General features: G+C 44.0%; 1 protein-coding gene across 1 annotated transcript; it reads right to left on the reverse strand.

The window, feature by feature from the left end:
* Window positions 1–8,391: 8,391 nt before the first annotated feature.
* LOC144762799 (uncharacterized) lies at window positions 8,392–79,572 on the reverse strand. The gene is made up of 5 exons (XM_078648074.1): window positions 79,507–79,572; window positions 22,048–22,083; window positions 21,823–21,866; window positions 9,783–10,000; window positions 8,392–9,446 (listed from the first exon to the last, which is right to left on the reverse strand). The coding sequence occupies exons 1-5, from the start codon at window positions 79,570–79,572 to the stop codon at window positions 8,929–8,931; spliced, it is 882 nt and encodes a 293-aa protein (XP_078504200.1). The 3' UTR covers window positions 8,392–8,928.
* Between the last annotated feature and the right edge of the window lie 64,607 nt (window positions 79,573–144,179).

Below are 144,179 nucleotides of genomic sequence, written 5' to 3' on the forward strand. Positions count from 1 at the left end.
CCCCCTATTTTGAAGAGCTTAGTCCTGCCCTACAAGGCTAATAGGTCCCTACGCTCCAATCACGAGTGTCTGGCCAGAGTGCCGAGGGTCAAGAAGGCACGCACAGGAGTCCGCCGATTCTCTGTGAACGCAGCCACTCTGTGAAATGCTCTTCCCCTGAAACTGCGGGCTGAACCCTGCTATTTACGGTTCCGGAAGCTTTTGAAAACTCTTCTCTTCCCCAAGTGATCCTGCCCCCTACTCCCTCTGGTGAGCTTGGCTCTTTGTGTTTTAGCACTGGGATGCCTCCGGGTAACCATGCGCTATATAAATCTGGTTACATTACATGCTGTTGGGTTCTCTTCGGTAGTCTGCGGAATCAGTATCACGTTTGAGAACGTTAAGCACCATTTTACATCTGTTGATCAAAATAAGGTTCTCAAAATATAAACACATTTTCAGCTCTTTAAAATTAATGAATACTGAGTTATGTCCACATAGGGCAGAACTTCCTTTGAAGTGTAGGGCCTTGGAATAAAGTTTCCATACTTTTTAACATTATGAAGGGCATTCTAAGGTTTCAGTGGCTAATGGTTCGTATAACTTTCCACCACATCAAAAAGTGACTATGCCACAGGAGGCACATGCACCATTTTCTGAGGAGTAGGACTCCTATGCAGTTGAGTATTTGGGTGTTTCGCAGCTCAGATCCATGGAAAAGAAATGTCAGGAAGAATTTTCAGGACCATCTTCTACATCTACTGAGTTAGACATGATTTGCACTGGGGAGATGGGGCAAAAATAGAAGATGACAAAGGATTCCCTCATTCAGGAGTTATTCAGTCATCACCCAAATAAATGTAATGTAATGGTGGTCACATGTAAGCCGTGTGACTAAAAGCTAAACAGAAGCCAGAGATGATGTTAGTATTTGGGACTTCGACAATATGATGACACCTCAACCAAAGCATAAAAATGCCCCAGCATGAGAAGAATAAAAGGAACACCAGCCCACTAGGAATTATAGAGCCTTCATGTCCAGCAAAAGGTGCTGCAGGAAGCAAAAGAGAACTACTCCCACTTCAGCCTCTTTGCATTCTACTCCAAGGAGGGCAGTACAACTGTCTGGTGTGAGGAGTACAATCCCAGGATTAGGAATAAACTGAATGAGGAGATTTCAGATTCCATCAATGAGGATCTGTTCCCAACAAAGCTGCAAAAAAGGCAAAACTTAAGAATCCCCCTCCCCCAAAAATGACTCTTTTATGTACCCCAGTCAGATGCTGTGGAAAAAATATGGTCTGGAGGCAAGAGAAAGACCTACTAAAAGGCATTTGATTTACCTCAGTCTACAATGGAGTGATGATAGGAAGAGTGTCTAGAACCCATGTTATCATTGAAAGAGTAGAGTCTTGGCAAAGCAGAACTGCCTTTTGACCAATTACAACAAAAGACGCGGTCATGTAAAAGTGCATTTGCACAACAGTCAATGGTTTAAAAGGGGAATGAGAGTGTACAGCGCACACAGTGTATGAAAGGTAAGCAGGCAGTAAGTAGGAGATGCAGATACAAAGGCCCTGCAGGCTAGTCTAATGGCCTCCACTGAGGTAATTATGAGCCAGCTGTAGGACTTGATTCCAGTATGTATTTCTTGTTAACATATGCTTAAGTAATTCCTTTAGAAGATGTTTGAATACTCTACTGAAAGGGTGTTCACTTGGAACACTGAACTGTTGTGATACTGGGCTTGCTTACTATCAGGTATATAGCAAAGTCTCAATCACTTAATGAATCAGCCAACATACAATTATTCACAAGGAACTCATTTAAACAAAACAAAAGTGAAAATTACGCAAGGAGTGTACGTTTCTTGCATCCAATTGGAGATATAGTTAGAGCGGCATTTCATTGGTTAAGATAATGAATCAATCAAGGTTAAATTGTAGCCCACATACAACAGAATTTCTGTCGTGCCCACTGCAGCCGAACATGGGCATAACTTTTATTTGCAAAAGATAGTCATAAGAAAGAGAAGTAAAACAATTACTGCGTATTCACACTATATACAAGATGAAAAAGTGACTCAAGTGACTTATGTGCCCCAGTGTAGTGACTATAACCAACAGTGACATATTATACAGTGACTGGTAAAGAGAAGCAGTTGGTTATTGGAGTGATCGGCTGAAGTGGGCACGACAGAAATTCTGTTCCTTGTGAACAATTGTATGTTGGGTGATTAACTATACCCAGTTCACAGGGACATATGGGTTGCTCTTGTTTTTGTTAAAATCAATCACTTAATGGGAATTCCAAAAGATTCCATCTCCATCATCCAGGTTCCAGTCCAATTATGTGGGCATTTCATCCATCAAGGGCTTTTGTCATCCTTTGTGACTTGCTTTGAGCATTTCCTGCTAAGACTATGGGAGGCACTGGAGCTGGGATGAATTGCTTCCTTTAAAAAATGGGATTTCCTTCTACCACTTTCCATTGTGTGAATGGTCAGAGAATAAATCTCTACACCCTGAGACGTTTGTCCCCAACACAGCTGATTCTGATATTTTGGATAAGACAGCTATTGCTGGCTGTCAGGCTTATTACAAACTGTCATCTGCATGTTAGGCATTCCAGAAGCTTTCATTTATGTCCTCCATGTTCTAGTCCCTTCAATTGGGTATACTGCTTATCAAGGATTGTTGTGTCTTTCATATTTAGCCTTTTTTAATGATATTACATGGACACAAACAAAAACAACGCTTCTACCACTCTTAGCTAGAATGGTAACACCAGCTGAAACTTTGGATGATTTCCTATTTATCAGCTTAATGCTGAATAATTTACAGCCTTCACCAGAGGTATAGCATGACATCAGACCATAAATTGATTTTTGCTCCTGAGGATTCTTGAGAAACTGGATTACATGCTGCAGAAGTCATTTTCATTTATTGAAGTATCACTAAAGCAAGATTGCCAGAGGTATTCCCTTATTGTGAATTCTATGTAGAGCGTTATACCTCTGATGTGGTGCCGAAGCACTGTCACAGAGGTTGAAGTCATAAGGGAGATTTTTCAAGCATTAGCATAAAGACTGTTAATCAATGACAGGCTGCCTCACAGTTCGTGCTTTTCCTATTACATTTTTGCATTCTTGTTCTGGTCAAATACTTCTTAATGGATTACTTCTTTGGAACTCACCTGTTATTCTGTTGATTATCGCAATGAGATACACCCTCTCCTTCTTAATTTTTGTTTTTACACCCTCTCCTTCTTAATTTTTGTTTTTACAATCACAAGCTTATTTTGATTCGATGTCACCTATATAGTTTATCATATTGTATATTATTAACATGCAGATTAATGTAAGTATTGTAATTCTCTGATGTTATCGAGTGTGTATCTTTTTATATGGGGTTGAAGGCTTTTAAGTATGCATGACCCTTAATGTTGCTTATCATACACTGTTGTTACACTTTACACTTTTTTCACATGACCTGTAGGCTTATTTCTTTGAAGATGGACCACGCTGGTTTGTTTCTCTCTATCCAAGTACCTAAACAAGTCTAGTTTGAATTTCTTCTAAAACGTGTACCTCCTAATTGCTCTACTTTCGATTATGAATTACAAAGATAAGATCTTGATACAGGACCAGGTTCCAGGAATGCTCATCACAGACCAAAAGCATGGTGCTTGAAATGGTTGCCACAAAACTGACTTACACTGACCATTAGCTGGAAATCATTTCCATGTTATTGATTGATTATGGTATAACTAATATACCGCATGGTTGTAAGCTACCTGCTCTGTTTACCTTTTGGTGACAACTCCCTTCCCCCCCTTCGTTTCAATTTTTAACAATGGTAAGATCACGGTTCAATCAACAAATGACTACTTTGAAATTTTTTATCTTTACTTTAACTTTTTCTTTCACTTCTCCGATGTTCCTTCACTTATTCCGCTGTTCCTTCTCTATTTATGAACTTTCCAATTCCTCTCCCCTGCATGTTGGTCCTACTCAGTCAGCTTCCCTCAACCCTCAACTCTTTGGTGGACGCTGGTTGCTGGGAAACTTGAAAGTTCCCCTTGGATGACAGCAACATTGTTTCTCCACCTATTTCACAACACATCCTGTAACTGAGCTCGAATGCAGCACCCACTCCTCGTTCACCCCAGTGTTATATTTTTATTCGCCTCTTCAGCGCTGTCATCCAACTATTCCCATATAGCTCCTTCAGAGAGCAATGCATTCTCCTTTCCTCTTCCCTGAGTTTTCTTCCTCTTCCTTCACCCCAAAACAATACCACATACTCATTTGCTTATTCCTTTCTTAAACTGTCCCAATCCTTACTTGTATTCTCAATCTTTCGATACTATGCTAGAAGAGAGACCTTAGCAACCCGCTTCCTTGCTAACAGTTTGAGCCTAAACAAACTTTGGAAACAGTGCCTTTCCTTCTCATTTCCTACAGCCGCTCATACGCTGGTCAGCAAAAATGCAGTACTATTGCCAATAAAAATGGTTGCAACAGAAGGCAAAAATCATCGAGGGGTGATCCTGCAAAAAGGGCCAGGTCCAACACTCATCCATCACAAAATACTAACATACAACCTCTCAGCTCCATGGCAGCACCATCTAAATACATTCTGAACCAGCTCAACCTCACACTTTCTAAACAACAAAGGCACCAGCTGTTCATTTCACACAACAGCAGCATTCACCCTTTTATCATCCGTTGCAGAATTCGGAGCCATAAAACATGACTCTCATGCCCCCCACCCCCCCACCCATGCAATTTCCACCTTCAAGATAAGCAAAAGAAAGCACTCCACTCTTCCTAACCTTGCATCCCCTTCTATATCACACAACAACACTATCTTTCAAAACCATCTAAAAGCCCATCACCTCAATCTCTCTCTCCACCACCCAGACACACAGACTCAACAAATATCTTCTAAACCTGAGGGACTAGGATAATGACACCCACAAGCAACACGTGTTCTGTCCTGCTACAGATAAAACCATCAGAAATAGCACACCTCATAAAACTTCAAAGGAAAATACTCATTTTCCTGCAGCACAAAATCATACCACATCCATAACACATTCTTTAAAATGACTACTAATCAATGTTTGATCCATTTCCACAAACCAGTACAACATCTCCGCCCCATTGACAGATACCGAACCTGACTTGCTCTTCAAAATTTATTCATGACTGGGGAAGACATGGGACCGATATTGCATGAAGCTGTCCCACCAGGTTATCAAACTGTGACGCAAAATCACATACAGAAGTTGGCTTAGCCATCATATTTAAGGAACCAACAAGTTTCACCAAGTATGAGAATGTCTTCCTTCTTAGAGGGTTGTGAGAATCTCCTTGTCCAATACAACCCTAACACAACCTTTTCCTGTAACTTTCTACTTCTTTACAGACCAACACCTAGCAATGTACTTCCCAAGCACCTTTCTAGACAGAGTTTCATGTCTTCCAAAAATATATTTAGGGCTCCTAGTTTTCCATTTTCACAGATTTTTACAGATTAATACAGACAGAAAATAGAGTGTTTCCGTTCTGCATTTATTTTTAAAAGTGGGAAAATACAGATAATGTGGCTACTTCTCAGTGCCTCTCAATGCTATCACTCATGTACTGCAGGCCAATAGCTATGCAGATTAACAGCATAGAGAGTCTAATAGCAGCATGAGAGTACCTTAAATAACTCCACAGCTCAATATTTGTTTGAGTTATAATGCTAATATTTTAATTTGGGTACATTGTTTTATTATATTTGACTTCGTAATGCACTAAAACCATGAAAGCATCAAAGTATATGTGTATTGTTAGCAGTTAAATAAACATGGACATTTACGAGTTATAACTTCATATGTTCCAAAAACTCTAACTAAATACGGACAAATATCAATGAGTTGGCCCAAAAATAAATATGGATAAACACAGACGAAAATGTTGAAACAATTAATATCATGAAACAAGAAGGCCTAATTATATCCAAACCTATGCATCCTTAGTGCCCTGGACATATGGTTTGGCAAACCAAATATGTCCCACCCCAGAACAATCCTCACTGGCCTAAACACACTAAGCCCATCCCCAAATCCACACACATTGCAAGACAATCTTTGATGTCATTTTCATCAACCCAGACCTAGTCACATGGTCAGACCACCATTTGGTGCCCTTCCAACACAAGACACCACAACTCACCAAGCTATGCCCTCCTTACCTCCAACTACATATCAACCCAATAACAAATTTTGAGGACCTACGAAGCCAGCTTAACTCAGATCTGAACACAATAAATTCAGTTCAAAAGTTGTACTGATGGTTCCATGAATATTTTGATATGTTAATACCCCAAAAAATCAAAATGTGAAAAAAGGAAAGAAGCCTTTGGATGAATGTGTAGTTAGATAAGGTAAGACAACAAGTTGCTAAGCTTCAACGCATCTGACTCAAAACAAACAACCCTCAAGACAAAAAATACATACACAGACATAACAGAATATGCAAGCGAAGAATAAAAAAAGCTAAAAGAAGTTACTGTACAAACAGAATCATAGCGAAAAACGTGCCAATAAAGAATTTTATAAAATAATCATAGAATTTCAAAACCCATCCCATTTCTCATGAGTTTTCAGATAAACGGGCAAATCATTAAACATCCAAAGCAGACATGTTGTATTCTTTTTGTAACATGCAAGAAAGCCAACAGCATCAACACGTTCAGGTGTAGATTAAGACAGCCTCTCCACTACTTCTACCCCTGTTATACGAATGAGAAAACAAAAATGGAAATGATCCAACCCGGGGGGAACTATACATGTGGGTTGAGCACAAACCCCCACATGCATCATTGTGTTTTGTATTCGCTAACGGAGCGAATCGTTTGAATCGTCCGTTTGCGAATGCAAAATGCAATTTTGGGATGCATCATCATTTCTGTGAAATTCGCATTTTTAGAATTCGTATATGATGCGCAAACACTAAGGAATCGCATTTGGCATGTGAAAAATGGCATGCATGAAAAAACGCTATTAGGGATTCCCTGAAAATTCGCAAATAGCATTCCCTAAAATAAGAAGAGCTCAGACTTGGTGTTATTTTTTTCCAAACCAAACGCACATGGGTTTTTGATTGCTCTAGGTATATAATTGACACTCTGACCATTACATTTTCTTTCACCATGGCTGCAGTCATAGTTTTGGCACGTAGGCGGAGATTGAGAGCTGCATTCAGACGCAGAGTAGTGAGTGAAAGGATATTTAGAGTGCGCATAAATTTATTTGGGCAGACTGAAGCATAAATTTATGACAAGTATAGGTTAAATGTTGATTCTATACTGGAATTAATTGCTGATTTGGATCCTATACTACAGAGACCCACCCTTAGAACACAAGCCATTCCTACTCATGTCCAAGTACTTTGTTGCCTGCATCTACTGGCTTCTGGTTCTTTTCAAGGTGTGATTGCCATTGCTGGGGGTGTGTCACAGAGTTCCCTTTCTAGGTTTTTCAGAAATTTTTTAAATGCTATGTTGCTAAGGATCAGGCATTACATAGTGTTTCCAAGTACTCAAGAGGATTTTTTACAGACAAAGTTGGACTTCTATAACATGGCTCATTTTCCTCATGTCATAGGCTGCATAGATGGTACTCATATTCCCATATGCCCACCTTCTCAAAATAAGCACATTTTTAGGAATAGGAAATTGTACCATTCATTGAATATTCAAGCCATTTGTAATTCTAAAACCATAATCACAGGTTCAATCATAGTGGCTAGTTTTCCTGGAAGTGCTCATGACTCCTACATATTCAAACAGAGTGCCATATTCACAAAGTTGGAAGCAGGACATTTTGGAGATGGATATTTACTGGGTAAGTTATCATGTAAAGTTGATGATATTGTTTACAGACATAGAGAAATATGACATGTTTGGAATTATCTGAATGGGTTAAATCTTTTCCATAGGTGACAGTGCTTATGGTTTGAGAACATTTATCCTGACTCCTTATCTCAATCCAACAACCCGTAAAGAGCAGAATTATAATCAAGCTCATATCTCTACCAGATATGTGATTGAGAGGACATTTGGAATAATGAAATCCAGATTCCGTATACTTCATAAAACTGGAGGTGCATTACAATATCGTCCTGAGGTCTGTTGCAAAATAGTTGCCACTTGTGCCATGCTGCACAATGTGGCCATGAAAAGAGGGCTTGGATTGGAATTTGAAGACAACATCCCAAACAACCACAACCAACCTCACCAACCCCAACCTAGAATCAATGGTCCTGATGCAGCAGAGGGAAGGAGAAGGAGAGCAGAAATAACTCAGCATTACTTTTAAATAAAGGTATGACACAGAACAAACATGCTTTTGCTGTAACCTAAGTTTTTATTTCAAATCACAATTAATGTAATGTCATAAACTAATCAAACATATCTGCTGTTTTTAAACAAAAATTTCATTGGTTTTTAATCTTCAAAGGTATTGATATTGTCTTTTAGGATTTTGAAACAAAAATTATCAACTTCTCTCAATTATTTCTCATTTTTTCCTTCCTCTCAATCCCAATGCTTTAACTTGCACAGGGTTTGAATTGATTTTTTTTAAGGTATCTTTGGCAACATTTCTGACACTTCTTCTTTCTGAGGCTGCTATAATATGTACATTTGTAGTTTTTGAGGAAGATGCAGTGAGTGTAGACTCAGGATGAGAGATAGCACTTGAACCTTGAAGGTGCTCAGAAATGATGGCATTCATTGACTTCATGCCAGAGGACAGCTCACCATAATATTTCCTCATATCCTTTTGAATTTCAACAGTAGATTCTATCATTCTGGATGTGTAATTGCACATTTTGTGCATGGCTCTTGTGCTGGACTGCATATTTGCAACTGTTGCTCTTTGTAAAACTGCACCCTAGTTGCCATTCATTGCTTGACATAGAGTCTCTATTGCTGATGTCATGCGTTCCATTTTGTCAGAGGAGACATTGACCATTTTGACAAGTGCAGTACTCATAATGTTAATGTCTTTGACCATATTGGTGATTTTACCCTTGATAACCCTTATATCCTTTCCTTGCAGGCGCTGTACTTTTAATAACTTCCTCTCAATGAGACTGCCATTTACAAAGTCTGCCATCGCTTCCTGATTTTGGGAAGGACGTCTGCGACGCCGGAAGAAGTGTTGCAGTCTGTGACGCCTGCCTGGAACCCTTTGAGGAGGCTCAGCATTCACTTCAGTATTTTGGACTGCAGTGTTTACATTGTCCTTTGCTTCAGATTCTGTGTCTACTAGTTGACGCACTCTGCGTCTTTGACTTTGAGGCTCCACTATGGGTGAAGGTGGTGGGTCTAAGTTATTTCCCGCATTATTAATTAAATCTTGTGTAAATGACTCTGCAAATTGAATGAATTCTGCATCCAAATCTGCATCTGCAAATGAAACAGTGGAAGTGAACTGTTAAATAAAGTTCTCTCAATGCTTATGTTTTTTTAACATGTGAACATATGAATCTCATACATAGAGGCATTGCTGACAACTGCACCTAAAAGTGACTCTTCATACTTTCTGAATGGACCTTGTTTTTTGATTTAAATAAAAAAATGTTGTTAAAACTACATGTGCCATGAAGCCATTATTTTATGCAAAGTTTAGCATTATTATTAAAGACTGTGGACAAACATGTGCTTTTCAATTTTTTTGTAATACTAAATTAAAAGTAAGTCAAGGTGTCAAAAAGCATTGTAGTTAAATATAAAAACAATTACCTTGACTTGGTCCTGGCTGCTCTGAGGTGTCTATGTCAAACACACCAATCACTGCCTCAGTAGGTAAAGTCCCTTCTACTAGTTCCTCCCAGGGGGTAGTTGGTATTTCTTTGGGTGAACCCCCACCAGTTCTCCTTGCAGATTTAATGCGTGACGCAATCCTTTCTTTGGCTCTGCTGCGCAAATCATACCATCTCTTCTGGAGATTGCTGATGTCTCTGTGGGCGACACCTACAGCATTGACCTTTGCCTGTATTGTAATCCATATTTTTCGTTTAAAAGCCTCAGGTACTTTTAAAGATTTTTTTCCAAAAAGCTGTTCCTGCCTAGCTGTGACTTCCTCTATTAATATCTCCAATTCTTTTTCACTAAATTTAACTTTCCTTTTCCTGGGCTGCTGCTCCAAAACGTCATTGATTGATTCCATGGTCACCAGAAAAATAAAGGAACCTCTCCAGCAGCGTTCAAACAGACTCCACAAACTGCCAAATACGAATTGAGGGCAGCCCACAGGTGGTTGTCATTAGGTTCAGAGGCAGGCACACTGCAATCACTTCGGAATTCATCATGTGCGTATTTTCGCACTTGCCGAATTCGCACCATGCAAATTCGCAGATTAGGATTCGTATTTTCCATGCGAATCGGTAAAAATTGCAATTTTTACCGATTCGCTAGGAAAATGCGAATATTTTGATGCATCCGATTATGCGAATTCTTATTTGCGAGTCCCTAATTTTCGCAAATAAGAATTCGCACACAGACACAATGATGCATGTGGGGGAATATGCTATATTTTGCACATTAGTGAACTGCTTAAAAGTGCTACCTGTGCGGAAACCGATTTTATGTCCATTATTTGTTAAATAAGGAATTAAGAACCGAGCGCAAACTGTAGAACTTCTTATTGACATGCACTACCTGGATATCGCAATTGCTATTGGAAGGATTATGATTGCAGTTAAAAAGTTTCTGCTTGGGTGAACAAGATGAATTATGTACTCAGGTAATTTATCATAAGGAGCTATTTTGAGAAATTAAGTGTTATAAAAATACTGGGGATTTTTAAATGGTACTGTTCTTATCATGATTTTAGCAGATGAAATTTAAATAGCGTTAAAGCTTCATATAAATTTGAAAATGTATATTGTATTTTGAGGATATGTGTAATGCAGTTAAAAAGGCCCCGTGTGGGTAATGCAGTTTTATTATGCACCTAAGCTATTTTTAACTATTTTTTAACTATTATGAGCAATGAAGTGGTATTTATGTATCCAGGTATATTTAAACTGTGTTGGTTTTGGCAACACATTTTGCAGATGAATTTTAAATAATGTTTAACTTTTATATAAATTGGCAAAGGTTTAATATAAGGTGATTGTATGTGTACCTGTGTTGTTTAAAGACCATTGGTCTAAATAAACATTTATTTGACTGACTGACCAACACTACTTCAAAGAATGATCACCAACTGAATTTCTGGATTTTGTCAAGCTGAGTAAGCCAGCCCATTGCCCCTTAGACCATTGTCAACCACAACTCATCAAAAACATTCTCTTAACAACTTCAGCCACCATCTCAGTCAGAACACTGATCAACAACTTCTAAGCCACAGGTGTTTCTCCAGAAGACTTTAAAAAGGGATACATATGGCCATTATTAAAGGAAACAAACCTGGACCCTAAAAACCCCAACAACTACAGACCTATAGCAAACAGACCTTTCCTGGACAACCTTATAGAAAGAGCAGCTTTCAACAAGACGTCAAAATTCATTGACGACAATTCCCTACTTTCCAACTTCCAAACAGGATTCCGTCCAGAAACAGGCACTAAATCTGCCGACCATGAAAATATCATAGACCAGAATAGGGTTGCTGCCTTACGTCTCCTGGACCTTTCAGCTGCCTTCAACACATGATGATGACCACGACTGACTTGAGGAAACTGGCAAAGAAAGTACATCTCTCACTTGGATCACATCCTACCTACAGCATAGAACAAATATCAGTCATATTCCTCGTTTCTCAACCAAACCCTACAGCATAAAAAAAGGAGTTCCTCAAGGCTCTATCATCTAACTTATGCTTTTAAAAATGTACATGAAATCATTACCAGGAATGATCAATGATTTTCATTTCGCCTGCTACAACTACACATTTAAAAAGCAGATACTTCTTAAAATGGAAAGCGTCAAAGTCATTGGAAACTCATACATCACATGGAGTTACCTCAAAATATATGTGCCCAAAACTGAAATACGCACTTGTGGTAACTGAAAAATATATGACCCATTCTGCACCTGGGCTGATGATATGGAACCACTAACGAAAAAAAACCCAAGGCGGTATTAAAATCGGAATTGCCATGGACTCCAAGCTGTCAATGAATGCCCAAGTGGATAAGGTTGTCAGATCAAGCATCCTTATAATAAAAACCCTGCAATGCATCTTCCCACACCTAGGATTATCTGACTACTCTGAAATCCCAAACACTCTTTTCAAACTTCCCTTGTTTATTTGATTTATCCAACTAACTTCCCTTTCAAAACAATACAGGAAATGCATGTGATCTCAATGAGCACCAGCTTAACAAACTTACCACAACTATTCCACATAAAGAAAAAAACATGTTTTACTATTCTACTACCTCTAAACTTTAACTTTGGGTTCCAGAGTAGACCGCTACTCACCACAAAGTGTTTCAACACCTTGTCAGGAGTAGTAAGTGCTATAAAACTACAGTTTATCATTACAATTACAATTTGTTAGCAAAGGGCAATGATTCATCGAAGGGTTGTATTAATTAATGTCTATGGGGAAATATGGTTGTACCTACTGGACAAGATTGCTATGAGACAGCCACTTCAGCACAATATGACAGAATTAAACATTGACAAAAAATAAGATATGATTTGAATACTCCCAGATTCTCTCCTGTGCATATAATAAATAAATCACATCTGAAAACATGCTTCAAAACCTTCTGTCTTTAATCCAGTAAACAAAAGGAATGAAGAAACATTTTATTGAAATGAAATGAAATGAAATGAAAAAGAAACTTGCTAAAGCGCACTGTGGCCAAGCGGCTTCCTGGCGCTGAGAACTAGGCCTGACTCTACAAAGAATCCAGAGGGACTAACAAGGGAATGCCTGGGAAAACAGAAACGTTTTCAGGGCTTTACGGAAGAAAGTATAGATGGGAATAGAACGGATAGAGAGAGGAAGACTATTCCAGAACATGGGAGCAAGAACCGAAAAGCGGGTGCCCCCTGTTCTGGATTTACGGAAGTGGGGAACTTGGAGAAGAGAGAGAGAAGAGGAGCGGAGGGTGCGGGTCGGAGTGTATGGAGTGATCAAGGAAATAATGAAGAGGGGAGCTGAATGGGTGTAGGCCCGAAAGTCCAGGCAAGCCAATTTAAAGAAGGATCTGAAATGCACGGGGAGCCAATGGAGGGACTTGAGTGCGGGCGAGATGTGGGAAAATTTGGGGAGACGAAGAATAAGGCGGGCTGCCTGATTTTGGATGGCCTGTAGACGTCGGGTTTCGTAAGCAGGTATGCCCACGTAGAGGCCGTTCCCATAGTCAAGGCGGGAGGTGATAAGGGCCATGACTATGAATTTAAGGGCATCTGTGGAGAAATACTGGGAGATTTTCCGGATGAGGCGAAGAGATAAGAAGCAGGAGGATACGACGGAGCTGACTTGGGCATGCATGGTGAGGTCATGACTGACCTTGATGCCCAAGGTTCGGACGGAGGAGACCGGTGAGGGGGGGGGGCAAAGGAAGGGGGCCAATGAGTCGGGGACCAAGGATTAGAGGGGCCGCCCGTGAGGACAAGCTCCGTCTTATCCGGATTGAGCTTTAGATGGTTAGTGCTCATCCATTGACATCTCTAAACAACAAAATGTATGCAGACTAATCTTAGACCACTATTTGTTGCTTCTAATTATAGAAGTCACATTATGTTGGCCTCATCAGGATGAAACAAAAAATGACAAATTCTCTCTCACTTTATTTTCATTTAATGGCATGTCAGTTTGTGGATATGGAGACATTTATCAGTGTTAATGTGTATGCAGTGATAAAGGCTATTTCTCTTTTAAAGTGTTTGCATCTGTTGTAATAGGTTTAAAACTAAATTAGGACCGCCTATATGTAAGGCTCTGGGCAGTGATTTCTGTTCATGCTGACCTTTACTGATTCCCCGCTGGGGTGCAACAAATGATGAATGAGCCTAAATTGCCCTTGCTCCATCTTTAGAACTACCCCAGTAGTGATCTTATGAAATTTGCTATGATTGCCTGCTAAAATAGACCTGAAATGTTGCCTAGCTGCAGGCCCCTAGAAAACTTGTCCCACAACACCTCAGAGTGTTCCCCCACTGACTTAAGATTCTTGCTTGCCCTAAAAGTCACAGGACCTAAGTATAGCGTCTTCCCAGCCTCGGTAACCGACAATGACCATGCCACACACGGAGCTTAGTATTACACATTTTTAGACTGCTGCATGTAACTGCGAGCTCAACATTCTAAAACATGCTTTCAACGCATTGAGTTCTGACGTCACTGGTCCATGGAGTCCAACAGTAGCCAAAAGGACACCTTCATAAGATATTGCAAGGCACTACGTCTCCCCCTCTGTTAAATAAACTATATGCATTTTTTACAAGTCGACAAATATATATCAGTCCTGTTGGAGTGGGAGTTTTTATTTATATATATATATATATATATAAATATATATATATATATATATATATATATATATATATATATATATATATATATATATATATATATATATATATATATATATATATATATACACACACACACACGCACATAAACACACACACAATCATACATCTACAATCAACATTCTTGGCGCTTTAATTATCTGACCTGATCTGGTTACTTAAAGGTGGGAACTGTCATCTTCACTGTCAGAGATTTTCAAAGACGGTATAGAAATAAAAGCAGTCACTGATTTTTCAGGTTCAGTCTTTCTTTCACCCTCTTGATCAGAAGACCGAGGAATCAAATGCAAAAAGTGAGAGAGTCTCTGGTAATAGACTTCACAGGATGCTTTGCAGTCACCATATGTCCCTTGGTGGACACAATGTGGAAAGGTGCAGCATCATATGGCCCATCAGATCTTCTCCTTCACAGTTGGCGGGCGATCACTATGACTCCTGTCTTAAACTCAGTGTTCTTTTCATGTCGCCTTTTGTCAGCATAGGCTTTCACCTTTTCCTTATTAATCAAGCCCTTCATTCCAGTTGCAGTCTCACCTCCTTCTTTTTTGTTGGCCCATTGAGGTAACTTGGTTGTCATTGCTCTCCCAAACATCAAAGTCACTGACTTTCGCCTATGGTCATGTGAGGTGTTGAACGATAGCCTCGTAGGGTGGAATTCAAAACCGTTAGCAAACTGAGCCTCTTAAGAGTGGCATGCTGAACTGCTTTCTTTAGCGTACTCATAAAACGCTCGACAAGTTTCTCTTGGCTAATAAAACACTGAAGATCTACTCTTATAACTGTCATCTTTTCTAGTTTGGAGGCGCTATCACAGGACTTAGCTCTTACATTATGCTATAATAGTTGTTCATTGCAAGCAGGTCTTTTGCTGTTGCATTGTGAACTTATTAAAGATGTACAAATTGGTGTTTTGGTAGTGAGAGATAGATGGCGTAAGTGGGCTTGTAGTAAAGCTTTAGCCACTTGAATTTATTGGGGATTCCAGATGGAAAGATATGCTTGAGGTATATTAAGTGACAGGAACAAGTCTTTGTCACAGTTTTGGAATAAAAGATGAATGGCTATGCCATGTGAAACTGTATACCCAAATGTTTGTATTGCTTTAATACCTGTGTTCTTTAGCTGATTGCCATGTAAATTGTGCAGGAAAAGATGCCACTCTTGTTCAATGTTTTATTGGACAAACATCCATGGGACAGTTAGGCTTGCTTAGAACATCATTAAAGGATCGGAATAGTTCATGCTTGCCCCATCAGAACCTACATCCAAAAGTAGACTCCATAATGCACTATTTTGCTCCATTTTACAAACTTCTGTTGTGAGGTATCCCTCCCTCTCTTATGAATGTTTGTGTGTTTGTATGTCTGTATATGGCAGCTTTATAGCTCCAACCTAGCCACAAAGCAGTAAAACTCTGTAAATGGTCAAGAGCAACCATTAAAGTCGGTGAGTAATGGGAGAGAACGCTGACTTGTGAACAGTTAATGAATTGTGATGTAGTGTTCTTTAAAGATGTGAGTATTCAACTCTTTCCTAAATCAGAGCAGCCTTGCGGGGATGTATGACATTACAACGCATGCTTTTACCACGCATGCCTTTACAACGCAGTTTTTACAACGCATGCTGTTACAATGCATAGCGCTTAGGGGTGCTGGATAGTGAATAGTTTAATTTACTATTCCAACTCCAGTCCCCGTGGATAGTAGGGAAGGTGTTGGATAGTAAATTAAATCTATTCCCTATCCTAGAGCGCTCCCCAGCGCAATGCGTTGTAAGGACATGCGTTGTAATAGTTGCGTCGTAAAGGCACTGCGTGGTAAAAGTTGCGTTGTAAAGGATGTTTACCGCCTTGCGGTGGTCCTGATGAATAGGAGGATGTTGTCACAGATGGTGGGTGCATAGACAGAAAAGGCCTGTTGTCTTATTTTTTCTTTTTTTCCACTACTTAGTCTGCAGTCTGATGGTGTCCGCCTGCAGGTGTGCTGAGAACCACCAGAGATGGTGAGCTTGTCTGCAAGATCAGCCGGGGTGCTAGTTGTGATGGCTTTGTAAAAGACGCAGCTGATTTTGAAGATAGCGCAGGCTGGCAAGAGGAGCCAATGGAGCTTGACAAGTCAGGGGGATGTGATCATCTTTCTTCACACCTTGGATGAGACGTGCTGAGGAGTGTAGGGCCAAAGGCACTCAGTTGAGTTATCAGCAGGTATTCATGCCATACACCTTTAACCCTTTCGATGCTGATGACGGAACCGCTCCGTCATCAGCTGCGGTGGTGCTGTGCTGATGACGGAGCAGTTCCGTCATGGCCCGGCTGCCGCGCCTGCGCGGCGCGGATTCCGCGCCTGCGCTGGGCGTTCTATTGAGCGGGCGGCTGATGACGGAGCGGTTCCGTCACCAGCATGCCGCCGCCGCGCGGCCGCCCCGTCCCCTTAGCGCTGCAGCAGAATAGCCGCCGCAGCGATGCGGTTAACGATTCATTCATCAGCCACCAGCGTTTACAAGCAATCATGTGAGTCGCATCACTTTGAAAGTGCAATGGGTCCACTCCGCTCATAACTGCGCCCCTGAATGACAGTTTCAACCAAGACACATAAGCCTGCTTGCATCACTGGTGATGATCTGGGGGCTTTGGAACACCAGGTAGTGTGCATCCATCCCTCAATGTATGAGCTCATTCCAAAACCCCCTTCTGAACTAGAGATCGGGAGAAGTATTGCCTACATGCCAGTCAGATTATGAATGGACATAACCCCCACTATATCATATTTTTCCTTGGACATTGGCAGACCGAGGCCTGTGCTCAAAACCTACAATGCTGACACACGTTTTTTAACGGACGGAACTGCATCACACGCATTGCAGCGTATATACTGATGTCATTGCAAGACTGTTGAAAAGCCGCAGACTTTAAACGCATTTCCTGGTGACTGCAACGAGCACATTACAAGCTATTTTAAAGTAACGTCAATGCTTATTTGATGGGCCATCAGGGTTCATCAACAGTTACACTGACTGCGGCAGGCTCTTTGGAACTCACATTTTAAAGTAACAGTGGATGACTGCTTTGTGCACGATCAAATATGTTTTTCGAAGCAGCTGACACATTCCTGGAAAACTTCTATAGACACAAATTTAAGTCAACAATGGGCAGTATCTTTAAACGTTTATTTTAAATTCCATATTTGAAACCGAGATAATCAAGCACATTTAAGGTGATTGCATGGTCCACACTGTTTAGCAGTTTTTTCCCCAAATCAAATCGTACATAATATACCCACAAGGAAGGAACTTTTTATCAGTAGGCCTCATCCATTGCCTTGTTAAATTGCTCCTCACATTTTGCTTTCTACCATCACAGCATACAGCATCGAGCAATTGGAAGCCCACTTTTCCCAATGGCTCCTTCCACTTCGAGTGGCTGCACAAAGCCTGTGCACATTGTTCACATCTGGTGACGGAACCACTCCGGCAAAGCTGATACAGTGTGTGATTAACTTCATTGTATACATTTTGAGGGTACCTTTACATGCCAGCTATTTATTTTTCCTGCATTCCTTTTTAAAAGTTTTGTTTATACATGATTACCTTTAACAGCTGCATCTGTGAATGTTTATTGCGTGTATCATTTTTTTAATTCTGGGGCATAGGCTTGTAATACATTAAAAAAAACTCACCAGCTTGTGAAGGCCAAACGTTAGCTTTGCCAATGCTTGTTTAAATTATTTGCGAACATGTTTGAGGCCCAAAATCTGCAAACACATTTTTAAGGCCACGGCAGCAAGCACATTTAAATGTGCATCCCTGTGCAACTGGAAATACATATCTAGAAAACTCAGGCAGTATGCATATTTTAAGTTCGTTTTAAAATGCACATTTAGTTATGTATTCTAGAGTAGCTTCAGTACCTTTTGGCTGCCTTTAAACCCCAAGCACAATTTAAGGTGACCTCAGCATGCATACATGAACACCTACTTTAAATCAACTGCAGAACAAAATTTGGAATTTCCTGAAAGGGTACAGAGCCCATCGTCACGGCAGTGGGCGCTAGGCAATGCAGGAGTATGTTTGAAGCACCAGAAACTGCATCGTGTTGTCAGGATAGGGAAGGGGTGGCTACTCCTTTAAAGTGAGCCATAAAGGCCTGATTCTAATTCCAACCCATGCTTTCCTGTGTGTTCTGGGCTCAATGCAACCTTGGCCTCACCGGCAGCAGGACTCTGATTGCTACTGTCAGCGAGTGGGCATCTGTTTACTGTGTACACTGCTCCATGCATCTCACAGCAAAACAGGACTCTGGTGAACAGGATGAACAAGATACGTTTGTGGCCATGCTGGGTGTGGACAAAAGTCACCATTGCACCAGGGGTGGTGCTGTTGACTTTGGGACACTGTTTAATGTGCCCACATCTATGATGTAGACCTATATAAGACACACGTATTTTAATAATTTATTTATTCGCTCCAGGACTCTTCTCTTTGGGCAGCACTACCAAGACCACCTTGTACATGGGAAAGGATGGTGAGCCTCACTCTGAGAACACTGGTTGCGTTGTCAAAAATGCTCATGTCCAGAATGATAGGATGGTTGAGTCTACACTTGAAGAAATAGTTGCGGTCAAAATAAGTGTGCCAATTCTATGACTTCGGGCCCATATGAGGTACCTTCAGACCTGTTTCAAGCCAACACAGTGTTTTGGGGCCCCCTGTTGACCAAGTTTCCAAAGGCCACTTGTAGAACTGGTAAATTGGAGACTTGGTCCCAATTTCTGATAGTTCCCATCTTGACGAAGAGGGACCATAATGAGTCTAGTTGCTATCGCGCGAGCTCCCTGCTTAATGCTCTGATAGTTATTCTGGTCAGGTTGGAGGTGTGGGCTGAAGAGGAAGGCATTATGGTTGACATTTAATATGTATTCTGGAGAGGCATAGGCACTGTGGAAAAGCTCCTTAGCCTGTCTCTCTTAGTCTCGAAATACAGAGTCATCAAAAGGGGGTCTTTTTTTCTAGGCTTCATGGATCTGTTGAGTGCATTCGACCATTTTTCTCACATTAACCCCAGCTATGCTGGTGACGGAACCACTCCGTCAACAGCCACGGATGGGCTGTGCTAATGGCGGAGTGGTTCCGTCACGGCCCGGCCGCCTCGCCGGCGCGGCGTAGATTTCACGCCTGCGCGGCGTGTTCTATTAGGTGGGCGGGGCCTTGACGGAAACATTCCGTCATTAGCACAGCCCACCCGTGGCTGGTGACGGAGTGGTTCCGTCACCAGCATGTCGGCGCCGCGCGGCCCCCCGCCCCCGCAGCGCCGCGGCAGAATTACCGCCGCGGCCAAGGGGTTAAGCTATGGCACTTGGTGGAGGACATGGGGGGAGGATATCAATATAATTAACATCATTAGATACATCTACACTGGTACCACTGCCAGAGTCAGATCTGGAATAGAAGGGGAGTACTTGATGAGTTTTTTATAGCAACGGGAGGTAGGCAGGGATGTGTTCTTGCACCCTTCCTCTTCACCCTATACATCAATAACTTAAATAAAGTGTTAGTGGAGGCTGGTATGAACAGGACCCAGGTTGGTCATGACCTAGTACCTGCACTGCTCTATGCAGATGATGAGGTTCTTATGGCACGTACAACCAATGCTGTTACTGGATACATTTGCAGACTTTATGGGAGATTTGGATTTAAAAGTCAACATTAAGAATTTCTTTATGGTGATGTGTGGTACATCAATCACATTGAGGAAAGGTGTAAGTATTCAAGATGTAACCTTAAATCAAACACACCCACTTTCGTATTTGGGTGTTATTTTTAACTCTAGAGGGACCGAGAAGCAATAGATGGAGTGAGATGTAACCAGTTCACAAAGGCAATCAAAGTGCTTGTTTCTTTCTCATCCAAACTGGGTCTAAAACCTTTGAAGGAGTTGTGTGTGATATATTGTGCCAAGTGTATATCCGTAGCAATGTATGCATCAGGTCTGTAGGGCCATGCAAATGTGAAAAAGTTAATCATGCAAGACAATGCGTACCTTAAGCGACTCCTTTTGGTGCCTGCTAGTTAGCTGCATGTCTGAGGTATTCACTCCGAACTGCCAGACATAGGTGATTTGATTGGAGTAAAACCCTCATTGGCATGCCATGGCATATGGACCAACCATGACACCATCCTAAACAGGAAAGCAGTAGCAGACTGCCTATCACTTGAGCGGACACTGGAAATGCCTTAGATCAGTAATCTAAAGACCCCATGCCGCCTGCAAGACAGGTCATATTATTTCGATGAGACAGAAACGTTAATAAGTTTCAGCAAGGCAGAGATTAAACATCTGTGTATGCAGTTCTTTGAGCATTAGAGATTGTCAAGTCTTGATCATAAAACAAGTTTCAATGCATATTGTGAATTGATACCAGAGAGGGAGCTACATTAGTATTTATCATCAGTTTTAAACACCCAATGCTGAAATTTTTTAACACGTTTTAGGCTTCATCGCATTGCTACCTTCTACATATTAATGACTGAACAAACTAAATGCCCTTGTAATAATCACTCATCACAACATATGCTACGTTTTACATTGTTTTGTTGTTTTCAAGAAGCTCCAAGGTTGCTACATTTAAGACCCATTCTTACACAACATAATGTGAGACCCAGCAACTGGCCTTACCTTTTTTCTTTTATAACAGTTGCAAACCCCAAAATATGTGCCTATGAATGGCAGGCCTTACAGATCGGAAAATCCATGGGGGATCCAGTGTTTGCGAATAACAAAGAATCCGCGGGTCTAAACCAAAGAAGGGTTTTAAAGTTAAGACCAACCAACAAAAATGCACAAAACAAGAGATAATATCAAATGGAAAGAATCTCATTTAAGAGAATAGATTCCCATCAGTCACCGAGGTGATATGCTTCATCATTTGGGGATCTTTTCTCGGCTGCATGTTGGTGCAACCAAGGAGCTAGACCTCCTTGCTGTCGTCAAGGAGGAGCTCAAAGATGTAAAAATAGATCTGTAATCAATGAAGCATGCCGTAGTATAGTGACTGTATAGTGCAGTGCAGTGATAAGTGAATTAAAATTGATTACCAAAGGAAAATTATGTTTAATCAGTATCCTGTGGTACCAAGGAATAAGAAAGTGCAAAAGGCGCCCTCAATAGATGTGTCGACATGTTTCAGCCATTTACAATTACGGCTTTCTTCAGGACCTAGATCTAACTACTGCACATTAATAAAGTGAAAAAGAATAAATAATTTTTACAATGGACGATACAGCCATATACCTGTACTCAACATGTGATGGCACCAAGGCATAGGTGTCGCACTCCTGTTAGAAAGAGATGTGGAGAAAATTATAAGTGCAGATTTGAACACAGGTCTAAACAATAAATATACTAAAACACTACATGAAATATAAATGTGTGTTAAATAGAGCCCTCTCATAGGCGATGGGCTTTACATCAAGAAATCACAAAGATTTACACGTTTCAAATCGAAAGGGTACTCACGGCTCCTGGCAACCGCTTATGGCGTGAGCCAACGCTCTGTAGAAAAAAGGGTTTATTAAGAATCTGATACTAATAATAATGGGCAACATGTACTCCATCATAAAGATCCGATATAAAGGAAAATAGAATCAATAGGAACTTAAAACATAGGTTGCATAAAGGTTGGAAATGCAAAATAGCAACACAATCTAAAGTCAGCCCGTTAGGACAGAGCCTATACCAGGTACTGTTAAAATGTACCAAACTACTCCTTTAACACAGTGAGTGACCAAGCAGGCATTGGTGCTGCAAAAGCCACATGCAAATCAAAACAAGTGTGAATTGAAGCACTGTGGGTACTTGCGTCTAGATTGGATTGCATAGTAAGATCCACAGGGTACAGCCTACTCAGCAAGAAAACACAATACAATGCTAACCCAGTGAGCAAAACAAAAGACCACAAGAGCATGGACGCGTCGAGAACCGCGTACCAAGTCAGACAATATGGGTCCTCCCTAGCAGGCTATTCCTATTAAAGAAAACAAACCAAGGGAGCAAACCGGAATCAGAAACAGGAACAGTGTGCTATTATATCCAGCAAACCTCAGAGTCTTCTGTGATCATTCTTCTGAGTGTCTATTGTGGGTCAGTATGGATAACTTGATCGATAATATTGCTTCTCTTTTGAAAGAAACAACGTTTTCTAAGATCATGTATCACCAGTATTAAGGATACAACTATGTTGCTTAAGAACTTTATTCAATTGGGGTGGACATAGTAGCTATGCTTGCGACTCTTGCATTTGTTAGTTATTTGTAGTTCTAATGAGGGTCTCCCTGTTATTATTACAGGCTTTCATATGAGCCTTATTGATGAACTGTGCAGTATAATCTTGTTCTGACATCTTGTTGCTCAATGACTCTTCTTGTGCATTACCTGTTTATAAATCTACATATCTAAGCAGTTTCTGCATATTCTCAGGAATAGTCCTTCTTTGAGAGTATATGCATGATGAATGTGAGAGTATAGCAAGGACTGTTTATCTGTAAATTTTGTGAAAACAATTCTATGTAGCTTACCGTCTTTAGATTTGATCATTAGATCTAAAATGGTAATTCTGTTCTTTTCATTGTGTTCGTGAAATTAGAGTGTAGATTACAATCATTTATCTAATCCAGAAAAAAATGTAGCATCTTGTCTTGCACCTTCCCAAATCATGAAATTTTATCTATGTAACAACAAACACATAAAAGTTGATGAGAGGGTGCTTGCAATAAGTCGGATCACTGGTAATCGTTTGGGGAAGAATTTCAACCCATCTTTCTTTTGCCCACCTTGCCACCTCAGATTAGACCAAGCCATATGAAAATCAGTTTTCACCCTGCTCCAATAGGAACAGTCCAGTCTGAAATACCAAGCCAGGTCCTGTCTGAACCAGAACACAAACAACCCAAAAAAGAATGATGGGTTGAAATGTTACTACGAGCCAGTGGTTAAACTTATCGCAAGCATTTTTTCCATCATTTTTTGTGTGTTTGATCTATGTAACAACATCATGTTTTAATACTTGGATGGAAGGGATTATTGCCATGAGCAATTGATGTTGTTTCAAAATCAATGGTGAACATAGGCGTACACCAGATGAGGAGCACAACCCTTTCCCATGCTTGCTCCACCCAAAATCTTCTTTGAATTTCAAGATGATTTTTGCCAGTACTATTGATGAAATGGATGGGCCTGTGATAGTCACACTGTGGATTATAAAATGTCTTCTATCACCCTCAGAGTCACAGCATAGTATCACCATTTATTTGCAAGACTTTTTCTTCTTTGTGAATAGCCTTCTGATGCTGGCATTAGGAAATGCATAATTTCAAGGTAGTAAGATACCTGGAAACAAACTGGAACTTGGTGTCTCCTGCTGGAGGGGACAGAAGACATTGAGGCATCAGTAATTGTGAACAGAGGGTAGAATGTAACCCTTCAAACAAGGAAGTGAAAAATGTGCATTGGCTGAATAAAATAAGTACAAAGATGATGATAGCTCTCTTTAGGTAGATTAATGCCCCTAACAGTAAATAGCATGATGGTAGGAAACAAATATTGCTGTAGCGGAGACACATTTTGAATGATGCTATATTCAAGTAATACCTGAAGAGGGCTAACTCAAGATAAAGTGTTTAAAATTAGATCACAAGACTCACAAATTCAGTTGTTCCCACTTTTTGCAAAAGATGATTTGCCTCTGGATTTAAGATATACTGTCAAAGAAGAGGCAAAGTGACAAACCTGTCACGATAAATGTAAACCCAAATGCAGGTTTCACTAGAAATAAATAATACAAACTTTCAAAACTATCCCACACAACTCTTTTACAAGTCTTACATTCTAGGGGCATTGTCGGATCAGCAATCAAGTGGTTGTTTAGCTTTTTATATAACAGGACCTTCCAGGCTTTTTCCTCAACTGCAAGCTCTCAGACCCATGTTCCCCAAATCATAATAAAAATAAATTGAAATTGAATTGAGTACCTCAGGGCTCTATACTCAGCCCATTACTTTTCAACACCTATGTTAGCCCGCTGGCCACTATAGCAGAGGAGCCTGGGCTGACCATATATTCATATGAGCATGATACCCAGCTTATTTTCTCCTTGTCTTCCAAGGAGACTTCAAACGTGTCCTCTCTCCAGGTTGGGCTGCAAAAGATAGCTGGCTGGATGCACATAAACAGGCTGAAACTTAATGGAGGGAAAACAGAGCTCCTTATCTGGAAATAACACTCTTTGGGGTCCCCAGCACAGGCCACCTCAGATGGGTGACCTCCCCACCCCCTCACAATCTGCTCGTAACCTTGGCCGAATCATTGACGACCAGCTGTCTATGAAACAGCAAGTGGTCAAAGTCGCCTCAATCTGCTTTACAATTTTAAAATGGCTCAAGAAAATTCTCTGGATGCTTCCACCTTCCACGCAAAAAAACGTTATCCAGGATCTGATGGTGTCCAGACTGGACTACGGCAACGTCTTGTATCTGGGAGTAAGTAAGGAGGTGATTTAGAAGCTGCAAGTGGTCCAGAATTCTGCGGCCAGACTTTTATGCCAGCTACCTAGAATGGTCTCTATTACAGGTCCACTCCGTGACCTTCACTGGCTTAGGATGGAAAATCACTCCAAATTTAAAGCCCTTTGATACATTCATAGGATCAAAATGGGTTCAGCGCCACATTATCTTGGTGTCTTGGTTCATCCATACCTTCCCTCACGTCTCCTGCGATCCACTAATCAGTTAAAATTTCAAGTCCCCAGGATCAAATGAACACGTATGGGTGGTAAGTCATTTGCCTACTTAGCTCCTTCTCTATGGAACTCACTCCTGTTTCAACTACGTCATGAAACTCTCGACCACAAATTTCGTAAGGACTTAAAAACTTTGCTACTTAACCACTAGTGTTTTACCCTCTTCTTTCTAGTGCGGGTCCGTAGGCGCCGGGAAACCTCCGGGTAGCTGTGCGCCATATACATTTCAAGAATAGTAATAAGAAGAAGAAGTGAATGCTCTCATTGAACACATGATTGAATAATGAAGTCTGCAGGAAGTACTTGGAGGGATTTGCAATTCTCCTGTGATGGGAATTAAAAAAACAAGTGAGAATTGTGAAAGATCTTAAAACTTTTTTTTAAATGTGGCTCCAAGTTGTCCAATAGTATCAAATCCTGCTGTAATTTCATTCCAGATTCCAATAGATGCAGAATGTAAACAGAATTTGATTTATGCCAAGCATTTGTTTCCATTCCTCTACACGAAGAAAGCCAGTTTCTTTTCATGTTTATGTTCCGAAATAAATATATTGTTTGGTGTTGAATACCACATTGGCATACTGCAAGTCCTTCAGTTGTTAGTCAGATCCTAAAGAAAGATTCAGTAAGTTTGCAGTTGCTCTATAATTCAGTGCTGTTTAATATCTAGATCACAATTGGTGGCATCTATGAAAAAAGAAGATTGTATACTTGATGTGATTGCACTAATGAATCATTTAAAAGGTTTCCCCTGGAACGATGCAGTACTGTAAAAAGGAAGTGATTTATCTTGGGCATCACATTGAAAAAGGGCAAGAAAAGTCTCAAAAAATGAGTTTCTGCAATTCTGAAGCTGAATCTTACTACTAGTCAAAGGGAAGTAAGGATGCTTCTGGGAAATCTTTGCTACTGTAGTCAATGAATTCTACATTTTTCCTTCATTGCAAAGCCTTTAGTAAGGTTAACCTACAGTAAAATTAGAGATCAGTACCATTTGATGATGAATGTTTAGAGGCTTTCTGAGTTTTGAGTTTTCTCAGCACATAAAAAACAATAATAGATGTCTCCTCCCCCCCCTGCACATTACACTGTTCATTATATCTGCAGCAGACAGTCAGGCGGAACCATGTTGATCAATTTCAATTGTCATAGTTCATGCTTGAGTTGATGAATCTTCCCTGGCCGAGTCACAAAACTGAACCTGTTTCCAAGGTCCTTCGGCTACCTCACTGTACCCTATTCATTCATAATAGTTTGCTGTTGTTCATGTATCTAGTATGTTTCACCATCTTCAACTCCAGATGGCAGTAGCATAGAGTGGGCACACACAATATTCATGCAGTAGGATAGTGCCTAGTTGCTAAGGCAAAATGATATTGAATAGAATTGTGCTCTAATTTGCTATGAATGTAACATATTTGATCATACCACAACAAATCTGCAATGTTGGTCATGTCATATGCAAAAATGCTGTGTAAAAACCATCGATTTTGGGGGAAAGTCAGAAGACTTTCCTGAAGACTTAGATGCTGCAGGAAATGCTGCCTATTTCTCTCTTGATTTTGCTACCCACTTGGGACTTAAGATAATTTGTGCTTTTGCACTGTAATGCCCAATTTGCTAAGAGCCTTCATGGCAGTGACTCTATACAGCCTTATTTTAAAATGTAAGAATAGCCTTTAACAATTCAGCAGATCTAGAACTCATTTATTGAGTGGGTTCTTTACATAATTGACTATATTTCTGATTCTTGATGTGTTGGGAGGTGCCTTAACTTTGTGGACACATTGCATAATGCAATTGAGGTTTAACACTATCTCCAATTCATCGAATTGTGGGCGTTCTGATTGAAGTAAATATTGAGGTGTAAAAAATTGCAGGGTCCCCCATGCCCACACTGCAGGGGAGCTTTTACCTGAACTGCACACAGTTGCAGTTCAGGTAAAAATACATGTTCAGTTCAGAAAAATACATGTCAATAATGTACACTGTGGAAAACAAAATGAGTATGCTGTTCCTATGTGCAAGATTAGGGAGAGGGAAAAGGGGGGAGGGGGCTTTTGTGTCAGAAAAGATGGGGTAAATGGGTAACAGTAACGGGTTAAAACCTGGTGCTAGAAAGAGAGAATGCGTAGTTGCAATGGGATAGCTCCAATAAGGAGCAAGGGCCCTCACACACCCTGAAAGGTGTGATGCTTCATCATAGGGCAGCTCCTCGTTGGGCAATTGCTGCAATGCCCAAAGGGCCCCACAAGGGGGATCTTTGCCGGAGGTCTTCTCTGGTTGCTGTCGTGAAGCTAAGAGTAATTGAAGGGGGCTTATGTGTAGTGAGTAGAGGTGGGAGAGAGTGAGTGTGATTTAAAAATGTAGTTTATTTACTGGGTTCTTGTGCCATGACAAAATACACCAACAGGTAAGTCGTGGACTGGAGAGGGGAAATAATACCCACTTCAGTTCAAAGGAATGTGTAAGGAGAGCAGGGAATCAATATGTTTCCTGCCCTGTACAGTCCAAGTGGATCTAGGCATTTTATCAGGACCTAAATATCATCTACTCATAAGGGACGGCTTTGACTATGTGAAACTAAAAAAGTTAGTCACGTCCCCTAAAGTCTGGACTCGAACTGTAGTCCTGTTAAGTGATGAAAGCAAGAGGTTGAAATATATACCTTCTGGGAAAAGGCACCTCAGTAGGGGAATTGATTTCCCCAACCGTGTCAGGTCAGGGTTCTTGCTAATTTAGCAATTGAGAGAAACTCAAGTTGAGTATCTTCTCTGTGCGGGACCTACCCGAATCTGGCCGTCTACTGAGGTGTTGTTTTAAAGCAAGTCAGATCAGAACTGAGGTTCTGGTGCCAGTTGTGCCTCTTAAATCCTAGATTTTGGGGTGTTAGGGGTGTGGATGCAAATGGCCAATGGTGACCTCATCCGGAAGTGTGTCATCTTTTCTACCCAGTGCCCTCTATTCTGACACTTTTAAAAATGGCAGAAACCTTCCTTAGCTGTACAGACCAGGTAGCCCACCCTAGAGGTGTGACTAGCCGTCTGGGGTGTAAACCTCCTAAATACCTAATGTTCCCACCTGCAGAGGTGCAGATGCACCTGGGGCAGGGGGAGGGCTGATTCCTCCTGGTTGCATGCGGCAGGCGGTGAAGTTTTGAAGCTCAACGCCTTGATGTGCCACTCCACTAGGTATCCTGTCAGGGAGAGAGGTGTGACCTCCTTCCCGTCTAGGCCATTGTTCATGCAGGGGACCCGATTCCTGTCTTGGCGGCAGCAACAGGAGACTGGCAGCCAGAGCCCTGGAGAGGCTGGGTCAACCTGGTGGACAATCTCTGAGGTTGCCAATTAGGTGTGCACGCCACATTGTCCTCGAGGTGGGAGTGAGTCAGGGTTAACGAGGAACGTCGTTTGATACCAAGCATGACATATTTCGGTAGTACCATAAGGGAGGTGGCGACCTTGAGTTTTACCGGCTCGCAGCCCCCAAGTTATCCGATGGACCACTGATCACTTATAGTAGCCTTTAATGGACAAGGCCACTATAAGGACAAATAAGCTTGCACTTATATGTCCTCGCCTTAAACAGAATGCACCCTGCCCCCTGGGCTCAGGCAGCCTTCCTTAGCGGTGACTGGCATATATTAAAGATACTGCATTGACTTTGCCACACATAGTGAGGGCAAAGTTGAGTTCAAGCAGTTTGCACTGCTCCTGCAGTCAGCAATACCAGGACTGCTGTCATCAGTTCACTGGGCCACTCAGGGCTGCACATAAAGTGCTTTTTGCCCTGGTGATCCCTTTAACACCCATGCCATGAGCACCACTGGTACCATACACAAGGAACTTATAAGGGGGGTTGTAGAACATCTCATTTGGGTTGACCATTCACATGTATCAATTCTAGGGAGAGCATTGGTACTTGGGCCTGGGCAGCATGCTCCAGTGCACTTTCAAGGTTATACCCATCACAGTTATATACAAATGATGGCAGTGGTTTCAAGGAAAAAGCTAGCACCTCTGTTGAGCTTGCAAACGTAATCCTACACAGTCTTACGCCATGCTCAATGTAAACACTGTGCCACCTACAGTGTTACCCAGTACATGGAGAGAGCTTTTAAGATACTAGGAGTGACATGGAATGGTTGACACCGGTAAATCTGAATAATATTTCCCCGTTTGGGTTAAATTTCAGCTGTACACCATATGTTTTTATCAACAGCCTTGAGAAAGTCGTCAAACAACGAAACACGTGTCGGCTGTGTGTATGCTTCATCAACATGTCAACATATCAAGAATTGATCCACCTATGTTCAAGACTGCGTTATACTGTTTGTTCTTTGCTTGCTAATTTTGAAATTAAACTGTCTACTAATGAAATAGTCAGTTGGAACTGTTTATTGTGCTGTGCTCTGTTGTTTAATTTCCTTATACCCATCAGCGTTGGAGCAAAATATGGGGGGGAGGGACCATACAAAAAGGGCACTTCCCTACATGATCCCCAGAACGCAAGGTAATGAGCAACTAATCCATTCTCTGGTAGTTCTCATCGTCATAGTGGAAAAACCTGGAAAGGCCAGCTGCACTGACATGGTGGGTTCCTGTTCTGTGTTCCAATGTAAAGTCCATACCCTATAGGAAGATGGACCACCTCAACAACTAAGGGTTTTCTCCTCTCATCTGCATCAGCCATCTGAGAGGCCTGAGGTCAGTCTGTACCTTGAAGTGAGACCCAGACAAGTAGGGTCTCAGCTTTTTCAGGGGCCAAACCACAGCAAAGGTTTCTCTCTCATTGGCACTCCAACGCTACTTGATCCTTGCCCTCATCATTGGTTTGTGACAGCACTGCATAATCCCTTGTTCAGAAGCATCTGTTTGGACAATCTGTCTGAACAATCAACTCATTTCCCTAGTCTGGTGCCTTCCGGACAGGTGCTGAGCACATAGCCACTTTCAGGGTTTCAAATGCCTTTTCGTCATCCTACGGTCCAGATAAGCTTCTTAGGCTGCTTTTTGGAGGTAGGTTCAGTGAGGGCGGCCACAATGGTCCCACACCCCTTCAGAAGCTAAGGAAAACCCTGACATGAGGTTGTGTTTTGGGAGCCTTCAATTCCAGAATGGCCTGGATTGTGGGTTGGAGAGGTGGCACCTGGCTTCCACCTACAAGGTGGCCCAAGTACACAACAGAACTCTATCCTATCTGGCACTTACTGGCCTTGATAGTTATGCTTGCCTGCTGCAGGATATGTAAAACTTCCCTCAGGTGAATGAGGTGATCTTCCCAGGTGGAACTTAAGACAGCTATATCATCTAAATATGCTGCACTAAAGATGCCCAGACCGGAAAACACTTGATTCACCAAACTTTGGAAATTGGCAGATGCATTTTTCGGACAAAAAGGCATCACCTTATATTGAAAGTGGCCCTCAGGGGTTGAAAATGGTGACTTCTCCTTTGCTCCCTGGGTGAGTCAAATCTGCCAGTGTCATGATATTAAATCACAAGTACTCAAGAATTTGCCTGCACCCAGCTTGTCAATAGGCTCGTCTGCTCATAGAATAGGGTGTGCATCAGTTTTAGCGACTGCTTTAAACCCCTGTATTCCACACAAAATCTCATCTCTGGATTTCCATCCTTTGAGTGAGGCTTGGAGACCCATACAACTGGTGCTAGCCCAGGGACTGTCAGAGGGTTCAATCACCCCTAGCTGTAGCATCTTGCTGACCTCAGCCTTGATGCAGACTTTGACTTGATCGGACAGTCTGCATATTTTGTTTTTCACAGGGAGGCTGTCACAAGTGTCCACATCACGGGTACACTATGTTGTCTGACTACCAGGGGTCAAAGACAAGAGCTCAGCAAACTGGCCTAGGACTTGCCTTCAGTTGGATTGCTGTTACACAGTAAGTGAGTCTGATAAAAATAACATCCTCTACTGAACCATCTTCTGGGTTATTCAACAGTATTTCAGGGAGGGGTTCATTTTCCTCCTACTGGCCTCCATCAGTGACCATGATCATGTTCATATCAGCTCTGCCCTGGTGTGGCTTTAGGCAATTTACATAGATAACACTATCAGAACTCCTAGGGATGCCTAAATCTACCAAGTCGGTGACTTCCCCTTTCTTTTTCTAAATGGGAAAGGGCCCAGCTCACTTGTCCTGGCTAGCCTCCTGATCAGAACCTCAGGGACAGGAAAGGCTCCAACCATCTTGACCCCTGCACCTGAACTCTGACTGCTGAGAGTCATAACCCAGATGTGCCCCTCCAGTCTTGGACCCTTGGAAGTGGGTCTAAAAGGTGTTAGGATGCAAACTTGATGCATTCATACTTTGCGGCCCTCCTATCGGAAGCAACACTGGACGATGTATCTTCATCGAGGACCTACATTTCCTTCTCAGAACTGATGCAGTGCAATGCAGCCTCAATGCAAGTCCGCATAGCAGCCCTCGCAGTTCATCAGACCCCCCGATTCACAACGTATCCTCAGCGCAGACCTTGCATCACTCTCTGGGACCACCACTGCACAGATCAATGCTGCGCTACCAGGATTTAAGGTATATCTTTCAGTGGCATCAATTTGGTCCCTGTATCCTGCCCACGTTCATCGTGGCCAGCCTGAACATATAACTTTATCCCGGTCCACCGCACAGATAAGACAATTGGCATTTTGTGCTTTTAAGCACTATTTTTACCTAAACCTTGAAAATTACATATAATCTATTGTTCTAAATTAGTATTGGATTTTTCTTGGGCTGTGTTTTCACTTTTTGACTGTTTGTGTGCTGCATAAATACTTTACACATTGCCTCTCAACTAAGCCTGACTTCTTTAGGTGCCAAGTTACCAGAGGGTTAAGCACAGATTAATTTGGGGTCCCCCCCCCTCTATCCGTACCCCAATTTTCTACAAGCACCCATTGGTTTTTGCAACAAAAAAAAATATTCACACAGAATAAACTAATGAACAACAACTAAGTAAGCGCGACTCTGTCAAAGGTCAACCTATCAGCTTGACGCTGACAACAATCAACCAAACACAGTGCGGTTTTGTGGTGACATCTCACGAACCTCAGTGTGGCTTTCTGACTGACTAATCAATCGCAGAAAGACCTCTCTGGAAATAATTAAAACTATTTCAAAGCCTTTCTCAATGAATTTATACTGAATGAAACAATATAAACCTGGTGTGCTCAACCTAAATAGAAAGGAAATCAGCAAGATGGAGTAGGACACGTCTTGCATTCAATAGAAACAAAAATAGTAACTTTGCGGAACTGTTTAAACCACAATTGACACTAAGCAGTCCCCGTCCAGCTGCAATCAACCCTGGTTAATGCCCCTGCTCCTGTGCACCTAGAAGTAAAGGACATCAACCTAGATTAGACACACAATCTCCTGGAAAGGAAACTCATTAATTCAAAATCCTATCGGTGTGCATGCAGCGCCTCAAAAAACACACTACCTTATGCAGAGAAGTAAACCACAATATCTCAAGATTTGGATTTCTACAAATCTGATAACCAAACCAATCAATAATAAGACAAAACCTTTTAAAATCAAAATCACAAATAGAAATAATACATCAGAACAACAATAATCAAACCACCAATTGAACCCAAAATCAGCATCTCATAACCAAACAATTCACACAGAGCCTATCAATCTATCTTACATTCAAAAACTTAGCAATACACTGTAAACACACTAGAGTCGCTGTCATTACACTCATTCAAATGAGTACTACATTATCATATTCCATGCAAATGACATCACAGACACTTACCCCAGTATATCTGAAACCTCAAATCGCTAAAAACTATCTAGATGCACTTTTCATCAATGAAACCTAGATAACAACAAGATCAACACACATTATGGATGACTTGGAGAAGTTCATCCTAAATGAAGGCATAATTTTGCACAACAATTTTCCACAACAAAACAGAAAATGACCATACCACCAAAATGTTACATAGGGAAAAATAAGTGCTGATCCTCAAAAATAGATGCCAGTGGTCCCACCGGCAACCACTGACTCACATTAAGCACTGATGTTGCCACTTGTCCCTCTAAAATTATCCTCCTGGAGTAACTGAAATATTTCCTTCCCTCATTATAACTGCTCCCTACACAAAACATTGAGCTATGTATAGATTGATTCAATACATCTGTATGGCACGCTGGCTAAATAAAGCCCTCTGACACCAAAATTATGCATCTAAATACTGAGGTCCTGATTCATAAAAGTAAACTTACACCTTAGTGCAAGTTTATTTTGTTTTGCAAGAGCACCATCTGTTGTGACCCTCAAGGATCTTCCTTCAGCCCCACCATGTTCAACACTTACATGATGCCCCAGGCCAACATCGTCGGAAGTCATTGCCTCAACATCATATCCTACGCAGATGACACCCAGTTCATCCTCTCAATCTCAGAAGACCCACTCCACCACTAGTACAAACCTCCACAACTGCATGCTGAGTGTCGCCAACTGGATGAAGACCAACTGTCTGAAGCTCAACATGGATAAGACGGAAGTGCTGCTTTTAGGGAACCACACCTCTCCATGGAACGAAACCTGGAGGCCTTCCAAACTCAGACCCTTACCCACTACGACAGGCCACTTCTATAACTTTGGCATCATCCTGGACAGCAACCTCACCTTGAAACACCAGATCAACTCCGTCTCCTCCGCCTGCTTTCAAACCCGCCGCATGCTCTGAAAGATCTTCCGATGGCTCCCCGCCAGAACCAGGAAAACAGTCACTCAAACCCTAGTCACCATCTGGCTGGGCTACGGCAACACGCTTTACACAGGGATCACCACCTAACTCCTGATGAAACTCCAGATGATTGAGAACGCAGCTGCCAGACTCAACCTCACCCTCCCCAACTGGACTCACATCAACCCCCACCTGAGGAACCTCCACTGGCTCCCCATCCAGAAAAGAGGCCACTTCAAGTTGCTGACTCACATACAAGGCCCTCCACGACCAAGGACCAGCATGCATCAAGCACTGCCTGACCTTCCACCAACCCTCCAGACCCCTGTGATCCACCTCCCTCATCCTCACACACACTCCCTGCATCCGTTGAAGCAACAGTGGAGGACAATCGTTGTTCTACCTGGCATGGAATGACCTTTCCCTTTACCTCCGAACAGCATTCTCTCTTCCGAAATTTTGAAAGGGACTCAAGATCCTTCCTTTTCTTTCTTTCCTCTCCTCCTTCTTAAACACTAAATTGCACTTGTCTAAGTATAGGTTTAGAAGGTTCAAATTGGTTTCCATCATATATTACTTCATATAGTCCTAATGTTGTTATTCCAATTCTTGGTAATGTTACTACTTGACCTTTGTTTGTACAATTTATACTGATGTTTTACTTGGTATTTCATCTCAATAAAGCATTCTAAACATAAAAAAAGAAAATGACTCAAGACCTGCATCTTCAACTGATCCCAGTGAGATCTAAGCAGCAGGATACCCTACAAGGTGATTAGACCTGCTGTACAAATCTGAGTAGATTGATTGATTGATTCACAAATGATTTTTATAAGGAGATGAGTTGGCCTAACGGCTAGGGCGGTCGTTCTCGAATCTGGGGAACTGGGTTCGAGTCTTGGCAATGACGCTAAACATCCTGTGATTCAGGGCAAAACACGTAATCTCCGCGTGCTTAACCAAAAAAAAAATGAATGTGTCCTCGTGTAACGCAACTGGTGCTATGTAAAGCGCTCTGATACCCGATTCGGTTCAAGTTTGCGCTATATAAAACTCTGTAAAAAAAAAAAAGTAGTATCATTACGACTGCGGAGACTCTGCACATACAAAGGTAGGCAGTCTACTCATACGTGCCCTGAGCCAATGCAAGAACATCGATGCCCCGAAGTTGGCTTGGGGCTGTGTGCCGGTGTTGATGTTTGCTGACGACATGCTGCTCCTGTCTAAGTCCCCAATGGGGCTACAAACAATAATGAATGGATTCTCACTTTTTTGTAAGGATAGGGGGTTGGAGATAAACATAGAGAAAACCAAATATATGTTTTTTAACCCCAGGAAAACGCTCTATCCCGGCCCCCATCTGAATGGCTCACCCTAAATGAAAAAATTACCTGGGGGCCCCAACTCACAAAGGCAAATCTTAAATTAACCCAAATCTCGGGGGGTTTGGCCAAAGTCTTCAGGGACACCCATCACAAACCTATGAGCCCCGTCTTAGAGATTTCTAAAACACAGGTGAGAAGTGCAACACTGTATGGTGCTGAGATATGGGGCCACTCAAACATAAATCCAATGCTGATCACCGAAAACAAATTTCTCAGACAAATAGTTGGGCTCCCGGTGAGCACCCCTTTATTCCCTCTCCGCATGGACCTAGGAGTAAGACCAATCACCCAGGTTGTAGGATGTAGGCCACTTCTTTTTTGGCGAAGGATATTGGCCACCCCGGAACTCGCTGTATATAGAACTGAGCTAGAGGAGATCCTTAGCATTTCGGGGTATAGTAAGTTTCCGTGGCTTATGTATGTTATAAACTGTTTGATTGCTCTAGGATTTTGTGATTTGTGGGAGAATCCCAGATTAGCCTGTGCAAGCATTACTAGGAAGGTCTTGATAAGAAGATATTGGGATGTTCAAATGGACAAATTATATCTCAGTCCTAGGGCTGGCTCCAGGCTGTCTATATTCCTAGATGTGAAATGTACATATATGCTGGAGACTGTACTTGATGTTATTTATCCAGCCCTGGCTAGGAAACTTTATTTACAGTTTTGATATGGTTGTCTCCCGCTCAATGCATACACTAATCAGTGGGTACCCGGGCGGGACCAGGGCTGCCCTGCTTGTCCAGCCAAAGAGGAGACTGACCTGCACATGCTCTTTTTCTGCTGAGGATACAGAAAAATACGTCAGAAAGAGCTTATAAACTTGTGCAAGAACTTGGGCTCTGGGCACTTTAATGAAGTCTACAGACTTTTAAAAACAAATACGGACTTGCACATTGTATTTGCAGTCTCCAGGTTTTTGTGTCGTATGTGGTGGGCAAGGACAAATATTTTAAAACTGGAATGAATTTTAAATTATTTATTATTGTTATCTCTGTAAATAATGGAACTTTTGGTTTTTAATGGTTTAAATATTTGGTAAATGTTTTATTCTTGCTGCTTCTTTTATGGCTCATGGCAAAACAAAGAATTTTTGACTGACTGACTGACTACTCATAAAATTGATTTGTGAATTGCCAAAAATTGTAAACTTACACTAAAGTTCAAGTTTACCTTTGTGAATCAGTCCCTTAATGTCCTGATATACCACAGACCTAAACTCCTTTTAAAGAGTAGTAAAACATATTTAAAAGTCTATTGAAAAACTAAGTGCATAAGAGAAAAAATCACACTGAAAGCACATGACAAAGAAAAATTGAGTATGATCTTCAGAAATGAACATAATCACTATGCTCTATTCAAATCTATTATACATGACCTCAACTTCTTTCTATATACATCATTTCGTATCCATTATATAAATTCACTGCCACCAGATACTTTGTTGACAATCTCATCACCAAATGATATACCATTGTCCTTCATCATATTCTCTTTTACACACTTACACTCTCATGGCGTGACATAACGATATGGCATAAATTCACACATGTCACCACAGATGGCCTCACCAAAACCATCTCTTCTATCAAAGCAACTTCCTACAATGATGATAATCTATACACCTTCACTATTAAACAGCTTGTCAGAAAAGCAGCACCTTTCAACGTTGTTGCCACCTTACTCACAATAATCATTCCCCATTTCACAAAATTAACGAAATCCTCCCAACATAACAAAACCTCACATCAACTCTTCAACACTGATAAGCTGCCAAATTAATACCTCATCACCCAGCTGTCTAAACATTTTTACTTTTCCGTAAAAGTTTGACACTACAGTGTCAATCACTCGGGGCCCGATGTAGGTAACACATTTTTACTGATTCTTAAATACCGATTTTTACCGAATCGGTATTTCAGAAAAGGGAAATGATATGTAGGTAAAAAAATCGGTAAAAAATACTGATTCGGTAAAATTCGGAAACCCCGACCCGTTATTTACCGAATCGGTATTTACCGATTCGGCAAATACTGATTCGGAAATACACATTCAAACCTATGGGCCCGGATGCCCATAGGAATGAATTGAACTTACCGAATCGGTATTTACCGAATCGGTAAATACCGATTCGGTAAATACCGAGTTGGGGATACAAAATATCAGGCAGTTGATGTATCAACCAATCAGGTGCCTCCACCACGCCCCTCAGCCAACCAACAGACCAATCTACCAATCCTGTGCATCCACCCCACCCCACAACCAGGAAGTAGCCACACCCATGCAAGTGCAGAGTACCTGATCACACAGGAGAGCAGTTACACAGAGACAGGTTGTTGTGAAGCTGAGCTCTGCAGGATAAACAAATGGATCCCCAAGACTCCCAGAGGGAAGGTGGAGATAGGAAGAGGAAGATGAAGTTTAGCACAGGTGAACTTCAGGTGCTGGTGGAGGAGGTCGTCAAGCACTACCCCAAAATCTTTGGAAAGCAGTCTCTGCAGGTACCAGAGGCTGTGAAAAGGAACACCTGGCTGGGGATCCAAACCAAAGTTAATGCGATAGGAGTGACAACCAGGGAAGTGGACGATCTCAAGAAGAGATGGTATGATCTAAGGATCATAACCAAGAAGAAATTGGCAGCAAGGAGTAAAGAGGCCAATGCTACAGGTGGAGGGAAGAACAGGGCACCTGCTCTCACGGATCTGGAAGAGCTGGTGGAGTCCACACTGGAGCCAGAGTGCGTTGTGGGGATTGGTGATGCAGACAGCTCAGCCCGAGCTGCATCAAAGAAAGGTAAGGGACATGTCCATCATTCCTCACCCCTTGCCTGTGTCCCTCCCCCAATGTGGCTGTGTGTTGAGGAAATCCAGTACAGACTGCAGTATTCACCTGCAATGCATTATGGGAGTGGTAGGCATAGGAATACCCATCAGAGCAGTAAACATGAAATAATGTCAGGTATGCCACACAATACAAATAGAGACTTGGGAGGAGCAGGAAATAGAGATTTTACAATGTGATTTAATAGTGATCTACACGGTGAAAGCACCACTAAGACACTGTCCATATCTGTCCACAGGAGAGACATCACGCAAGTCTATGCAGGAGAGGGAGAAGACACATCCCCACAGGGATAAGAGTGAGCAAGAAGGTAGGGATGCAGGGCCCAGCACTGCAACACCCACAGCACCCTGCACACAAGCAGCTGCCACACCAGAGGCAGACACCATGCTACTTGAAGCATCTCCTGTGCTCCTAGGCTCTCCACAAAATGAGTCACTACAACTGGACACACCAGCAGACACAGAGGTGTCAGACATCTGCAGGCCCAGGAGGCATGACGTTCCCCCGCTAAGGATCCTTCAAACATCCTCCGATGAGGAAAGGGAGGGTGAGGAGTCAATTCAGGCAATTGCAGAAAATGCACCAGGTCTGACATCCACTCCTGTCAGTCGATCCGCTGGCACAAGACGTCGTAGGGTTCCGGGAGGCAGGCGTGACTGGCCGTGATGAGGGTGTATTCCGTGGTCTTGAGACCACAATGGTCAAGGTGCAGCGCCTGCAAGCAAAAGGTATTAGTGCAGTGCACAGACAAATGCGCCATGTGAACACAAATCTGGACAACATGAACAAGGGAATAACAGCAATGGCGGACAGCATGAGGGACATGGCCGAAGGAGTCAGGGACATGTCACAGTGTGTAATGACACTCAGTGAGGAACTACGTGAGGACCGCGTCCAAAGGCGCAGGGCCAGGCATTGCATGCAACAGCAGACAAGGGGCATGCACCGTCTTGCAACTACGACTTCACTGCTGTGTCGCCGTTCAGTTGCGATGCAGGAGGGGTTGGTGCACTGCTGTACTGATCTCACGAGGGGGATGGGGAGAGTCACTACAGCAATGGAGGTGCTGCTGACAAACCAGGCAGCCACCACAGGAGCAGAAGGTCTGGCGGAGACAGATATTTCCAGTAGCAGGAGCAGCACCCCTATCCCAGAAATACGGAGGAGCAGCAGACGCCAGACTACCGGCGCTGCTACAGCAGACTTGGAACAAAGCCAACCTCACGCATCATGCAGTGCTGGTCATGGGCGGAAGCAGTGAGTCATCCAAATTCAGTTGGACATGGGAGGGTGAGGTAACCCCCGTCCACCCAGTAGTGCTAGGCACACTAGTATGTTACAATTGTGTCTTCAGACATTTAACGTAGTGCCAAATAAACTACGTGCATTGCAGTACAACACATGCTTTGTCTCTATACTTACTCAGAAGTAGTTGTGTGTGATCTCTGCCCGTCTCTGTCTTCGGTCTGTGGGTGTAGGTACTCCTACTGTGTTGGCTGCTGGTAGTGCCTGCTCATCATCATGGTCTTCATAGTCCTCCAATTCCACCTCTGTGCCCTTCTTAGTTGCGAGGTTGTGCAACATTGCACAGGTTGCAATGGGTATACACCCGTTACGACGCAACTTTTACTCCGCACTACCATTACAACGCGGGCATTACAACGCATGGCATTACAACGCATTGCGCTGGGGGGCGCTCTAGGATAAGAGGTAAGTTTAATTTACTATCCAACACCTTCCCTAGGGTCCACGGGGACTGGAGTTAGAATAGTAAATTATACTTACCACTATCCAGCACCCCAAAGCGCTATGCGTTGTAACGGTATTCGTTGTAAATACCGCGTTGTAATGGTACGCGGAGTAAAAGTATGCGTTGTAACGTCATACATCCGTTGCAATGATCTTACAGCATGTTACTGGTGAGTACTGCCGTGCCCCACCACTTTTGTGGAGGCAGCGGAACCGGCTCTTCAGGAGCCCAAAGGTGCGCTCCACGATGTTCCGGGTGGATTTATGTGCCACATTGTATCGTCTCTGGCTGGGGGTTGTAGGGTTGAGGTAGGGTGTCAGGACAAAGGAATGGATTGCATATGGACTATCCCCTAATGTGAGAGAGAAAAATACATTACTCACAGGCACACATTGACATACGTCTGCATCATCTATCAAGGGAGTGGCACACAGTAATTTACCTAGCAGGTATCCTTCCCCGAATTCACCCGCTGTCAGGCGGGTGTAGATCCCACTGTTTTGGAATATATATGAGTCGTGGGTGCTTCCTGGGTACCTGGCCACTATATCTGTGATCATGTACTTGGCATCACAGATTACTTGTACATTAATTGTGTGTGATGACTTCCTGTTCCTGTATATATGCTCAGTGGCAGCTGGGGGGCATATTGGGATGTGGGTACCATCAATGCAGCCAATCACGTGTGGGAAATTTGCCATGAGGTAAAAGTCAGTCTTGGTCCTAAGCAAGTCCGCATCAGTATCTGGGAAGTGGATGTAATGCTCCATTTGTTGCATCATGGCATCCAGGAACTTTCTGAATAAACGCGACAGGCAGCTCTGGGACACCCCACCTACCACAGCAACAACACTCTGGTAACTCCCAGATGCAAGCAGGTGTAAGCTACAGAGCACCTGCACATGGGGTGGGATGGCGTGGGCCCTTGGTTTTGCGTGGTCCAGGAGTGGGTGCAGGTCCCTGATCAGGTCCATGATGGTTTGGGGGTGCCGTCTGTATCTTTGCAGTATCTCTGGCTCTGTCAATTGGAAGAGTGTAATCCTCTGCCTGTAGACCTGCTCCTCCCTTCTCCATTCCCTCTCTCACCTGCTGCCTGTAGCCTTAGCCGTCTTGCTATGATGTAGAAAGCCACCATTCTGGTTCCAGTGTTGCATTTTGGGGCCCTTTTTTATAGGCTGCACCTGATTACCACCTGCTTTCCATCCATGTTAAATACCGATTCATAAATACCGAATTTTCGTGAAAATCAGTAATTTATGGGTCACCTACATCTCAATGGTGTTGTTTTTTCCATTTCTTATTTTCCGATTCGGTCATTTTACCGATTCGGTACATTTACCGACTCGGTATAATTTCCGAATCGGTAATTTTACCGAACCGGAACATTTACCGACTCTGTATATTTTCCGAATCGGTAACTTTTCCGAATCGGTAATATTACCGATTCGGAAATATTTCCGAGGCGGTAATCTACCGATTCGGTATTTTTACCGATTCTGTAATTTTTGGGCGATCTACATCTCAATGTCCAAATACCGGTCGGTAACGGCCGAAATTACCGATTTTCGGCCGTTACCGACCGGTATTAGGCTACCTACATCTGGCCCTCAGAGACCATAAAATCCTCCTACCTTCATACCAGCCAGGTTTCTGACCCAAATGCAGCAGTGAAGTTGCTTCATTCATGCTGGTAGATTATGCCCAGTGCATTACTAAAAGAAGAGGAGGCTGCCTAACTTGGATGAATGAGTGGATAAGTCGGCTTCTTTTGATTCTCTAGGCAATCAAGTCCATTGTACTTCTCTCTCCTCTTACATGGATATCAGCCATACCATTGTCAAATGGATCCCCTCCTGCCTCCACTGTAGTCTGTATTTTGCCCAGGGGCACGCCACAGTATTCCTCTCCTAGGGGCATTTTGTTCTACCCATAGCATTTCAATTCATATGTGCTGTGATGTTACCAGCTCTGCCTCAAACTGCCAGTAACACACTGCAGATGAATCAGTATGTTAAGTGCCTTACACACATTCACTCACAAACTGACATACCTTCTGCATTACTATGACTTGTCATTCAAGTACCACATGACCAAACAGAACTGCTCAATCAATCAATCAAAGCATTTATATAGCGCACTACTCACCCGGGGGGTCTCAAGGCGCTGGGGGTCCGCTACCGCTCGAACAGCCAGGTCTTGAGCTGCTTCCTGAAGGCGAGGTGGTCTTGGGTCAGGCGGAGGTGGGCCGGGAGGGAGTTCCAAGTCTGGCTGCATGTCAGACAAAAATAAACTCTTGCTTCTTCCAGAGATCTTTTAATGGTACTCCACTGTAGAAATTCTTATTGTTTTCCATGTTGATAGACAAATGGCTTGTAGAATAGCTTACCGGTATCTACCCTCATCAAAGTAAAGGCACTTCTTCACTCCATCACTGACTGCCTATTCTCCTATCAACAGTAATGTGACTATATCAGCCAGGGTGGAATTAGTGGAGTGACCCGAAAATGCAATGCAAATTAGGTTTGCATTCAGAAAGTCGTAACTGTTGGATACTATCCAACATTCTGGAATGCCTTTGCCATGCTTATCGAGTGCAAAAGTTACATCCAAGTTGATCAGACATGAACAGTATGGAAATATGGGATCGTGCACTGATTTGCCCAGTTATCAAAACCTAAAGGTGTAGCAAGGAATTGCATGAACAGCAAAAGCATTTATGAAATTCAGTGCTGCAGTGTTGGACGGGATAATTATCATATCCAGTAAAATCTTTACATCCAAGGGTTCTGAATTTATAAGGTACAATAAGTGTTGCTCATCCTATGGTGTGGTCTGAAATGGGGCATAACATGAAGATTTTGATTCCTACTACACCAAAATTTGCTTCTCCTAGTATTTTCCGGTTCTTTTCACTCTTTAAATTCTGGAAGGTTTGACCTGCTGACATTTAAGGAGGGTTGTGGACTTTATCGCACCCAGTAATTATCATAAACATTGAACAACTTATATTTCCAATTGCACAGGGATCACCCTTTACTGAGCCAGTTATAATCAATCAGGCCCTCAGAGTACAGAGGAACAGAAGCAAAAAAGGAAAAAACGATGTGCCAATATTGTGGTCCTAAGGTTGCATGCCATGCCTACACATAAAATCAGACAACGATGGACAAACAATGTATATGAATACCAGACATGTAAATGCACATACTACAATTAGGGTAGCTGAGAGAGCATGTTTATTTTGGAAGGTAATGAGACAAAAACTGCATATTTTTCTCCAAAATTCTTGAAAGTATATAATTAACGAAGCGGATAAAAATCGAATACCCCAGGGTCGGTTTGTATCGTCTTGATAATTATTGCATTCGATGGTGGTTAACTGGTAATGAAGGCTTAAATCTTGACCCTAGCGAAGTGGTCGTGAACGTGCTCGCTGTGGCCATTTTAATCACCTTTAACAGAACCTAGAAAACATAACCGAAGGTGGTGCTTTCTTTCACACGTGTACTTACAGACTCTAGCATGTTAAAAGTTGCCGTTTGCATATATCCTAACCTTGTTTTGGAGATGGGGCAGTGTCTGAAACATTTGTCTTTATAAGGAGCTGATTGTAAACTGCTTTTGTTGGATCTCGCCTGGGGCGGACCAGCTTTATTTCACAATGTCTTCAGTGCTGGGCTTGCTTTCTTGTATTCTTTGAAAGTGGCGTGTGCTTACTTGCTGCCTTGCATTGTATGTGTGTGCTTTTGATGCCTGCTTGCGAATGTCGCCAACCTCCCAGACACCTACATCCATTAAATGTGTGAAACGACGGGAAGGGAAGTGTGAAATTGTAACAGTCTCGTTGCGCTTGATTAATAGATTTGTTTTTACTTCCTAATGGCCCTCAAATCTTCTAGGGGTCATCCGAACAGAGCAGCTGTGGAGACAGCGGGAGTGATTCAGGGACTGGCCCCGCGGATGCCGGGCCTGCTTCTGAACAAGCGGTGAGCGTCCTATGCACTTGTTCGCCCTGCAGGGCATGGCTGCACGCTGTAACGTCAAGTTAACATGCAAATTACTTGGGATGCGTCCAGATATTGACTAAAGAATTGCGGCAGGCATAAAATAGTGCTTTCAAGTGAATAATACACCAGTGTGGAAAAGGGAGCTTCCTTCATGCATGTACTTGGTATCTGTCAAATATTTTGTAAAATGCTAGTAATAAATAAGAAATGTTTAGAACGTGTGTTTATGTTTCAGAAGCTCGTGATTAGGTCTTATACCATTGTTCTTGACCAGGCCATTGCTTGATTTAAAATCACTGAGATAAGAATATTTATTTTCGTATGCCAGTTGCCTTCTTGAATTGGCTTTATGTTCAAGCCCAAGGCTCAACCTGTCCACCCACAGCTGGTCCTGCCTCTCTTTGAATCTAGCATACAAGACTATATTTATGGTCAAAAGTCGAGCTGCAAAAGACCTACAAAGGACTCATCAAAGTAAATGTCCCCACATTGACTTAAGAGAAGAGTAATGGTGACCTAGCAGCCAGAGACCCAGCAATATGCTGAAAGTGAATCCCCCGCTTCCCAAACAATGGCGGTGGTGACAATGATATATATGAGAAGACAAGGACACCACTTTTGTCAGGCTGAAGTGCCCCGCAATCCCAATTGTAGGCCGTTCAACGCTGTCATAAGACAATTACCCAAGACCTGCGGCACATCATATTTTCAAACTATAAACTGCTCAAGGCGCCAGCGATATGCTCCATATAGAGAGTGCCTAGTATACACTTGAAGGGTGTGAAATTGACATGATTAATAATTATAGTTATTAGCACATGTGCCAGCTGCTCGCTGATAGGCTAGTCTTGATTTATGGTGCCGTAAATGCCCATATGCGCTCCTGATATAGAACCCAGGGTACACCATGATGGGCAGAATGTGCCTTTGTCGCTGCCAAGAGTTCTGACACGCAAAGTAGGTCGAGCGAAGTAGTTCTTGACTGGGCGACACCTCAGTGGGGATGGAAGGGCCTTTTGTTCTTTGGCTTGCTTAAACCTGCCTGTTCAATGTCTTCAAAGCCTTTGAAGTTTCGATTGTAGCTTAGAAGGGGCCTCAGTGCTCCTTCATGTGGTTGCCAGGCTGCAAACAATCATTTTATTTTCAGCCAAAGCGATTGTGTATTGTGGGGAACAATAGATGAATAATATGTTAGGTGCCAGAACTTAAATCTTACATTGTAGCCATGCAGTTCATGTGTTTTGTAACCTGTGTCTCAATTTATTTGAATGCTGCAATGCAGATCATGTATTTGGACAATAGAGACAACTTATAGTTGTGTATATATATATGCATACCTAGAAAAAATAAATAATGTCAACTTGTTTGAAAATCTTTACTCAAAGATGGGACTCAAAATACGATTGCTTTAGTAATATTCTGTAATTTTGTTTGGTGTTCAAGTATACAGACTTTGAAAATGTCATCGCTGTATCAAATTGACTTAAAAATGGCAAGTTCATAAACAGCCACTTAAAACTGATCTAATCATCCTGCAATCTTAAATCATGAACGGAAATTGTGCTAGCCAGTAGCAGCGATTTCATACCAAACATTCAACTTTATTTTTAAAATACAAATATGAATATTTGAAACTTTTCACATTAACTCGTCATAAGAATAAATGAACGTATTTAATTCAGCTTCAGCGAATTTACTATTTATTATCAGAAAGCCAATGTTGACTAACGCCTTTATTTGATTCTGTAGTTTTCCTCATATTTTAATATTACCTTATCAATGAACATTTTGTCATGACTTTAACAAAGACTGATCCAGGAGTCCAGGAAATTTCATACATTTAACAGTTATCATCCCAGTTTAAATGATCCACTACAATGTCGAAAGTTAATTATTTAATTGGTAGGAAGAGGGACTCTTTGAAGGGTATAATTTATTGAGCTCTCTCCTAAGTGAAAGTGACGTTAAGTAAATTGTCCAGCTGCCAATATTGCATTTTACATAGTAATATATTATAACATTATTATCACGCATAGACCATGAGATGGATAGAAATAATTATGGAGAACCAGGTTGAATATTAGTACGGATGCTCATTTTTTGCATTTTAAATGAAGAAATAGCCACAAACAGAAGGTAAAGTGCTGCCTTCAACTGCTGTATGTATTCTACAAGCATGCTTTGAAACCTTCACATTTTTTAACAGACCATAAGTGTCCTCACCCTCCTATGGAAAATAATACTTGAAGAAAATTCAGAAGTTGTGATTCTTTATTTTATATGTGCACAGATTATTTTAATTCTTTGAATAAATAGTTGCAAAACATGTAGCAAACGTGTTGGCAGCCTTTTAGGCATGGTATGTCTTTGGCAGGACCAAGTATTATGAACAATGTATTGCTAGTCCATAAATCAATCAGGATTTGGAAAGCGCGGCTAATCACCCGTGAGGGTATCCAGGCACTGAGATCCCTGCTGTGGGGGATCAGCTGAACAGCCAGGTCTTGAGTCCTTTCCTGAATTCCAGCACAGAAGATGAGGTCCAGGGGTGAAGTGGGAGGTTGTTCCAGCACATCGCGGTAAGGTAGAAAAAGGAGAGTCCTCCATTGTTGCTGTGGCGGATGTGTGGGGTGTGAGAAAAGAAGGGGGAGACGGAGCGCAGGTGTCTGGAGGATAGGTGGAGGTCAGGTGGTGGTTGATATATTCTGTTCTTTGTGTGTAAGGCTTTGAAGGTGTGTATCAGCATCTTGAACTGACATCTCTTCTGAATGGGGAGACAGTGGAGCTTCTTGAGGTGGGGGTAATGTGTGTCTGCTTAGGGTGGTCTAGGATGAGTCTTTCCGCTGAATTATGTATGGTATGCCATCTCTTTAGGCGGTGCAAGGAGATACCTATGTGGCGCATGTTGCCGCAGTCCAGTCAACTAGTGACAAGGGCTTGGGTGACAGTCCATCTGGTGTTGATGGGTAGCCACTTGAAGATCTTACAGAGCTTGCGAAGGGTGAGGAAGCAGGTGGATGAGCTCACATCAATCTGTCTGTTCTTGGTGAGCTTACTGTCCAGGATGATGCCAAGGTTGTGGGAATGGTCGATCGGAGTGGGTTACGGTCCTAGTTTGAGAAGCCACCTGGCAACGTTCCACAGGGAGGTGTTGCTCCTGAAGATCATTAATAACATTAAAGGGTCTGGCTCATGAGCAGCAAGGCTGAGCACCAAATAACAACATTAATTCATCACAAAAATGAACCTTTTTCAATAAACCAAGTTATATACATTTTATACATTTAATGCGCTCAATGATTTTTGTATGAATCCTCTATTGGGTTTATTAAACTTTTTGATGGAACAAAAGCGTTTGGTGTACCCAATGGCCTACGCATTTCAAACCTCTTTGTATAAGAGGATCTCATCAGGACCAAACTCACTACAAAAAAAGAAAAGAAACTAATCAGAAAATGACCTTATTCGAACCGCTAATGCCAGGGCTCAACCAGTCTTACAAAGAATCAGCAGCTTACCTCCAAGTGAGCTCTAAGACTGTCAACTGCCACAAATGGCACAAATTGCAGATGAAGAATCTAAACAGACACATAAGCAAAGAGAGAGGGGGGAAGGACGTTAGTCACATGTCCATACTCTTATCGACTCGGGAAAGTACTGAAGATCACGATGGCTCTAACTGAAACACTTACATGTAGATGTGTCGGGGAGTTCCCGGATATTAAAAAAAGTGGGTCTTGCAGGCATCACTTAGGGTAATCTGAAACAACCAGATAACAGCGCCAGTGATTTGGGATATAATGCATGGGCGGCGGCGTACACGCACATAAAGCGTGCAGGCAGCAACGCTTACCTGATTAATGAAGAAACCTCCATCTTGTCGGTGAAGAGTTTGAATCTGGAAGATATTAAGGTGGGAACCGGCATAAGAGAAATCCGTATGGAGGAGACCAAAAGTTAGTTCCATTAAACGTGCACAAAGTAGTTAGCAGTTCACTCACCAGTATCGAGCAGGACCTCGTTCAGAAGCGCGAATCAGCGTTGGCCAATCGTAGAGCCTGTTGTTGTTAGGTGCGATAAGCCTTGTTTATACGCAGTCATGTTAACGATGCGCAATGCTAATCGGGATGTGTAGTTTTAGTTCTTGGATGTGTGGTTTTTCAAGCCGCTTAAATGCGGTGTTGATCCTTCTATAAATGTGGTCAATTGTGCGAGGTACTATCATTCCCGGGATATATAATTTTTCTAGCCGCTTTAATACAATATTTATGCGGTCAATTGTGCGAGGCACTATAATTGCAACCCAAATCAACAAGACACTCTTGCCGTCAGAAACGGAGGAGCCATTCACTTAATGGTTTGGCATTGAGCATGACTCAGCCTCCAGGGGGATCCTGGGACTTGTAGTTTTCAGAGAAGTCTGCATTTCATAGTTTCTTTGGCTAATGCATTCGAGCATGTTTTGGCACGTCAGGTGACTGTGGTGCGTTCTCTCGAGTGTTGACGCCAGTTCCACACGAATACCGGAGTTACAGCAGGCAATAGTCTGATGCTTATGAGAATGTTCATTCATTAATCCCAAACACCCACAGTACATTTGTGATGGTACCGTATGTAAAAGTGATTATTGAGACCAAGTCGTGTTTACAACTTATACAGTTCAGAAACTTCATTCAAGTCGACACAGCCGTGTCAAATTTGACTATGAGTAGAACCTCTCTTTTAGACAATTTTAGTTCTCTGTAACCACCAGGGGGATCCGCCTCCACAGTCGAGATGACAGTCCATTGTAGGTCTTTTTCTAAGTGTGATTTCCTGGTCCAATGATTAACAAGAGAAGCTGTTTCAACTTTCTTCCTGATGAGTGACTTATGTTGGCTTATTCTTTGGCAAATTTCCTGGCTTGTTTTTCCGATGTATAACAGCCCAGAAGGGCAGGTTATTCCGTATATCACAAATTTTGTCTTACAGTTTGAAAACGTATCATGCTTCTACTGTATTCCTCTGTAGCTGAAAACATCACCTTCAACTGTATTCTCGCAGCAGATGCATGTGCCACATTTGTGGTGGCCTTTTAATGGTGTCAAGATCAGCACTTCTTTCTTTTCTGGGTTGAGTTTTAGTCAGTTGTCTTTCATTCAGTCTGTGATGCTCATCATGCACCTGCAGGAGTTGGCCAGCAAAGCAGAGTGGTCCTCTGATAGTGAGAGGATGAGGAGGTTGTCATTGGCATAGGATATGATGCTTAGTCCATGAGCTCGGACGACGTTGGCCAAGGGAGTCATGTAGGTGTTGAACAGAGTAGGGCTGAGGGACGAACCTTGACAGACATTGCAGAGGGTGTTCTTTAGCTCAGAGGTGTAGGGAGGTAGGCGGAGTCTCTGGGTTCTTCTGGTGAGGAAGAAGTCGATCCATTTGAGGGTATCTCCTTGAATTCCAATGTGGTGAAGCCGTTTGATAAGGGTGTTGTGCGATACTGTGTCAAACGCTGCTAAGAGGTCGGGGAGGATTTGGGCTGCCGATTTTCCCTAGTCAAGGCGGGATCTGATAACGTCTGTGGCTGCGGTCGGCCTTGGCAAATCGGGTCCCTGAGGCTAAAGGTAGGTAGCAGCATGATCTCTACCCTTTAAAAAAAATTGCCCCAGAGAATTTGGTCCACAGGGCCCTAGAGTAGCTGAGGGAGGCTCTGCAACCCCTTGGTAATAAATCGACCATTACCCTGCCCCCTTGTATTAAAAAATATATATTTTGAGTGCAGAGGACTAACTGCCAAGGGTCTTGTAATGGACGCTGCAGCATTTTATTTCATGCAGCAGCCAGTCAATCAGAGCACTCACACCAGCAGGACCTTCACTTCTGCAGGAGCAAGGTAGCCCAAGGGGAAAAACCCCTCAGCCAATAAGAACACTGTCGTTAGTCGTGCTTGCAGGACTCTTGTGAGAGTCCCTCTAACCCAACCATCCAGATATACAAATATTTTTGTATTTTAATTTCTCAAAAACCTACTGAATGTATTTAAACCAAATCACAAAAAGCTCGCTTTTTGGACAAGATCTAGCTTCCTGCCAAATTTTGTGTAGTTCCTATCAGCAATTTTTGCAGTATCACATTCCAAAAATGTCTATGGAAAATGCATAGAGATTTGAGTTTTCTGCCCCACTTGACAAATCACCCTAAAACTTTCCATGAAGAAACTACCCAAAAAGGAGCACTTTTTTTCAAAGGTTTGTCTAAATTCATCAAACGGTGCTAACGTTTTCTATCTATATATAAGCCTCTATCTATCTATCTATCTATCTATCTATCTATCTATCTATCTATCTATCTATCTATCTATCTATCTATCTATCTATCTATCTATCTATCTATCTATCTATCTATCTATCTATCTATCTATCTATCTATCTATCTATCTATCTATTTATCTACCTATCTATCTATCTATCTATTGATAGATATATAGAGAGATATAGATATATAGATATAGATATAAGAGTTAGTTTTTGCTGCCCTTAATTAAATTTAACTATCATTTCTGCTCTCCAATCTAACATAGCATATATTGAAAAAATCCTCAAGGGCACGTCTGTCATTCAGAAGCTCCCGCTTCACTTCTGAGGGGCCTGTTGGCCATTGGAGTGCCCACTCAGTGAGGAGTACAGCCCTATAATGAAGCATGCTACCTTGGTGGCTGAAGTTCTCTGCATCCTAAAAATGATGTTTTATGACCTCTGAGAAGCATTTGTACCCTCAAAATGGGTTTTGCTTTCCATCATTATCGGAACGGCACACTTAATTTATCTGATATGATTAATGAAGGAAGTGTTCGGGACCAAATTTCCTCTCATAACCCTCCTTCCTTCGTAGACTGTTTAAACTTCACTCAATGCCATGACACCCCACTCCATTCCACTGTACGACAGGCCACTCTACTCTATAACACGTCACTCCAGTCTTCGACGTGCCACTTCACTCTACGAAATGCCACTCAAATGTATAACACTCCATGCCACTACTCAACTCCACTCCACTCCAGTCTATGACGCGACACACCACTCCACTTTATGATACAACACTCCACTTTAAGTCACTTCACTATATACTATTACACTCTACGCCATTTCACTCTTCACCACTCCCCTCTATCCCACTCCACGCCACTCCACTTTATGCCACTACTCTTTACACCACTGCACTTTATGCCACTCCATTCTATGACACTCTATACCACTCCAGTCTATGCCACTCCAATCCATGCTATTCCACTTAATGTCACTCCACTCTACACCACTCTACTGCACTCCAAGCTGTGCCTCTACACTCTACATCACTCCACTCTATGGTAGTCTACTGAATGCCACTTGACTCTACGTCACTCTACGCCACTCCACTCTATGCTACTCCACACTCTACACCACTCTATTGTAGGCTACTCCACTCTAAGCCACTCAACACCACTCTACAGCATTCCACTCAACGACAGTCAACTATAAGCCACTCCAATCTACGCTATTTGACTCTATGTTACTCCACTCTATGCCACTCCACTCCACAGTATTCCATTCTATGCTACTTAAGTATACGTCACTCCCCCTACGCTATTTTATGCTACAGCACTCAACAAAATGCCACTCAAGTCTATGCAATTCCATTCGATACAACTCCACTCTATGCCACTCCACTCTATGCCACTCCACCTTGTGACACTTCATGCTGTGCCACTCCACTCAATTCTATTCCATGCTACAGTATTCCATTCTACAGCCCTCCACTCTACGCCACTCTACTGTATACCAATCCACTCTACGGCACTATAATCTACGCAAATTCACTGTACGCTATCCCACTCTAAGCCATTTGACTCTACTCCACTCTACGCCACTCCACTCTATGCTATTCAACTCTATGTCACTTCACTCTATGCCATTCTACTGTATGCCATTCCACTCTATGCCCTCTACTCTATGCCATTCCACTCTGAGCTATTCCACTCGACTCCACACCACTTTATGCCACTTCATCTCTGCGCCACTCCATTCAACACCACTCCACCCTGTGCCACTCCATTCTATGGTATTTCACTCCAACCCATTCCACCCTATGCCACTCCACTCCGCGCCCCTCTACTGTAAGCCACTCCACTCCATGTTATTCTCCTCTACGCCACTGAACTCTACGTCACTCAACAGCACTCCACGCTCTCTATTCCACTCTATACCACTCAGCTCCATGCCACTCAAATGTATGCCTCTTAGATCAGTCTCTGCCCATTTACTCAAGGTCCCCAGGATTCAGAGATCGTGCTGGGGTTGACGCTCCACATCTTTCTTGGCATCCAAGCTCTGGAATTCTCTCCCCCTGGAACTACACCACCTGGAGCAATACCTTCCTTTCCACAAAGCACTGAAGACCTTGCTATTTCAAGAATAATGTTATATCTGAACTGTTCTATTGTAGCTGTGAAAGCGCTGGGAGGCAAATTGGTAGCCATGTGCTATACAAAAACTGCAGAATAGAATAGAATACCACTACACTCTACTGCACTCCATTGTACTCCACAGCCCTCTATGCTATTCCACTCTATGCCACTCCACTTTATGCCACTCTACTCTATGCCACTCTGCTCTATGGCATTCCACTCTATGTTACTCCACTATAGACCACTCTACTGTACACCACTACAAAATACACCACTCCATGCCAATTCACTTTATGCTGTTCCACTCTATGCAACTCGACTCAATGCCACTCTAAGCCACTCCACTCTATGCTATTCCACTCTATGCCGCTCCATTATACATCACTCCACTCTACATCACTCCACCGTACGACACTGCACTCTTCTCTTTTCCACTCTATGCCACTCCACTCTAAGCCACTCTAAAGTATGTGCTATTCCACTCTATGCCACTTCCCATTCTGCCACTCCAGTCTATGCGACTTCACTCTATGCCGCTCAACTCTATGCCAAACTACTCCACTCACTGTACGCTATTCCACTATACGCTACTGAAATCTATGTTACTCCACTCTGTGCCACTCCACTCTATGCTACTCTATGCCAGTCCACTCCACTCCACTCTACACCACTCTGCTGTACGATACTCCACTGAACACCACTGAAAACCACTCCACTCTATATCACTCCACTTTACACCACTGCACTCTATGCTATTCCACTCTATGACACTCCGCTCTAAGCCACTGTAAGTATGCACTATACTACCATATGCCACTCCAATCCACTCTATGCTATTTGACACTATGCTAGTCAATTCTATTCCACTGTACTCCACTCCACTCAATGCTGTTCCACTCTACACAACTCGGTGTATGAACTAGCTCCATTGTCCTATAGATACTCTGCGCGCCGTAAACCCACTGCTCCCTGGTATACGGAATCTCTTAGACTTCAACGACAGGGATGCAGAAGACAAGAGAGGAAATGGAGGAAAAACTGGGATCCACAGGATAGGGAACTACATAAGAAATTGCTAGTTGACTATAAGTCCTCGGTCATTAAAGAAAAACAGCTATATTTTACCAATCTCACTACTTCCCTTACTTCTTCTAGTGAGATATTTAAGATCGTGGACTCACTTTGTACTCTTCAGGTGCCGGATCCTGTAGTGGGCTCACAGGAGCTTTGCGACAACATATCAGAGTTCTTCTATAAGAAGATTGATGATATCTATACGGCTTTGGAAACGCAAAGAACTAATATGGATGATTCCTCTCCTCAAATCCTGAAGAGCTTGGAAGCTTGGTCTAGTGACCATGTTAACACCTTAATGGAATTTCCGCCCCTTACTTTGGATAAACTTAATAATCTTCTTGACAGGATCAAATCCTCATCCCCTCTGGATCCATGTCCTCTGAAAATCCTGAAGGATTGCAGAGCTACTTTGTTGCCACCTTTGCTAGAGGTGATGAATGGATCTATCACCCAAGGCATCTTCCCTTTATTGTGGAAGAGGGCGATAGTTAAGCCATTACTCAAGAAGCCCACGCTGGACCCGGAACAGCTGAAAAATTTTAGACCGATTTCGCTGTTACCCGCTCCCGCAAAAATACTTGAGTCTCACCTTAATTGTCATCTTTCTACTTTTCTTGACTCATCTGGGTATCTTGATGGATACCAACATGGCTTTCGCAAAGTCCATAGTACGGAGTCTGCGTTGACCATGGTGGTAAACAACATCCGTATGAAGGTAGATGCCGGACACACTACGGTATTGGTCCTTCTGGACCTTACCGCAGCATTTGATACCCTGTCTCCTTCCATCTTAACATCTCGGTTGAGGGAGGCAGGGATCTCAGGTGTGGCTCTTAACCTTCTGCACTCTTTTTTACAACATAGAGAGCAGAGAGTCAAGCTCGGCGAATTTCTATCCCCTGTCAAATCCTTGCAATGTGGGGTGCCCCAAGGGTCGGCTCTGAGTCCGACCCTATTTAACATTTATGTTGCACCCCTTGCGAGGCTAGTAAAATCTCAGGCGATGGAAGTGGTGTCATACGCCGATGACACTCAAATTATGGTGTCATTAGCCCACTCAGTATCTACATCCGCCGCCAACTTCAGAATCTGTATGCAGACAGTATCTGACTGGATGCTTCAGAATTCTCTGAAGTTGAACGGCGATAAAACCGAGATCCTGGTCTTTGGCAAGGACCAGGATATCTGGTCTACTGAGTGGTGGCCGTCTGCGCTGGGAACCTGTCCTTCTCCCTCCCAGTCAGCCAGAAATCTCTGCGTTATCTTTAACACCTCGCTGTCTATGACCCTACAGGTTAATCGCACGGTCGCTACCTGCTGGGGAGTTATAAAAATACTCAGGAGAATTCTTCATTATCTCTCTCTCCCAGCACGGAAGCAGATAGTAGTGGCATTGGTGGGCTCCAGGTTGGATTACTGTAATGTACTCTATGCAGATGCCAACAAGGGGCTCACCCAGCGGCTACAAATTGTACAAAATGCCGCGGCCCGTTTTGTCCTAGCACTCCCCAATACTTCTTCTGCCACTATGGCCAGAAAGACTCTTCACTGGCTTCCTATTCAACTGAGGATTTCCTTTAAAATTCTTTGTTTAGCTTATAGAGCTCTGTCAGAAAGATCTACGCACCCTTTAAGCGCCTTGCTTACTCCCTACCAGCCGGGGAGAGCGCTTAGATCTGCTGAGTTGAACCTGTTGGTTGTCCCTCGAGCCAAAAGAGCACGATGGGGAGATAGGGCATTCTCAATTGTTGCACCAAAGTTGTGGAACTCTCTCCCCCAAGATATTAAGACACAGTCCTCTCTCTCCTCTTTTAAAAAGGCCCTTAAAACCTGGTATTTCGTCAAGGCCTACCCGCAATAGTTGTATAATGGTATAGTGTTATTTTTAACAGCTGTTACTATTTGGTTATGCGCCTTGACGCCCATTGGGCTTAGTTGGGCCATATAAATTGCCTTTAATAATAATAATAATAACTCTACTCGACACCATTCCCCTGCACACTCTTCCCCTCTACACCACTTCACTCTATGCCACTCCACTCTACACCACTCTCCTGCATGCTACTCCACTGTATGCCACACCACTTTAAACTATTATACTCTATGCCACTCCACTCTACACCACTCCACTCCACTCTATTCCTGCAGTCACACATGCGTAAATCAATGTTTAAGAAATGTTTCATAAGACAGAGAACTACAATGTGTGGGAGTCCCATGTTATCCATACTGAAAAGAATTATAGTTTAAGAGTGCCTGATCTGGAGAAGCACAAACTTAGCTATTAATTTGGGGCCCTGTTGTGATTGATCACTCGGGAACTATTGAGATATTTGCCTAACTCAGTCAATTACTTACATTTCTTTTCCAGACATTCTACAACATTCCTCACAAAATAGGAAATCCTAAGTTTATACACTACATAACATAAACACCATAAAACTACAACAAGACATTAATCTATGGTCAAAATGTCTAATAACCTTTACATAGACATACTTATCTACTCTAAAATACACACTCATCTGCTCTAAACTACATACTTTGCTACTCTAAACTACATACTTATCTACTCTAAACTACATATTGAACAAAAAGACTAGTGGTCACTTCTCCTGGACTCATAGAGAGGACAACCTTTCACTGCTTGCAACTACAAACGGTGACTTCCAGACTTAAAGTCTGAGGTGTCTGACTTGAGTGTTCGGATCTAACTCAGGACGAAGTTTCAATGAACACCAGGTTTCCACCTTTTCCTTTGCCACAACATCAGAACATACACTGGATGTTCAGCCTCAAGTCCTACCCTTCTTTTAGCCAGGTCCCTAGTATCTTCCAGACTTACCACCGGAATCCTTTAATGTTGTGTCAATACAGAATCATGCATGCATCTCAACATATACATAATAACATATTCCAATGTCAAAATGTTACCTGTAAAATGAAAGGCTAAAGTTTGCACTGTTCTCACCTTAATAATGCCAACACCTAAGTCCTATCCATCCTCACAGTAATGAGAAGACTCAGAAAAGTAGTGTCTTCCTACCTTCTTTTTGAATGTGCAGAATCATTCCAAGACAACAGGCAGTACTCTGGACGTGGCAGTCGCTGAGAAGAAGTGGATATGTCGGAGGGAAAATCTGCTGAACAAACAGCAAGAAAACAAGTTGACACTGCAATTTGGGTTTACTACAAAACTGCAGTGAGAATCAGTCACTACGGGAGAGATCAGTTCACCTCCGAGGAGATGCAACTTGGTGTCTGGACCTTTAGCTCAGTTGGGCATCCCTACTTACTCTGCCAAACCACAAATCAGAAGGTTACAAGTTCATCATTAACATAAGCAATGTTCACACAGGACATACAAGATAGCATGAATAGATGTAGCAATTTCTACGAAACAGAAGCGCAGGTAGGTGGGCCCAGTCTCACATGATGAGCGTGGAAACCCCCTATGTGGGTTTAAATTCGCCGAATTTAAGCATAGCAAAGGTATATTTATCTAACTGTGCAGTGCGTAGTTATATCCTGCTTAAAGCTGATTTGTCAAGCTTATCTCACCTTTTATATGTGGTTTCTTCCATCAAGCCATCTAGCCAATTAGGTGTGAATGTATGGTTTCTGTAATAGCGAGTGAGCAGCTATCTGACTTTTAGGTGTGATCTCGGCAGAAGCGTGCACATCTGCATCAGTATGTACTAAAGCATGATGGACATCTGGCATTTCTTCCTATGTACGTGTTCAAGCTAAAGGTGTAAGAAACCACAGTGCTTCAGAGGAAGCGGGCTCTTAGGTGATTGGTGCATCTTAGCTTGCTCCTCTAGCAGATTGAGATTGTGGTAAGCTATTTTTATAGCCTCTGCGCCTAAGCACTACTGGTTTCCTGAGTCTGGAGGGAGATATGCTCCAAGCTTCATGCAGTAGCTCAACTTACTGACCGCAAGATTTTTCCTGACCTGTTTCCTGACCTTCTAATGAACAATGTGATCTATTTATTTCTGCTAGACATATTGTTCTCCTTAGTCACTACTTCTGTGTAGAGGCATGTATTGTTACAGGGGCCTAAAAACTATCTCTAAATTGAAAACATTGAATGGATGTCTCAGGCCTCAGATCTTTTTGTGTCTGTGTATAATGTATCCCATTCTTTCCTATATCAATAGTGGCCCATGATGCCATGCTGCTATTCCTGCCACTCAGGTAGAAATTCTACCCGAGCGGCAGCTTGCGCTGGCGAACTTACCACTCGCGATCGCGAACTTATCTTTCGGGATCTCAAGTGGGGGAAAAAGTCAGCTGAACATCGCAAAGTGGAGTTTTCTGCACTCTGCGAGCTCCGTGGAGTGCAGAGTGCAGAAAACTCTGCAAACTCCAAGAACGGAACAAAGTTCACCGTCCAGACCTCGTTTAAGGATGGAAAAGAGGGGGTCGTGGTCTGCAGAGGTAATAAGGTTAGTTAGGTGTGAGTAGTATATTTCTCAATAGTAAGAGCCAGAATCCAGATTGACAGGAATTAAGTTGTTGGAGCTGAGAACCTATGTAAGGCATGCCAATATGTTTAAGAAGGAAGTAGAGAACAAGCACTGGAGCCCGAAGGGGTAGTCGGATCAGCTGTGAGTTTCTTTGGTAGAGAGAGCATGGCAGCTGACTTAGACCATGAAACGTATGCCTGCAGTGTTCTGAAAAATGTAGTGTTGGTTTTAAATAAGGACTAAAGCACCATATTATCATAGTTTGTAAATGAAGATACCAGGACTTGGGCCTAGATGTAGGTAATAGCAAATTACCGAATGGTAAATACCGAATTTTACCGATTCGGTATTCACTATTCGGGAATTGCTATGTAGGTAAAAATTTCGGTAAAAATACCGATTAGTTAAGATTCGGTAATTACCGATTCGGTAATTACCGAATCGGTAAATGCCATTGATTCCTATGGGCCTTGAAGCCCATAGGATTCAATAGCAAATACCGATTCGGTAATTACCGAATCGGTAAAATTACCGCATTTACAAGGGGGACAGGGTGTCACTTTGACACCCTGTTGCACCCCTGTTTCTGCCTTGTGTGCCATGTGACACACATACATGCCCTTAGGGCATGTCTGCGTGCCACATGGCACAGGTGTACATGCACAGATGTGCATGTACACTGGAATTCGTTATTTACCATGGAATAGTATTTCATGGTAAATAACGATTCGGTACGGGCCTGTGGCACTGATTACAGTGCCACCTACATATTGATTTACAGAATCGTTAAATTTACCGATTCGGTATTTTACCGATTATGTCAATTTACCGAATCGGTAAATATACAGATTCTGTAAATAAAATGCCCCCTACATGCCAAATCCCAAATACCGGTCGGTAACGGCCGAAATCGGCCGTTACTGACCGGTAATTGGCGACCTACATCTGGCCCTAGATGTATGCTGCCCCTGCAAATGATGAGCCATCTGGAGAGCAGGTGATAAAGAGAAAAGTGTCCTTTTTTATCCCAAGTAGGTTGCATGAAGTACATGTGGCCTGGAGTGTACTGGCATACACATATGGTACCCAAATTTAAGCACATCTTATCAATGCCCTCTAAAACAAGACAGCCGTGGGATCATATGTACTTCATTTATTTATTATAAATCTATACATGGTTTGAAGTCAATTATATAATTCGAACATTCAGACCTAAAATCTTTAAATTCAATTTACAAATCAAGTATTTTATGTAATGTAATGTAATGTAAAGTAATGTAAAAGACAATTCTATCGCGCAACTTTCACTCCAAGGAGTATCTTGGCGCTCACACAACTCAGATGGAAGAGTTGGAGGAGAAAAAGGATGTCCTGCATTCTACACCACAACTACACCAAGGTCCTACACATGTCGTCGGGCAAAGAAAAGATTCAAGTTTTTAATGCCTTTCTGAAAGAGATTTCTTGGGAAAATGAGCGTAGAGAGGGGGGAAGCTTATTCCAAGCCTTGGCGCCCAATACAAAGAGGGATTTCCCACCTTTTGTAGCCAGCTTGAAACGAGGAAGGGTAAGTAGGTTCTGACTGGCAGACCTCAGGCAACGCGTCGGATGATATCTTTTAAACCCGTTGCATATGTATTTTGGTCCTCGTTGGTGGAATGCCCTGAAGGTGATTAAAAGAATTTTAAACAAAATCCTTTTACCTATTGGCAGCCAATGAAGGGTGTTAAGTGCAGCTGAGGCTGAGGACCTCCGAGGCCAACGCAGTACAAGGCGAGCCGCCGCATTTTGGACTATTTGTAGCTTGTGGAGAACGGTTTTATTGACTCCAGCATATAGCCCATTACAATAGTTCAGCCTAGAACTTATTAAGGCCACTGCGACTGTTTTCCTTGCCGATAACGGAAGCAGATAAAAAAACTTCCTCAGTGCTTTTATGGTCTGAAAGCACATACCTGCTACTGCCACAGCTTGGGGTTTAAAAGATAGTTGATCGTCAAATTTAATGCCCAAGTTCCGGGCAGATTTAATTGTATTAGGAGGAGCTTCTGCCTCCGCTGCCAGCACATTTTTGGAGAGAACAGATTATGATTCCCTACTGGTAGGATCTCTGTTTTTCCGGCGTTGCACTTTAAATGGTTGTTGGTCATCCATTTAAAAGTAGCTGCAAGACATTCCTTTAGATCTTCCTCCGCACCTGGCAGCTCCCTGTCCGACACCAGTATGAGTTGAGTGTCGTCAGCGTATGAAATGGAACTGATCCGGAAGGACGCGATCAGTTTCACTCGGGGTACCATGTACAGATTAAAAAGTACAGGACTCAGGCTTGAGCCCTGGGGGACCCCTGAGCTGACGTTTTTAGCCTCAGACTGATATTGGCCCAGCACTGTGACTTGGCGTCTATTGCTAAGGAAATTCCTAAGCCATGCCAAGACCTGTCCTCCTACCCCTGCGGCAGCCAACCGGTCCACTAAGATGTTATGTGAGACCGTATCGAAGGCTGCCGACAGGTCAAGTAGGATAAGGACAGCCTTCTTTCCCTGGTCCATTGCCGCCCGTAAGGTCTCTGCGGTGAAAAGCAGGGCTGTCTCGGTAGAATGTTCTGACCGGAATCCTGACTGATTAGACTGGAGAATGTTATTCTTCTCGAAAAAGTTAGTCAATTGACTGTTGACGAACTTTTCAGTCAGTTTAAACAGGACGGGTAGCAGGGAAATAGGGCGCAAGTTGGAAAGGGTGGTGGGATCAGCAAGTGCCTTTTTTTGGAGAGGCTTGACAGCTGCAAGCTTCCAGTCATTAGGAATGTTTGCCGTTGTTAGAGAGGAATTAATAATCCTATTGATTATGGGGTTAACCATCTCTACTAAAGTATGCAACGCCGAAGGGGGACAAGGGTCAAAGGGGGATCCCGATCTACAAGCCAAGATAGCCTTGGAAGTTTCTTCGAGAGATACTGGAGAAAATTTCTCAAAGCAGGGAGGGGTCGTCATCTCTACTATCTGTTCAGCATCCACAGTCGCAGTTGCTCCTGATGGAAAAGTCTTCACGATAGCAAGGATCTTATTATCAAAATAGTCAGATATCGCATTACAGAGATCTTGAGATGGAGGAATCTCCTGCGATAGAGCTGATGGATTCATGAAGTCCTTGACAATCCTGAAAATTGCTTTTTGTTCCTGGCCTGCCAAAGATAAGGCCTGTAGATAGTGAGTTTTTTTGGCGGATTTTATTCCTGCGTGGTACTTTCGTCTCGCTGCCCTATAGATGTTACGGGCGGTGGCATCATAGTTTCGGCGCCACCTCCGTTCCAGTACTCTGACCTCGCCTACCTCGAGTTTCAGGGTCATTGAGAACCAAGGGGCATTCTTTTTGATCTTGCTAGTTTTAAGGTTGTTATTTCTGGATGGGCTTAACAGGGTTCCCGCTCTGGCAATCCAGTCACAGAAAAGCTGATTGTCTACTGAAGTGAGGTCACTTAGAGCTGGTATATTGTCCTTTAGCTTATCAATTACATCAGGTCTACTGGCTAGTGATTTCCAATCAGGGATAGGTTTAGTTTTAGGTTTGTTTAAGCACGTCGTAGGGTTAATAATGGATTTCAAGTTCCATACAATGTTAAAAGGAATAAAAAAATGATCGGTCCATGTCTGAGGGCTAGGGGGTTTAACTCTAAGGCTGGAAGAGTTGGAACAAATACAGTCCAGCAAATGCCCAGCCTGATGGGTAGGTTCCTGGTTCACAAGTGTAAGTCCTAATACAGCGATAATATTCATAAAACAACCTACTCCAGGTTCGTTAGGGGACTCTAGGTGCAAATTTAGGTCGCCTAATATTGAAAAGTGGGAGAATCTGAGTGCTAGTTCACTCAGAGCATCACCCACTGTTTCCAGGAACTTCGATGAGGGCCCCGGTGGGCGGTAAATAAGGGCCCCGGAGAAGACAAGCGTATCGTGAATCTCCAGAGAGAATGCTAGTGCCTCTGCTTCCTTAATATCTGTCAATTCATAAGAGGAACACTTAAGAGTATTGCGGTAGATAATAGCCAGGCCCCCTCCGCGTTTATGTAAAAAGTATACTTATATAGCTGCGTTCTCTGTGTTCGAATACACAGTACATCAAAATAAATGTTTTGAATTGTGATTGCAATGGATATGCATTGGAATTATACTATGGGCAGTTTAACATAACATGCTGTAGTGTCCTACATACAATGAGGGATCTACACTTTCTTTCATCTTTGGGTGTGAGATCAGGTCTCAGAGGCTCACATAGTTGAAACATTCGGCATTGCATAAAGTCTTTTCGTATCTCATGATTTCACATGACCTACATATGCCTTAGTAATTTGTCTTCGACGAACATCTTTGATACCGAGCACACTATACCTTTTTCACAATGGACTGACAATCTGCTTCCCTTACTATTCTTCTGAATTTAGCTTATTTTGATATATTCATAGCAGTCCGAGATGGTGAATGAAAATGTGATCTAGGGTTAAAAAAAACAAGCAATAGATTGCTGAAATTTAATTTAATGCAATGATTGCATACTCTACTCCTTAAAAAATGTCTTTGTATACCAGTCCCTACGGTTTTGAGGAGCCCTGTAAATAAAGAACAAATTTAATAGAGACGCCTATACCATAGTTAACCTGAAAATATGTTGTAATGCCAATCACATTACCTACACGAGGGTTAGACTTCAGAGCCAGAGGAACCATCTCCACACCTGGGTCCTCATTTATGAAAAGTGACGCATTGCTGCGTGAAAACCGCGATGCGTCACTTTTCACTGCGCCCTCCTTGCGACACCAATGATGCGTCATATTTACAGTATGACGCATCATGGCGCAAGGAGTTACAGATACGATACAAAAGGGGATGATGGACAGAGCGTTTGAGCAAATCAAACACTCACCCCCAGTCAACTGATCTGGGTTTAATCCATCAGCATTCTTTAGCTCACTCGGCCACCCCAGTTCAGACATGGCAATATGCAAATCAGTCTGACCCTGTGCCTCATGGGAACAGTCCAGCCCGAACTGCCATGCCATGTCTTCCCTGGACCGGAAACAAGCATCCTGGGACCGGTTTCGGATTCATAATCCTCATCAGCCAGGCTATCTTGAATCCAGTGGCCAAGTGAGCAAGGGACTCACGTTTGAGCATGCCCTGCCACACTTAGGGCGAACAAAGCGATTCAAAAGGGGATGATGGACGGAGCGTTTGAGCAAATCAAACACTCCCCCCCAGTCAACTGATCTGGGTTTAATCCATCACCATTCTTTAGCTCACTCGGCCACCCCAGTTCAGACCTGGCAATATGCAAATCAGTCTGACCCTGTGCCTCATGGGGACAGTCCAGCCCGAACTGCCATGCCATGTCTTCCCTGGACCGGAAACAAGCATCCTGGGACCGGTTTCGGATTCATAATCCTCATCAGCCAGGCTATCTTGAATCCAGTGGCCAAGTGAGCAAGGGACTCACGTCTGAGCATACCCTGCCACACTTAGGGCGAACAAAGCGATACAAAAGGGGATGATGGAGTTACAGATACGTCAGTATTTCTGACGTATCTGTATGGCGCAAAAGTGACGCATTGCTGGAGTGTGTCACAAAAGTGACGCAACTTCAGCAATATGTCCTTTCACATGGGGCACGCCCCATGTGAAAGGGCCTGCGTCAGTCTTCCGCCTGCTGTGAGGCAGGCGTGAGAAATTGACGCATTTGTGTCCTAGAAGTGGCGCAGTGAAATCTTATAGATTTCACTGCGTCACTTCTATAACCCTTTCTTGCGTCAAAATGCCCCCCCTGCATACATTATACCTGGCGTAGGTATAATGTAGCGCAGGGGTTTACAAAGTGACGCATCTACCTAGATGCGTCACTTTGTAAGTATGGTGCAACTAGGCACATTTTTTACGCTGCTGGTGCGTCACAAAAAGTGACCCACCGACGGTGTAAAAGTGACGCATGGCCTCATAAATGAGACCCCTGGACTTCTAGCTCATCCATCAATCAGTGTTTTAAAGGAAGCCATATTCGAGCACTGTTGATCCGGACTGAGTGTAAACTGGATTTCTAGGGCTTCATCTACTACAGTTTTTGTGAGTCAGGTTTTGCTCCTAAAAAACTACTTTCCAGAAAGTACAAAATCCTTTCCACAAAAGTACAACACTTTTTTCAACTTGTTAATGGGTTACATCCGTTCTGATATGAAATAGGTGTTCCTCTTCTCTTTGCAAGGAGTAAGTGATTGTATTTTTGGTTCGTGATCTCAACTACAGCCACAAACTATTCAAAATGACCACAAATTGGCGTGATAACTGATTTAAAAAGTGGAAGCAGTGGTTGACCCTGGACCGCTTCTGCTTATGGATGATACTGAATGGCCTATTGGGCAAGAGACAGTGGTCCAGAGGGATACATTTATGTTAAAAGCAGCACCTGTCTCTTTAATGGGCATGGGCGTCTTTTTAAAATAAATAATTTCTGTATAGGAAAGCTAATGCAGGGATGGTGGATTACAGTCAATCGCAAATGGGCAATTGTCATGTGAACAGTTAGTAAGTAGATCGAATTGTATACTACTTCATCGTGCGCTAAGAAGTCAGTGTGTAATTTGTACTTGCCCGATTTGGGTACCAAAAAGGGACATCATGCAATTAGTAATGGAATTCACACCCATATCACTTATTAAAGCAACGGCATTCAATAAAATGTCTTATTATTTTTAGAATACAGCCAATAATTGTGCCCAAATACCTGTATTTGTTCACATTAGCTAATTGGCTGTATCGCAAATACGATTTTCCCACTAAATGTAGATCTGCTAAATATCACTGCTTGTGTCTTTTTTGCATATTAATGACTAGTTTAAGTTTCTAGGCAAACTGGTCTGGTAAACTATTGGGCCTCTGTAGGATGTAGTGGCACAGGTCACAATTTCATAAGTGTCTTAGAGCAATGTTTAATTGGGAAAATATGATAACTTTCAAAATCGTTGTCAATGATCAAGGTCACCGACTATAAGATAAATACATTGATAGTGCCGATACATACCCCTTCAAACTCATATCACACATCACGTTTTATACTGTTCCCCTGAAATTGAGCTCTTGGTGGCTCCCACTGTCAGGCTCAATTAGCTGGTCGCGAATAGACCCCAAGGCTTTTAATCATAGTTTTTTCACAGACCGCCTGCATGTGATATTTACTTGCTTGGACCCTTTAGCGCCTGGCTAGGACACGTTTTTGCGTCGCATTCTGAAGGTCCCTCAAAGTACTCCCTCCTACGTAGTACATGAAGACCTGGGCATCGATTTCTTAGCCGACCAGGTGGCAGTTAAGCCTTTGTAGTCCTTATTATTTGGTCTAGGGAGAATAAGGACCTAAATCGCCTGATTATTTCAGACTGCCTGCCATTAGAGCATGCTTTTAAAGTTCCCTGAGTATGGTATGTTAAGGAGTCTTTTTCTGCTCTAGGGAGGCCAGATATTTTTCTTTCACGTGATTCAGTAATGCCTCAGGACCTTAACCTTGTAAAAGAACTGTATTTTAAATATACCTCTGCCCACCATGAAAACACCAAGCTCTGGAAACCGTGAGAGCGCATGCCTTGTTAAAGACAGTACAGGGTAGGGAAAGCTACCTCTACTCTTACAAGGCAACCAACAGGTTTTTAGTCACCCGTTTTAGGTTTAACCTGCTTCAGAATGTTCTGGCACCTCTGCCTGGTTTTGTTTCCCCAAACACGAGATGAGCCTGTGGCTGCGACTCTAGGTCTCCACAGGACACGTTACAATGTGTCCTTTTATGCAAATATTTTACCCTCCCAAAAAAGCAGTTCCTGCACCCCCTTTTAAAGAGCTTGAAGCTCAGGCAAGCCAGAGTTCGCTTATGTATTTACAGCTACTGCCTAATGAACTCACAATTTGTGCAGTGACAAGTTTTGTGCGGGCCACCTTCAGATGAAGATTATCTAGACCTGATTGACCATTGAATGGCTATCCGTGTTTTTGCATTGTCTTTCTCTCGCCCACTTTTAATCACCTGTGACCAAGTGTTTCATTTTATCTCAACTTTTAAACTGAAGGTGTTGTGTTTTAACTGAACTTTTAATTGGATTTGTAATGATGATTTTTCTATTGCATGATTGTATCTTATATGGTCATGATTGCTACTGAATAAAGATTTATTTTAGTATTAGTACCATAAGCTTTCTTAGTATACTTTGATCACGTCTTAGTAACAGCCACTGAGTAACTTCCTCCATATGACTGATCTATCAACTTCATCACAGACTCAAAGTAAGTCCACAAATGTACAGTGCAGTGAAGCAGCCCCCCCTGTCAAAGCCCACTAAGCAATGCTTATAAGTAGAGCTGAAATGCTCACACTGATCATTCTTTTCCAAAAGCCAGTTTTCATAATTGAAACCATTGTATGTGTATCTGTATTTACCCCAGGCAACTGGTCCTCGTAAAACACTACATATCCAATGGATTTGCCAAACTACAGTAAAATCTCAATGTGGTTTGAAGCATTTGCTTATAACTGCATGCCCATCTGTGAGCCAAACAGAAACAGAGGGCACATTTCTTTTTTAGGTCTCGCCTGTCGATGCGCATGCGCATCGAGCTTGCGAGACTATGGGGGCTTAAACAGTCTTTAACCAACTTGCAAGGAATCGTGGCGATTCATTGCAGTGCCCGTGAAATTCAAGCTCAATGCGCATCCGCTTAAAAGCGCGTGCACATGCCCCCAGCCGCCTGCCTGCCCCTGCTGCTTTCACACCCTCTCCCCGCTCCGCCCCCTCCCCTGCCCGCCGTGTCGCATTTCTCCTCCCCCCTCCCCTTCTCTGCCTTCCCTCCGTCTTGTCTCTTTTGGGCCCCCTCCTCCTCCTACTCTCCTCCCCCCTCCTCCTCCTACTCTCCTCCCCACTCTCTCTCTCACAGCCTCCCCCAGCTCCACCCCCTCACTTCTTGGTTGCACGGCCGCTAGGCCGTGCCTCCCCTACTCTCCTCCCCCCTCCTAGTGCGTTAAAAAACAAAAGAACACTGCCATCACCTTAGCAACCGCACCGGGGCAATTTCTCATTGCATTCTCCTCGTGTCAGATCCTCGCAGCCATTGCACGCTGGATCTCTTACATAGTAAATTGTAATTGTATTTATGTAGTGCTTACTACCCCTAGTGAGGCGTCGAGGCACTTTACGCTGGCCAGCACGCAGCTCCAGAACCCAAGGTTAGTCCAGTGTTATGGGTTACTGTTAGTTATTGAACGTAGTCTTGTGCGCTCAAAGCAAAACATTCCATGTCGTCATTTCCGTTTCTGTGCAATGCTCTTTGTTTCACAGACGTCCTCACACGCAACTCGGCCAGCTCGGGTCACACTTCTGTCGCACAGTCCTTCCACGCCCCCTCATGCCACTGATCCGTCGTGCACACGGCGAGAACTGGCACGGATCCCAGGCACGCCCCGTGCCAGCCGTCGGTTACCAAGCGGCGCCCGGTGTTTAAATCAGGAAGATGAGATTATCTTAATTGCTGTTTACTGAGCTGCGCGGCAGGTGGTGGGGGGGTTAATTACAGCCCTTGGAAGGGGAGAATGCGTGCTTTACTCCTGCCCAGGAGACGTGGGCATGCTTACCTCATTTTACACTGAGTGTTCCATTATTTCACTGCTGCTGGCTGTGTTTTTTTTCTTGACGTGTTTTGGCCACCCCCTCTTACAAAAGCGCACCAAACGCACGCCTACACCACCCTCAAGCTACAGATTTTGAAGGGGCCACTAATTAAGCTGCACAGGTCACGCAGGCATCCTTACCGCCATCTCTGCTTTAATTGGATGTATTTTATTGTGAATAGCGCAGTAAGGCACAGAGTTGGTGTGATCTTGCGTCACACATATAACCCAGCAAAGGACCTTGGGAAACATAACTTAGAATGACATTGTTATGACATAACAACGAATGCAATATGGGGGACAGAAAGGTGTTATCGATGCATAGGGTCAGAGGTCAAACCAGTTTTGGGCTACCTCTCAGCGAGTTATATTTGCGTTCAATAACACATCACACACAAACAAGCATACACGTCATTTAAAATAAAAAAATAAAAGCCCGCCGTGTCGCATTTCTCCTCCCCCCTCCCCTTCTCTGACTTCCCTCCGTCTTGTCTCTTTTGGGCCCCCTCCTCCTCCTACTCTCCTCCCCCCTCCTCCTCCTACTCTCCTCCCCACTCTCTCTCTCACAGCCTCCCCCAGCTCCGCCCCCTCACTTCTTGGTTGCACTCTCCTCCCCCCTCCTAGTGCGTTAAAAAACAAAAGAACACTGCCATCACCTTAGCAACCGCACCGGGGCAATTTCTTACAAATCTAGGTTTCCTTAAAATTAAAAGTGAAATTCTACCGGTGCTATGCCCATAACCTCACAGCAGGGCAACCCGTGCCAATATCAGAAAGGCTGACTGAAGCACAAACAACAAATATATATAGAATGAGCGAGTCTGCATGATTCAGACTGTTCTACTGTGTCCTTTCCTCCGTTCTACTCTCAACATTTTAAAAGTTTCCGAATGAAGCTCTGGTTGGAAATTCTTAGTACGAACCCTTCAGGTGGGCTAAAAAATGTGTGTGAGGGTTGCTCTGAAAAAGGTGCGACCCACAAATTGTAACTAGTAATGACGTAAGTAATTATATGTTTGGCTTACACGTGACCTAAAATACTGTGCATTATATGCTGTGCCACACGACCAGTTTTGGGCTACCTCTCAGCGAGTTATATTTTGGGTTCAATAACACAACACATCACACACAAACAAGCATACACTTCATTTAAAAAAATAAATAAAAAAAGACAAACATTTTGGAATGTTTATGGCTTTTTTTATTTGTAATTCTTTACCATTGGCTACAGGAAACAAAAATGCTAAAGATTTACAACAAAAACCCATAAACAATTCTAAAAGCACTAACTCTAATGATGCGAGACCTATTGCATTTCCAATGCTTGTTTACATGGATGGCTTGGGGTGACCTTTTCTCCATTCACAAATTGTGCCAGAGATCTACCCACAATGCCTGGAGTGATGTGTTCAGTCAGGACCCACTTGTTTTGCAGGGCTTTAAGTGGGCCGGGCCCCGCCGGTGCTAGTTCTTAAAAGCGGGTACCGAGACGGGTCAATCTCGGGCTCTCCGTTTTTACCTTCAGGGTAGGAGGGCGTAACCCTGCAATAGTACCACCTGTCACTGCTTTTTATGCAACTTCAAAGAGACTCATTTTCAGGTTTATATTCTTCAAACTTGGAGCAATCCAGTTACATTACACAAGGACATATTCATGTTTTGAATCACCGGATGTTGAGCCAATGTGAGGCTCGAACCTGCTCCTTACTACACAACCTCACTGCAAGAAGTGAAGCATTTTCAATCTTTTATGCAAAGAATGCATAGTTGTTGCTTATTTATCTTATACAACTAACAACCATTGACAAAGCCAATAGTCCTGGCTCGTTCTAGGTGTAATGTTTGTTTATATCAGGATGCATTAACAGAAGCATCAAAATACCAGTCACACTAGCACACTATGCCAAGTACAGATTTTTAGCTAAAGTGTTTTAAGTCACACCCTTAATTACATCGGCCCGCCCCTATGAGAGACCCCCCCAGATTTTTCATACCACTTAAAGCCCTGCATATCACTGTGCATTTAGCACTTTTCCTTTTCACAATTTCCAATTCTCTCCTACAAGATCTAGAAAGCGCTTGTTTTTTTAGCTCTTCTTTGCACTACTTGTCAAACTGACTAGGTGGCAGAGCAAATGTGCCACAACCCTAAAACAAACAAGAACAATAAAAAGGCCATCCTGCCCTACTGATTGGGAAGTAAGGCAAGCACAAAGGTGGCCAGTGGCCACCTCTGGCCAATGATCCTCTGTGTCACTGCTCTAATGATAGCTACTCTCCTTGACTGACTCTGAAGTCACCAGCTGCAACCATCTTGTCCCAAAGTGACTGCAATGACTCTTCGTTGCCCTGTTGGCTGCTTGTAGCACACCTCACCAGTAACCTTCTTATTATATTGATTCAAGGGGTATATGTTGTGGCTGTGTTACACTAGTACACAAGCAGTGGAAAAGCCCATAGGTCTTTCATTGGCTGCCAGCTTTTTTGGCTTTGTCAATGCTTGTTTTATTTTATCGTGGTTTTTTGTAAAACTTTATTTTTGGGAGAGCTGCCGGGCCCTCAGAAATAAAATGTAGGAAAAAAAGACATTGGCAAAAGTAATAATATATTTTTGGTCTAAAAAAAGGCACACAGACTTAGTAGTCCTTGGCATTGAAGATAACTACTTGGTGGCCAGATGTGCATGTTGTTAGAGAGCAGAATGCTGTCACTCACAGTGAAGTTAGCCAGTGACTGAAGAGGGATGAGTCACTGCCCTATGCTGTATGCTGTAGTGGGCAGAATAAAAATGTGAATGACACAACCGCCAATCATTCGATGAAGTGGGCAGACTGAAAGTCTCTCTAACTCATTACACATATATAGTTTTAGTACAATCAAACGGTCCTGGCTAACATCAGACCTGAAAAGATCACCTACTGGATGTCTTGATTTTGCAGACTTTTGACAAGCGGAGGTCGGCACGGCTCAGGGGTGGCCAGGCAGGGAGGGGGGATGAGGAGGAAGGGGAATGTAAAATAAAGGTTAAAAAAACCACTTACCTTATCGCCACGTCCCACGTCTCTCCTCCGTCGGACTTGCACCAGGAAGCACACCCAGGCTGCCCATACCAATCAAAAAGCTGCAATGCAGCATTGTGATTGGTAAGCACCCAGCCTCCCCATGACCGATCACCACACTGCAATGCAGCATTGTGATTGGTCTGCGCACCGGGATTCGGCGCTCAGACGGTGACTGGGAGCCTGGGCATGTTCTCCACACAGGCTGTAATGCAGCCTCCGTGGAGAACATGCGAAGTGCACATGAATGTTTGGCCGGCCCCAGAGGGCCGGACACACATTCATGCACACTTGGAGTGGGCACACCACCCCTCCCCTGCCCTGCTCACAGAGCAGCCCTGCAGGGCCTTCAAACCTGCCGTAGCAGGAAAACATAAAATGATAATAACTGCGAGTGGGGCGATACTCCTCCGCCTAAGCGGAGGGGCCGCCACTGCTTTTGACATAACTGTAAAGAGAGCAAACCGAACAAGTTGGATAGATAGAAGCTGTAAAACATTTTGTAAACAAAATGACCAGAGATTTAAGTTTTGTATAGTGCCACAAGTTTCCTTTCTCACTTCAGACTTATCGGTGGAAAAAAGAAAAAGAGATAAACCAAAGAGGATGAATTATGGGGTTAACCTCCAACTGGATATAAGGGAGGGTCCTAAACTCGAAACTTTTCAAATCAACATTCTTCAGTCGCTTCTCTTAGCGCAGTGATGCTAGCTGAAAGCAGATTGGTAAAGTTCGGTTGCCCAGAGTTCTCTGACTTGAAGATAGGTAAATTCACCTTGGAATTGAGGTTATATGGTAAAGTTTAGAACAAGCATTGGCATAGCCAATAGGTCTCGCATTTGGGACCTTATAAGTGTTTAGCCATGCAACAGTTGGTGTTGTTGCACCAAGGGTATTCTGCTGCATAACTAAATACTTATAGGGTCCAAAAAGCGAGACCTATTGGCTATTTCAATGCTTGTTTCCCATTCTCTCCCCTGCCCATTTACACTTGTAATTACTCCCTTTTTTTAGTCTTGTCCAGACAGTGCATGCGCTGTCTTAAAGAAACTGTTGTATCCAATATGTAGGTTTCCGCCCACCCATAGGTTTCCCATTTGCTGGCTTCATCATCTCTCTCATGTTATTTCTCCACATTTGTCCATGGCATTCCTGTGTTTACCGTTCTCGAGATCATGGACCAATTACTACTCTCCATCCATGCCCCAATTTAGGAACAACTTTTTTCTATGTTCAAGAGCACTTTACATGAGCACTTGTATTTTCGCTTGTTTCGAGCTCAGTTTCTCCTAAAAGGAATAGGCCATGTTATAACGCATGCGATGCAATGACCGCGTTGTTACATCGCATCCCATTACAACGCAAGTCGTTACAGCCACTTGCTGTTGCTGGCTGTGGGAATAGTATAATTTACTATTCCAACTCTAGTCTGTGCAACAGTAGGAATGGTGTTGGATTTTAAATCCAACAGCTTCTGCCCCCTACAGCAAGTTATTGTAACAACTTGCGTTGTAATGGTTTGTGATGTAACATCGCTGTCGTTGTAATGACCGCGTTGTAATGGCATGCAATGTAAATGATGTTTACCCTAAAAAGGCCTGTAAATCTTGTTTATATCTCATCACATTTGCAGTGCTTTCAAAGACCAAGGTCAAAGATCAGATGCTGTTTTCCGAGGGCGTCAGTTTCCTTTTCTTTATCTGAATTCAAAATAAGATGATTTTTTAAAATTAGTGTCCCAGTGTTACTTGCCCATCCCCCAACCCCCTCCCACTCCAATGCTTGACCCGTCCTCCCTCCCACTCCACTGCTTGACCCGTCCCCCCACTCCCTCCCTCACTGCTCCTCTTTGACACTGTATGCATCTTAATCACATATAATTTCACAATCTACACTGGCCAAGATGTGTGCACCAGAAGCAGGTATTGCAGCGCTGAATATTCAGCAATTTCATCTTCTATTTCAATTGGCAAAGGAGCCTCCAGTCTGTGCCTCATGGTGCTGCATTCCCATTCCCAGATTCTATACAGCCTGGTTCTGCCCCTCCAGTTGCTTCTTGCATCGCTTCTTCGCCAGCAGCTCCCGTCCCCTCTTGTGTTGCACCAGTGCCATATTGAAATTTGAGGGGGCCCCCCTGCAAAGTACATGGAGGGGGGCCCACATTCTGCACGCCAGTCAAGAGCTCTCTCAGGCCAGCGGCCTGCCATACTGCAGGGGCTCACCCCAGCCATAAAAAAAGGATTCTGATTACTCCATTGGTCATATCCGCCCTTTCATCGGGCGATATACATACATCAGTAAATGCTGCTGCTGCGCCCTCCAGAAAAGTTACACAACACTGCCTCCAGCCGGCCCACCAGACACATCCTCCTACTTGATCACCCACCTCCAAGCAAAGCCCGCTCAGTTAACCACCTCCAAACACAGACAACCGCCGTGGTGCCTGCTATTAACGCATCTATTACACTCTACTCTCACCCCTACAAAACCTGCAGTTATGCTTTTCTGCCTGCCTTTAAAACCAATGCTCAGTTGTCACTGCAAACCAGTGACCACTGGCCACTGATCCCCTGTCCATCACAGACAGAAAGACTGATGGCCAGTCCCCATCTAACCACTGCCTACCAGTAAAGATAGAGCCTTTTCAGCTGCTGCCCTCCCCAATGCCACTGTGGTAGTTTAAAACATGTTAAACAATCTCTTCAACTGACCACCCCAAAACAGTTCTTCTTGCTAGCCTCTACGGCATCAAAGCCGTTTCTGCTACTTTTCATCCCCTGCATGATGCACACAATAATATTAAATGTAACAAGGGTCCAATTTTTGTTTCCTCACTGCAACATTAATTTACACTATATACCCCACTGAATCATACCTCCTGTCAAAGGCAAACCTGATCCAATATATAGCATCAGTCAGCAAGTACCCGAAGGACAAACACCAGAGAGAATGCATGATTCAAGTAATTAAACCTACAGTAACAACGCAGCATTTCCCCACCCACTGTCAGCCCAGTGATGTCTGCAACCGCACAGTAGCCATAAATACCGGCAGCATCTAAAGCGCATTTCCACTTCATTTCAATGGCTGCTCCTGATATATATACCTATGACTTCTTGGAGGCATCTACCCGAGTCTGCTGCATTCTTTGTCTCCCTGAGACTAACCGAATGCTGTTGGTGAACGCTTCTTTTCCCCCTTCCTTACTAATAACTAATGGAGGATAACGAAAAAAATATATTGTATTTTCCTATGCAAATAGCATATCAGGCACTTGCACCCACAGTCCCCACCAGATCCACACGTATCAATATTCTGCTATCACATCATCCTCTCAACCCTATTATTATCTGGAGATGTTTTGTATCCCTTCCGTGAACTTTCAGGAAAACAAGTCCCTTTAAAACCTCTGCTACTTATACAGGCTTGCAAAACACTTACTTGTTTTACTAACTGTCGTTGTAAAGTAAACCGGTAACTCATTCTAGGATTGGAATTACTGCTTCGAAGTGTGGAAGTTAATACTGAGACGTAGGATGAATTTTTGATACTCGTTCTTCCCTGCATGCGCACACAATGCAACAATACAATTTACCTTAACAAATTGTTCAGAAATGTACCCAAAGGTAAAGAAACAGCCCATATTATTTTTACAAAGAAAAATAGACAATCGTCAACTTTATACTCCATGACATAAAAGTTTTTAGCGTGCACAGCTTGTCCAAATCCATGCCACCTAATTCTACCACACACAGCACATTTGAACATCTCAAAATTCATGCCACACAATTCAACTATAAATAATTTGACCATACAACGTTCCATACCACATAATTACTATCCTAAACATTTTAAAACACATATCTCCACGTCACTCCATACCACATAATTCCACATCACATAACATTCCACACAACTTAATACCACTCCAAACCACATAATTACACTCCACACAACACAATTCAACTACACATAATTCCATTCCACCCTATAAATTTATACTTCACAGAACATATTTACACTCAACTCCAAAACATTTAATTACCCTCCACAAAATAGAACTCTGCAATATGCTGCATAATTCCACTCTGCACAATTATACACCACACCATGCCACATAATTCCACACGTCCACAATTCCACAATTCATCCCCACACAATTCATCACAAAACATAATTATACTCCAAATAAAACCACTCAGCACCACATAATTAACCTCCACATAATTATGCGCTACTCCATATTGCATAAATACACTCCACATAAATCCAGTCTATGCTACATAGCAACATTCCACATAACTACACTTCACACCATGCCTTTTTATACCACGCAACATAATTTTCATTCAACAGTGCAAACTTCCATGTCACACAATTCAACTGTATATATTTCCATTCCACACCACATAATTCAACAACAAACTACATAATTCAAACCGACAACACAATTACACAACACATCACATACATCCAATCTACACCACAAAATTCCACATCATGCTACAATATTAAACAGCACACCACATAAGTAAACTCTAATACATACTACTCCACAACGCAAAATACCATTCCAGATAATCTCACTCCAAAACACACAATCCCACTCCATGACACACAATCCCACTCCACATAATTCCAGTACACTCAATACCACATAATTACTATCCACATAATTACACTGCACACCATGCCACATTATTTCACTACACAGATCCAATCCACACCACACAATTCCACAACTAACAATTCCAAACCAACCCACATATGTCCACTTGACACCACACAAATCCACTCCACTCCAAACCAAAAATGCATAGGTAAAATACATTGTCCTTTACAACGTCAATAGCTCTAACTCTCACAAATGTGAGACCAATTGCATTACAAATTCTTGTTTACCTTCCAATGTCACCCAGCAGATCTTGTTCCCGAGCTGCAAACATTCTCCTGCCGCAGTCAGCTCTGTGCTGCCTCGTCCCTTCTCAGAGGAGTAGTGCCTTGTGGAGAATGCTCTCTCTGAGGGCCCCCACCCTTGTCAGGGTCATGAGCAGTGGCCTGTGGAGAACGCTCTCTCTGTGGACCCCCACCCCCATCCTTTTTCCGGGCCTGGCTCTGAATGAAGAGAAACAATGTAACTTGTTACTTTGTTTCTCTTCAGTCCAGGGTCAGCACGAGGAGCTCAAAGCTGGGTGCACACTGCAGCTGCTTTACAGCAAGACACACACAGCTTGCTACTGATGATCTGAGGTGGTCTCCTTCATGTACTGAAGACTGGGGCCCCCCGCACCGTAGGGGCTGCGGGGGTGTTTTTTACATCCCTGTGTTGCGCCCCAATGCAGCTGCTGCCTTATGGTAAGTGCAAAAATAACAATTTTCGGATGGAATGTTGAACAATGTCAAACATTCAACCCAGAACAGAGATCTGGGCCTAAATGCATCGTTTATTTGCTCCTCATGCCATTCCAGTTTAAACCCAGACATATACAAATCAGTCTTGACCCTGTTTCCCATGGGAACAGCCCAGGCTGAACTGCCAAGCCAGGTCCTCCCTGGACTGGAAACAAGCACCCTGGGACCAGTTTCGAGTAAGTATTGGCAAATTTTGCGAATCAGCGGTCTGCGAATTCGCACGAAATCGCAAAAAAATCCATGAATTTGCGGATTTTCCCACGAATTCGCAGGCTTTTTTGCGATTTGCACCATACTTAACTGGAGTACTTTCTATTGGCTAATCAGTAAGTGCTACCTCGTTGGGTAAATGTATTGTGTTTTTCCTACAATACAGCTGCATAAATGCCCAGAAGAGTTAACCGCGTGTGTCTGTAACTTTGCCAGAGCGCCCATAGGCGCCGAGGTCCCTCGAGTGAGCTGTCCATCACAGTGGGGAAAAGGGCGGGAAGAGGTTGCATAGCCTAGTATGTGTGGGGCCGGGCTTCTGTGCGAGTTCACATGCCTCTTGTTTATGAAGGGTCAGAGACCGATAAGAGCAGCAGATGAGGAGAAAGCAGTAAGTGCTACCTCGTTGGGTAAATGTATCGTGCTTTTCCTGCACTAAAGCTGTGTAAATGCCCAGAAGAGTTGTGTTCAGTGACCACATGTGTCTGTAACTTTGCCACCGTGCCCATAGGTGCCGAGGTCCCTCGAGTGAGCTGAACATCACAGTGGGGGAAAGGGCGGGAAGAGGTTGCATAGCCTAGTATGTGTGGGGCCGGGCTTCTGTGCGAGTTCACATGCCTCTTGTTTATGAAGGCTCAGAGACCGATAAGAGCAGCAGATGAGGAGAAAGCAGTAAGTGCTACCTTGTTGGGTAAATGTAACGTGCTTTTCCTGCTCTACAGCTGTGTAAATGCCCAGAAGAGTTGTGTTCAGTGACCACATGTGTCAGTAACTTTGCCACTTCGCCCATAGGCGCCGAGGTCCCTCGAGTGAGCTGTCCATCACAGTAGGGGAAAGGGCGGGAAGAGGTTTCATAGCCTAGTGTGTGTGGGGCCGGGCTTCTGTGCGAGTTCACATGCCTCTTGTTTATTAAGGGTCAGAGACTGATAAGAGCAGCAGATGAGGAGAAAGCAGTAAGTGCTACCTCGTTGGGTAAATGTATCGTGCTTTTCCTGCACTACAGCTGTGTAAATGCCCAGAAGAGTTGTGTTCAGTGACCACGTGTGTCTATAACTTTGCCACTGCGCCCAAAGGCACCGAGGCCCCTCGAGTGAGCTGTTCATCACAGTGGGGGAAAGGGAGGGAAGAGGTTGCATAGCCTAGTGCATTTGGGGCCAGGCTTCTGTGCGAGTTCACATGCCTCTTGTTTATAAAGGTCAGAGACCGATCAGCGCAGCAGATGAGGAGAAAGCAGCGTCCTGGTCACTGGAAGTACAGGGGGATTGCGCTCGAGAAACTTGTGGATGCCTAGACCCCCATCACGAATTACAGCTAATTGTAGACGGTAGATCTGGGGAGAAAGCACACCTGCCTAGCATCGACCGTGCTCACTAGATTCTTGGGCTGATTATAATGCGTTAATGAATTTGAGCTTCAACTCGGGCACCTGCTTTTTTTTATCTGTAAGTGCTTCCTGCTGAGGTTTAATTGTTGGGACAGGCGCCTCGTTGCCTAATTGTAACTATTCTCTGTCCCTGCTTTGAGGGTCAGAGCAGGGTCAGAGAATAGTTGCAAGTAGGCAACGAGGCGCCTCAGGAAAAACGTACAGGGTTACAGCAGGTGGCCAAGTTGAAGTTAATTTCTTTGTAACCATTTTGTAAATGGTTACAAAGAAATTAGCTTCAACTTGGCCACCTGCTGTAACCCTGTAAGTGCTTCCTGAGCAAAATTCGTCCCGCTCGCGGATTAGCGGATTTTGCCGCGATTTCGCGAGATTCGCGAAATCGCAGAAAATCCACAAATTCCGCGAGCGGAACGAATTCCGCCCATACTTAGTTTTGAGGTTTCAACCCTCATCAAACAGGCTAGCTTGATTCCAGTGGCATGGAGAGCGCGGGACCCATGTCTGGGCATACCAGTCCCACTAAGGGTGACAAATGAAAAAGAACAATTGACGGACAGATGTTTTACAATGTCAAACATTCCCCCAAGTACAGAGATCTGGGCCTAAATCCATAGTTTTTTGGATCCCCATGCCATTCCAGTTTGAAACCAGACATATGCAAATTAGTTGTGACCCTGCTCCCCAACTGAGGTGGTGTAGTGAGCAAATGAACAGTGGATTTAGCCTAGATCTCTTGACGGGAAAGAATGTTTGATTTATTCAGCATTCCATCCAACATTTGTTGCCACAGCCCTATGGTAAGTTGCACAGCATGTCTGGGTTTGTGTCCACATGTTGTCATCCTCACTCGTGCAAGTATGCCTCCTACCATGTACCCACAAATCTGGGTTGATGCAGAAGTGACCATCTGCAGGCGTTTCTTATCATTCATCTCCAAGGCACAGACATACCACTCAAGTCACTTTTCAGTCTCGTTGGCTTCGCCTTTACATTCCAAGAAAGAAAAAAATACTCTCCAGAGTCTCAAATGGGATCACTTGCCCTGAAAGCCATATTTGCTCCAAAATTGCTTTACTATCCATTGATTGAATTGGGCACACTCCCCAAAACTAATCTGGTGCTCCTTGGCTACTCCAAAGGTATTCAAGAAAAGAAAACCCTATGCACACACATCTAAAATCAGATAGTTCGTATATCGTAGGATATGCAATGAGTAACACAAGTAAGGTTGCAGAGAGACGATGATTTCTTGTGTAGAAAAAACCTTCAGTTCTTTAATTTCTCAAACATATAACAGCAGCCAGCCGACACGTGTTTCATCGATTGCGCGAATCTTCAGGGCTCAAACACTACTGTATAAACTTTGAAGGTCGCTCTGCTGGTGATATTTCCGACCCGGTAGGGCCCTTGACCAATTCAGATGAGAACAAGGGAGTGGATTTTTTCTACACAAGAAATCATCGTCTCTCTGCAACCTTACTTGTGTTACACATTGCATATCCTACGATATACGAACTATCTGATTTTAGATGTGTGTGCATAGGGTTTTCTTTTCTTGAATTTGTGGGTTCACCAGCTCGCTGGTTTAACTTATGAGTGGTTATTAAGGTTTTCCATTCACCCAGTTGCACCACTAACATATTTTCTGTTCGACACATACACTCTTGTGCTTCTAACATTGGCTGTGCGCCCATTCTTCACTGACACTAAAAACCTTGTTGCAATAGTACTCCAAAGGTATTAGCTACTGTTTACCTGCATGCCCACATTCAGAGATATGACTGCCGCTTTGAAGACGTTCCTTTTGTGTGCTTTGTTCATGGGTCCTTAAAGGCTGTAAAATCGGAACCCTGACCTGTGCTGGGCACAACCACCTGCTGCCAAACCTGGGGCAAGTGGATTCTTCGACTTTCTTTCTGTGTGGAGGCGGGCGAGACTGCGAGGCCCAGAAGTCCTAGCGCATGAACATCACCGCGCACCTGGAGCTTCTTCCCGTCCCTCCTCCCTCATTAGCTATTTGAGGCACGTCCACTACGCAGACCGCAGGACGCGCGCGGGCGGACGCCGGGCTAAGCCCGGGCCAAGGGCGGGCCCGTTTTTGCCCATTCCTGACCGGTCAAGACCGGACCGGGCCCACCATCTTGGTTTGATTATCGGATTTTATCTACTAACTCTGTAAACCATGGCTGGACGCGAATTGAGGAGTAAGTCTCTGACAGCCGGTGGGTCAACAGTGGGAGGTATGGAAAAAATTTTAATCAGAGCTAACACCCTAATTGATACTGAAATATCTGTTCTGGAAAAACGTTTGTCACAGGAAATTTCAGCAAATAAAAGATCCTCCCTGGGATCTATTGCTAACGCCAAAACGCCCGACAGGAATCTGGATACTGTTTGTACAGTGCCCTGCGCGGTTGGTCAAGACATTATCTATGAAGGGGATGAGCATGTTATGCAGGACTTGGACATTTTAGTCAATGAAATTCTACCTGAAGTCAATCTAATTCTTCATAATCATGCAACTACACCCTCCGACCATGGGATTACTTTTAATAATACTTTGTCACAAGGGGTCAGAGAAGGGGCTATCCCTAAAAGAAATAGGGCTTATAATAAGAAATATGGAAGTAAGGCTTAATTAGTAAAGTTACAACATGATAGTAATTCTCCATCTATACCAACGGGGGGAGAAAAAGCTTCTACAAAAGGGTCAGTAGTTCAAACTACGCCTCCATCTGTTACTCAGTTCGGTAATGCCCTGTCAATTGAAAGCTTGGGAGTGTTATTTAAATCTATTTTATTCCCCCTAGAAGCTAAAATGGAGCAAATTGAACATAGATTGTCAAATATTGAGAAGGTTACATCTGTCCTATTAGCGAACACAAGTATGACTAACAAGCCGAGTGCAGCCTTAATCCCTGTTTCCCAACCCGAGGGGATTCCCACCATAGTAGACGGAGGGGCGCTTACCCATAACTGTAGACTCCCTGGTTTACCAGGCTCTAACCCCGTGAACCAGGTACCGTCTAAGCAGACACCTGCTCCCCTGTTGGGGGGTAGTAGTGTCCAGGGGAAAACTGATGACTGTCATCTGGGGCCGCCGGAATCAGTAAAAGAGTGTCGAGTTAACAGATCACGCTTACCAGACCTCCCACCCGAAGCAAATCGTTTCATGGTGGTCCTAGCGGGAGCTCCCGCTTTAGAAGAGGGAGAAGATGAAACCTTTAGTTCACTAAAAAATAAGGTAGTCAGGTGGTTAAACTGGAATAGAGCCTTGCCAGCCCACTTACATAATGAAATCATCATGGTAAGAAGAGTGCCCTGGTTGGGTAAGGCAGTTAAGACCATAAATGGGGACTGTATAACAGTCAATTTTAGAGACCCCAGAACTGTCTCCCATATCTGTGCTGGTTTTAATAGATCACTTGACTCCACTATCCAGACCCTACCACTGTCCTTCTTTTGTCCCCCTAATTGTATGGCCTATGGAAGAGGAAGGGATGATTGGATAAGGGTTGAGCGGAGGGGAAGAAATAGAAGATTCGAAGCAAGATTAGTCCCTATGCCTATGAATGCTCCTTTTTGCGAATTTAATCGGTTTAGTTGTCTCGATGCAGTAGACTGACTACCCCCTGCTGCCCAGTCATTATCAATGGGGGGAACTCCTGATATGAGCAAAGAAATACTGGTTGGAAGTGCTGAGTCTCCTGGAAATGTTTCTGTGGAGTGCTTGCCAGCGGCTGTAGTTCCCCTGGGTATAATTCACCTATTGGCCCCCACCCCTACTAACTTTGTGGAGCATTTGCCAGCGGTTGTAGTTCAACCGGGAACAACTTACCCGTTGGTCCCTATCACTATTAATTTTAAGGAGCACTTGCCAGTAAATTTAGTACCCCCAAGAGAATTCCTGGTCACAGAGGACGTCCTTTGTGGAACCGGATATAAACTAGTGAGTTGGAATATCGCCGGCTGGCGACAAAAGGAAGAGACTCTTGGTTGGAGGGAGTCTGTTAATAATTATGACATACTCTGCCTCCAAGAGACGTGGTCTACGGTCGAGATACATCTTGATGGTTATGTGTCCTATAATTGTTTAGCGCTAGAATCTATCATGGGCAGGGCAAAAGGCGGGTTGGTGATTCTACTGTCTGTTAATTTCCCTGTCCGAGTTAGATCCCATACCACATCGGATTCCACTCACAAGTATTATGGTTGGAGCAATGTGGGGGTCGAGATATTTTGTTAATTAACCATTATAACAATGTGTTTGATTCCTCTAGCTTCAGTGTTGTTAATGATCTGGAGACTGCTGTTATGAAAATAGGAAGGGCTATCCATACCCCATTTGATATTATATGGGACAAATGGGGAGGACCGGGCTCACTTTGTTCACACTACATATGGCGACACCCTGAATACACTTATGCTCAAATTAGATTTGTTAATCCATCAGCCAGCAGACGACAGTGAGGGCAATATTGTTCCGACTTTTGTAGGGAGGAATTCAGCTTCTGTTATTGATTATCTGTTGGTCTCAACCAAAATTACCCCTCTCTGTACCATACCGGAAATAGTTGATCTAGGCCTTAGTGACCATAATGCCATTACCATGCTGACATCAATTAGGGGGACGAAGGTATCAGTCAACCAAGGGACTGTCGCTGAAATAATACCATGCAGACAGAATGGTATTAGGATCAAATGGTGTGGTGATAACTCAGAAAAATTGCTACGTAAAATTGTGGTAGCTAGCTTCCAAGAGCTGCAACGCTGTTTAGATGATGATGCAGTTGCAACATGTACTGATGCTGAATTTGAGAAACTAAATGATATCATTAAAAAGACTTTAACCTTTACCAATGCCAACAACAAGAGGGCTGCCATAGGCTGGTTCGACAGGGCTTGCACGAAGTCCCTACAAGAGTTAAAGAAAGCTCTCTCAAACCGCCCTAGGGACAGGGAAGCTGTTAAACTTCTTAGGGCATCCTTTAAGCACCATCTGAACCGTAGAAAACAGGAATTAAGGGAGGAGGTGTGGGACAATCTTTCAAAAGCAGCAGAGCTGCGGGACAGTAAGTTTTTTTGGAGTACTGTCAATAGTCCCTTTCTCCAAAAAGAGGAATTCCCTGTATTATCTGCCCAGGTCAGCGAGGAAAGCTGGGTTTTGTACTTCACCGGAATCTTTGACCCGGGCGGGGAGGATCCCATATGTTCCGATGCTGTAGCTATTGGTCCAAAATTACCCCTCAACATCACAATGCTAGAGGTTGATAACGCTATCCGGAATAGTAAGGGAGGGAAGGCCCCAGGACCAGACGGGGTCCCGGTTGACCTATATAAAACTGATCTATTGTTATGGAGCCCCCTTTTGACACAGGTTTTTAATGCGTCAGTAAAGGAAAGCACCCCATCTACTTGGGGTGAGTCCATTATTTTACCAATCTATAAGAAGGGAGATAGAAGTGAGGATAAGATCTACCACCCTATCTCCCTTCTTGATTCATCCCTAAAAATAATGAGCAGGGTGCTCTTACTGCGGTTGGAAGAGTGGGCAGAGGATAACGGTATCCTTGCGGATTCCCAATTTGGGTTCCGCAAGGGCCTTGGTACTATCGAGCAGTGTATCAATCTAGATTTAATTATTGGTAAATACACCAGAGAAAAGCAGGGCTCTTTATTCCTCTGCTTCACGGATCTTACCAGCACATTTGATCTGGTGGATCATGCTTTATTGTGGTCCACATTACTTGACATGGGCGCCCCTGCTGCTATTATTTTTTTCTTGGCCAGATTATACAATAAGCTGTCGGTCCAGATTCGATTCGGCCAAGCGGGGGAATGTACCAATAAGATTAAGGTTAAATCAGGGATTAGGCAAGGCTGTGTTTTAGCACCCCCTGTTTTTCTCCCTTTTTATAAATGCTATGGACTCTGAGCTGAAAATGGTCAACGCCGATGCACCGCTAGTTGAGGGCCAAGCGATTCCGGTACTGCTATATGCAGACAACACTGTTTTATTATCTAGAACACCAGTAGGTCTGCAGAGACTAATGAATAGTTTCTTCGATTTTATAAAGGGGAGGAAACTAAAAATTAATAATTCTAAAACTTTCATTATGGCATGTGGGAAGAAGGTGAAAAAGCTGAGATCATTCCAGTTTAAGGATCAAAAAAATTTAAGTGGTGGATAAATTCTGCTACTTAGGAATTACTTTCAGTAGCAGTGGTACATGGGCACCAGAGATACATAATATTAAGGCTAAGATGGGTAAGGGGGCCTCAGGGTTTTTTAGATTTGCTTCTAAATTAGGAAGTCGCCGTACTCATGATATGTTAAATGTTTACCGACATAGATGTGCTTCAGTGGCACTCTATGGTTCGGGTGTCTGGGGACATTGCCATCATGGGGATCTGCAAGTAGCCGAAAATGATTTCTTAAAGAGGCTTCTTTGCCTCCCAACTTCGGCTTCAAATGAGTTGGTTCACCATGAGGTATGGTTGGGATATCTGACTGATTTAATAGGATTGAGTCCCTTAATGGCTTGGAGGTCTATCTGGGCCAAGGACGAAACAGGCTTCACTAGGAGAATAATTAACGATTGCCTCCGCCTGGATAAATTTAGTCAGATCCCATGGCTTAAATTTGTTCTGGCTTCATATAGAGACGTGTTCGATCTGGAAGTTTTTGCGGATCCAGTAAGTGCCACTTATATTTCTAAACAGGAGCTCAAACATGCCTACCTAGGGGTCAAGGCTAAATTGCGTAGTGAAGCCAGTCGCCTGTCTACAACACATTTATTTTACCTTTCTAATAACTTGGCAGGCTATGGCTTTTCACAGTACCTAAAAGTGGTCACCAAGCAATCCCATCAGTAGGTCCTTACAAGACTGAGATTAGGCATTGTTCATAACCTCGTGGCTTTCCCCATGATGAAAAAGCGTACGTCATTCCCCTGCCCATGTGACGGAACTTCCAAACAGAGCACTGTGCACTTTTTGCTTATCTGCCCCCTGTATCTGTTTCTCAGTATTGCTTATCTTAAACCCCTTTTTAAGAAATACTCTGTGTCTACTGTTAAATCTGCTATGAGGCTTTTATTTGCACTTGATGTACCGGATGTCTGTTTTTTTACTGCGACTTTTATTCTGAAATCCGTGTCCGCCAGGAAAAGTATGGAATTTATAACCTAACTGTGAATATACCCCTTTCTGTATATCTTGCTGCTATGCCGATCGCTATTCCTCCCCTTGTTAAGATTGTACTGAATTTCTCATGTGTTTTTTAATATGTTTTAACAATTTTTATTGGATATGTATGTAACATTCTGTGTGCTTTTATGATTGTTTTTTTGAATGATCGAATAAAGCTTTCGAATCGACTGCATTTCACTAGTTTTGATTGTCCCTTTATTAATTTCTGCTCTGAACCGGTGTCAAAGTTCTGGTAGTTATTATTTTGCCTTTTTCTTTTTTTGCAATTATCTTTGGAGTCGGTTAAAAATTTCAGTTGGTGACTTGAAAGTTATATGAGCTATATTGTATCTTACACCCTCTGACATCCTTTCTAGGTCCAGACAGGTTTTGTATTGATGAAAGTCACATCTGAACCATATAAAAAACTAACTTACACACTAAAATTGTGTGCTATTGGCTCAAAAACATTAACATTGACAAAGCAAATAGTTCTTGCCTTGCCACGACCTATCGGTTTTGCCAACACTTGTTAAAGTTTGAAGTTATTTTATTAAATTTATTTTTATCAGCATTTTCAAGCAAAATCTCACACCAACATTACAACCAAACTGCCTGGCAGTAAGCATGATAGGAGGACACAGAAGCATTCTCTAGGATTCTCATTAAGAGCACCCCAGATAATGGCCTGCTATTTCTTTATCCCAGGATGTACCAATACCGCTTATACTTGTAACTCCCAGACTGGAGAATATGGCCCATTATGAGTTGGGTTACAGATCCTACAAATAGAGCAGGACTGTGCATTAGTCCAACACGAAATTTATAGTATAGAGACTTAGTCCACATTTACCATCAGTAAGTGTTGGTGGGTTTCGGCTAGCTCACAGTACCCCCATCCAACCCCTAAACCAACCATGGTAACAGATGTTGTTGACAAACTCAAACATGGCGCTTTGATTCTTAAGGAATCCGTGGAGGCAGATATAACCTTTTTGTTTGGTCACTCTTGCATGCCCAAGTTAAACACAAGAGAAATATGACACTGCGTTTTCAAACATTTATTCAAATGATCGTGTTCTTCCATAAAAAGCATGAGCTACAATTATTAGAAGATGAGACATGTTAATGTAATCAGCAATATTAGAATGGTAAACAATATGAGCAATTCAACTATGTTAATTCTTGCTAATTTTTGCTCACTTCTGTCTGTATCTAATACTATAATAAAAAGAGCATAGCCGGTGAACCATTCTGGCAAATCAATTGGTATAGGTAGCCGGTCGCAGTGCACAAGTTATCTTCCTTAGCAGGATGGATGTTGGAGGAAGCAGGACTTCATCGCAGTCACCGTTTGCAGCCGTTCTATGAAAATCCCAGCATGAAAATGCTCCTCTCAAAGAGCTTTAGCACAGAAGCTGTTTATATAATAAGTCAATGCCATTATCAACTGTGGCCAAGGCGCAGAGCAGCTTATTCCGTTGCCTCTAGCTAAAATAAAGTTTCTCCTAATGGACGCAGAAAGAAAGGAAAACAATGGCATTGTGTTCTTCATGTATGACCCTGGAACTAACTGTAGACTTTAGGACATTAGTTCCTATCAAAGATGCACATACAACGCATTCACGCATTAGCAGAAAGTGTGGCAAAGGGCACCATGAAAAACATGTCAGAGTAAGGAGCAGAATCCAAAATGGAGAATACACATGAGCCATGCTGCAGAGTGCCGCCGTGCAGGTCCACAAAGAAAGGAGGAATTACATGAGGAATGTATTTATTGATGGGTCAAGTTTCCCCATTGGTTCCTGATTCTCTTCTAGATTTCACTGTCAAAATCTCTGTGTGAAAGCAAAGAGATATGCAGTGTTCCCACATATTTTATGATTCTGATAGGGCAGGTTACTGCTCTTATAAGCCCCCATAGCTTTAAGAGGCCACTCGTAATGAAGGCTTGGGAGTGCAGTGACGCCTTCCCAGTGGATGTGTGACCATGATGATCTATTTATCCGGTGCACTGTTTGAGTGATAGGACTACAATGGGCGGTCTTCCTAGACCCGCTCAAATTTTGAAACGTATATATGTAAATATGTAAGCTTAACATCTTTCTGTAATAGCTGAAATGTTAAATTATTGATGAACATATAGAAATGTCATGAGAATGTTTAAAACAGGGGCGGCTTCCCTGCTAAGAGGGAGGAGCGTAGCCCAACTGCCTTTCAGCACAGTAAAAAGGAAAAATTAAATAATAACGCAATGTTATTATCATTTTATTTTTCCGTGCTGAGGCAGATTTGTGGGGCGGGATTAGGCTGAGCAGCAGAGGGGAGGAGTGGTGGCATCCTCCTAAGTGCGCATGAATGTATGGCCGGCCCTCTGGGGCTGGCCAAACAGTAATGCGCATTTTGCATGTTCTCCACCCAGTCTGCATTACAGCTTGGGTGGAGAACATGCCCAGGCTCTCATTACCCATCTGAGCACCAAACCACAGCGCTCAGACCATACCTGGTTGCTTCCTGCTGTCTGTTCCAACAGAAGCCAGGAAGAGGACGAGAGGTGGCGGCCGTCCAGCAGCCGGCCGGCAGGTAAGTGATTTTTATTCTATTTTTTAACACCTTCCCCTCTTCCCCCCCACCCCACTACTGATTCTCTGGAGCAGCTGTGACTGGTTTAAAATGACAAACAGACATACTCGGCCATCAGGCAAGTGATAGGTCTAAAATCCTTAATAACAAGGAAACCAGTGAGAACTAGTAGGCTGCATGGGAACACTTTAACCAGGATCAGCCATTTTGCACCACTACAAACATGATGCCATCTCTGCTTTAGGAAGCAATTATTTAGTTTTTTTTAATGTGTGCTCTACAAATACCAAACCTCAACGCAGTGCAACATAATTATGATGTGTAGATTTAGCAAAAACATGAATGCTATGTCAAGAAACCAATGGTATCGTTTTCCTCATCTACAAGCTCAGTATGAAGGCTCACACGGTTTCTTTCTTTTTGAGGCAGAGACAGAAAGCAGGCATTCTCATTTGCAACTGTATTGTCCAGCGGGCCCTGTTACAAACTGATCAAATGCAAAATGTATGTGGAATGAATTTGGAAATGTACAAGGCTGCCAAACAAAAATGTAATGATGCGGCACTGCGTGTGATTGGATTTTTTTCCCCTCCAAAACCGAATTCCTCTCAAATTTATGACCAGCTCTGGTCAACAACAGAGGAGCAGAATGTTGTGTCTATCACAACACAAACAAACAGAGCATTAATGCAGTCATTAATCACCATCAAAACTATATTAGGAGCCATGATAGCCAAAAAGAGCTGAGCTGACAGCGAGTGGCCATAAACCTGTCCAAAACCTAATTCGATTAGCATCATACCAGCATCTGTGCCACTTACAGGGGTTCATTTTTTGATGAAATTAAGAAGACAAGTCACTCATGCGAGTAATAGACATCTAAATCATGCTAAACATGTTGCTGGCAGTGACAGTAGCAGAAGAAGCGTGGTAGGGTTTTGAAGTCTAACACTGTGACATATGATGGATGCCTCTAAACAGAGTTTGGTGGAAATGCTGTGACAGAAGTCAATCAGATGGTGTGGGATGAAGCCAAAACATTCAAAGGGAAGTGTTTGACGTCAGTGCAATCACTCGTCGAATTAACTTAGCTTTCAGGCAGCAGGGCTGGCACGCTTTGTGCTTGTTTACTTCCTTGTCTGCTTTTCAGAAACGAAATCTGCCTCTGTGGATATTTCTTGCGCTGATTTCTCTTGACAAGAGGAATTTCTGCAATGGCATTTAAAGGCGAGCCCCAATGAGAGAGCTATAAATCTGTAGAAGGGACTAAACTATTGAGGGGTAAGTACCGTGCCAGAAATGCAAACAATTACTCTGGGATCCCATAAATTTGGGGGTAATGAGAGGCAGCTGATAGGGGCAGAGACATAGTGTGACAGTCAAGTACTTTTATTTATGCATGTCTTTAAACTTTACTCCTAAAGAAATTATCAGCAAGGAAAAATGTGACGGTGAATCTGTTTTACCTTGATTAATTGATCACAAACAGGTCAAGGCACCTGTTGCAAAGATATATTTGTGTACCTAACATGTTCCAGGGTATTTTAAGGGCAAGAAAACTGTGTTGGCTAACGCACTTGCTGCAGAGCATACATACAACAGATTTGTATTTTATGTAGTGTTCAAGAAAGCATCGCTTCATGTTTTAGTTGAATCTGAACGCAATTATTGACAAAAGAAAACTATTAATCTGTGAATCACAGAATGAACTGAGACACAAAAGACTACAAACATGTGCTTAGCTGAGCGCATGAGAACTGGGGAAAAGGCCTTTAGGAGTTAACAAATGCAAACAGTTTTTGTCTAAATAAGCTCACTCACAACTTCACATCTCTCTTGAGTGGCGAACCTGTGTACAAGTGCTATCAGAATCATATCCATACAAAAATAAATGAACCCTACATATTAAGTTCAGGATGAGGACCTTCCCCATCAAAAAATATCTTGGGAGACGTGCAAGGCTCACTAAGTGAAATCAATTTTGAACTTGCACGTTTAGGGGAATGATAACCTCAAGCATTTTTGCTATTCTGTACTGAGTATGCAAGAGCTCATAATAGGTGGCTTTTGTCCTTCTTTAAGTCCTATGGGACAAGATCACCCATGAGTACTGTATCACTCTGGTACAGGACTGACAATGATTTGCTAGTTGAGAGGGGTGGAAGCACCAGTCAGTCAACAACCTCAGCCCTTGTCAGTCTGAACCACAAAAGTCACACAATTTACCTGTACTTAACCCTCCAGTAGCTTGGCATAAAGCAGTCAGGCTTAACTGAGAAGCAATGTGTAAAACAAGGTTGCAGCTCACAAACTGTAACAAGCATTTGCAATGCAATCGGTCTCGCCTTTAGGGCCTTATACGTTTTTAGCTATGCAGCACATTATCTTGGGTCCTACAACATCTACTGCTAACGTGTACGTTTTTTTTGTTGCAGTTTTATATAGTGCGAATTAGACTCTAAGGTCCTGTAGCACTGAACAGGAGTACCAGTTACTTTACACAAGGAAACATAGGTATATTATAGAACTGCATTGAGAAGTACTTATTTCAAGTGTTATTTTTGTATAAGTGGTAGTCTGAATTTACATATCTGGAAGTGCCACACTGATGTGTTGTTTGAATGCGTGCGTCTGGGCTGGTTGGGCTTCCGTACTTGATGGGGGAGGTGCTGTTTTTGCATGTTCCACCTATGGCAGCAAAGCACACATTCCGGCCACTGGGTGTCCATCGCCATCTAAGGGAAGCCGGGGCGGTGGGGGGCTTAGATTGCAGAGTGACCCATATCAGTTTGGTAGGGGGAAAAGGGGGAGCGTTGTCCTCCGCTGCCATTTTTGGAAGAAAGGAAGGGTGATTTGATGAAGGACGTGCGTATGGTGACATAGGCGTCACATGTGCTAGGTTGCCATGGGGTTGGGCCGCATGACGGAAATAGTCGCGAATTTGAAAGGGTGCTTTATAAACACAGACATCACAGTCACAGTGGTATACATCACAGCTCTCCAGGTGGCGATGCTTTACGTGTTCCTCTCTAGACAGCCATGTCTCTGAAGCAGTGTGGGATCATGCTAAACAAAAGTCACCTAGAAGGACAGTGACGTCAGCATGACCCTCCCTAATCTCATCAGCGACTACATCACCTTACGTGGCCTAGTCGGCTTTTCCCACAATGTACATCCAACTAGCCTAATGCGATGCCTGGTTCCCGGGACAGAAACAGTCAATCGGAGTCCTGCTTATAGAGATGATAGAGACTTCAGCCACCCCAGCAGTGGTGGCGTCCTGGGGGGCCCTAAGGATAGGGGAGGTTTGCAAACAAAGGAACATCAGCTGCTGCTTTTTAGGATTCAGAGAGCTTAGGACAGCCTTTTTCCTTTAGTATGGACATGGTTAAATTATGAGGAAATATTTTGATGGTCTATTGTATATTTCCCTCATATTCACCTTATGAGTTTGTAAGGAAGAAGCATGTCATAAATAAACCATCTCAGCCATTTGGAGTCTGGGAGGAGTTGTGACAGCTTTGGATTTCTCCCATGCCTTTTGAACAGTGGTGTTGTTTGTTGTTGACGGTGCAATTTTATTGGAGGGGGTGGGGATTACTGGGTGGACGTTTGGACTTGCGCTCAGGGATGTGCAGGTCTCTCAGTAAGCACTTTGCAGCTGGCTACATGCTCAATGGGTGACAATAGAAGGGACAGAATGTTGCTCCCCTGTCAAATGAGTTTTTCTGTTTCTCAGTGAGTGCCATAGGGGAACCAGGCAGAAGGTTCAGTCTCCAAGCAAAACATGACAGGGGGAGCTGGGTGAGGTCAAAGAGAGTATCAGCTTGAGGGCCACAGTCTCTTTTGGGGTCAGTTTTTCCTAACTGGCCTCTCAAATGATGCTGAATTTTGTGTACTTGCATACTAATTATGTTTCAGAGACAGAAGGCAGAAATAAAGGTCACGTCAATCCTGGTATGGAAGAGGAGCCTCCCGATAGTAGATGAATGAGATGCCATATGGATTCCTCAGATCCCCGGGAGTCATTTCTTCAGAGCTTGAGGTTAAAGTGATGGTGCTCATTAGTCCTTCAAGGGAGAGGTGGAATCCTCAGCAGCTGTGAAGACTGGCCTTGCTTGCTCCAACTAGTCGGAGACTGGATTACATTTAATGATGGGAAGGATGGAGCCCTTTTACATTTAATGAGCTGTAAATCCAAGTGTTGGAAAGGTGGGAGTTCTTTACATTTCATGGTCTTTTAAAACATTGAATGACAAATATTGGTTACTAGTGAGTCAGGTTATGCTTTATTAGGATAGGTGTCTGTAGTTTTACTTAAACTGTGCTGACACCTGGATGGTCTGCATGTTAACCAAATCTGCCCAGTCAATAATATGCAACACATATTTCCCACAAGCAAAATGTGTGTGCAAGTTATGAAACTGCTCACTGCATAAAGTCATCTTTCTGCATTCTCATAAAGATAGGAGAAGCAATCACACTACTACAACTTGGAGTGAGTAAACCTGGAGCTCCCAGTCCATGCTTTACCTTAAGGGCTGGAGGAGTTTGTGGGAAAAGAATGGGCTGGCTAGATGAGAGCAGCGATGTGGGAGAAAGGTGCCATTGGGCACGGATAGTCAATGTAGGATCATGCTAAACAAAAGTCAACTAGAAGGACCGTGACGTCAGCTTGACCCTCCTAATCTTACTAGCAACAATGTGGCGTTACTTAGTGTAGTCTGCTTTTCCCACAAGGTACAGCCTGCATTCAATTTATAAGCTGCAAGTAGCCTAATGCGAGGTCTGGTTCCCAAGACAGAAAAAGTCAATTTGAGTCCTGTGGGTCCCGAAGATAGGAGCTTGCCCCTGTTCCAGCAGCTGCGACGTATTGGCCGCCCTGGACAAGATTAAGGATAGGGGAGCTTTGTGAACATAAAGGGACATCAGCTGCAAGTTGCAATATAAACCTTCCCTCCACCTTCAACACATTAGCCGGCAGCAGGAGGAAAAATGGCTGCAGGGAGACTGTCACGATCTTGCCCCGTTGTTCAGCTTGTCTGAGGCACGGACGCGCTTCAAGGCAAGGCTGCAGGGAGTACACGCCTTCAAGCAAGAAATTAACAAAACAAGTAATGCGCGACACAAACCTGTATGGCCCATCGTGAAATAATGCATGTAACAGGGTCAGTCTCATGGGCATGAACAAACCAGCAAAAGGAGGGACAAATGTAAGCTATAAACCAATGAAAACAAAGGATTTTGGAAAAGCACAAAGGAACTAATCATAAGCGATGGGTGTGCTGAATTCCCATATACTGGATACATTTAAACAAATCTTTACTTTGCATGAGGTACATTTTACTCAATAATCATGACCTCAAATTTGTTTTAATAATGATTGAACACAAACGTTTTGTAAACTTTCACATTTGGTGCAATAAAACAAAGGACAATCCACATTCAACTCGCTGGATATACAGTGAAAAATATTTGAAAAACACGTGTGAAATATGGAAAGATAAATCAAATATATATTGTGATAACCCAAAATGTATAAATGAACTAGTCTAAAAGTGCATCTTCACCAAGGGTCCATTGGTATCTAAATTGGGCTTCCAATAGTTTCTTTCTTTAATAATTCTTAAACAGATTGTTTTAAATGCTGTTTTCCCTTAGTTTGTTTTTAATGTGGATGATGTGTGAGCCTTACAGGCATTTTGTAGAGAAATTTTGTGTTTCATACCAACATCCGTACAAAAGTTTATTTTAAATCAAAACAGGGCCTCATATATGAGAAATGGTTGGTGTCACAGAGATTATTTGCAGTTATATAAGCGAGCTGTTACGTTACAATATTAAAAACACACACCACTAAACCAGAATATTAGATGTAAAAACTTTTAGAATTTGGACGAGTCTGCCTGTGCACTGTCAGTGAAATGGCCAAAGAGGGTATGAAAGAGCTGAAAATGGATCAGAAATTCAAAGCTGTTCCGAACAGGGGCCCCCAAAATACATTTGGCGCAGAGCCCCCAAAATCCTTAAGATGCCCCTGCACTACAGCTCTGAAAGTGCCATTTATATAGCGCTTAATACTTTGAAAAGGCGCCAAAATGTGTCTGTTCCTCTGCTGTAACTCTCAGGAACATCTATTTATTGAATGTCTTTTAAATGCTGGGTTTGCATACTTAGATGACAAGAGGTCCAGAAATACTCAGCTAATAGGCACTCCATGCAACAATGTGATCAGTTGTGATAGTGCTGCGCTTTATAAACAATGATTGCTGGGATTGTTGAAATTCCTTGCAATAAATATAATACCTTCCATTGCCTCACAGAAATGTATGTGCACCTTGTAAAGTGTTTTACTGCTTATGATAAATAAATATGCCGCTACTAGTTATAGTTTGTCGAGTAAGACTAAATAAATATTTGAGGAAGAGGATTCTGCACTCACTTGATTTAGGCCACATCCTTATTTATATAGGCCCGCCTCTTATAAGCAATCTTCGGGATACCTATGTGTTCTATTACAGACCCTCCCCCCACACACACTTTTTTGTTGTTATCAAAATTCTTGTTTATTTTCAAATAACAAGCAAATACAATACACTGTTGTCATTACTTCTCAGCCCAGTGAAGTTGCTATTTCCAGTGTTACAGTGATCATCCATAGAGAAGTAGAGATCACCGAGTCACACACTTTTTTCCCATCCCAATTAAAGCCCTACTTCCTGTAACAGTCTGAGTGGACTAGCCGACTGAATAATATCCGTTACATTTGGAGAGCACATTCCATTTTCGCTAAGTCCCTCTTGAACGCTGCTGAAGCGGGGCTGGCTAAAGCTCTGCCTTTTCTCCAGATTGCGGCTTCGGCCTTGAAACAGTCCTCTTTCTATCCACTTTAATTCTCACACCATTTAAATAACATAAAATAAAACAGACTTAACAAATGAAGTGCACTGTAGGCACTGGAGCTATTCCATTGTGAGCTTCAGAAAGTTGCCATTACCGAAGCCAGCATCCTTGAATTCGACTGCAGTTCTCACAAACAGTCATTAGAATTGTCACGTTTATGTATCGATTGGTTCTCCTAACAAACATGTAGTTTGCTGCGGGAAGACATCAGAGGAGCTTGGCAAGCTTTTCTGCTTCAAGTCTATGCATAAGGTGTTCCAGGACCATTTACGTCCCTTCTTCGCCTCAATTCCAGTGTCCAAACACGGATATTCAAAATAAAACAAATACTGGCATAGTGAACAGACTTGCCTTTTTTTTTATTACAAGGCATAGAGCCGTTGGTGTTGCCAATGCTTCCTTGCATCAAATAAAGTAAATTCCCAAATGACTGCTGCTGCTTCAGTACTCATGCACAAGTAGCATATTCAAAAGCTATTTGTTTCTGAGCAAAATCATTAAGGGAAGGCCACCGGAGGGAGAGTATGCATACTTGGGTTTCAGAAGCCATATTGGATTCTTTCAGTTTTAACTTGCATTTACTCAGTCAAGGTGTCCAAATGCCATTTTGGGATAGTAAATTAAACAATCATTGGCAAAGCCAGAAGGATTTTGGTTGTTTTCGTATTAAAAAGCACACATTACCACAGTAGCATTTGGCATTAAGGGAACTATTATGTGCTCTGATGCAGCTGCTTATGAAAGAGGAGCATGCATTTACTCACAGTGATTGTAGACAATGGCGAAAGTGGAATACCCGACTGTCACATGCTGTATGCTGCAGAGGGCAGAAGAAAACTATGAAGGACATAACAGCCCAATGGATGAAGAGGGCAGCTGAAAGTCCCTATAAGTTTCTTACACATATCATTTTAGTAAAAGCAAAAGGTCTTGGCTATCACCATACCTAAAGTTTGTGCCACACAAAAAGAGGCAATATGTAGCTGCCCGGTAACAGTGTCAATACGCACGGCCCGATTAAAGGACTGTTACAAAAGAAACAAAAATAAATGCAAGCAGTGGCAAAGTCAATAGGTGTAGCATTCACAGGCTTTTTTTATTACAAGCATATACCAAAAAAACAAAAAAAATATGCGGCCACATGTTTGCACAGGCTTTATGCAGACAATCAAAGTGAAGGTAGCACGCCAACAGGTAAAGAGCGCTGACCCATTTTCCCATGCTATATCTCAACTAACCAATGGATAACACCTGCTGACCAAAAGCCCTTCTACATAAGTGTATAAAGTTATGCATTTAAAAAACAAAAAGAAGTCTATATAGCAAGATAGCAAAAGCATACTCAAAGGCAATACTAACAAGACAACCCGACCTCCAAGGAAGCCGTCGTGTAATCCCAAAGCAAAGGGCTAACTGTCCACTGCTCGGGAGGTGTAGACGAGCAACAATACCCACCCACGCAGCAGAACAGGCTTTCCACCCAATGCGCCCAGACCCCTCTGTAATTTGACCCCACATCAACATCCTAGATCAACCAGTATCACCTCTGCCTCAAATCAATTGGCCACAAACAAAACCACAAATAGGTAAACAAACCAGCTGGTAATCCGGAGTCCGGCCTGCATGGGATCACTGGGGTGGCACGGAGGTACACGTGTCCCAGCGGCAGTGGCGCGCGCACGCTTCCCCGTCCCCAAAACAAAAGGGAACGCGGGGCTTGGCGTGGGTAATTCTCTGGGATTACATACCTCCCCTCCGAGCAGCCATAATAGAGTGGCGGGAGGGGCGGGCGGGCGGCGGCGTATCGTGCCCGCCTAGCACTCGGTGGAGTGGTGAGAACCGCCATTGGAACATCAGTGGCGGCAGGAGTGAGACGGGGCCAGAGACTGGAGGGCCAGGTGAGGCGAAGGGAGAGAGACCTGGAGAGTGGGGCGAGCATTTGCAAGGATTGAAACGGGCGAGAAAAGCAGCTCACCAAGCTCACGTTTGTTGGCAGTCCTGCAACGCTTAAAACGGTATTATCTAGCTATCGGACTAGTTAGTATAGGCAGCATTTTTGACACTGCAAGAATATTGATTTGCCTAGGATCACACGGTATGAAAGATGGGGAGTTCCTGAATCGTGATAACAGCGGCTCCAGCTTTGGAGGAACAACGGGCTTTGAAATAAAAGACAAGTCGGCCTTTGGAGAGACGCGGGAGGGCAGGAGCGTGACACCGTGAGCGTGCACGTTGGCGTTCCCTGCAGCTTGCGCGTTCACAGACCGGTGTCTGCTCGTGCACCGGTCTGTACCACTTGGGAGGCCTTCACAACAACAATAAGGCTCGCCAGCGGCAGCGCGATTCGCGCTGCAACGCAGGCGAGCCCTAATAAAGTGGCTTTGCATCACACTGCGTCGGTTCCAGTAAGGCCACCGATCAGGAGCCACGGTGTAAAGTCCTACATGGAGTTCCGTTGCACTACATTGATTCAGGTGAAGCCTTGAGTCACTTTGGGCTGAGTAAACTCTGACTCCAGCCAAGGGCCCAGGACCTGGGGATACCTCTTGGGGATCAGGACTCAGTCCAGCAGAGACCAGAAGCAGGTCGCAGACAGGTCGAGTTGGTGCTGGTCAGCGGGACATTTGCAGGGAGGCCTCTAGAAGCTCTTTGTGTCTCTGTAGCTCAAACAGAAGGTAAGCAAACTGACCCTTGGAGTCTCTTTAGGGGTCCTTGTTTCAAGGGAGCAGGTCCAGTCTTCCTTTCTTTAGCAGCAGGTCACCAGGGCGGTCCTATTAACAGCAGGGCAACAGGGTTATCCTCCTTCTGAGTCTTGCACAGGGCCAGAAGTGATCTGATATGGGGTCTGACAGGGCTACCTTTTATCCCAGGTGCCAGCTTTTCTGTGGGGCCAAACCCTAGCACCATCCCAAACTAGTTAGGGGTCTGGTGGCTTAGTGGAATAATGCATCCATTGTAGGGGCCTGTTTTCAACCTCATGGTCACAGGTACAAATCCGGGCAGGTGCACTCAACCTTTCATCCTTCTGAGGTTGATAAAAGGAGTGCCATTAAGTTGGGTAACATTAATATCTGTAATTCAATGCCAAGATACCCTTGGGCGAACATACGCTATACAAATACATGTTATGTTTTCTTATGTGATATGGACCTGTCCAGTTCCTCTATCCTTCCAGGATTTGGCTCCTACCTGACAAAAGTAAGGCAGGCCTGGTGTCAGGTTTCTTTGTGTATGCTGCAGGCATTTCCCTTTTAATGCAAGCAATCATAAATGGGTACAGCTCCTCCCCCTGCCAACCTGCCAGAACAGCCCATCCTGTCAGCACCTAAGCCCCTTTGTCCCAATGTCTGGAAGAAATCAACAACCCATCACAGGAGAGACAGGCATAGTCATGTGTCTCTCTTTACTGATTACAAAATAGCAGCAGTGGAATAGAAGAACTAGGGCTAAAACCCCCTGCAGATTGTGGTCAGTAAACAAAATAATGATGTGCTAAGACAGACAGCACTACTGCTGCAAGGACATGCAATCATGAACATTGCCATTGGCAATGCCAATTAGAACAGTTGATACAAGTTTGGAGAACAGAACAGTTCAATTTATAAAGTCATGACTTGTAGTAAAAGAAATATTTTAAAAACACTTTTTTTATTTGACATAGAAATGTATAGTACTGGCGGTACAAAACTCAACTTCAGCAGTATCCAATGCAATTTACATCAAGAGTAAAGAAATGTTGCCAGTATGTTAGACTGCCAAAACACAGCTTTAACAGCGCATGACCAAAACCAAACACAGCCAACACGTGTTTTGTCTTTATTAAAGACTTTCTCAGGGCTGTAGAAGCAGAGAAATGCATGTGTCATAACTCATGCATCAATTCATACATTAGCAACCACCTAGGATCACCTAGACTGACCCTAAAAAAACATGCGAGGAACACTAACAATCACCAGGTGAAAGACAAAAATATGTAAGGAAAAGATTTCTTTGGGGCAATAAATGTGCTAATAGTCCTGAAACCAACAATATTTGAAGAACTAGTGCAATGTATAGATCCAAAGAAGAAAGGGCAAAATTCACGCGCAACGTGAAAGACATGATGGAAATGTGAAGTGGAAAGAAACTTACCATCACCAAATAATGATGAGAATGAGCAAAATAAAACCATATATTTTACCTACTAACTTGTGGTAGAAATGATGTGGTTGTACAGCTGTAATGCTAGTCAAGTTGCAAAATGTACAAATATGAAAGATATTTAAAATAGAAAAACCTATATTATACCAAAAGCAATAATGAACTCATACACAGTATGTTTCGAGACAAAGTCCCGCTTAGAAATTAGATCAAGAATGCACCAGAAGAAGAAACCGCTTATGATGTGTATTAAAGGTTTAATACAGGTATGCAGAAGTAACTGTGCTAGTGTAATACCTGGTGCCAGAAGAAGGAACCACTTACGATGTGTATTAAAGGTTTTAATACAACAACAAAACAGTGACTATACCTGTGAAACCATACGTGACAATTTATCCCTACCTAGCGATCTACACAGTGTTCAAAATGAGGAAGAAAAGATATCATAAGGAAAAGGAACTAAAAAAGAAACCCTATTTCTTAAAACAACCCTCACTCACCCTAGTGGTGACATGCTTCATCATGGGGTTCCCACAGGGGAGACCGAATGTCCCCCCTGTGTGCTGCGACGCCTGCAATTGCAGCGGAGCTGGGGTTTTTTGAAAGTTGTTTTTGTGTGTATGCTCAGTGATGTGAGTGCAGGATTAAAAGATCCCAGCTGCGCCTAAAAAAAGATTTATTGATGGGCCAGCTGTTCACGTTAAAAACAAGTGCGGACAACGTATTGGTTTATATTAGAACCACAGTGTCCAGGTCAAAAAGGTCAACATGTTTCTGCTGTTCTATGCAATGTTATGCTCAGCTTTCATCAGTACCAGTGCATGAGATCCCCCGGGGGTTCGCGCGCGCTAAGGCGCGTCCGCTCCGTGAGGACACAAATGTTTTTTTGCTCACCATGCCATTCTAGTTTGAACCCAGCCATATGCAAATCAGTCTTGACCCTGTGCCCCATGGGAACAGTCCAGCCCGAACTGCCAAGCCAGGCCCTCCCTTGACTGGAGACAAGCATCCTAGGACTTGTTTCGGGCTTTCAGCCCTCATCAGCCAGGATAGCTTGATTCCAGTGGCATGTAGAGCACGGGACTCACGTCTGAGCAGACCTGTCCCACTCGGGGTGACAAATGCAAAAACAACAGTTGATGGACAGAATGCAGAACAATGTCATACATTCACCCCAGTACAGAGATCTGGGCCTAAATCCATTGTATTTTTGCTCACCATGTCAATCCAGTTTGAAACCAGCCATATGCAAATCAGTCTTGACCCTGTGCCCCATGGGAACAGTCCAGCCCAAACTGCCAAGCCAGGTCCTCCCTGGACTGGAAACAAGCATCCTAGGACCGGTTTCGGGCTGTCAGCCCTAATCAGCCAGGATAGCTTGATTCCAGTGGCATGAAGAGCACGGGACTCACGTCTGTCCCACTCGGGGTGACAAATGCAAAAACAACAGTTTATGGACAGAATGCAGAACAATGTCATACATTCACCCCAGTACAGAGATATGGGCCTAAATCCATAATTTTTTTGCTCACCATTACATTCCAGTTTGAACCCAGCCATATCAAATCAGTCTTGACCCTGAGCCCCATGGGGACAGTCCAGCCCGAACTGCAAAGCCAGGTCCACCCTGGACTGGAAACAAGCATCCTAGGACCGGTTTGGGGCTTTTAGCCCTCATCAGCCAGGATAGCTTGATTGCAGTGGCATGGAGAGCATGGGACTCACGTCTGAGCGTACCCGTCCCACTCGGGGTGACAAATGGAAAAACAACAGTTGATGGACAGAATGCAGAACAATGTCATACATTCACCCAGGTACAGAGATCTGGGCCTAAATCCATCGTTTTTTTGCTCACCTTGCCATTCCAGTTCTAACCCATCCATATGCAAATCAGTCTTGACCCTGTGCTCCATGGGAACAGTCCAGCCCGAACTGCCAAGCCAGGTCCTCTCTGGACTGGAAACAAGCATCCTAGGGCCGGTTTTGGGCTTTCAGCCCTCATCAGCCAGGATAGCTTGATTCCAGTGTCATGAAGAGCGCAGGACTCACGTCTGCTTTTAAATACCATGCACCCTTTTGTTTTTATTGGATTGTGTGATGTGTATGCCTAGATTGAATATACTGTTCAGTATAGTTTATTCTTCCTAGACGTCTCAATAGACAAAGGTGAGGAGAGAAGGGAAGAGAAAGAGCTTCTTGTTTCTTTTGTAATGGACATGCTATCCTTCTCCTGTCCCCTTTTAGACATTGCGGTTATTACCTGTAAGCAGGCTTAGATATGTAATCATTGTGATTGGAAATACTGCCATGTGTCGTTTTGTTCTACCTTGCAAGTGAGTATCGTTGAGCTGACGTTAAAATCAATAAAATAAAATCAAATAAAAAAAATACCATGCACCCTGCCTTGGATTTTATGGCTTCCCTTAGGGGTCCCTTATAAGTATTAAAAAGGAATGATTGAGCCTGGCAAATGATTTATTTTTCATACAGAAATTGCCGTACACACCTTTATGTTCAATTTTTCCTTTTTTGACCACGATGTTACAAACTCTAAACTGTATGCGTGCGCCATGGTGTACGTGATCTGCCCCTTGTCACATGCAGAAATACCAAATTCAAAAAATGGAGTGGAGTTACACTCCAAACCAGGCGCACAGCTTGAATGATTGCTTCTTATTCGTTCTTAACAACTTTTTCACTGTGAACTTTGCATAATTACGCCATGTAGTCCAAAGGTTTTTGCTTCATTCCATTTTATTGTCATAATTGATTCCACACGTGGATTGCTTATATTTTAACTCGTGGTCAAAAAAGGAAAAATGGAACATAAAGGTGTGCATGGCAATTTCTGTATGAAAAATTTGATTCAACTGCCCTACCGCAAGTAGCACCCACAGAAGATGTAACAAACAACGTTTGAGAAATCGCGTAATGAACACGAGCACACACGTGAGATCCATATCCAAGGAGTGGAAGTTACTGCTAGTGATCATTTGGCTTTAATCAATATAAAGACACAAGTGAATGTTTGATACATTCTATCATTTGCATGAACTTTTGAAGTTTTAACCATTTTACTTGTTGAGTTATATGTCATATAATTATCATGAAGTGAATTTGCACGTTTGAATCACGGCGCATAAGAAGACAGCGTGAGGGAGGGCGGGGGATAGTACTGGTTTACTGGTGGGATAGTTTAGCTCATCAGTGACATGGAATAGGATGGGCGATTAAAATGGAGGATGAGAGATCTATGAAGAGGTGACCTATAGGTGTTGTAGGCAGGTGTGACAACGACGGAGTTAGCCGCCAGGTGGCGATCAGTGACGCTTAAAAGGTGGGGTAGTTTCCCAGGTATCATAGCTGCAGAGAAACATGGCGTTTTGTCAGACGCCGTCAGAGTGAGGGAACCATCAGAGAGAGTGAGAAAGTGAATAGGAGCTATCAAGGTACGTGTTGTAGCGGGCAGAACAGGGGAAATGGTTAGGAGATATAGTTAAGAATGAAGGAGCTGTTAATGAGGGTTGACATCTTGGGGGGTCACATTTTGGCTAGTAAAGCTTCACAACATGGGATTAAGAGGTTGGGTGAAGGATTTTCCAGGTTTAGGTACGGGAGCACTTAGCTTCATGTTTAGCGGGAAAACGCTGTTTACATGGTAATTTTGAACACAGCATGGTGTCAAATAATGCAAAATGCATTGTGTTAACAACAGCTTTTGTTAAAGTCATATTTTAACAGCACCGTTCTTTTACTTTATAGTGTACCCCTGACGAAGGACTTCGTAAAGTCCGAAATGCAGTGGGTTAATTCAAGCACTTGTAAACGAGGATATCTTATGTTTTTTTCGTGCACGGAAAAAGGCCTGGATGGGCATATCCGTGTCATGTGAAGTAGTTAAAATATAAGCAATCCACGTGTGGAATCAATTATGACAATAAAATGGAATGAAGCAAAAACTTTTGGACTACATGGAGTAATTATGCAAAGTTCACAGTGAAAAAGTTGTTAAGAACGAATAAGAAACAATCATTCAAGCTGTGCGCCTGGTTTGGAGTGTACCTCCACTCCATTTTTTGAAAATGATTTTTTTTGCCAGGTTGAAATGGTAGTTTAAAACTAAACTACCGGCTGCAGTGGCAGTCCTGAAACATGTTTTAAAGTGCTACTTTAATGTGTGGCACAATGAGTTCTGCGGGCCCACTAGCAGCATTTAATTTACAGGTTTTATGTATATGTAGTACAAGGGACTTGGGGCATACAAGTACATGAAAGATACCATTTAGGGGTAGGATAATTTTACCATGTTTTTTGGGAGAGTGCACAAGCACTGGTTAGCAGTGGGACAGTGCACAGAGTCCTAAAGCCAACAGAAACACATGCAACAAACAGGAGGGGTGAAGGCAAAATGTTTGGGGGACTGCTGCCCAAGGGTGTCAGCTCTAAAACGGATGTAATTATTTACAGATCTATATCCTCCGACAGGCCCAAATTTGAGTCAACAATCGTACATCGCGCGCATTTGATTTGCAGAGGGGGACTAGACAGGGGTGCCCCCTATCCCCCCTCCTGTTTGCATTGACTCTGGAGCCACTTGCGCACTGGACTCGGCATGATGATTCCATATGTGGCTTGCGATGGAGTGAGGATATAGTGGATAAAATATCACTGTATGCGGATAATATATTGATTTATTTGGCATCTCCACGAGCCTCACTTAACCGCATCTTTAATGTCATCACCAACTTTGGTAAATATGCAGGATATACTATTAACTGGTCGAAGTTGGTATTGTATGTCCTACATGGCCCCCCACCCAAATTACTCCGTGGATATGAAATTGAGGTAACTACCGAAGGTTTCAGATACTTAAGGATTTATATTACTTCCGAAACCAAAATATTCTACGATCTGAATCTTCTTGGCCCCCTCCGAAGACTACAAGACGATGTCCAACATTAGAGAACACTGCCCTTATCCCTCCTGGGCAGAGCAGCCCTCCAGAACTGCCCATTCTCCATTGCCGACACATACTTCACTGCTATAGAGAGTGAGATCCGGACTCTGTTGTGGGACGGCAGGGCACCTCGCAATGCCCTCCGCAATCTGACAATGGGGGGGTATGATGGAGGGATCGCTCTTCCTGACCTCCGCTTGTATTACAGGGCCACACAGTTGGTAGCCACGAACCACTGATTTCCGGCTCCCCATCAAATCCAGCCTTTCACCTAGAGAAGTACCAGACGGGGAGGGAGGGCACTGTAAGCACATTTTGCTGGGATTGGTCTAGATCCCTGATTGAGCTTAAGAATAGCTGGCAGATCCACGATCCAACTGGATCCCCATCTATTCCAGCATGGAATGGGAGGGCAAGACTGTTCATACCTCAATCTTAAGCCCATCTTTCTCTGCACTATGCCTTTATTGCCTCTTCCTGCTGCTGTAGGTTACAGCTTTGAGAGGCACCAGCTATGTTTGCCATTCTGATAACTGTAAGCTACTTTCAAGACAAGAAAGACCACTACAATTTACGAAGCGCTTGCTAGCTGGGGCTTATCAAGGCCTGTACTGTCATGATGAGAGACAGCCCCAGTGCTTGCCTGGTTCTGAGGCTATGTACCTAGGTTACTCAGTCTGAAAGAATACTGTGGGAAGTGGAAGTGGCTGAGGATGCTGTCATCTTATGCTCTTGTCACCACTGATTCCTGTCTGCTATAGGATACAGTCTGGCACCGGTATGCTACGGCCGATCAAGAGGGGTTTAGCTTATAGGGGACACCCACACTGTCTACTTAATAACCAAGCCAGGAAAAACAACATACCTTCCCTAGGCTACCAGCAGTTTAGTAATGGTGATTACACCACAACAAGGTAATAGACAACAGGGTTCTTAAGGATGTGTGTGTGTTCTTGTACCTGTGCTGTTTAATCTGCATAATACCAGAATGGGATTCATGCTATGGACAAAGGGGGCAGTTCTGCCTAAACTGGGCAAGAGACCAGTCACAAATGTACAGTATATAGTTGATACAATATTGGTAAACCAAACTGGGATAGTCTTACAACATATGTTAAACTAATTGGAGAAAATAAATAGGCATGATTAAAACATTCAAGAATCATTTGAAGATCTATGCCCCAAGATAATTTAATTTTTTCTTTCACGGGATCAGTGAGGCATATGTTTCTGAGACTCTGATTTATGCGTATACATTGTAGGAATTTGGGGCCAAACGACAAACAGAACATTGCTACATATATCATGTTGTTTGTGTGATCAAAGAGTGGACTCACTGACATCTTTTGTACTTCCCTGTTTTTTAATGGAAAATCTAGGTGTATGAGTACGATTTTTTATGGCAAAGAAATTCGATTAGTAGGTAGACTTGAACAATATTTAAATGTTCTAATACAGCATACTAAGATGTCTAAAGCTTTTGTATTTATATTTGTAAACCAAATGGTCAAACTTGTTCTTTATTTTTAGAAATTAATTAAGGAGACAAGGGGAATGGTTGTTTAAAGCGATAATTCTCTGAAACTATAAAAGGGATTTGATTTGATTACCCACCCTCAGTCTGTGCAAGCAAAAGCCCATTCCCTTCCTACGAATGACCTAGCTATCCATCTTTATTGGGGCGGTGGGGGTAATGCTACTCGCTGTCCCAGAAACAACCAGTCAGTGCCCCCCCCCCCCCAAAAAAAAAAACATCCAAGATGCTTGAGAATTTGCTATACTGGTGCTGAAAAGATATGATATTTGGAGGCATTGCAGAACTTAGTTTGCCATTGTTGCATTAATAACCCATTATTCTAACTCTTTACCATCACCAGGATATCTGCAGTGGTCTCACAGGAGAGACATTGTCTGAATGTCAGTCTACTCAAAATGTTCTCCTTGGCCCAACCCATTTGCTACGAGTTAACCTATGTCTGGCATTGGATTGACTCAATTCACCCTTTAGAAAGCAAAGTGTGAACCTTTCATCTCACCTTCATTCTTCTCGTCTCTCAGGGCTAAACCCTAGACACATAGACCACTAACCATCATCAACCACTCATGCCCTCAGATCACTGCATGCATTTGCTTTTTAATGCGAACATGTCTGCCTCAGAGGGTAGGAGAGCATTCCTGGGATAGAAATGAACAAGAGACTGTCAGCTATTGCATCAGTGGCAGCTTGCATATAGTTCCTTGTGACCAACCTAATTACTTCCAGGCACAGAGAATGGGACCATGATGCCTAGTATTCCTTTTCTAAGGGCAGTTTTTTTCACTGCAATTGTGCATAGCATGTTGTTAATTTTGCAAGTTCTTCTTGGTCCCACCAGTATCCATCTGCCACTCCCTCTAGTAGTTCCAAATGCTCAGACTCAGCATACTCCCCTATTATGAACAGCATATGATGGTGGGGGGCATTGTTTCAATTGCCCTGGATGCACTTGTCCTAGAATGTATTACTGCATGTAGAAATCAGGCTACCTATCCTCACTACGCCAGTCACTCCCAGGGATAAGTGTGAGAAGGAATCTTCTTTTTGCTGCGTGTATCACACAGAGCGCACCAACCATCAGCTACATCCTGCAGCCCTAACTTGCAAGTGCTTTCTGGTCAATTTCATCAGCCTAAAAATTAATGCCCCTCAAACTAGTGTATTGAGCAAATTCAGAAAATGAGAATAACTTAGATCATTAAACAACTGATAAACATATTTTCATACATTCTTGTTAAACTCACACAGAAAATTAAGATGCATTTACCTTGACTTCGTTATTGATTTAGAATCTAGATGCTGGGCCAGTGTGACTTGAAATAGTGCCTTTGAGCCATCCAGCTCAGTAGGCAATGGAGAAGAGCTGACAGGAGACTCTTTTAATCCCGCTGACCTGTGTGAATAGAAAATTAAGTGCAACTTTTTAGGGGTATAAGTATAAGGAAACTGACGGAGCGCAGCGCTAAGCTAAGATTGCTAATGCCTTGCTTCCAAACGCACGGATACGCCGTATTTACAAGTATGCGGTGCACCCCTGCATTTTCCCAAGTGGTGGCACTAAATTTAGCTGCGTAGCGCCAATGCAAGTGCAAGGGTGCATGCGTTGGGGAGGAATGATTGTTCATGTGCAGGAAGGTGTCTCTTCCAACACGTAAGCAATCAGTAAAGGAAATTTGTGACTTGTATGTGTGCTGCTTTATGCAGCACACATACAAGTTGCAACTTGTCATTTTTCAATGAATATTGATGTGCAGGAAGGGCACCTTCCTGCACATAAACAATCGCTAGTGTTGATTTGCTGTTTCTCTGTGTGTTGCAGAATGCAGCACACATAGAAACAGCAAACAAAGGAGGAATTAATCATTTGTCCTCATTTCGCCAGGTTAAGGCCAGGTTTCCTGGTTTTATTTTTGGCACTGCCTCCTATTTACACCATCCTTGTAAAAAGGAGGCAGCATCAAAAAGCAATGCCTGCCCCTTTCCTCCTAATTTCAGCAGGAAAGGGGGCCTTATTTACAAGGCGGCATTAAGCTACTTTAAGTGGCTTAATGCTGCTTTGTAAATAAAGTGAAGGACTAAATGCCACTGGAATGTCACAATAAGTGACCTTCGTATGGCATTAAGCCCTTGTAAATATACCCCATTCTCTTTCAACTTCCATACATTTAGGACATAAAGCAGATTAGTTTTTAAAAAAAATGGGAAAAACATGCCTATTAAGTCTGAAAATGAAGAGGACACCAAAAAATTGGCAGTTTGCTTGGTTTAATATTTTTAGAAGTTGTTGTGGGCCTATAGTGAAATGTACACACATGGTTGCTAGGTGATATTTAGAGGACTAGAGCCTGGCTGAACAGGTTCTGACTAAAGTGGACTCTGCATTCCCAGTACTTACAGGCATGATGCTGCATGTTTTAACACTCCTCACTGTGCTCATTCACCGTTGCTCTAAATTACTGTGACTGAAACATGCACCTCAATTCGTCAAATTGGTAGTGGAAGTGATATCACATACCCTTTCACCCCCAACATCATAGGGTTAACTGCCTGTCCAATGCGAAGCCCTTAAACAACTTTAATTTGGACTCTTGGGAGGACTTTGCGAGCCTTCTTAGAGCACTATTTAACATGGCTTTCTGTCGTTGCCTTCATGATTCTGAAAACAAGGACAGCAAAGGTAGCGCCATGGGTTCCAAAGGAGAAGACAAGAGAAGCAGCTGAGCACCTGGTGACTGCTAATTAAGAACAAACACACAAGAAGTGATGGGAGAAATGCTTGCAAATTGTCCAAATCATTGTTTTTTACTAAGGTGGTATGGTGGACAAACAAAATGTGGTTGAATGCTACCCCCAAGGGATTGTGTGTTTGAGGTAACACCTTAAGTAGCAATAGGTAAGCATGGGCGGATTTTGCGAATTGGCAATCCGCGAACTTGCGTATTTACGGATTCGCAATCCGCAAAATCCGCGAACTCTCGTGAATTTGCGGATTTTTTTTGTGTTCGCAAGGGTTTTTGCCAGTTCGCGAGGGTTGTGTACCTGTTCGCAATTGCAAACTTACTTGTCGGCTCGCAACAGCCGCGACTATGTTGTTTCTACGTCTGGTTCATCATCACAGGTTCACAGCACCCTCTGTTTCACCACTGCCACCCTCTGGTACACCCATGCCACCCTCTGGTACATCACTGCCACCCTCTGGTTGGTTTATCACTGTAGATTATGGGGGTGAAAAAAAGCAAGCACACCTGCCCTGCTTCAACTGACATGAATTAATTAGGGGTTGATTAATGTGTCACTGAATTTAAACTTCCAGTCTGGCTGGCACCTGCTTCCTTATCTGTAATTTGCTTTCTGTTGCAGTGCAATTTTTTTTCACAGGACCTTTCAGGAAGCACTACAGGGAATGGTTACTAATGATAAGATTGAACTTTTGCACCTGCTGAGTGCTTTCAGTTTTGTCTGTAATTGCTTTCTGTTGCAGTGTAATTTTTTTAACAGGACCTTTGTTGTATACTTGTAGCTATTCTCTGAGCCTGCTGTGAGGGTCAGAGCAGGGTCATAGAATAGTTGCAAGTAGGCAAATGAACTCTGAAGGGGCCCCTCAGGAAGCACTACAGGGAATGGTTACTAATGATAAGATTGAACTTTTGCACCTGCTGAGTGCTTTCAGTTTTGCAAAAATCCAAATAACCAGCAGCATCCACAAAAAGTAATCCTTCCAGGTCAAGATCCAAATCAAAGTGACCAGCACATGAAGAAAGCACTGGGAGGAGCCTGCTGGACAGGAACAGGAAGTTGGAGACTGTGGGGCACTTCCTTCCTCCCCCCCCCCAAAATGGACTCCTTGCAAAGATAAAGTGCAGGCAAATGTCAACCTGAGGAGTTATTCTGATAAAAATCATAATTTTCAAGGTTTATGCTGCCTGCTGGTGGATTTCTTGTGCGAAATTGCAAATTATGCAATCTCGCAATTGCGAGATTGTCGCTGCCCGCCGCATCTACGTATCCGCAAGTGTTTACTCCCGCGAAATTGTATAGTATTCTAGTTGGCAAGTGCGACCAAGCAAAAAATCCGCTTCGCACGGATTTTACGAATTTTTGGCAAGTTCGCGAGAGTTCGCGGATTGCAAATTTGCCGAAAATCCGCAAAATCCGCGAGCGGAACGGATTTTACGCCCATGCTTAGCAATAGGTACCTAGAATTAGGTCCCATGCTCACTTTGCCACTGGAACCATGCTGTACTCAACTGTAGATCCTGAAATATCTCAAAATCAGTCTTTGGTTGGCTGTGTTTCATCCAAAGAGGACTTGGTTCGGTAGTTCAGGTATGACTGTTCCCATCAGGACAGGACAAAGGCTGATTGGCATATGACTGGGTCTAATCTGTTGTGCATGGTGGGCAAAAACTCAATAGGTTGGGATATGACTTCAAGAGATTGTCAGTGGCTAGACAATTTGTAAGCATTCCCTACTATTACTTATTGAGTGTTTGATGTACTGCCCTAAGTGGCCAGGGATATGCCCAGATTTGGGACCCGTGCTCAACAACCGCGACATAGACAGATACACAGAATACTTGGCACCTCTTCCGCTCCATACACTGGAGGCAGGGGAGGTGGAGTTACTGGGAGCAGCAATCACGGAACGGGAGATCAAGGGGGCAGTCAAAGCTATGGCAAGAGGGAAAACTCCGTCCACAGACGGACTGCACAGGAGTTCTATGCCACATACTTGGTGGAGCTGGCTCCCAGGTTAGTGGAAGTATACGCGGACACGTGGGAGAGTGGGAGGTTACCACACACAACGAGAGAGACGGTAATGGTTCTCCTGCTCAAGCCTGATAAGAACCCCGCAGAGTGCTCTGCATATCGACCACTATCGATGCTAAATCTCGATTTTAAAATTCTGAAGTAAAGTAATGGCCACCAGGCTGCTGCCACATATGACCTCCTTGGTACATGCTGACCAAGCGGGATTCATCCCTAGCAGAATCACTACCCTAAACATTAGGCGGCCGTTCACGGTGTTACAACAGGGTGCGGTAGAGGTGCAGGAGGGGGCGATTTTCGCCATTGATATCGAGAAAGCGTTCGATAGTCTTGAGTGGGATTTCTTATATGCAGTCCTCGCGAGGATGGGGTTGGGACAGGGATTCATCCAATGGGTAAAGTTACTCTATAAGGACCCAGTGGCGCGGGTACGTATGGGCCGCACCATTTCCATGCAGTACAGGGTGGAGAGGGGCACACGGCAGGGGTGTCCCCTCTCCCCCTGCTCTTCGCACTGGCAATAGAGCCGCTGTCATGTGTGGCAAGATCGGGGACGCCGTATGAGGGTATTAGGCTGGCAGAGCAGACGCACCATATCGCATTATATGCGGATGACTTGCTGCTTTTCTTGAAGGACTCAGTCACGGCGTTGGAGGGAGTTTGGCACATGCTGGACCAGTTCGGAACACTTTCTGGACTCTGCGTCAACTGGCAGAAGTCATGACTCTTCCCGATAGCAAGGGAGGCTCTGCCACCTGCGGACCTTGGGGACCTCCAGTGGGAAGCACGTTGTTTTTGATACCTGGGAGTTAGGGTGTATCATGATCTCTCTGACGTCCAGGAGGGAAATATAGGGGGGCTATCTGATCTCTAAAAGGTAGTATGCGTACTGGGGGACGTTGCCCCTGTCAGTGGCGGGGCGCATATCATTGCTGAAAATGGTAGCGCTTCCCCGATTGTTATATTTTTTTACCATGCTCCCCATGTGGATCCCCAAGATGTGGTTCTGATCACTCAACTCTCTACTGGCCACTTTTATTTGGGGTCCCAGCAGGCACAGAGTGGCGTTAGTTATGTTGCGCAGAGCACAAGCAGAGGGGGGCCTAGCAGTGCCAGATATGGAAAATTATTATCTAGCGGGACAGCTCCAACGCTTCACACAGTGGATAGCAGGAAGTCTAGATCCGGACTGGAGGACACCCCCATTCACCCCGAATAGAACAGATGTCCTCACGGGTACCATTAAGCCGCGCACAATTAAATCTTCTAAACATAGGGTAATAAGAAATTGCTGGGTCAGGTGTCTTCAGAAAACCAAAACCAAACTTCCTTACTCCCCAGAGATGTCCATGGCGATATTGGAGGCGCTACCGCATGGGGGTCAGTGGAGAGGGTTGGAGGAATGGGCGCAAGCAGGAGTCACTAAGATAGGAGATTTATATGGTGACTGAGAGTTTCTCACATTCGCGACCTTCCAAGCAAATTGGGATATTCCACAGGGCCACTTTCTGTTATACGGGGCGGTCACTGGGGCTATGCGCAAGCACAGGGGTCAGGGGGCAACGGAACCCCTACACACTCTACATGCAAATACATAAGTCTAGCAGGGGTGTCATTAAAGCGGTTTCATGTATCTATAGAGCCATCTGGCGGGACTCCATGGGGCCACTGGAGAGCCTGAAAGATAAATGGGAGGCAGACATTGGGAGTCCCATAACGGATAAGGACTGGGAGAATACACTGCTCTGGGCCACGAAGGTATCACGCAATGTGGGATTCCAATTAATCAGTTTTTACACTCTGCATAGGGCATATATTACATCTGACAGAATTAACCACTATTTTAATCGAGTGGATGCGTGTTGCCCCCGCTGCCAGGAGGTAGGGGTTAGTTATATTCACATGATGTGGAGTTGCCCACGGCTCGAGGGGTATTGGCAAGAAGTGGTTCGGGAGACAGCGCGAGTCACTGAGAAGGAGATCCCATGCACCCCCAGTCATGTGCTGCTCAACCTATTCCACCACTCCGCTAAAACCAATTTCACGGCCAGGTTCCAAGATTTGGCATATATACTGGCAAAACGCGAACTCACCAGCAAGTGGAAGGCCCCGGCAGACAGTCATAGAGAGGAAGGAGGCATGGAGGGGAGCCATGATGCCCGGCTGGGCTGGACACTCTCGAGGACCTTGCAGACATTCCATAAATGAATAACAATATGTTTCTATGCTGCTGATTTCAAAATTGCCAATACAATTTGTTTTAAAAAAATGTATGTAAGAAACATCACTACAGTGGTATGATAACATTTTTGGAGTAGAAATTTTGACATTAAAGTTAACTCAAAGGTCTAGTTCCAGATAATTGAGTAAATATTTTCTCCAGTCAAATGGAAAAGTATTTCAAAGAGTGCAGTATGGAGCATATACAATTGTTGGTGTATCATTCTCAGACAATGATGCAATTGAAAGAATGAACCAAACTTTGAAGGAGATTACATAATTGGTAAAAGCTGATGGGGTTAACTGAAAGTAATAATTGCAAAGACATATTGCAGACAGTGTGTTTCATTCAGCTAGAGGAAATTTTCTTTTGAACATTTCATGAAATGCATTTCTTGTACAAATTTTGTTCAATTTGGATACTCTGGAACAAAGATTGTAGAGACAATAGCCCTGGAAAATGGAGAAAAAACATTTTACAAGCTGATGAAAAGAAAACTTTAATGAGAAGAAGAAGAAGATTGTACTTGAACTGAAGGTAGATGTTGGAGATTGGGTGAAGATTCAGGCAACTGGAGGTTGTTCACACTGGTCCAACTTTAGTAGAGAGTCACTAAGCTTTTTAAAAATACTATCAAAGCTCATGATGTTAGAATATGATTGAATGGTGTATAGTTGTGTCATGTAAATGAGAGCAACGAATAAAGAGTGATGAATGACAGCTGTGGAGCTGGTGCAGAGAGCGATAGTGGTGGTGGTCTCATCTCCGTTAGTTTGCAAATAGGGGAAGCTCAAGAGTCATGAAGAAACCACATGACTATGAGGTGGATTGATGAGTTATCAAATATATCTCCTATTAACTCAAGCATTGTCTATTTACTGGCACATCCATATGCAATTTCTTTGTAATGTTAATTTTATTTTCATATCTGTATATGATGGATGGTCGCTGAATATTTGATTTAAACATATCTTCTGTAAGGGGAGAAGTGTGGTGTGGTGAAACAACCTACCCTTTATAATGTAGTGGTATACATTACTATATAGAATGTATAAAGATGGGAGGTGCTGTATTCCAGAGAGTTCAGTTGGAGAGGAGCTTTGTGAATGGGCTGTCTATGTTAAACCTCTGAAAACTACCTGCATTTCTGTCAGTGTTCCTGAGTGATTAACTTGGTTTACCACACTTTCATCTCTAAACAGTCTCCAGCATTGCAATACTGACTCTCTCACAACAGTAACTTCTAGAGATCTACAAGCAAATTATGAGCTCATTAGTTTATGCAATCATTATAATTACCGCAAGTTGCTTGACATTATCTTTCAGTCTGGCAATGAAAGGCAGAGCAGCCATATCACACACCCTTTAAAACCTCCAACACTCAAACTTTCTTTCAGACATCTTTATCTGACTGTTATATTTCTTGAACTGTTTCTGATCCTTCAGCTGACTCTGAGCCTAGCCTTACTACCACTACTGGCCCTTCCTTTTCTTGACGTTGGTTGTTTTTATTGCCCAAAACCGTGAGGCAAAGGATTTTGTTTTTTACCTTAGAGGCCTCAACCAACATCCTTGCAATCTGACCCTCTTCCTTCTACCCTTGTGAAACCCATATTTCCTAACTTTCTCTTCCAATTAACCATTCTTTTAATGCTATCTTTTTCTCTTTGAACCTTTCCTTCTTCCTTTAAGCCACACACTGTCATAACTTGCTTTCACGTTCATCATGCTCAGGTCCCATTCCATGTACAATGAAAATGTGTGCTTCTTCTGTATTGTCTTTAAATGCCTCTGTTTCTGACTCTGCCTTGTTTGCCTTTACTTATTTTCCCGTTTAGTCCCCTTTCTTCTCAGCATTCTGTCCATTTGAATTTTTTAACTGTGGCCTAATCTTGTGGAGCATCATCTCTCTTTTGCTCTTTTGTATTACTTGCCTCAATATTATGGAATGACCTCCGATTTCCACAAGATCAGTTAATTTATTGGTCAGATTCAAGAAACTCTTTTTGTTATTGTGAAATCTGGATTGATTATTTGTTACTGATGTGCGTCTTTCTCTTTATTTGTAAGGTTGGACATATCTGTGTCAAACACTTTAGATAAGGAAAAAAATCACTTTAATAAGTAAGTGAATAAACAAATAAATCACGGCCAGATTGGACACTATTTGTTGTCACTCTTCCAGCGACTTTCGGTATTTACAAAAGGCATTTAGCAGTAGGAAAGTTAGGAGTCCTAACTTTACTACTGCTAAATGCCTTCTGTGAATACCAAAAGTAGTAAGTTTAGGATTTTATCTTAGTTTAGTGGTAGTAAAGTTAGGAGTCCAACTTTACTACTACTAAATGCCTTCTGTGAATACCAAAAGTAGTTCGGTTAGGATTTGATCTCAGCTTAGTTCTGTGAATCAGCCCCATAGAGAGGCAGTGGTCATCTTTGGTCCTCTGGTATTTTCCCTATGGTACCTGGTGCCCTTGATATGCAATTTGTGGTACAACGTTGCTGCAGATGGACCAAGGCAAAGGCAAGCCCATCCGCGCCTGGACAGTGCCAGTCACTCTGCCCTGTCAAACAGGCATAAGCTATCATACTCTTGTGATGTGCTTCTGTCTATATACAACACATGTATTAATCACGTTTGGTCCCCATTGGGGGTCTCCTTAATTGCAAACAATGTGCATTCAAAATGAGGGGGGGGAGCTCTGACCTCAGCTACACCTCCCCATATCTCTGATTTTAAGTTCCTCCGCTTGAACTGTCAGTCTCTGGTCAAACATCATGCAGAGGTGTTTGACCTGTTACTAGGGGAATCCCCGGATGTGCTGTTTTTAACAGAAAGCTGGCTGACACAGGACTATGTTGCTGAGCCTTGGTTGGCGTTACCTCAAGGCTACACTATGAAGCAATTAAATAGGGTCAGAAACAGAGGGGAGGCATTGCGATAATTTTTAAAGAGTCTTATTCCTGCAGTTTTACTGGGGAGGATATCCCGAATTGTGAAAATGCCCTATTGAAAATCGCCCTAAACGCCAATCTTACAGTCTCCGGCTTGCTCATCTATTGACCCCCAGGGCCATCTACAGCGTTGAGGGAAATGTTGGTTAACTTGGTTGCCATATTGGCTAGTAAATCTGCCAACATTCTGGGAGACCTTAGTCTCCATCTGGAAGACGACCACATGAAGGAGATTGCTAGCTTTTTAGCAGGTTTAGAAGCCTGCCAGCTGCGGCAATGTGTCCCCAGCTCTACGCATTTAGCAGGGCACTTGCTGGATCCTGTATTTTCCAATTTGCCCTCTATAAAGGTCCTCCCTCAGGGGGGCGGAGCTAGCTCGCAACCAAGATGGCTGCTTGAGCCGAGAGCTCCCCCGTCTTCAACACTATCCTGTAAAATATCCTGCGTATAGCTGAGCCCTAGACGGTCCTACCTGCCTGATCTGTGTCCCTCGGCAGCTGCGGTCAGTGCCTGGCGGGATTCCGGCTGCTGAACCCTGCTGGTTGAGCTGTGGCGAGCTGCGGGGTCTAGGCGCGCTGAAGACCAAAGTGAAGCGGAGCCTGCTGGGACGGTGTGAGCCGAGAGACGATCTGTGCCCAAGGGTGACGGCGACCTGCTGGCGGCGGCCCTTTTGCCTGACGGTGCCTGTGCGCGTCTTTGTACCCGACTGCTGCCTCCTGCAGGGCCCTGATATCCTCTAAATTGCTGCGGTGGGGGGCGCGCTGCCGGAGGGGCGGAGCCTGTGGGGTGGGCGAACCTGCCCGGTGGCAGAGGCGTGCTACGTGAGCGCCCGGCGCCCAGTGGGCCTGTGGAACTCTGGTGCCCGGCTGCCGCGCGCTGCTGGCCGCGGCCCTTTGAGCCGAGCCGCTGTGGAGAGGGTTCTCTCTGGGATCCAAGGGCTGTAGAGTGCACTGGCTACCACGCCGGTGGCGGCCTGTTGGAGATAGGCCCGACGCCTGGTGTCGCCTTTGAGGGTCGGTGACCCGCCTGCTCTTCATTGCTGCCCCCTGCCCCTCCGTGTGAATCTGTGGCGGAGAGACTGCCGCTGGGGGCATTAGGAGCCACTGCCTCTAGCGGACGCCCAGTCGCAGCTGTGGACGGGCTGTGGGGATGCTGCAGAGACTGTGAAGAGAGAGGACCGGCGCCGAGGACCCATCTGCGACGCGGAGGCGACTTGTTAGTGCTGTGGCGTGCTGGTGACGGGCCGTGAGGTGCGGCTGGACCACTAAGATCTGTGCCCCATCTGGATCTACACTGTACGATACCAGTGAGACACTAAGTGGTGTGACAAGACCTCCTGGCGGTAAGGTGGCGCGATGTGGGAGGTGAGACGGGAGCTCATTGACATTGTGCGTGAGCCCAGAACTGGCAGAGGGGTTGCCCCATGGAGCAACTCTCCCTTCTACTATGGTAACCGGCACCCCTCGCCAACTTCTACAATACATAGGAGAGCTATTGAGTTCTGCAGCTCATGTCCAGTGAAAAGTATCGCTGCCCCTCCTGGCACCTTCCGAGTGCATTCGGAGCTTAGTGCTGCGAGCCTCCCGGGTGTGGTTTCGATGGCTGTGATGGATGTCTGAGAGTGGTTGTTGTTGGGCACGATGCACAGTCCCTTTTCTGTTTGAGTGAGATATCTGCCTAATACCTGCTACAGAATCGCGCCTTGCCTGAGGCTGCCCTGCGGCCCGTGGTCCATACGCCTGCCGCACACTCAGCCGGTGAGGTGGGAGTTGCGACCCTGGTGCTGGTGGTCCTCGGGCCCTACGTACTTGTCGGCTGCGGAGCACTTGCTAGCACTTTGATGGGGTGCACAGACAGGAATCAACCCAAACTGTCTTTCGGCAAAAAGAAATCCAAATCTAGTGATCCTCCACCGCGCTGAGTCAGACACAACGGGTGACTCGTCACAGCAAGATATTCGCGGCATCCTCTTAGCCATGGAGAAGAGCCTGCAGGGCGGGATTGCCTCACTGGGATCAAAGATGGACGCACTCACCTACCGCATGGACCGGATGGTGGAAAGGCTAGATAAACATGCAGAACGGATCGACATGACCGAGCGCCGCATCGTTGAGGTGGAGGAAGCACAGACATCTCTTGATGCGGAACACAAACAACTGGGCAGAGTGCTCTAACTCCTGCAAGATAAAACTGAGGACTTAGAGGCCCATTCCCGGAGATGCAATCTCCGCATTACGGGTTTACCGGACACCACACAGAACAGGAATATGAAGATATTCATGGAAAATCGGCTAAAATCACTATTGGGAGACGCGGCCTTCTCAGGGATGTTTGTCGTCGAGAGAGCGCACCGATCCCTGGGCCCGAGACCAAAACCAGGGGCGCCCCCGTGCCCAATAAATGCTAAACTGCTTAATTATAGAGACCGTGATGTGGCACTGAGGCTTGCCAGAGAGAAGCAACCACTGACCTATGAGGGCTCGACAATCTCCCTTTTTCCTGATTTCACTCCAAAGGTGAGGGAGGCGCGGATACAGTTTGTGCCAATGAAACGCCAGCTTCGTGAAATGGGCACGGACTATGTAATGCTAAACCCTGCGAAGCTGCGGGTCAGAGGCAACCCCCAGACTGCGAGCAGCATGCGGAAGCTAAGGAGGGCTCCCTGGATGAACAGGACTGAACTGAGGAATTGTTTGCTGAGCAGCCTACGACAAACATCTGTTGCTGAGAGATAGAGGGGAGGAGTTATTAGAGTATGCTGTGGGGAATTTTTTTTTCAGGGACTGCCTCTGGTCATACATTGCTTCCTGTGCTCTTTTAACTTTCCTGTCAGATATGATGTGGGAGGTATTTGTCGAGTCGGCACCTGAGCAGCATTATTTGATGATTTCTGCTGAGGAGTGCTACCAGCGTTGTTGTTGACTTTACTTGACGGTCCTGCTGAACAGTGTTTTCTCCTGTTACAATGACAAGTGCTTGGATGCCCCCATGCGCTCTGACGAGCGGAACTCAGAACGATGGCTGTGACAACCGACTGTGAGGTTCCTTGGAAGGGCACAAGGCGCTGCTATATTTTGAGAGTGTCTGGGGGATAGCTGAGACCACACGCTTTCTACTTTTTTGTTTAGGGGACGGGGTGCACCGCACGGCAGCATGATACAATTGGACGAGTAGTCTCTGTTTTCTGTATTGCCGGCTACCTACGCCCCTGTGTGAATTACACTTCCCTGAGCAGGGTTTCTTTTTGGTTTTCAACTTTCCCGGGGAGGGGGGGAGGGATCTTGAGGCAAGAGGCGGAACGACAAGAGAGAACTGGTGGGTTGGGGTTAGATCGCGGCCGAGTTGGGGTTGGGCAGGCGTGGGTGGGTAATGGATGGGGGGTGTTTTGTTGCTCCCTAGAGTTGTTGGGATTGGGGGGGAATGTTTACAGGTTTCATGTGTGTTTTATGGACTTTTTTGCACAGACGCCTAACGACATGAACGGCTGACATATGCACGGGCCACACTGCACAGTCATCTCTATCTACTGCTATTCCTGGGATGACACAACCGAGTAACACTTTAAATACTATTACATTACTGACGTGGAACATTATGGGTCTTAATGACCACTGCAAAGTTAGGCGAGTACTACACTATCTCTTGAGACATGGAATTGATATAGCGCTGCTGCAAGAGACCCACCTGCATACGGACAGCCCGACGCTGCTCTACAGAGGTTTCTTAAATAACATACACGTGGTGGGATTTACTTCACACGCTAGGGGAGTTTTAACGTGGGTTAACCCAAAGGCATCACTGAAATATACCCCAATAGTAAGGGACAGTGAGGGGCGGTATACGATCACTAAATGCACTGGGAAGGGTATAGAGTTCCACATATGGAACACTTATGGGCCTAACTACGACCACCTCACTTTTTACACTGATCTAACAACTAGGGTCCGAGAACACTGTGGAGGTCACGTCCTATGGGGGGCGACTTTAATATGACAAGACAGCCCTCACTGGATAGATAAGACGGTCCTGATCACCGCCCCTCGGCCTCTGCCAGAGTGCTAGACGTTGAGATGACACGACTGGGGTTGCAGGACATATGGAGATCTCGACACCCTACTCAGGGGGGATACACGCACTACTCAGCACCACACGACATTCATACTCGGATCAACTACTGGTTGACCACTTCCCATCTTCTTTCCCTGGTTCGGAAGTGTACGATCCTTCCGCGCACCTTCTAGGACCAGTCCCCTGTTCTTATCACATTTACCGTGCCGGCGAAACGTATCCCACCATTTGCTTTGCGCTTCCCTCCTTACTCCTTGCTGGACAAGCCTTCAGGTAAGAGCTAGCCACAGCCATTGAGGAATTTTTTTTACACCAATGTTAGCTCTGTCGATTCGTTCTTGACCATGTGGGATGCCTTTAAGGCGTACTTACGGGGAGTCGCCATCTCTAAACACGCGGAGGTCCTTAAATCCATCCGGGGGCGTCTGACGATTCTGGAGCGCAGGATTAAGGACATTGAGGCACGACGCCTACGGGATGACGGCAAAGACCTAATTCAAGAACTCGCCCAAACACTGCACGAGTACCATGAGGAGTCTGACTCCGAGATTAAGCATCAGGGAAAATATGCCACCGCTTGATCCTATGGGGAGAGCGCCCGAGTTGGTTTTGGCGCAGCTGACCAAACAGTGTAGGAGTAGTACAGCGATTCCCGCCATGAGATCTCCTCAGACAGACGAGCCTCTATCCGATGAGCAGGTTGCCGACCGTTTCCGAGAGTATTATACATCACTGTAGCCTCCAGAGGCCCTGTCCCAGAGGAACGTATTCTTGACTACCTGACTCATATTGAGCTGCCCTGGCTGTCTCACTTGCACCGCTAATTCATGGGGGCGGCCGTTCGAGCGTGAGGAAATTGTTTGGGCCCTATCGTCAATGAGGGCCGGGAGTGCGCCGGGTAGTGACGGACTAAATGTGTCATTTTACAAAACATATTCTGACCTGCTGATCCCTCGACTATTGACACTCGTTGAGAACATGGCAGAGTCAGGTGAAATGCCCCCCACGATGCAGGAGGCGATACTTATTGCAATTCTCAAACCTGGGAAACCCCCGGGGGGCTGTTCTTCATACCGCACGCTATCGTTATTAAATGTCGACGCAAAGATATTTGCAAAAATAATCGCTAACTGCCTCAGCCCTCTGGTCACCTCACTGGCCGCCCATGAGCAGGCGGGCGTCGTCCCCAGCCGCAACCTCACTTATAATTCGCGGACGGTGTTTGCGGCATTCCAACACATCCGTCCGGATGTCTCTGCTGTTGCGGTCTTTTTAGACATGGAAAAGGCCTTTGACTCTGTCGATTGGCCTTTCCTGAGACAAGTCCTGAGTCGCATGGGAGTAGGGGATCTCTTCCTCCAACTCCTGAATACACTCTACGCATCCCCGACGGCCCGAGTTCGTATTGGGTCACTTACCACGGACCCCATCAATCGGTCGCGGCACAAGGCAGGGATGCCCCCTTTCCCCTATACTCTACGCTCTAGTGGCTGAACCTCTCGCGTGCGCTTTACACGAATATCATGGACATCGGGGTATACGGTTCCCTACCTACAATTTGATTGTGTCCACATATGCAGACGACACATTATTATATGTCCGCGATCTGGAGGTAAACCTACCAGCGGTGCTACGCGAAGTAGTCTTATTCAGCTCCCTTTCGGGTATCCACGTTAATTGGAACAAATCACTCATGTTCCCGCTCACACCCGCCACTAAGAGATTCAAACCGGAATATCCCATTCAGTGGACCACAGATGCAGTACGGTATTTGGGGATCCGGCTACACACAGATTTGGAGGTGGTTCTCCAGGAGAACTATGGAGTGACTGTCTCCAAGCTGGAAGACGATATTACCAAGTGGATTGGCCTTCCTTTGTCCTTGATGGGTCGCATTTCCCTCATGAAAATGATAGTGCTGCCTCATTTTCTATTACTGCTCAGTAACATACACATGGTCCTGTCTAGCCTGTTTTTTCAACAATTACACTCACTTACAATTCGACTGGCATGGGCCGGCAAGCAACCCAGAGTTGCGTGGAAAATCCTTACCCGTCCTTATGCGGAGGGCGGTCTGAATGCTCCTGACCTGGAGCTCTATTATCGAGCCGCGCAAAGCGCACATGCATCACTGGATACACGGCCCTGCGGATATTCCACACATACGTATAGAATCAATCGTCGCTGCCCCGGTCCCTCTCCCCGCGCTGATGTCTTGCCCTCGGAACCGCCGGACTGGTTTCCTTGACTCCCTGAATGTTGTCACTCACGCCTGGCACCACATGATGGATGCGCAGGCCTGCACGCTTCTGTACGCCCCGAAGGCCCCCCTTGCCTGCTGTTTGTAGCTTGACCCATGTAAGGATAAAGAAGTGTTAGCAGCGTTGGCTGCTCTAGACATAAATCACATGGGAGACTTATTCTTGGATGGTAGTGTTGAAACTAGGTCAGGGACAATCGATATTTGCCCGGCGGTATCGCCTCTTTAACCCACGAAATATTAATCAATGAAGAGGCAGGCGCTGGAGACGGGAAGGCAGGAAACAAGGTTTATTCTCTCCGGAGGAGAACACATCAGTTCAAACAGCAGGTATCGTCCTGAGGTGCTCTAACCGCATCTCTGAGGCCTGGCCTCTTATACACAGTTAAATGAATTTTATTGCAGGTAACACAGTCTTGTAATGCTTTGAAGTATGAAAGGATATCCTCCGAATCTCCCCTTCAGGCCCGTTCCCACACACATTTACAGTTGAAGTCCCCACCCCGGTCACAACAGGTGATGATTATCGCGCAGCTGGACATTCCGCCGATTCATGGAATGTGGGGGTTTGATCGGATCTCATAGGGTGGGGGCTTTGATCAACTCGGGGGTCCTTTGATGAGGGAAGCTTTCTACTGTACGGGGAGGGGCAATAAACAGTATCGGCAGAGCTAGGTGTCGGCCTGGGAACGAGGGAGACAAACGGGCACACAGGAAAAGGGGGTTTGTATCAAAAGGGCCTGGGACCATGAAAGGAATGAAGGGAGGTGTCGCGCTGGGAACAGGATGGGGTTCTGAAGCAGAGCTGCGCTGAAGGGGGGGTTTATGACCCAAGGCATGTGCGAGCGGGGGTTGTCAGCGTGCGGGCTTTTGTGAGGGCGAAGGGCTATGCTGGGGGCCAGTGGCATGCAAAGGGGTGGTTCTGATCGAGGCACCTAAAATGGCGGGTGCGCACGACAAAAAGTGTGGCATCAGGGGAAAAGGCAAGATGGCGCAGATAATGTTTACCAAACCGTACTAATTTTCCACAGTCCTCCCTTTAACATATCCAAGACATCTTGCTGGCCTATTTCCTATTCATGTCTACTGTGGGGGTCATAAGAAAAGAAGTAGGTACCCAGGTGAAGGAGCTATGAACATTACATTTAAAATCTTTCGTCTTAGGAGGCGGGTCTATCGATAAAAACTCGTTTGCAGGAAAGTCATAGTAATGCAATATCGGACAAAAAAATGATTCTGTAGTGAGAGCATTGAGTACATTTCATAGCTACTTATAGCCGTTCGGAATGTAAACTGATAGGTCATTACATATGTAAGTTCTGTTCATATTTGGTTGGAGCATAATCAATACAATGGTGGCTGGGAGAGAAATGAGACATAGTAGAAACGATAATTAAGGGTGTCAATGTTCGAAGTTAGTGAGTTCTCAGCATTCTTTGTCGTTTTCTGTTGGCACTGTGGAGCACCGGCGGTGGAGCTACGGGTCCAGCTCTATTCTAGGTCCCGCGTTGCAGGGCACGACCTTTTCCTCGCGTTTCTGGTCAAAAAGGTCCTTTTCGCCCTGTGTCCTTTGAGTTGATTGTCAAAAAGTTCAGATGGAAGAAATATGTGTGAGTGCAGTCCTTAGGGTAGGTCGGAGAAAAAGGGGGATGGAGCAGGGCCAGATCGGGAACAGACTAGGGGGACGGAAAATTTCAGGTAGGCGGGCTCATGACCGAGTTCAGAGAGCGGGGACTTTTCGGCATACGTTGAACAGCGAGCAGGGGCATCAGGTCAGCCCTTTCCTCTCATTTTGTCGAAAACGGTGCCTCGTCCTGCAGCTCCTTACTGTCGCGGTCTCGCCTTGGCCAATGTCGCAGATGTTCCATAATCTGTAGTCAGGCCACGTGCTCCCACATCCGGTCCTTCTTTCCTCCGACAGTCGTACCCTTAAATGAGTTTGAAAAGACAGTCTTTAGAGAATTGGCAGAGGAAGGTAATCACATAAGTCTATTTCTCTCCCAGCTCCAGGTAAATGAGAAACGTCCGTTATATTGGGGTTCACAACTAGCATATAAATGACTGATGATGGGCTTGCTGGATTTACTATAACTTTCCCTCGCAACTATTTCTTTGGTGTTTGTTGGTCGTGGTACGAGATCTGGTACCTTTTATTGCATTACAGTTACGTCAGTTCTTCTGACGGAGACCCACCTTCCTAGTACGAGCCTTACAAAGCTATACCGTTCTCCTGGGCTTTATATTAAAAAAAAGGCGCAACGTGCTATCACCATGGTCTGATAGGTATCTTTCTGAGAGATGAACATAGGCTAAACATTTTTCATTCTATCAATGCATCCTGCCTTTCAGCTAAACATTTTACTTTCAACAGGGTTCATGGCAACGATTTCTTCACTTCGGTCTAATCTTAACTTTGTAAACATCATTCTGGTTCCTACATAGCCTCTTACAACCTGACTACTTAATTAAAAACCGGGGTCTTGTGGAAAACAACTAGGGACATAGAAAACTGTGGTAAGGGCGTAAATCGACCCATCTCTTACAACCGGGGGTGAGGGGCATTTTTTTTAAAACTCTCGTCTGGGGCAGCTGATACGAAACTGGGGGCGTTCTGGGAAGATGGGGATGTTTCGATCACCTTTACTGTTTGGGTATTGCGACAATTCGGGACGGGGAAGGTCGCGTTATCTGAGGCATTTTTTTTTTATCATAGAAGCCGCTGACATGTAGTTCCCTTATTACGGGTCAGATTAGGGAACCTCAGTCGTCTTACCTGTCCTTTCCCTTATGGCCAATTCTCGGTTTCATCAATTTTTAGCAGAAAGGAGAGGTAGTGACACGGCGTCAGGGTGATTTTATTTAGGATAAATTTTGTGCAAATACTTGCGGTATTTGGAGCCAATTGGGTGGTGCACTAGGGGTGGCGGTTTGCCAATTTAGGTGCTAGTCGTTCGGAAGAGCGAGAGAGAGAGAGAGAGAGAGAGAGAGAGGGAGAGAGAGAGAGAGAGAGATGTGCAACAACAGGCTAAATAGTACACGGGCGACATGGGGAGTGGCCGTGTATTTAAGATAGGCTATTCAGCGCATTACACAACATAAGACATTACGGGTCTTGTGTTAGAATTTTGAAAGCATGCAGTTTGGGATGGACGAGCATTAGGCCGGGTACAGAGGACATGCATCGAGTAGTCCGCTTCGTGTATCAGACATGGCGAGGCTTCAGATCTTCACCATACCTCGGTTGTGATTCCGATGTGGCCTGTAGGGGGAGGAAAAGAGGGGAGGGGGACAACATTCGAGCATATCGAAAAGCACGGGTACGAAAGTCTTTTACTTACCTCATACTTGTCTTATCTCCTCGGGATAGAATCCCTGGGGTTTTGGTTTCTGGAGCCAAGGGGGGGGGGTGGGGGCAGTGTGTCCTTATAGGCTGTGAGTAGGGAAACGTTAGAGAATCAGAAGCACTTAGTGCGAGGTTTCTAGTTGGTAGGTGTATTTAGCTATCAGGGTCCTTAAATCTCCTTCAACGCTGTGATGTTCTAAGGTTTATCAGTTCTTCGGACAACTCTGTTCCCTAGTACCTTTGAGTGTCGTATCTTTATAATATTCTATCATTTTACATCGTTTCACTTTTACCCATCCTTTATATTCCATCATTTACACCGTTTCGCTTTACCCATCCCCAGAAGTCGAGGTCTTTCTCCATGCGCGAGTCCCTGAGTCAGTCGCATATTTGACGGCAGAGTATCGTGTCTTAGATTCGATCCTCCATCCGGGGCTGGGCAGCCATCTTCTAATAACCTTAAAGAGAGAGCAAAGTAGGGTGCACAGAAAAAACTCTCCCGCTGATCCCACATTTTAAATAAAGCATGCAATACCCGTTCATAGTTTGGAAAACCTTTATTTGCACAATCGTTCAGCATGTTGATATGACAGTGTGATCGGGGTTGGACGGATACGGCGATGGCTAAAGTGCGTACAGTGGGGGGGGGCTATTTTGTAGGATTAAAAATATGTTAAAAAGGTTCATTCATTCATTTGCAGGGAACTAAAAACGTCTATCGAATAGTCGAGGGATCAAGGGGCGTTCATTTCATAATTGGAAGCACAGTTGGACTAGTTGCAATCAAATTTCCTATAGGTATACCATGGGTGTGTGTGTCATAAGCGAAGTTACATGTCAGCTATGATAATATCATAATGAATAGCACATTGAAAAAACATTTTTCACGGGGTCCTGTTACATGTTCGTCGAGTGAATCCTCCCTCTTTTCCGTCAAGTGTACAAAGGATCATAACATATCTCGGAACATCGAGTCTTTTTTAGCAAAAGAAAACACCACGAGGTGTTCGTAAGTTCCTATTGTTACCGGCGCCATTTTGGGCGGGGCCGGGTTAGTCCGGAAGTAGCATCAGGGAAAAAATGTTTCCTACAACCGGCAGTTGGACCAGAGTCCTTTTCGGCAGTTCAAGAATTCATGCTAACAGAAGGAGTGGCTATGTCATGCTTATTTCGTTAGCGATCAAGGCAGTTGTCCCTCACCAGAAGCCTGCAGGGGCCGAGGGCTCCGGGGACTTTTTGTAGAATCTTCAAGGCTGTGGAGATGCTGTCGGAGGTGGGGGCTCGTCCACGTCGCCTCTCCCTCCCAGCCCGACCTGGACTAATTTCCGCGGAGGTATGTACAAGACATCCCTCCCCCCAGAGTTGTTGCAGCCATTATTCAAGTGGCGCCTGGCGTGCTGCTGCTGCCATTACGGAAGAGAAAAGAAAGAAGTGTCCCGTCCTTCTCTGGGCCGGGCCTCCGGTGGATGTCGGCCGGACGCCCCTTGCTCTGGCCCCATGAACGGGTTCCTTGGCTCATCGGCTGCAGCCGGATCTAGTTGGCCCCCCAGTCCCTGGCCATTGGTGGCCGGACCGGGAGAGCATGTGGCGGGACTACCTGCAACTGTCACGTGCCACCGCGGCCGGACTGGGGGAGAAAGAGAGGGGGGGGCGAGGATATAGACATCCCCCCCTCTACGGCTCTCCGGTGTGGTCAAGGCGATCCCCTGGCTGGGTCCCGCTGGCCCCTGTCTCTCCTCTGGCTCCACCCTATGTTACGATTTCCTGGCCGACTGTTGGCAGCAGGACCCGCCTTATATGGGTTGCTGCCGGCTGGGCGTAGCCGTAACCCTGCCCTACCTTGGAAGGTTCCAGAGTGGGGGGGGCGAATGTTTTGCTGACTTTCATTTTCTACAGTTTACCATTCTTGTTTCTAACGTTTCCTGTTGTTAGGGCATTAATAGGTGTTATTATTACGTATTGTTATTGTTTTTTTTGCTCGTTATGTTAAATAAAAGTTCAAGTTCATCAGTGGCCTGCGGATTTCGTTTTCCCATTCCTTTCTTTCCAGGTTGTTTCATGCTAAAGCTTCTGTTAACACAAGTCAAGTAACACGGAAACACAGGCAGAGGGATGACGTAGATTCATGCATCACGTACACACAAAACTCAGACGGGGAGACAGTACAAGTATTATATACAAAGACCCAAGACAAACATAAAACAGTTATTGGCCATAATTATCTTTTTTCTGTATGCTGCGCATACTTATCGTTAGAGCAATGGGGCAGTTTTTAGTTATATGCCTATAAGGATGCGGAAAAAGGAGGTAGTAGGTTTTCAAACATTGGCAATATCCCTAGTCCTCTCGGCGAAGGATACTTGTGTAACCCTTACCTCGAAATACCCTAAACTTTTCCCTACTTGGCTAAACGTAAGAATGCTTGGTCACGTGTGTACATTATTCTTTTTGATTTATTCGGGGTTTGTCGTCTGTTAATTTAGAGCTAGACTGGGTTTGTCGTCTTAGCGTTGTTTGATCTATGAGGACTCGAACATGTCGCTGAAATCGGCCTGGCGAAATCTGTGCCATCGGCATAATCGAACGTGGTGGTTCTATCTGGCCTGTCCATGTCAGTCTGATTCATCTTTGTCTCGCGCCTTTTCCCTTTCTGCCGGCCTGTTATTCCTGTCGGCCCTCTGCTCCTACTCCCGTTCAGTAGAGTCGGGCATTGGGCTTTCCAGTGCCCGGCATATCTACAAAAAGCACATTGGTTTTGCCCTAAGTCTGGCCGTCCTGTGCGTAATGTCGGGGGATTACTTTCGGGACGTTGTGTCCTGGGGTCGTCCTGTCGATATATTCCTTTACCTGCTCTGTCCTCGTCTCTTTTCTTTCGTTGCATTGCTTCTTTGCGCCACATACCGAGACGGTCGAGCATAATAGGCGTTGTCTTATTATCACGAAGGGCTATTTCTAATGTTTCTATTTTATCAAGATCGAAGGATCCTATCAGTGGCCACCGTTTCTCTTGATTTTCTTTGGTATATCTGTGCCATAGTTTACTATAGGCTATGGTAACTAATCCATAGTTTATGAACATGTCTTTATTAGGGGTGCCTTCCAGCGGAGCTAGATGATCCACCTCTAATAAACGGTCCGGGCTGAACCAGCTGTCGACCAGTGGGGAGAAGACAGACATGACAGCTCACAACGAGGGACAAAAAGTCAGCACTGCCTATCTTATCACTGTGTGCAAAGACTAGACAGAATATTTCTATTCTACGTTGTTTGCAGGCAGTGAATACCTCATGAACCAATATCAAATAAACAATAAACGACCAGTGGGAAGAATAAGTAGATTCGCAAAAGGTCTGCGTCCTCTACCCTTTCACTATCTGCAAAGGGGAACCTGTTCTTTCCTGTTTGTAGACAGAGAATCTCCAGAAAACAATCCGCGAACAGTAGCTCGGGGTCAAAAACAGTTAATCAGTGTGGCCGTTAATAAATAATCAATTCAGTGGGGGAGAAAGATAGGCACGACGGCTGCGTTACCTATCCTTCACTGTTTGCAAAGAGAAAGAGCCTACTGTTTCGCCGTGTGCCGACAGTGAATCTCCAAATAAGTCAATAAAGAGTAATACTAGTATTTTCTGAACAATTAAACAATTATTTCGTGATTCGTCGTGTCTACACGACCTTACCCGGACCGTATGGACAGTTTCTTGTCTTCCGAATCCAGCGCCCGATCGTCCTCTTTTCCTCGTATTCCTCGCAGCACTCCTGATGGTTCCCAGTCAGGACCGTAGATCACTCGAGAGAGGTCTGTTCGGAACCAGTGAAGTTCGGATGATCGGCTGCCAGATGAGGGTCTATTGGGCAAGAGCTCTCCCGATCGTTGCAGTCGTTCACTCTGTCGTCAGGACCTCTCCCACTGGATCCACGAGTCGCTGATGGGCCCCACGCTTGGGACGCCAATTGTTGAAACTAGGTCAGGGACAATCGATATTTGCCCGGCGGTATCGCCTCTTTAACCCACGAAATATTAATCAATGAAGAGGCAGGCGCTGGAGACGGGAAGGCAGGAAACAAGGTTTATTCTCTCCGGAGGAGAACACATCAGTTCAAACAGCAGGTATCGTCCTGAGGTGCTCTAACCGCATCTCTGAGGCCTGGCCTCTTATACACAGTTAAATGAATTTTATTGCAGGTAACACAGTCTTGTAATGCTTTGAAGTATGAAAGGATATCCTCCGAATCTCCCCTTCAGGCCCGTTCCCACACACATTTACAGTTGAAGTCCCCACCCCGGTCACAACAGGTGATGATTATCGCGCAGCTGGACATTCCGCCGATTCATGGAATGTGGGGGTTTGATCGGATCTCATAGGGTGGGGGCTTTGATCAACTCGGGGGTCCTTTGATGAGGGAAGCTTTCTACTGTACGGGGAGGGGCAATAAACAGTATCGGCAGAGCTAGGTGTCGGCCTGGGAACGAGGGAGACAAACGGGCACACAGGAAAAGGGGGTTTGTATCAAAAGGGCCTGGGACCATGAAAGGAATGAAGGGAGGTGTCGCGCTGGGAACAGGATGGGGTTCTGAAGCAGAGCTGCGCTGAAGGGGGGGTTTATGACCCAAGGCATGTGCGAGCGGGGGTTGTCAGCGTGCGGGCTTTTGTGAGGGCGAAGGGCTATGCTGGGGGCCAGTGGCATGCAAAGGGGTGGTTCTGATCGAGGCACCTAAAATGGCGGGTGCGCACGACAAAAAGTGTGGCATCAGGGGAAAAGGCAAGATGGCGCAGATAATGTTTACCAAACCGTACTAATTTTCCACAGTAGGGCTCGTACCTGGGATAAACTGGAGTCTGAGGACACCACTTGCTCCCTCCTTCCCCGCTTTCAATTTCACAGGGTCTGACACGCACTAAAAGACCTTCTAGGGGAGGACATGGCAGAACCCCCGGTGATCACGGCATATGATTTTATCATTAATGCCAAGACCTCGACCAAGTTAATAACGAATCTGTATTGAATCACTCTTTCTGAAAGAACAACGGACTATACTAAGCCTTGTTTGGCATGGCAGATCGACCTGGCTGTGGACTGACCTGATGAAACGTGGCAGTACTGTTGCGCTAATATAAAAAAAATCACTCAACGGTTGCCACCGGCTGCTGCATTTTAAGTTTTTTTAAACAGGGTTTATTATACCCCAGAACGGCTCTATCGATACGGACTTCGGGAGAACCCACATTGTGAGAGATGCGGAGTGCAGCCGGCTGATTTTTTACATGTGTCCTGGTCCTGCCCGAGAATTTTTGACTTTTGGTGCACAGTTTATGAAGAAGTAAATAGAATTACGGAACTTTCACTACTCCCAACTCCCCTGCTAGCTATTCTGGGGTACTCTAAGATCATTAAGACAGAACAAAGACGACTCGTCGACATGGTCTTTCTGGTGGCCAAGAGGGGCGTTGCGCTTTCCTGGATGCGTGGTCCGGTACCAACGCTCTCCCAGTTGTCTAAAGAAATTCTTTACTGCTGCACACAAACTGAGTTATATAACGACTTACTACCCCCCCGCAATAGGCCCAAGAACTTCTGGGCACTGTTCCTGGAGAGAAGGCCCAATCGGGACATTTCAAATACACATGAGGCTGACGCGACTTTGATGGGGGGGAGGTTACAGGTGGATTCGCCCCCTCAAGCTGGAGAGTAGGTGGTTGCTGGCCATGGGGGTCCCCGACTGGCTTTGGGACCCCGTTTGTTATACCCTCTGTGGTCTAGACCTGGGTGTGCTGGGTGTGGCTATGCTTTTATTATGTGTAAGTATTGATTATTGTTTCGGAAATGCTGTCATTCTCTTTGACTGGTGTGTATATACTGAATTGTCGCTGATTCATGCTACTAATGTCTGTGCCTGTCCTTCGCTTTTCTTTGTTTCTTTTTGGAAATGCCAATAAATAAATTAATAAAATTAAAAAAAGGTCCTCTCTCCTATGGCTTGGTCAGACCATTTCCTTATTTCCATATCTCTACGCTAGCAAGGACACCCACAACAGAGTTTTCCTCAGCCTACGTTGAAACGACCATGGCACAAACTAGATGATGATCATTTCTGTGATCAACTGCAAGCACAAAAACCCCAGTTGTCCCCAAATAAAGATGCAGCAAACTTTCTTTTCCAGGAATGGCTTATACATGCCCTGGATAGCTGTATTCCTGCCAAACTAAGTCACAGAAATAGAGCTCAATCTAATCCGTCGTTTAATGAGTCCTTGACCCTTGTGAGAAAAATTGCAAGCTGCTTGAGCAGTCTTAGAGACGCTCATACGACCTGGAAGCCAAAAGTCAGTATCGCAAATCCATCAAGGCTTACCACAAGTTGATTCAGAAGTCCAGGGCTGATTACTTAGTGTTCAAAATTAAAGAGAGTAGAAATCCCTCAAAAATTATCTTCTCCCTTTTTCAACCCCCCCCCCCCATCACTTCAACTAATCAGTGTGATGAGTTGGCCAGCTACTTCATGAACAAGGTGGAGAATATCTTTAACATTTTCAAATTGTGAATGACAATATGGGTTGTATGGAAGAGACAAAAGATAACGTGAACAGTGAAGGAGGGACATTACTCATTTTTCCGCAATTATCTCTTACAGAGGTTGAGTCTCTCTGCAATAAAATCAAATCAGACTCTCCAGTAGACCCTATGAAACTAGACCAAGTCAGTAAATTTCAAAAATATCTACTACCAGTCTGTAGTGAGCTGATCAACCTATCCCTGACTTCGGCTTCAGTACCACTTGCATGGAAGCATGCCAAAGTGACCCTGTTATAAAAAAAACCCTCTTAGGACACATTCAAACCTGAAAATTATCCCACCATATCCCAGCTCCCGTTTTTGGCCAATGCCACTGAACCCTATGTGAATTTCATCCTCACGAAGTTTGTTGAGTCCAATGACATATTGGACCCCTAACAAAACGGTTTCAGATCACGCCACAGCACTGAATCCACCCTGTTGGCAGTGAGGGGGCAACTATGAAGCACTTTGTATGAAGGAAACTCTGCGGTTCTCATTTTTCTGGACCTCAGCGCAGCTTTTGATATGGTATCTCATAAGATCCTACTGCGCCTCTTGCAGGAGATAGGTATTGGACATGGCCTTGGTCTGGTTTAGATCCTTTCTGGATGGCAGAACATTCCAGATCACTGTACCACCCCATTGTTCTCAGTAATATTCCACCCTCTACGTAGTTCCGCAGGGATCGATGCTGAGCCGTATATTCTTTAATATCTATGTGCAACCCCTGGTAGCGGTAACAAAAAACAAAGAACTGTCATTAGTATCTTATGCTGATGACACCCAATTGGGTATCTGTTCTCCCAAAAATGCAAACATAACCTCATTAAATTCCAGGAAGACATGCTGGCAATTGCAGGCTGGATGTCAGCAAATAGTCTGCAGCTAAACGCCAGTAAATCTGAAATTTTGCTGCTAGGGAGAGACAGCCATTTGTGGTCATAACAATGGCGGCCAGGCACACCTAGACCCGCCTCCTGCCCAAGGAGGGTGTGAAAAATCTGGGCATATGGGTGGACAGTGTTTTTTCCTTCGAAGGCCAAACAAAAGTGGTCACATGTTTTGGGCATTTAAGTGGACTCAAGCCTCTCTTAGGGTTTTTCGACCTACAAACTCGCCAGACCATTATCCAATCTGCAATCTTATCCAGATAGGATTATTGTAACTCCCTTTATTTAGGTGCAAATAAATCTGGGATTCAACACTTACAGAGGGTACAAAACGGGACACCACACACTCTTTTTGCTCTCCCGAAATCTTGCTCAGCATCAAAGCTCATGCCTAAGCTACACTGGCTGCCAATTGATAAACAGATTCAGTTTAAGACATTTTGCTTTGCCCACAAAATTCTTACCAAACAAGTGCCTCCTGTTGTATCTGATCTGCTATCTCCGTATTCACTGTGACGCACGCTGAGTTCAGCCAATCAGCACTTGCAACCCTTGAGTTTTAATATTAAGAGCCGGGGCCGCTCTTTTAAGGCATTGGTGTCCGCCCTCTGGAACTCTTTACCGGTATCTATCAGAGGTATCCAGAATCCCCTGGTCTACAGAAAGGCTATACAAACCTGGCTGTTCCCCAAATAATCCACACCTCCTTTGTTTCCATCGCTCTGCCTGGGTAGCACTAGGATGCCCCATCGCTGGGGCAGCCATGCGCTGTACAAATCTCTTTAACATAACATAACCAAGCTACACATATGTTGGTTTTCAACCATCTGCTATTCTAGATCTTTGATGATTAGATTATAGACATTTTGGTTCTGAGAGGAAGGGGGTTGGGAATTTGCAGGGTTATGCACAGTGCCTGGTAAAAGCCATCTCACTTAGGCAGTTGGGTGCCTGCAAGAGTTTGGTAAATGGCCTGGCCAGAGGCCAGACAATGCCGGCACCCCATTGTTGTGCATGGCCAAAAGCTATGCTCAGCGGTAGAGTTGGGTGAATATGATTTCTTTTAAAAAAACACTAGAAATTAACTGAAAGACTAAGGTTAAAGTGATGTTATATTTAGGCATTGTAATAAACTCTTACCTTATGTTAAAAAAAACGAAATTCATTGAACAAAATAAAGGTTACAGTGACCTTATGGTTATAGTGATGTCATCAATAATGTCATTATGTCATATATATATATATATATATATATTTTATATATATATATATTATATATATATATATATATATATATATATATATATATATATATATATATTACCTACTGGCGGTCGCCAGTAGGTATATATAGTTAGGATTTTTTCTCTATGGGTTTTTTGAAAATTCTATGTCTAATAACTTTGGCGTTTGTAGACGGAATTGGCTGAAATTTTCAGGAAAATGGCACATTTTGTTTCTGAGCAGCCCCTGAAAATTTTGGGGGGGTTTGTCAAGGGGGGGCCGAGAAAAAAGGGGGGTCCCAAAACGCGTTTTTCCCATGTTAATTTCCATAGGGCGGTTGGCCTCACTTTTAGCCCGAACGGCTGAATGGATTTGCACGAAACTTGGCAAAATTGTAGGGACTGGTAGCCCGATGTGCCTTTTGTAGGTCTCAATATATGTGCTGCAGTGGATTTTGAGAAATTAACGTTTAAAAAAAGATATATATCTGTAACAGCGGACTGGGCAGCGGCCCAGGACGCGGACTTTTCGCGCAACGGAGCTTTGTGAAGCGAAGCTGATTGGTTCTCCGGCGTCTGTCAACATTCCAAACAGTCCGCAGCGGCCGCCATCTTGTCTCTCGGTAGGATCGAGAGACAAGAGGAGGTCAAAACAAAGGGGGAAATAACTATAAGGGGGCATAGTAGATCCTCGCTGACCCCCTAGGTTTGATGTGGAGGTTTTAAAAGGGCCCCGCGGGGCAAAAAAAAATAATAATAATAATAATCGAACGGCTGAATGGATTTGCACGAAACTTGGCAAAATATTAGGGACTGGTAGCCCGATGTGCCTTTGCTAGGTCTCAATATATGTGCTCCAGTGGATTTTGAGAAATTAACGTTCAAAAAAAGATATATATCTGTAACAGCGCTCCGCTTCGCGTAACGGAGGTTTGCGAAGCTGATTGGTCATTCTGTCACTGGGCTATAGTTGGGCTACATCTGGCTGATATTTGGGCTACATTTGTTTTTTTGTGTGTCTGGCGGCCATCTTTGGGCTACATTGGGCTACATTGGGCTTCATTGGGCTACATTCGGCTAATTAGCAAATAGCTCATCGCAAACTAGGAATGGTAAAGAATCGCTATTTATTCCTTAAAGTTCGCTATTTAGGAAATGCAAAAAACTTTGATGATACATATGGCGGTTCATCTCTAACAAGATAAGAAGCATAGGGATACATTTATGATGACTGGCGCATCACCAGGGATGTGTTAGTCATTCTGTGCCGCTGTTCCGTCACCTATGGAGTGCTGCATTTACAATGCGGCGCATCATGGGGCAAAAACAGCACAGATGCGTGATGTATCTGTGCCGTAAAGGTGGCGCATTGCTGGAGTTGTATCGCAAGTGTGATGAAGCTCCAGCAAGGGTCGGGGGTGCCCCTGTCGCAGGGTTTCTGTTCTCACACAGAACTGTGGGCAGAGGATTGGAACCTCGGCGAATGCATTGCTGGAGTTGTATCGCAAGTGTGATGAAGCTCCAGCAAGGGTCGGGGGTGCCCCTGTCGCAGGGTTTCTGTTCTCACACAGAACTGTGGACAGAGGATTGGAACCTCGGCGAATTAGGGTGTCCCAAAACTCACGTTAGTAATCAAAAACTCCTTAGCAAGCTAGGTACAGTGTCACATTGGATATAACAAACTCTCAATGTTTAGACAATCCAGAATATGAACTTATAGTACCTCAGGATACGTGGAACTCATGAACAGTCGGTCGTTATAGATTTCTTAGAAACCAGAACATGGAGTTAAGAAGAACAGATGTGTATTTGAAATGTTTATTTACTAATGCCGTCTTCTCAGGCGTAGTACCTTAGATAATAAAAGTACACATATTATCAGTAGCAAAATTACCAGTATAGTTACTAGTACATAAAAAGCGAATGGTGACAGTATGTTAACATGCTGTAAATGAATAAGAGTTAGCAACACTTATAAGCAGCCGCGGGCCGTGGAGGGAGTTACGGTGGGGCAGGGAGGCGGGGAGGGGGAGGGGCAAGGTAGAGAGGGCTCCACCCTGCTTCTCCCCCTCCCCGCCTCCCTGCCCCATCGTAACTCCCTCCACGGCCCGCGGCTGCTTATATCTCACCCTCCCTAATACACATATTATATTATTTGCTAAGAAGGTCTCTTTGTGTTGGTTTAGGGCGTGCCCATACTTTAGTGTCTTAGATTTGAAGGAATCACATCAGCATACACCAGCTCTCTCTTCATGTGAACCGCATCAACTGTTGTGTATGTGTGTTCGGCAAAGCAATATAAAACCCGCCTCATGCCCAGAATTGGCAGAAGTTGCACTTATGTTATGAGTATGAAGTCGTGGAGATCAGACCTCATAACAATTCTGTATCGTGTTGTTCTTGAAACTTTAGCACTCGCTGTACAGATATAGTTTAACAAGTAAAGCAGATAGTAGACCAATAACATATTATTCTCATGTAAACCACGATGAACTACTAGGTGGAAAGCTAAAGCAACAACTAAGTGTCTTGTGCAGAAGTTGCAAAAAAGGAAAAATGGCGTTTAAACCGGTAATGAGCCCATGCTAACTTAACACGGTGTAAAGATATCCAGGACCTAGATGACACCTCCCCATGATCCGGAAACGAACTGAATAAGATAATAGAAGTGCCATCTCATGAGAGCAGATTGCAAGTTTATATGTGGACGGTCCGCAAGGTAAAGCATTAAAAACTAGGAAAATTTAATGCTAAAGAAAAATAAAACAGCCAAGTACTTTACCGAGTCTTAAGCCAATAGGCAAGGTAAATAATAAAAACTTGACAAATAAGTCAATGAATTGTCAATGAAATGCTAGTACTCAGCATATCAAACATGAAAAAGGTCTATGACATAACTGTGTATGCAAAATAAGCTGCAACAGCCTCCAATAGGAAGTCACCGTCTTCATCCGAAAACAGTTCAGCCATCCAATTTAAAAGCGGAAAAGAACATACGTGCTCTCCCAGCACCGGATCCTCTATCACCATCAGAGGACAGCTCGGTGGGTTTTCAAGAAAGCTCTGTTCCAAGAAAGACTGTGCTGCCGCCAGTAAATTCCAGGGACCAAGTAGTCCATGCATCAATGCCACAGCCATAATCCTTTCGCCAGGACAAACCAACTCGTGAGTAATGATAGGAGTCATCAGCTGATTAAAGTCGACGTCAGGAGAAACCGGTCCGCAGAGACACAAATCAATGGCCCAATCGAAATCACAGGTCAGGCAGTGAAATACAGGCTGGACACAGGTGAAGTAGGAGAATCGAAAAGATAATCCATATGCCGTGCTTAATATCGCCAACGGCATTGTGCCATAATATTCTAGCATGCGATTGCGGAACAGTGTCAGCAGCTGCAGGGTGTGAGGTTGCATAGGAGGGACATCCATATTTAAAAATGTAAAAAAGCACAAGAGCGTCCGCTGGTAATGCAAGTAAAAATGCCAATCCACGAACCAGAGTGGAGAAAATGGAATGAAAGGAAGCAGGGATGACTCCAAAGATTTTCTCAAATGAAGTCACGAGACCACTGGTAACAACTTTAAAAAAGTGCGCCAGGGACTTTGTGGAGGATGCGTTAAAGATAGTCGGAAACATGTTGCTGAAATTGAAAGGCAAATCTTAATTGAAAAGGGTGTGCACCTCTGTACGGGTGTTCGCTATGTGAAGTACGAAAGTTTCACGGGCCGAACTCAAGGCCACCTCTCTCTGAGACAAAAGAGCTCTTATTCTTGCCATGCCGTTGAAACGTGTCCCAAGGTTGGTATTTGTTTCTATTTTAGCGAGGTCAAAAAGAGATCCCATTAGTGGCCTACTGATTTTACTCGATTCCTTTTCTTTTTTTTACACGATTTTTCGTTATCTGCAAAGACTTAAACAGAGTATTGCGACTCTGTGTTTGTTTGTAAATAGAGAATGAACCAAAGAGAACTAATTCTAAAACAGTAAATACTTGGATAACAATCAATCAAATGGAGAGAGAAGCAGGCACGACGGATTACAACGGGGGCAAAGGCCTGCGTTAACTACCTTTCACTATCTGCAAAGAGAGAGTACTCGTAATAGAAATGAGGGGGGGGGGCACCATTCAAAGCAGATCAGTGTGCATAAACACGAAAATGTTTTCACTTACCACGTACTTGACATTCGACAGCTTATGATATTTGCTATTAAAAAACCATTGAAATTCACTGAAAAAACCATAGGTTATAGACCATATATAGTTAGGAATTAGCATTTACAAAACCTTGAAAATTCACTGAAAAAACCATAGGTTATAGACCATATATAGTTAGGAATTAGCATTTAAAAAACCTTATTTTACTCACACAAAACCATTGAAATTCCATATATAGTTAGTTGCACTAACTATATATTGCGCACCCGCAATCCACTGCTGATGATGTCACATATTACATCATTCATGACATGGTCAGTGACATCACTGATGACATCACTGATGACATCTCAAATGACATCACTGATGACATCACTGATGACGTATCATTTGACATCAATGACCACATCACTGATGATATCATTCATGTGACAATACAATGCATCTCCTCACATTTTAATATAACCTCTGTTTCACCCAGTGTTAAAAACAGAGTATAATTTTTGAAACCATTGACACACCAATACTAGTTACTACATACGTACTCACTGATTCCTACGTCTACACACACATTCACTCATTCACCCATACAATCATTCATACATAGAATCACTCATGTTTAGAACACTATCATATGCACTCATACACCTATACAGACACTCACACTCTGCCACTCATCCATGGAGTTACTCACACACCTAGTCAGTCCTGTAAAGAATCAATCACACTTCCATTTTCTACTCTATACAGTTAAACATAGAGCACCTTACGTTTTCAACCATATACTAACACATACTTACTCTCTTATACAATCATTGATACAAGTACACATTGATCTGTACAGAGTCACACACCTCCCAGCCAGCCACACACACACTCAGTCTCCCATGCAAATACTTGGGCAATCAATCAATAACCCATATAGTTACTCATATAGCTACTGATCAACACATGCAGCAGTTTACAGAACAACAGACATAATGATGCACAAATTAAGACAGTTTAGTCACTAACCCTGTCGTGTTTTGGCAGCTCCTGAGTTAGCGTTTAGCACAGCTACACGGTCTTTTCTGTTAACTTGACCAAAACGAACGGGGGCCATTTTGAATCCCTCTGACTTCCGTTTCCTATGAACACGCTGCCTCGTGGTCAGTGTGCCCTTTTGTCCTTTCTCGATACCCATGGTTACTAGTCTGCTCGGCAACAGGCTATTTTTAGTACTGGTCAAGCGCACATGCGCATTACGCACCAATTGGTCACTCTTTAGGAATGTTCACACTAACTGACCAGTACTGTTGAAACTCCTCCCACATGTTGGCCGTGTTCCAAAAATGACCTTATTTGTACCTAAAATGTGTAACTTGTAACCGCCTATCTTTTTATTGCTAATAAACTGTATAAAAGAGGTCGCGCACCAATGTTCGGTGTGCTACTTCTTACATTACCGAAGGGTGCTGTGGGAATGTATCACCACCCCATGGGGTCTTAATAAACTTGTCTTTTACCTTTTCCAGTGTCCGTGCCAACTTCTATACTAAGGTGTTCGAGAGTTTAGCAGAGTATGTAGGCCTGATTTGAACCCAACACCACAATTGGCGACCACGAAGGGACTCATCGGCGACTCGGATGCCCGAAGGAGAGGTCGTGACGAAGGTCAGGAAACTCGCCATGGACGCGTACGCTGCCACTGAGTGACCCGAGTCTCGGCACCCACGGTGTGTTTTCCCGTCCTTCCGATCTGACCTTCCAGGTGGCGCCGGTCTTCGACTGAGATTCTGATCTTGGATTGTCGTGATGTGCCGTTTTGGCTGATTTGACCACAGAACTTGGCAGTTGGACTTTGGACGTTTGAAAAGAAATTGGTAAGCTTTTGATTGATGAGGTAGTCTGCTGACACTTACTGTGGCTTTTTGAAACTTTGAATTTGAATTTGAATTTGTTAGCTAACGTTTTGAATCTTTGAATTTGAATTTGAATATGTGAAGTGCACCTCACATAGGCAGGCATGTAGGGATATTTCTCTGATTTATTTGATTTGAACGGTACACCGTGTTAGGTGGCATTTTTGTAGTATCGCGTTTTCGCGGTACCTTTTGAAACATGCCTGTTTTTAGCACACTCCGTAGGATGTGCTGTTCTGAAAATGGTACCAATTATCGATTAAGTGCAAAACAGCCGGCTCCCCCAGAGGGGACTCCAAATCGTGAAATGTATGTCAAATTCGGTATTCCACCAATAATGTATAGTACATTATGGCATAAGTATACTAAAACTGATCGTGAATTACAGTGGCCACTATATGGGTCGTTTGACCTTCAAAAGGTACAGTATGTGGAACAGTGTTTGTTTCAGCGAAGGTCTAGACAAGATATGTTTGATTGTGTGCGCATATGGGAGAAAGAGGTGCGTGAACGAGCGAAGCGTGAGGAAGCCTTGGCGGAGAAAGTGCAGCGGAAGGCTGCACATGACAAAGCTTTACAGCTACAGGAGAAGGAATTACAGGAAAAGAAAGAGAGGGAGAGACGAGAACGCAATTTACAGGTTAATGGTCAATTCCCTATCAGGCGTCCTCTCTATCCAGTCCTTACTAATGAAACGGATGATTTTTCATTACTAGATCGTTGTCCGCCCCCGTACGTCACGCCAACGGCTCCGAGCGAGGGATCAGACGAGGATAGTGATCGAACACAGCGTACCAGGTTACATTCGGAACGAGCTGCGGAATTACGTTCATTTGCACGAAAACTAAATATTAATACTGTTACTGTTTCTGACGTTACTGAACAAATGGAACAGTGGCCTGATAAGGAACGACTGTATTTTTTAGATCATTTTGGAGATGAAGTTGTTGAGCGGTATAGAAAATATTCTCTCGAGTTAGAACCGAAGGAGATATCCAAGGGTCGTGAGTATTTTCGTAAAGGTCTTTTTGTTCTTTCAGATGCGGATGACTTCTTCAAGCGTTTGATTGAACTGCGTAATGAGGCGACACGACTACGGGAGTTGGAAAAGTCGAAGAATTCGTCTACGTCCGGAGCGACGGGGATATCCAAAGAATGCCCTATTTTTGAAACAGATAAGATCGCTGCGATTAATGTTAGACCTATGCGAGAAGCTGCGCCGTTATATGTCCCTCATAAAGGGGATGGCACAGATGATGATAAAAGATCCAAAGACGCGAAAGGGTATTTTGTATATAATTGGGTTTATACGCCTTGGAATAGAGCAGATGTCATGGCGCTTAAGAATGCTTTACCTGATCCCCGTAAAAACCCTGCGGCTTTTTATGAAAATGTTGAAAGTGCAATTTCTTCATGTATCATGACGTTAGTTGATATTGATCTATTTTTCGGGTTGATATTGCCCCCTGATATGTGGAGAGTAATTCGTAGGTTTGATGACCTCACGACTCTCGGGGCCACTTGGAAAGATCTTGTTCAGGCTGATTTAGACAGAGAACCAGCATGTAAGCCGTGTCAATTAATATTAGACCTTCCAGGGGCCATACTAACAAAACTAAAGACTCTTGCTCCCGCTAAAAAGATTGATTGGACTATATTAGCCTCGTGTAAGCAGAAAACGGATGAATCAGTTTCCGATTTTTTCTCTCGCTTCGAGGAAGCGTTCCATGATTACAGTGGTCAATTATTGACAGAAGATACTGGCAGGCATCTATTCGTTGATAAGTATGTAGCCAATCTCCTACCGGAGATTGCGAAACGATTAAAAGCGAGTGAAAGTTCATGGACCACAGCAACCCCTGCTTCTTTATTGACTATGGCTCAATATTATGAAAGACAGGAATTGGAGGCGAAAGAAAGTAGTGAAAAGAAGGCGAAGGAATTGAAAACGAAGGTAATGTTAGCTCAGGTTCAGGCTACGAGAGGAAACAGTAGAGGAGGGCGAGGATCATACAGTAATGCTCCTCCCCCTCGTTCTGACATTTCTGTGAATCAATGTGCATACTGCAAACAGTTTGGGCATTGGATTGCAGACTGTCCGGTGTTTCGAGAGCAGCGTAATTTGAGGGGACGAGGAAGTGGGAGATCTAGGAACTATTATGGAGGGTCAAGAGGAGGTTATGGCATGAATGATCGTGGAGGATATGGAGCAAGGGGTCGTGGTCAGTCAGATTATAATACGTTTGATAATCGCAATCAATATCAGATAAATGAGGGTGGTCCTGCTGAACCACGGGATGAGCATTACGCATAGGATTGCGTAGGATGGGGTGTGGAATCGGTTGAGGTACCAGTTGATCAGAGGGGTCCATACATAGAAGCACATGTTCTGGGTTCCACTGATAAATTTCTGGTCGATACAGGAGCTACTCGTAGCGCTTTGTCCAAATACTTGGTTCCAAGGGCTCCCCTGTCTGGCGAGGTAATTACAGCAATAGGGTTCGATGGAACACCTACTTCTAGCCCACTGTCTCAACCAGTTACATTTCATGTTGATAAATTTGCTGCCCCTTGTCCCTTTTTGTTGTCTCCGAATACACCAGATAATATTATTGGACTCGATATGTTAAAACACTTTCGAGCTACTATTCGCTGTGCCCCAGAAGGAGTGCGAGTTGTGTTGAATGAGAATTACCCGGAATTAGAGCGAGTGTGTTTTCTCCATGAATCTGAAGTTCTGGCCTCCTTACCGAAAACGTTGTGGGCCACTTCCGATACGGATGTAGGGCAGATGATAATTCCTCCAGTGCGTATTACTGTAAAGGAGGGAGTATCTCTGCCACGTGTCCCACAATATAAGATTTCCAGAGAAGGTGAACTTGCTTTGATACACATTGTAGATGATTTAATTTCGGCAGGAGTAGTTGAGGAAGTCCCCTACAATGTTTGTAATAGCCCAATTTTACCAATCCTTAAAAGAGATACAGATGCTAAGGTTTACCGTTTCATTATTGATTTGAGGGAAATAAACAAGATAGTAGTGCCTCAGTATCCAGTGGTGTCTGACATCACCACATTGCTTACGTTGGTTCCACCGACGGCAACTACTTTTACAGTCATCGATTTGAAGAATGCCTTCTTTTCGATCCCTGTACATCCTGACAGTCGATATCTATTCGGCTTTACATTAAATAATAAATCGTACAGATTCTGTCGAGTTCCTCAAGGCTATACTGAAAGTCCTAGCATTTATAGTCAGGCATTAAAAAGACAGCTTGATTCCTTTGACTTACAGGAGGGAGTGGTTCTCATTCAATATGTAGATGATATCTTACTTGCTGCAGATACGCCAGAACAATGTGAGAAGAGTACCTTTTCCTTGCTTTCCTTCCTGGCCAAACATAATCATAAAGTTTCGAAGAAAAAGCTGCAATATTGTAGACCAAAGGTGACCTACCTCGGTCATCTTTTGTCTAAGGAGGGCCGTGCATTGACACCAGATCGAATTCAAGCAATTCTAGATACTCCAGTCCCTCGCACTCAGAAGGATGTTCGCGCCTTTATAGGTTTGACGTCTTTTTGTAGGCAATGGATATTGGGTTTTTCGCATATTGTTAAACCATTGTTAGCATTGTTGTCTAAAGATACACCGATTCCCATTGAATGGACGGATGAATGTCAGAATGCTTTTGAACAATTGAGACAAGCTCTTTGTTCTGCACCAGTGTTAGGTACACCTGATTATACGAAGGTTTTCACATTATATGTACACGAGAAGGATGGGTGCGCATTGTCAGTCTTAGTGCAGACACACGGAGATAAACAGAGGCCTTGTGCATACTTCTCGGCGGTACTCGACCCTGTGGCTCGAGGATTGCCTGGATGTTTTCGAGCAGTTGCAGCAACAGCAGTTGCGATACGACAAAGTGAGGGAATAGTTTTGTCACACAAATTGTTGGTGCTAGTTCCCCATGCGGTAGATGCGTTACTGAATCAAACGAAAACGCAGCATCTAACCAGTGCCCGACTTACAGGATATGAGCTAACGTTGTTGGCGCCTCACATCACATTAAAACGATGTGCAGCACTAAATCCTGCTACTTTATTGCCGGACCCTGTTGCTGAGACCCAGAAGGAAGAACAACATGATTGTGTTTTTCTGACTGAGGAACAGACAAAGGGTCGTATCGACTTACAGGATACGCCATTTCCAGATGTAGATGGGGAACTGTGGGTTGATGGATCGTGCGTGAGGTTACCAGATGGTACGACTTCCGCAGCTTATGCGATCACGACACTTAAGACTGTGGTAGAAGCAGCACGGATACCCCAAAAATCGGCTCAAGCGGCTGAGTTGATAGCCTTAACAAAGGCATGTGAGTTAAGTGCCGGACTATATGTGAACATTTACACGGATAGTCGTTACGCTTTTGGAGTAGTGCATGATTTTGGCCTACTTTGGAAGGAACGAGGATTCCTGACTTCACACGGAGCACACATCATGCATGGAGAATTGGTACGCGATCTCCTGAATGCACTGTTATGCCCAAAGAAAGTTGCAATAGTCAAGTGCAGTGCACACAAAAAGGTGACGGACAAAATAGGGCAAGGCAATGCTTTCGCAGACCGCATTGCGAGAGAGACCGCTATGCTGCAAAATAATTTCCCCATGTATGTGGTGAAGTCACAAGCTGAGCGGTGGCATGATGCTAGAGAAGAAATACTAGATATACAGAAGTCAGCCTCAGAGGCAGAACTTGTGAAATGGGCC

This window comes from Lissotriton helveticus, chromosome 6 (assembly GCF_964261635.1).
Source record: "Lissotriton helveticus chromosome 6, aLisHel1.1, whole genome shotgun sequence".
In the NCBI taxonomy this organism is placed as follows: Eukaryota; Metazoa; Chordata; class Amphibia; order Caudata; family Salamandridae; genus Lissotriton; species Lissotriton helveticus.

Excerpts from the sequence above, each read along its gene's own strand:
- LOC144762799 (XM_078648074.1), bottom strand. The coding sequence starts at position 79,572 with ATGAACAAAGCACACAAAAGGAACGTCTTCAAAGCGGCAGTCATATCT. Across the intron at positions 22,084-79,506 it reads CTCTGAATGTGGGCATGCAG|AGCGTTGGCTCACGCCATAA; the intron begins GTAAACAGTAGC and ends TTTTTTCTACAG. Across the intron at positions 10,001-21,822 it reads CCATCACATGTTGAGTACAG|AGACATCAGCAATCTCCAGA; the intron begins GTATATGGCTGT and ends TGTCGCCCACAG.